The 144,179-nt window shown below is 44.9% G+C and overlaps 1 protein-coding gene across 8 annotated transcripts; it reads right to left on the reverse strand.

The window, feature by feature from the left end:
* Positions 1 to 4,480: 4,480 nt before the first annotated feature.
* On the reverse strand, positions 4,481 to 111,320 carry c2cd5 (C2 calcium dependent domain containing 5). Of its 8 annotated transcripts, XM_078419989.1 has the most exons (27): positions 111,002 to 111,320; positions 94,218 to 94,316; positions 92,329 to 92,415; positions 91,227 to 91,398; positions 89,901 to 89,996; positions 88,729 to 88,884; positions 86,636 to 86,739; positions 77,823 to 77,947; positions 76,970 to 77,124; positions 72,961 to 73,046; positions 70,562 to 70,670; positions 51,199 to 51,313; positions 40,541 to 40,729; positions 39,569 to 39,760; positions 38,989 to 39,175; positions 37,173 to 37,337; positions 34,145 to 34,285; positions 31,574 to 31,637; positions 30,400 to 30,461; positions 26,918 to 27,019; positions 24,893 to 24,982; positions 24,407 to 24,491; positions 18,935 to 19,036; positions 16,525 to 16,575; positions 15,410 to 15,600; positions 9,235 to 9,381; positions 4,481 to 5,989 (listed from the first exon to the last, which is right to left on the reverse strand). In XM_078419989.1, the coding sequence occupies exons 2-27, from the start codon at positions 94,305 to 94,307 to the stop codon at positions 5,858 to 5,860; spliced, it is 3,195 nt and encodes a 1,064-aa protein (XP_078276115.1). In that variant the 5' UTR covers positions 94,308 to 94,316; positions 111,002 to 111,320; the 3' UTR covers positions 4,481 to 5,857. The 8 variants fall into 8 exon arrangements, with proteins under 8 accessions (XP_078276115.1, XP_078276118.1, XP_078276116.1 ...); XM_078419992.1 differs by lacking the exon at positions 77,823 to 77,947 and having other exon boundaries at positions 40,634 to 40,729; positions 86,538 to 86,739; XM_078419990.1 differs by lacking the exon at positions 77,823 to 77,947 and having other exon boundaries at positions 86,538 to 86,739.
* Positions 111,321 to 144,179: the final 32,859 nt, after the last annotated feature.

Below are 144,179 nucleotides of genomic sequence, written 5' to 3' on the forward strand. Positions count from 1 at the left end.
TAACTCAGCAGGTCAGGCAGCATCTCGGGAGAGAAGGAATGGGTGACGTTTCGGGTCGAGACCCTTCTTCAGACTGATGTTGGGGGTGGGACAAAGGAAGGATATAGGTGGAGACAGGAAGATAGAGGGAGATCTGGGAAGGAGGAGGGGAAGGGAGGGACAGAGGAGCTATCTGAAGTTGGAGAAGTTGACGTTCATACCACCGGGCCGCAAACTGCCCAGGCGAAATATGAGGTGCTGCTCCTCCAATTTCCGGCGGGCCTCACTATGGCACTGGAGGAGGCCCATGACAGAGAGGTCAGACTGGGAATGGGAGGGGGAGTTAAAGTGCTGGGCCACCGGGAGATCAGTTGCGTTAATGCGGACCGAGCGCAGGTGTTCAGCGAAGCGATCGCCGAGCCTGCGCTTGGTTTCGCCGATATAGATAAGTTGACATCTAGAGCAGCGGATGCAATAGATGAGGTTGGAGGAGGTGCAGGTGAACCTCTGTCTAACCTGGAAAGAATGTTTGGGTCCTTTGATGGAGTTGAGGGGGGAGGTAAAGGGACAGGTGTTGCATCTCGTGCGGTTGCAAGGGAAAGTGCCCGGGGTTAGGGTGGTTTGGGTAGGAAGGGACGAGTGGACCAGGGAGTTGCGGAGGGAACGGTCTCTGCGGAACGCAGAGAGGGGCGGGGATGGGAAGATATGGCCAGTGGTGGGGTCCTGTTGTAGGTGACGGAAATGTTGGTGGATGATATGTTGGATCAGCTGGCTGGTGGGGTGGAAGGTGAGAACGAGGGGGATCCTGTCCTTGTTGCGAGTGGGGGGATGGGGAGCATGAGCGGAGCTGCGGGATGTAGAAGAGACCCTAGTGAGAGCCTCATCTATAATGGAGGAGGGGAAGCCCCGTTTTCTGAAAAACGAGGACATCTCGGAAGCCCTAGTCTGAAACACCTCATCCCGGGCGCAGATGCGGCGTAGACGGAGGAATTGGGAGTAGGGGATAGACTTTTTGCAGGGGACCGGGTGGGAAGAAGTGTAGTCCAGATAGCTGTGCGAGTCGGTGGGCTTGTAATAAATGTCCGTCACTAGTTTTTCTCCTGTGATGGAGATGGTGAGGTCCAGAAACGGGAGGGAGATGTCAGAGATAGTCCAGGTATATTTAAGGGCAGGATGGAAATTGGAAATTGGAGGTGAAGTGTATAGAGTCTTAAGTGATGTTTTGAATGTGGTGAGTGAGGAGGAGTCTCTGATGGTCTGAGGTAGTGAGTTCCAGAGGGTGGGAGCACTGATGGAGAAAGCCCTGTCCCCCCAGGATCTGAGTTTGGTCCGGATGGGGGGGGGGAACAGGAGGTTAGCAGCAGCAGAGCGGAGGGTGCGGGTGGGAGTGTGTCTGTGGAGGAGGTCAGTCAGGTAGGATGGGGCCAGGTTATGGAGGGCTTTGTAGGTCATGAGGAGGATTTTGTACTGGATTCTCTGGCGGATGGGGACCCAGTGGAGCTTGTAAAGGACGGGGGTGATATGGTCACGGGTCGGGGAGTGGGTGAGTAGACGGGCAGCGGAGTTCTGGATGTGTTGGAGTTTATTGATGATCTTTGAGGGTGAACCATAGAGGAGGCTGTTACAGTAGTCCAGATGGGAGGTGATGAAGGCATGGATGAAGGTTTCTGCAGCTGTGGAGGAGAGGGATGGACGGAGACGGGCGATGTTTTTGAGGTGGAAGAAGGCTGTCTTGGTGATGTGTTTAGTGTGTTTGTCGAAGGAAACATACAGTTAACAATGAAGAATAAAGCATAAACACATCAAAACAATAAGGATACACCATTACGGTCTAAACATGTGGGTGAAAATAAACCAGAGCAAAAAAGAGACTCCAGACTTTGGTTATTGAGTAGAACTACCACTCGTGGAAAAAAAGCTGTTTTTATGTCTGGCTGTGGCTGCTTTGACAGTCCGGAGTCGCCTTCCAGAGGGAAGTGTTTCGAAGAGTTTGTGGCCAGGGTGAGAGGGGTCAGAGATGATCTTGCCCGCTCGCTTCCTGGCCCTTGCAGTGTACAGTTCGTCAATGGGGGGAAGGTTGCAGCCAACAACCTTTTCAGCTGTGCGAACGATCCGTTGCAGCCTCCAGATGTCCTGCTTGGTGACTAAGCCAAACCAGACCATGATGGAGAAGGTGAGGGCGGACTCAATGATAGCAGTATAGAATTGGACCAACATTGCCTGTGGCAGATTGTGTTTCCTCAGTTGTCGCAGGAAGTACATCCTCTGTTGGGCCTTTTTTGACTGTGGAGTCGATGGTGGCCCCCCATTTAAGGTCCCTGGAGATGATGGTTCCAGGGAACTTAAATGACTCCACAAATGTGACTGTGGTGTTGTTGATGATGAGTGGGGGGAGGGGGATCTCTTCGAATGAAATCATCATTAAGAATCCGAGGGGTAACGTTGACTTTCAAGATAAATCTCTAAACTAAATAGTGGGTCAGGCAGCATTTGTCGTGCAGGCAAATGGGGTTAGTGCAGATTGGGATGTCAGATTACATGGATGATGGTGGCACACGAGGCCTGTTTCTGTGCTGCACACTTCCATACAGAAAGGAAGTCATCGCAGAAGCTTTTGTACAGTATTGTGCAAGTATTATTGGCCCCGGTTCCCATTTTATATCGGGACTAGGAAGGCATGCTGTACAGTTTAATCCATTTTTAATAATGCCACTCATTTTAAACAATGAATCTTTATTGAGTTTTATAGCACTATTTATTCCCCGGCTTTTTAAGTCCTGCTATTGTCCCCTAAGGAAATTTAATATAGCACATATGGATCATGCAAATTGAATTCAACCACTTAGGTTGTCTATAAAGTACTAAAAACAATGATGAAAGCAAAGTTTAGACAAAACACAAGTTTAAATGTCACGTCTATGCATTGCACATTCAAATGGAAGAGACAATTGACAGGGAAATTGAATGAGGTTCAGACATTAAACAACAAAGATCAACTTTCTGGTGGTTGCAAGGAACTGCAGATAGACACAAAATGCTGGAGTAACTTAGCAGGTCAGGCAGCATCTCTGCGGAGAAGGAATAGGTGATGTTTTGGGTCGAGACCCTTCTTCAAACTGAGAAAAGAAGTCTTGACCCGATTCCCTCTCAGTCTGAACAAGGGTCTAGACCAGAAAAGTCTATTCCTTTTCTCCGGAGATGTTAGCTGACCGGGTAAGGTACTCTGGCATTTTGTGTCTATCTTTGGTGCAACCCAGCATCTGAAGTTTCTTTCTACACAAGGAACTGCAGATGCCAGTTTAACAACAACAACAACAACAAAAAACCCAAAGTACTGGAGTAATTCAGCAGATTAGGCAGCATCTCTGAATACATGGTTAGGTGATGTTTAGGATCGGGAGCCTTCTTCAGACTAATTTTGGGGGGGGATGGAGAGAAAGACAGAAAGCTGGAAGAGATTAGGAGTAGGACAAAGCCTGGCAGCTAATGTGTTGGTACAAATTAGGCTGGGGGGGGGGGGGTTCCCCCTCAAACGTCTAAACTCCAGCCCATACCAGCGTCATCCACTGACCGTCGGGACTCACGTGGGCCCCGTCTTCGACCAAACGCCGGTTTCTAAAATGTTTTCATAGAAACGTATAGCACAGAAACATGCCTTTCGGCCCATCAAGTCCATGCCAACCACAATGCTTATCTACCTCACGGCATCACAGATCTGGGTTCGATCCTGACCCCTGGTGCTGTCTGTGTGGAGTTTGCACGCTCTGCCTGTGAGCCCGTGGGTTTCCTCCAGGTACTCCGGTGTCCTCCCACATCCCAAAAACGAGCAGGATTGTAGGTTAATTGGCCCTCTGTAAAATTCCCCGCAGTGCATAGGGAGTGAATGAGATAGTGAGATAACATAGAACTAGTGTGAGCAATGTTCAGAGCGGACTCAGTGGGCCCGTTTCCAGGCTTTTATCTTGCAATCGATATCTTCCCAAGTCCTTATCTCAGCCCCCCAAAAACTCATCTAATACCCTGATCTTTGTAGACACAAAATGCTGGAGTAACTCAGCTGGTCAGGCAGCATCTCGGGATAGAAGGAATGGGTGATGTTTCGGCTCGAGACCCTTCTTCAGACTTGATCTTCGTTATACATTTCTTTCTTTATTACTATTTTACTCCAATTACTGCTCCAGTTTCCACCCACATCCCAAAGGTGTGCAGGTTTGTAGGTTAATTGGCCTCTGTACAATTGCCCCTAGTGTGCAGGGAGCAGTGCTCAAACAACAGGACTCAAGCAGGGACAAAATGTCCTGGACAGAGAATAAGCCATTCTTCCTGGGAACTTTTAAGTCATCACACTAAAGCTAGCTGTATCCCTTACTAAGCCAATGGACCTCCAGTTTAAATTCCATCTCCAGTTTAAATTCCATTTGGAATATTTTGGAGGACCAAGAACCAAGACAGACACACAGGACTCTGGTTCACCATCGATAAAAACAGCTACAACAGGTGGTTGAGATGCAACGATTTATTTGAAAACTGAATCCCACAGTTGTTGGCTTGTATTATGATCCACATGCCGAATATGTTTTGGTATATAACGTTGAATTAACAACAAACATGTTGGAAATGACTCCATTCAGATGCAACATTATTGAGCAGAGCAACAGCTTAGAAGTTCTGTACATCTTACACTTTTTTGGAAATATATAACAAAGTGCAAACATTGTACCCACCAGCACTGTACCCAATGAAACGAAGCTTTAAAAACATATATGGCCACTAGCATTGATTGAAAAACTTCATAAATATTCTTTAAACATTTATTTCTCAGAAGGGTGACGAGTACTATTTCTTACATGCTCTTCCTTGTTTTATCATAACATGTGAAATGTTTATAAACAGTGAATTTTCTTTCTCATGCATTTCAGGTATACAAAGCAAGTGAAATGTTGGGAGCCACACAATGGAGGCGTTCTGTACATTCAAGTCTTCAATTATGGACTAAATTTGAAATAAAAACTATTCTTTGCCCACTATATACTCTGCATTTGCAATTTTACAGGAATATTTTAAATACTTCTATTTTCTTGCAATTCTAAACTTGAGAATTTATAAAAATACATTTTTCATATTGCAGAACTATCCAGTTCCATTTGTTTGTAGTAATTACATATGCATTGGGCTTTCCTAAACCCAATATTTTCTTGCTTACACAATCTTTGTGAAACCAAGAAGCCTGTAATTTCTTAGAGGAAAATCTCTTGCATGTCTTGTGCCTTCTAACAGAAGAATATAGATAAAAGTCACATCAGATTTGTACTGACATAAAACTCTTCATGTTGCTTATTAGCGTTTTGTTTTTGTGGCAATTTTATTCCCTCTCCCCTCCTTGTTCCCACTGAAAGTGGGCTTCTAATCTGGAAATGAAAGGTCTGTTGAATAAACATCTTGTTTCACAAGCAGATCATTGGCTTAAAGTACACTCGAGTACCATTTTCAGTTTCATACAATTTCCAGTTTGGTCTTGACACCGAGAATTGAATGTACAGGTTGATGGAAAACTGTTTCTGACACAGAGAGAGAGAAAAAAAAAAAGCTTTTAATTTATGCCAGTTCCCTATGGAATGTCTTCAATGCTTAACATTGAGAGAAAATGTGAACCTCTCATTTAAAGCTCCAGATGATGAAAGGACAAGCAAAATTAAAGCTCTGGCTAACCAAATATATACCACAAAACTACAGATGCAGAATGATATAGGCCAATGTGTAGTCTTGTGGTTGCGTCCACATCCTTCGTTGGGATTACAGTCAATCTGATTGAAACGCAGACAAATTGTCTCAAGTCCCTGAAGTGCATGAACCTTTAGCTGTAATTAGCCTGTACCAGTCATGTGATGACATCTCCGCTGCCGTTGGCAGTCTGTGGACCACTTCCTTGTGCCTGTGTGGATGCACATTCCACATCAGAGTCTTTGATGAAGTTCACAGCATCACCACTTACATTGATAAGGCACTGTGCCTGGGAGAGAGAGAGAGAGAGAGAGTGCAAACTCAGCATTGTGCAAAGAAATAAATGTTCATGCTGCTTTATTAAATGAATGCACTTTATAATTCAAAAAGCTTTTCAGAAACTAAACTTTAACTTGCAATAGCAAGCTTACAGGAAGACACCAAAGACACAAAATGTTGAATTACATTAACCACTAACAATGGCCGGTTTCCTTTATCATCATTACTTTTTTGCATATCTTTCATTCATCTATATACTAAAACTCTCGTTTGTTATCTTGTTTGTGACTGAACTTCAGCCAAAACGGTACACGATAGCACAACAATTTTAGGCCCACCTTACTCACCGTCGTCACTTTAATGGTAAAAATGGTCGTTTTATTGAAATTGGTGTTATATTTTTTAAGTTATTCACATTTTAAAGTTTAAATCTATCTCCTGGGGAGGGAGGGGGATGGAGGGGGGAAGGAGGGAGGATAAGGGGGGGGGGTGTGAGGGGGATGGAGTGGGGGGGAGAGGGGAAGGGGCGAGGGAGGGGGGCAGGGGGTGGAGGGAGAATCTGAGGGGGGAGAGGAGGAGGGAGGGGGGGAGAGGGGAATGGGGAGGGGGAGGGTGCTGCACCAATGCAGGAGAGGTTTAGGCCCAACAGGTCCACTTGGTCTAGTCTGTTCTATATCTCTTTATATTACCGTCTATATCTCTCATTTCCCTTTCCCTTTCCCAGTCTGAAGAAGGGTCTCGACCTGAGACGTCATGAATTTCTTTTCTCCAGAGATGCTGCCTGATCCGCTTTGTCTAGATTTTTGTGTCTAGCATCTCTGGAGAACATGGATAAGTGACGTTCTGGATCGGGTCCTTTCTTCAGACTGATTGAAAGGGGAGCGGGAAAGAAACCACTGGAAGGCAGGTACATGAATATGAATATGAACGGCTTAGAGGGAAAATGGGCCAAACATGTGCAAATGGTACTAGCTTAGATGGGGCACGTTGGTCGGCATGGACAAGTTGGGCTGAGGGGCCTGTGCCTGTGCTGTATCACTCTATGATACGAAAGGTTTGTAGGGATAGGGGCCAAGAGCAGCCAAGTGAGACTAGCTCGGTTAAGTAACTTGGTTGGCATGGAAGAGCTGGGCCGAAGGTCCATGTCTGTTTGTCTTGCTCCACCATTATGACTAAACGATCTGTCTTGCATTCACTTGTCTGCGTTGTAATCAGCCTGAAGAAGACTCCCAAACTTCTGGTTTGATTGGACCATAGCATTCAGTTCTAAGTACTTAAGAAGAATATAACTCAGGTGCGTCAAAATATTGCAAGGGCATAAAACTTATTTGTAAGGACAGGCTTATATAGACCAGTGGCGGAATGGTGGTGCAGAGGTAGAGTTGCTGCCTTACAGCGCCAGAGACCCGGGTTCGATTCTGACTGCGGGAGTTGTCTGTACAAAGTTTGTACGTTCTCCCTGTGACCGCGTGGGTTTTCTCCCATACTCCAAGGACTACAGGTTTGTAGGTTAATTGGCTTTTGTAAATTGTCCCCAGTGTGTAGGACACAACTAGGGTAAGGGTGACCGCGGTCAGCACGGACTCAGTGGGCCGAAGGGCCTGTTTCCAGGCTGTTTCTCTAAAACTAAACCTTAAAACTAAAACCAGACATGTAGTTCTTTAGATGGAGAAATTTGGAGGAAATAATCCAATTGAGATATTTATAATGACTCAATAATTTCACACATGGTTAATGAAGTTAAAGTGTATACTGGCCCCAACCTGACTGCATGGATCAATAGGTTGAAAGCTCTACTGTTCTTGTGGTCAAAAGATAGATTTTAAGGAGCATCTGAGGAAGGAATTTAAGTATTTACAGAAAAAAAGAAAGTGGCCAAAAAGCTCAGTTGTCCAGGTGGTGCAGTGGTGCTCGTCTCTCTGCAGTTTCCTGGAATGCTTTGCTGCATTAAAGTCTTCATACAAACCCAGGTGGCATATGATGATAAATCATTGCAACACCTTGTATCCTAAATAGGTCAGTAATATAAACGGATTACTGCATAAGGTTCCAGTATTGAAAAATTATGTGGCACTGGTTCCACATCAGAAACCAGCCATTCGGCCCAATTCATCCACTTCATCAGTGAGCTTCCTTCCCACTGATCCTATCACCCAACACTTGCCCCAAAGCCCTCTAGACCCTGTTGCACAGTTTGTTTTAATGAGGTAACGAACACAGTGGCGCAGCGGTAGAGTTGCTGCCTGATAGCGCCAGAGAACCTGGTTCGATCCTGACTGTGCTGTCTGTTTGGAGTTTGTACGTTCTCCCTGTGACCGCGTGGGTTTTCCACTGGTCCTCCGGTTTCCTCCCACTCCAAAGATGTTTGTAGGTTAATTTGGCTTCTGCAAAATGTAAATGGTCTCTGTTGTGGAGGACAGCGTTAGTGTACAGGGATCGCTGGTCGCCGCGGAGTCGGTGGGCAGAAAGGCCTGTTTCCCTGCTGTATCTCTAAACTAAGACTAAACATCAAAAATAGAATTGTGACTAAGTGCAACTGGATTGAAATCCAAAATCGGACAAATTGTGATGGTAGTGAAGTTTTAACGAGGAAGAACAAGATAATTGGAGACTGCCAATGGACTGCTTATGCCTGTGCTGACATTCAATAATATCATTGCTAATCTTTTGCCTCAGGAGTTACTCTCCTGAACCAACTCCACATGCCAATTTCCTTCATCTCCAAATATTTATTTATTTCTCTCCTCAATATACTCAGGGACTGAGCATCTTGGGTGGAATTCCAAAAGATTCACCTCCCTCTCACCACAGAAACGTCTCATTTCTTACCAAGTTGCCCACCCTTTAGTTTGAGACTGTGACTCCTGGTTTTAAACATCACAACCTAGTAATCCACATCTACTGCATTATGCCCTTTCACATTTTTCAGTGCAATCATCTTTCATTCTCCCAAATTCTACATAGGCATAGAACAGTACAGCACAGGAACACTGCACGAGCAAAAATATTTAAATGACATGTGGACAGATTCATGGAGAGGGAAAGCTTAGAAGGACATGAGCCACACAAAGGTAAATGGGACGAGCTTAGATGTGGATCTGGGTGGGCGTGGGCGAGTTGGGCCAGAGGGCCTGTTTTCATGCTCTATCAGAGAGAGCAGGATTTCACATGGATGAAGTGTTGGGGTTTCATGATCATGGGAAGAAATGCTTACGATTACTATAAAACAGACAAATGTGTTTTTGGTATACAGACCTGATTTTTGTTGGGATTTTCCATAAACACACACTGTTTCATGATGTAAGACACGACTGCGTTTCCACCCAGAGCAGCAACATGGGCCCGCACTATAGCAAACACCTCCGCAATAAAAGCATGAAGGAACCCGCTAACACCTCCTTCCTGAGAGAAATCAAAACATTTCACAAGTAAAACAACTTTCGTAATGCTCAATAAATTATGTGGAAAGGAACTGCAGATGCGGGTTTTTAAGTGAAGAAAGACACAAAGTGCTGGAGTAACTCAAAGGGTCAGGCAGCATCACTGGAGAAAAAGGAAGGGTGTCGTTTCGGGTAGGGGCTCAGTATCAGTCTGAAGAAGGATCCCAACCCAATAGGTACCCATCCTTTTTCTCCAGAGATTAATCTCCAAGTCAAAGATTAACCTCGGGACCCATCCATTTCCTCAATAAACGTGCAAGCGGTCAGAATAGAACGATAAGAACATATAAGCTCATATTGCATTGAAATTCAATTAATATCACTAAAACAAATTGCCTCATAGAATACTGAACACTGAAACCCAAAGATAGAACAAAATGCTGGAGTAACTCAGCGGGTCAGGCAGCATCTCTGGAGAGAAGGAATGGGTGACGTTTCGGGTCGAGACCCTTCTTCAGACTACTGTTGGGTTGCAGCACGGCTTGATTTGGGAACCGCTCTGCCCAAGACCGCAAGAAATTGCAGAGAGCTGTGGATGTAGTCCAGTCCATCATGTAGACCAGACTCCCTCCATTGACACCATCTACACTTCAAGCTGCCTTCGAAAAACAGCGAACGTAATCAAAGACTTGTCCCAGCCCCATCATTCCTTCTTCTCCACGTCAGGCAGAAGATACAAAAGCTTGAAAGCGTGCACCACCAGACTCAGGAACAGCTTCTTCCCCTCTGTTATCAGGCTTCTGAATGGTCTTTCCATAAGTTAGGGTACTGTCCGATTCACCTCTACCCCATTGTGGACATTGGGCTTTGTATATGGAACTGGTGCACTGACTGCAATGCTGAGAACCATATTCGGCATTCTGAATCTTCCCTTTTGCTCTATCTATTGTATTTGAGTTTGGCTCGATTGTATTTATGTACAGCATGATCAAATTTGATTAGATAGCATGCAAGACAATGCCTTTCACTGTACCTCGATACACGTGACAATAAACCTCAACCAAAACCTGATCTTTATCACGCTGTCACTTTGGGGAGCGTGCAGATTGGTTGACAAATTTCCTGCTCTCCAACCTGTAATTGCACTTCAGTCACCAGTGAAATTGGGTGTACATTTAATCTGTAAAGATCACCCCTCAGCTTCTTGCACCCCAATGCCATGATCAGTTATTAAGTACCATGCAGCAAACAGCTTTCATTATCTGTTTGCAGATGTTTCTGTAGAAGCTCAGCCGAGGACAGGAATCTGGACTAGCCAGCTACACATTTGAGCTTCATGGAACCAAAGAGGTACATATTTAATTTCTAAACTCATTTCACGCAAGACAAAACAATCCAAGCTGAATTTGAACACAGACTCAAAAGTAAAAGCCTAATGTTATCCAGGTAATTACTTTCAAGTTTACAACACACAATAATAACCAGCAAAAGCACCGTCAAGTAATAAATAGAAATTTGAGGTTTTCCTTAATAATGTTTTAAAAATGGTCTTGGTTCTTTCAATTCTTCCAACTTAGTCTTCACTACAATCCTCAAAATCCACTTCTTCAATCTATCTTTCAGTCAGAATCAGAGAATAGAAATAGACCTTTCGGCCCAACTCATTCATGCTGATCCAGATGCCTCATCTAAGCTAATCCCACGTTTAGCTCAGATCTCTCTTAACCTTCCTATCCATGTACCTGTCTAAATGTCTTTTAAATGCTGCTATTGTACCTAACTCAACTACCTCCTCTGGCAGCTCATTCCATATACCCACCACCCTGTTTGAAAAAGTTACTCCTCAGGTTCCTATTAAATCCTCTCCCTCTCACCTTAAACCTATACGCCGTTGAGCTCTTGATTTCCCTACTCTGACAAAAACAAAATGGTGTCTATTCCCCTCATGATTTTATTCAGGTCTATAAAGATCACCCTCAGCTTTCTGCACTCCAATGACTAAAGTCCTAACCTACCCAACCTCTCCCTATAACTCAGGGCTGAGTTGTGGCAACATCGAGAACACAGTACTCCGATGTCTTTCATAACTAATATCAGTGGATATTTTTAAGGAAGAGGTAGATTCTTGATTAGTACGGGTGTCAGAGGTTATGGGGAGAAGGCAGGAGAATGGGGTTAGGAGGGAGTGATAGATCAGCCATGATTGAATGATGGCGTAGACCTGATGGGCCGAATGGCCTAATTCTACTCCTATACTTATGACCTCATAATGTCCCAGCTTCTATACTCAATTCCCTAACTGATGAAGACTAACGTGACAAAAGCCTTCTTTACTTTCCTATCTACCTGTGAATGGCACTTGCAGGAAACTATTTACCTACACTCCTAGATCTCTCTGCTCTGCAACTCCCCCCCAGAGCCCTATCGTTCACCATGAAGGTCGTGGCCTGATTTCACTTTGCAAAATACACCACCTCACACTCCCTTTGCCATTCCTTGGCCCACCTGTTGAAGATCTTGCTGTAATTCTTGATAACCTTCTATTTAAATTGTCAATTTTGGTCATTTCTAAACTCACTAATGATGCCTTGTGCATTCTCATCCAAATCGTTGATGTGGATGACAAACAGCAAGGGGACCAGCACCGACCCCTGAGGCCTACAGTTGAAAACCAGCCTTCCAACACTGCCCTCTGCTCCCTACCATGAAGCCAATCCTGTATCCTGTCATGTCTGCTAATGTTTCTATTTGGTTTAGTCCCAATGGAATTTTATTTGACACATTGTAAATGGGCTGCAGGCATGAAACCTATCGCTGTTGACAACTGACATGCAAAAAAAGACGTCATAACCTGAAGATGTTCAAAATGAACAATTTGATAGAAAATACACTCATTCCACGGAGAATAGAACATTTGCTGCTGGGTTTCTGCCAATATTGCCTCATCTGCAACATGTAATATCATCTCATTAAGGCTCAGCAATGTCCCGGGGTGCTGTTAAACAGCAAATTATTCTTTTAGGTCTGATGGATAATGTTCAAAACTGCAAATAACTTTTTTGCTCAAAGGGTTAGAACCAACGGACCTTTATCATATCACTATCTAAATGCATAATTCATTTATTTATCTTCACTGAACATTAAACTTGTACAGTACAGGAACAGGCCCCTGGGTCCACAGTGCGAAACATGATGCCATGATAAAATAATCTCCTCTGCCTGCACGATTCATATCCCTCAATTCTCTGCATTTCCATGTGCCTATCTAAAAGCCTCTTCACACCACTATCGTATTTATCTCCGCCACTAACCCTGGCAGTGTGTTCCAGGCACTTAACAACAGTGCAAAAAAAACACACACACCTGGCCCACATAACTCCTTTGAACTTTGCCTCTCTCACCTTAACCGTTGCTGTTTAGTTCTTGCCATTCACACCTTGGGAAAAAGATTCCGACTGTCTACTCTACCCGTGCCTTTCATAATATTCTGCTATCAGGTTTTCCCTCAACTTCCGGTGCTCAGAAGAAACAATCCAAGTCTGTCCAACCTCTCCTTGCAGCTAATACCCCTTAATCGGGGTAGCATTCTGCACCCGCTCCAAAGCCTCCGCAGAATTCCTGCAATGGGACCACAACTGCACGGAATACTAAAAACGCGGCCAAACCAAAGTTCACGGAATACTCAAACGCCCAGACCACTGAAGGGAAGCACACCATACCCCTCTCCTACATCACTTCATTTACTCGTGTTGCCACTTTCAAGAAGCAATGGGCTTGGACCCCAAGATCCCTCTGAAAATCGATTCTGTTAAGGATCTTGCCATTAACTGTTTACTTTCCCCATACATTTTACTTCCTAAAGTGGACCACCCCACACTTGCTCGGATTAAACTCCAGTTGCCATTTCGCTGCCTCAGTTTCAGTTTAGTTTATTGTCACTTGTACTGAGGTACAGTGAGAAGCTTTTGTTGCATGCTAACCTAATTCTGTATCTATTTGTCCAACTGTTTTCACTTATCTATCATATTCAACCATCGGTATACTGCAACTCCCCATCCTCCTAACTTCACCAGTACCTCCATTCATCTCTCTCCTTCTCCTCATCCTGCAAATAACTGTGCAACATTTTCCTACATTGAAAAGGAGCAACAGAAATACATCATTGTTGTCTGCAGTTGCCTAAAGCAGCTACATTAACTGCAGACATTTGAAAGGCAGACACAAAATGCTGGAGTAACTCAGCGGATCAGGCATCATCACGGGATAAAAAGAATAGGTGACGTTTCGGGTCCAGACCCTTCTTCAGACTCTGTAGGAATCTGAAGGTCTTGAAGATGGGTCTCAACCTGAAACGTCACCCCTTCTTTTCCTCCAGTGATGCTGCCTGACCCGCTGAGTTACTCCAGCATTTTGTGTCTATCTTCAGTGTAAACCAGCATCTGCAGTTCTTTCCTACACATTCTAAAGGGAAGAGGTTCAGCTCACTTTGTCAAATAAAAACAACTATTGATCTTATAGAGGGTATAAAATCACGAGGGGAATAAATAGGGTCTTTTACCCAGCATAGGGGCATCAAGAACCAGATATGGGTTTAAGATGAGGGGCAAGATTTAATAGGAATCCGAGGGGAAAGATGGTTGCAGGAGAACTTTGGTTCTTTCTTTGGTCTAGCAGATATTTTTTCTGTAGGTAGAGTTAAATTACTTCAAACCTCCCAATTACCAATACGCAACATAAATAATGTACAATTTTTCACGTATTAGTTAACCTATCAGCATGCCTTTATCCTATGCTGTTTTCCACCGGCTAAAGTAGTTTTCAGTACTACAAATACTTGACCATTGCTAAAGAAAAGAAATTGATTGTGGCATATTGCCTTGCACATCAACAAGTCACTTCACAAAAGCCAACTCTTCAACTAATACTAAGATCTTAAAGCAAGAACAGTGACGCAGCTGGGAGAGCTGCTGTCTCACAGTGCCAGAGACCTGGGTTCCATCCTGACCTTGGGTGCCGTCTGAGTGGAGTTTGCACCTTCTCCCTGTGACCACGTGGGTTTTCTCCGGGTGCGCCGGTTTCCTCCCACATCCCAAAGTAGTGCAGGTTTGTAAGTTAACTTGTCTCTGTAAAGTTGCCCCCAATGTGCAGTGAGTAGGATAACGTAGAACTGAGGTGAATGCGTGATCGATGGACGGACGGCGTGGACTCAGTGGACTGAAGGACGTTTCCTTGTATCTCTAAACTAATCCCAAATGAACAGCCTGCTATTAATAGCTGTTTTGCCTTCTCAAAATGAATAACAATTTATTACTGTCTAATCTCTTTTACCTCATAGATCAAAACAACACAAAAAACCAAGCCATTTATAGTGCTCCTTATAACTTCAGTGCTTTACAACCAATAAAGCATTTTAAAAGTGATCGCTGTTGTACACATTGAAAGCAGCAATGATGGAAGGATCTTTTTTCACTATCAGTTAAAGATCATCAGATTATAAAATGGACATGCGCAAATCCTGTCCTTATGCCAAATACAGGTAATTTGTTGCTATTAATTTCATGCACATATATAAAAGTAAAGGTTGTTTTAATTAGTAGCTCTCCCTTATTTTGCAAGACAAATGGATTATTTAAAATCATGTAAAGTTTGAGATCAGGCTAATCTCTCTGCAGTTTAGTGTAGAGATACAGCACGGAGGCAGGCCCTTCGCCCCGCCAATCACCCGTTCGACCATCGATCACTCGTTCAGACTAGTTCTATGTTATCCCACCTTTTGCATCCACTCCCTACACACTGGGGACAATTCGCAGATGCCAATTAACCCACAAACCAGCACATCTTTGGGATGTGGGTGGAAACCAGATCACTCGGGAAAAAAACCCCAATGTGGTCAAAGTATGTGCAAATTCTACGTGGTTACAGGGAGAATGTGTAAACTCCACACGCAGACTGCACTTGAGGTTAGGATCGAATCTGGGTCTCTGACGCCATGAGGAAGCGGCTCTACCAGCTGCTGCCCGCGGACTCCCGACCACGGACTAGTTGCTCACCTCGCGCAGTGACGTGGTTTCCCGAATGAAGAACATGTTGATGATTCCAAGATATTTGGTTATTTTTGCACCAGGAATGAAAGAGAGAGGGGTCATCTCCACGACAGTGACTGTGGAGGTGGTGCATGATATCGGTGAGCGATGGTGTGTGTTGGCTTCTGCCAGTGGGCTTGCTTTGTCAAGTGAAGCAACTACAAAAGGTGGAAAAAGGCAGGGGGGAAAAAAAGTAGAATGCAATTAGTATTGAAAGACTAAATTTGTTTAGATGATTGAGTGCTTTAATGTTTAAATCAAGACTGTTCAGCTGCACTGATATATTCAGCATCTGAAGCTCAGTGATGGCGCAGGCATGAGCTGTATTGAAGAGTAGGTGATCATGCAGAACATGCACAAAAAGAGGCATAAACAGCTGGAAGGGGACGTTTCAAAGGCAGTGGCATTCCTTCAAACAGAGTAGTTCATATCCACCCCCCCCCAACCCTCCTCCCCGCCCAAAAGAAGCATTTTAATAGCGATGGCTGCATTTGGCGATTCCTCGATACAAAAATAAATCAAGGAACACATTTCTTTGCTGAAAGGAAATTTCGACTGAGAGTGTGAAAGATGATGCTTTTTTTTTTTAGCAGAATGCGGTTTTGAAAAATAGTGTGAACACTATCTCAAGGTTAAAAAAAGTCCGACGTTAACCAATTTCTGTTAAACATTCTCTACACAAAGATGCAGCTTTCACACTCAGATTGCGTGAGCCATTGATTTGCTTTGCCATTGCTGGGTAGGACAGTCCATCCTTCACCAATGGAGATCATAGGCATGTCTCAGATTATTATCACCATGATATTAGACTGTAACATTCGCCTACTTGTTTTAATTGATCCACGCCTTATGGTCTGAGCTTTCTGCTTAATGAACTCTATCCAGCTGCTGCATCTGTCTGCAAAGGAACTGTAATCAACTGAGGTAGCTAAAACACACACAGAAAAAAGGGGACAATGGATGACATCTATCGCCCATTGCAATGTACCTCTGATGAGCCAATCAACACTGCACAAAAGGTCATGAAAGGAGAACAAAAGACCCCTTTCTTACAGCTAATTTTAAAAGCCCGGTTTACTTACCTCTTTGAATAGCGGGACAGACTGCCTGCAAATTGCCACTTTCCGAGATGCCTAAGAAGATGATTTTATGAATGAATATGGGATAACCAAAATTCAAGCCTGGTCGAAGACCAAAATACACCATCGGAAATAAATATCAGGTACACATACATTAAATCAGGGCCTTTATTATACTATTTCCTTATGCCACATTGTAAATAATGTTTTTATATTTCTTCCCCTGTTAATGAAACCAAAGGTTTAAACAGGACAAAAGATGCCAAGGATTTCTTTTCATTATAGAATAGAGAACAGTACAGCACAGGAACAGCATCTTGGGCCCACAATGTCTGTGCTGAACATGATGCCAAGACCAGCTCGTACCTGCCTGTACATCATCCACATTCGTCCATTCCTTGCATATCCATGAGCCTATCCAAAAGTCTCTTAAATGCCACAGTCATATCCGCCTCCACCACCACTCCTGTGGTTTCAAATCTCACAGAACATGATGTACACAAATTAAGACATTTTTAAACGGTTGACATTTGCAGTGGCGGGTTGAACAGTTACGTAGCTCAAAGAATATTCAACATTCAGCAAAACACAAAGTGCTGGAGGAACCTGTGATCAAGCAGGAATGGACAGGCGTCGTTCGGAGACTGAATACTGTGTCGCCATATTCAATATTATTTAGAATGCAAATTTAGAACTGAAAGCTGCATACCTGCTTACATTAATGCAGATCAATAATGCGCCACTGATGCATCTGCAAGCAGAAATGCATCCCTAAATGATGCCCTTTTTCCGCCTGGAAATTAAGGTGCAGCCTCCAGTGTGTGCCAGTATGGAAAAGATGTGGAGGGACAATAACTGTTTTGATTGTCCTCTCTTTGGAGGTGGAAAATCAGCAATCAGGTTGTATGAGGGGAGAGAAGAGATCAGAAAAGGGTTAGGTTCCAGCAGAGAGTTCAGCGAGGTTGGGATATTCCAGCAGAAGTAGACGTCAACACCAAGAAGGAGAGGAGAAGATGCCGAGAGTTTGGGGAGGCTGACATATTTGACATATTTACCAGCGATCCCAGGACACTAACACTATCCTACACACACTCGGGACAATTTACAATTTTACGGAACTTACAAACCTGTATGTCTTTGGAGTGTGGGAGGAAACTGGAGCACCTAGAGAAAACCCATGCAGGTCACGGGGAGAACACGCCCCCTCCCACCCCCCAGGAGTTTTGATGGATGAGCTACAGATAACATGACTGCAGTTTCCCTGCAGTGCCCCAAGAATGCTGTGTGAAGAATAAGCACATCAGTTGTGTCCCCGTCACAGAATCTAAGGGAGCGCCAATGGCAAAGAATCTGGTTGAATTTCCTACATGCTGCAATTCAATTTCAGAATCAATCTTGTTTGGGGTTTTTCAGTCACATAAATGCTAAATAAAAGTACTAAGCAATTGCTGGTTGAGACAGGGTTGACAGTCAGAACCTCTTTCTCCATGGTGGAAACATCAAAGACAAGAACACATAGCTTTAAGATGAGAGGGGCAAAGATTCTCAGTTTAGTTTAGAGACACGGACTGGAAACTGGTCCCCTCGACACGAGTCCGCGCCGAACAGCGATCCACGTACACTGCACTATCCTACACACTCAGCAAAATTTACAATTTTTTTTTAAACCAAAGCCAAATTAACCTGCAAACCTTTATGTTTTTGGAGTGCAAGAGGAAACTGGAGCACCCGGGGAAAACCCTCGTGGTCACGGGGAGAACGTATAAACTCCGTGCAGACAGCACCCGTAGTCAGGATGGAACCTGGGTCTCTGGCACTGTTAGGTAGCAACTCTACCGCTGCGCCACTGTGCCGCCCAAAGATCAAAGGAGATGTGCAGGGCGAGTATTTCTTTACACATAAAGGGTGGTGGGTGCCTGGTATTTGGTGGAAGCAGACACGATAGTGACATTTAAAAGGCTTTTAGGTAGGCACATGGATATGCAGGGAACGGAGGGATATAAATCATCTGCAGGCAGATGAGGTTAGTTTATCTTGGCATCATGTTCGGCACAAACTTTGTTGGGTTGATGTGGTGTTCCATTGCTACACAGTTCATTGCTCAATTAATTTGCTTTTTCAAAGAAAAGGAGGTTGCATGTTACAATCTAATGGGCATCACTTGCCAGAATGAATACTTAATTGCAGAGGAAAGATTCCTTCACCTTTCCACGTTTCTATTCTAAACAGCAGGACCAGGACCTGGACTGAAATTCTAATTGCCCTTTACTGTTGCAATAATTAGTTACCTTCAAACGTAGTTTCTAATGTCACTAGAGTGAAATACAATATAGCAAAATTATAGTGTGGGTCTGCTTCAACATGCACGAGATATGATTCAGATTTTTACTAAAAGGACCACACATTGGTTTACCTGCAGTCTTACTGGGAGAGAAAACCACAGCCGATGGATTGGATTGTGAATCCGTGCAGAGTTCCAAAGTAAACTGGAGTTGTTCTTCATTCTCCGCAGAAACTTCACACCATGATGGAAAAGCAACAATTAATTATATTCAGCATAAACACGTTAAGGATTGCAAATTGCAGAAGGAATATTTTCGATAACGTATTCTTCCACAAAATCTCCACAAAGCTATCATTGAGCCATAGATTGATTGATTGAAAGGTGCAGCATGGAAACTGGCCCTTCGGCCCACCGAGTCTACCTCGACCATCGATCACCCACTCACACTAGTTCTATGTAATCCCACTTTTTTATCCACTCCCTACACACCAAGGGCAATTTACAGCGGATCATTTAATCTACAAAGCTGTACGCCTTTGTGACGTGGGAGGAAACCAGAGCACCAGGGGGCAACTCACGTGATCACAGCGAGAATGTGCAAACTCCACACAAGCAGCACCCGAGGTCTGGATCGAGCCCAGGTCTAAGGCTCTGAGAGACCGCAGCTCTACCAGGGAGAGGTATTCCCACATGTCCTTTTGGATGCTAGCGGTTGCAGGTTTGTGAATCACCTTGCACAGGTGCAGCAAGAGCATGGAAACACAACTGTGTACGGGTTCCCCTCCATGTTTGCACACCACTCTGCCTTGGAGATATATGGCTGTTGCTTCATCACCCTGTGACGCTCTGCTGAACAGCATCGTGGGCGTACTGTAACTGGAAGGACTGCAGCTGCTGACAAGAGGTGACTCATCAGCATCTGAGGTGAGGGATGTGCAATAAAACGCTGCCTTGCTGGCGATGGCAAGATGCTGCTGCAAAATGAATTAGGTGGCTCGTATCGACACCTGGGCAGCGAGGGTGACTGCCGGCTGACTGAGGGCTGATGTTGTCACTAGTCTTGTCCTCACCAGCTCTTCCACTTCCGCTAGGTTAGTCTAGCTAGGTGTGCAAATGCTTTGCATTTTGTATACCACACACAGGAACCCCTGAATCTGTATAATCTCCATTGCTCTAGATATTGTACTCGAGTCTGACTTAATGTAGGAAAATAACTGCAGATGCTGGTACAAATCGAAGGTATCACAAAGTGCTGGAGTAACTCAGCAGGTCAGGCAGCATCTCTGGAGAGAAGGAATGTGTGATGTTTCGGGTCGAGACCCTTCTTCAGACTGATGTCAGGGGGGGCGGGACAAAGAAAGGATATAGGTGGAACCAGGAAGACAGTAGGAGAACTAGGAAGGGAGGGACAGAGGAACTATCTAAAGTTAGAGAAGTCAATGTTCATACAGCTGGGCTGTAAGCTGCCCAAGCGAAATATGAGGTGCTGTTCCTCCAATTTTGCAGTGGGCCTCACTATGACACTGGAGGAGGCCCATGATAGAAAGGTCAGACTGGGAGTGGGAGGGGGTGTTGAAGTGCTCAGCCACCAGGAGATCAGGTTGGTTAAGTCTGACTTAAGGTCATATGTGATAGGAGTAGAATTAGGCCAGTCGGCCCATCAAGTCTACTCCACCATTCAATCATGGCTGATCTATCTCTCCCTCCGAACCCCATTCTCCTGCCTTCTCCCCAGAACCTCTGACACCCATACTAATCAAGAATTTGATTGTATTTATCTATGGTATATCTGATCACTTTGGATATCATGCAAAACAAAGCTTTTCACTCTACATCACAGACGTGACAATAATAAACCTACCCCAGTGCACTGATTTCCCCTCATTTTTTACTATTAAAAGCATTCACAATTGGGAACATTTCTTCTTTTAATTTTGTCTCACGCACAGCTGAAATCCTACAGCATATACGTCAATTGACTAAATCCTTTTTATAGAAACAAGGGACTGGAGATGCTGGTTACATAAAAGGACACAAAGTGCTGGAGTAACTCAAAGGAGAACATGGATAGGTGACGTCACTTATCCATGTTCTCCAGAGATGCTTCCTGACCCGCTGGATTACTCCAGCACTTTAAATCCTTTATGCACTCTCTTCCTGCTTTCAGAACCGGCTCGAAGAGCAGGGCTAGAACTGAAAACAATCCTCCAGCAGAAGCCTAGATTAGACACAATGTCATAGAGTGATACAGTGTGGAAACAAGCCCTTCGGCACAACTTGTCCCCACTGGCCAACATGTCCCAGCTACACTAGTCCCACCTGCCTGCATTTGATTTTTTAGATTTTAGATTTAGATTCTACAGCGCGGAAACAGGCCCTTTCGGCCCACCAAGTCCGCGCCGCCCAGTGATCCCCGCACATTAACACTATCCTACACACACCAGGGACAATTTTTACATTTACTCAGTCAATTAACCTACAAACCTGCACATCTTTGGAGTGTGGGAGGAAACCGAAGATCTCGGAGAAAACCCACGCAGGTCACGGGGAGAACGTACAAACTCCATACAGACGGCGCCCGTAGTCAGGATCGAACCTGAGTCTCCGGCGCTGCATTCGCTGTAAGGCAGCAACTCTACCGTTGCGCCACCGTGCGGGGCATATCCCTCCAAACTTGTCATATCCATATACCTGTCTGTTTCTTAAACGTTCTTATCTCATCTGGCAGCTTGTTCCATACTCCCACGACACTTTGTGTGAAAAAGTTACCCCTCAGATTCCTACTAAATCTTTTTCCCTTCACCTTGAACCTATGTCCCCTGGTCCTCGATTCCCCTGTGGAGTTCTCCCTGTGATAACGGCAACTTTCTGGTTTCTTCGCCTCCCGACAGACCTGGTAGCCTAGTTGTCGACTGTAAACTGCTCGCGCTGTGTCTACACATGGTAGAAACTGAGAAAGGGCTGGGAATTGGGGAGAATAAAATGGCATCGGGGTAAATAGTTGCGTAATGGTTGGCATTTACTGGGTGACCTGAAGGACTTGTTCAATGCTGGTGACTCTATGTTAATATAAAAATTTAGTGTAGCTTTACTTTTGCTTTCTCTGCTTCAGTTTATAAAGGCATGGACAGTGTATAGAATTAGTCATGAACCCATGCTTTTATTTTGAAGCAATTTCTTAACTTTTCCCTTTGTGTGCAAAGAACTGTGAGCATGAGACAGCAAATCCTTTTGACCTTGCATGTTATTTTTAAAACATGTGGTTAATTTTACCTTCCTGACAAAATGAACCATTTTCAAAATGTTAAATCTATTTACGTTCGTGTCCATTTCAACAGTCTGTCCACATCCTCTAGAAATCTGATATCTTGTACTCTTCAATGTGCTCGCCATTTTCAACTTCTAAGGGGATTGTGGAATTTGGAATTATAGCAAAAACCCCCAGGAATGAGTCAGAAAGGGCAGCGGTTCCAAATCCTGACATTTGGATGATCACTTCCCTAGTCTGTAAAATAACACCGTCTCAATTTTATATCCATGCCACGAGTATCCGTTTAAGACGTGTGGGAAGGAACGGCAGATGCTGCTTTAAACCGAAGATAGGCACAAAAAGCTGGAATAACTCAGTGGGACGGGCAGCATCTCTGGAGTGGGTGACGTTTCGGGTCGAGACCCTTCTTCAGACTGAAGTTACTCCAGCTTTTTGGGTCTATCCTTTTAATACAATTGGCTTCAATTTTGCTATGTATAAGTGTCACTTTATCAAGCCTAATTTTAAATGTGGATCATATGGTCGGAAAATTAAGGCGGCACAATGGCACAGCTGGTAGAACTGTTACCTCACAGCGCCAGAGACCCAGGTTCGATCCTGATATCGGGTGCTGTCTGTGCGGAGTTTGCACGTTCTCCCTGTGACCGTGTGGGTATTCTGCAGGTGCTCCGGTTTCCTCCCACGTCCCAAAGACGTGAGGCCTTGTAGGTCGATCGACCTCTGTAAATTATCCATTGTGTTTAGGGAGTGGATGCGAAAGTGGGATAACTTGCAACTGTTGTGAACGGGTGATCGACGGGCGGCGTGGACTCGGTGGGCCAAAGGGCCCGTTTCCATTCTGCACCTTTCAATCAATCAAAACTATGTCTTCCAAATATTCCCATCATTCCCTTTATCATGTATCTGTACACTGTGGACAGCTCGATTGTAATCATGTATTGTCTCTCCGCTGACTAGTTACAACGCAACAAAAGTTTTTCACTTTAGTACACGTGACAATAAACTAAATTCAAGCATAAAACCCATTCTATCAGGTGATCGTCACTTTAAATAATAAAATTATTTTCTAAGGCAGAGATAGATAGATTCTTGATTAGTATGGGTGTCAGGGGTGGTGGGGTGAAGGCAGGAGAATGGGGTTAGGAGGGAGATAGATCAGCAGTCAAACATTTTGCATTTCTCTCCAATTCCCCCAGGGCTCCGACGTCAGCTTTGGCTCATGAAATCCTTGGACTGTAACAGTGACTGCAGTGTGCGTCAGTACTTTGTTTACATCTGGATATAACCCGACTCTGCTCAGCCGTACGCAGCTCTTTAGTGACGGAGCCATTTTAGGTGGAAGATCAGTTAAAGTGCAACACTGCACTTGTTGCTCATGGGTGATCTGAGAGCACAAGACACAAAAATGTTTACATGGAGCAGAACAACAATGTTCAACCAGTCTCCAGATTATTTTAGACATCACGGTTTGTTTTTTTGTGTGTACGTATGTGTGCGTGTGTGTGTATATATAAAGGCCACAAACACGCTGGAGTATATTTTCTCTTTTTAATCCATAAGTGTTTTTCTGTTTCCCACAGACTTTGGGGTTAAATTGAATTTAAGAGAGAGTTAGATAGAGCTCTCGGGGCTAGTGGAATCAAGGGATATGGGGAGAAGGCAGGCACAGGTTACTGATTGTGGATGATCAGCCATGATCACAATGAATGGCGGTGCTGGCTCGAAGGGCCAAATGGCCTCTTCCTGCACCTGTTTTCTATGTTTCTATTAGGTTGTGGCAGTGGTGGTAGGGGTGGTGCTGGGGAAAGTGTTAGTAGTTATTGTATTGGGGAGGCTTGATGGGGCTTTTCAGTCTTTTCCTGATCACCCATTTTGTGTATTCCTATAGAAGAATTTGTGTATTTGTGTATATATATTGTATATAGATAAGTTGCTCCTCAACTTACGATGGGGTTACGTTCTGAGAAACTCATCGCAAACCGAAAATATTTGATGTCGAGATGCATTTAATACACCTGATCACAGGGCCGGATGCGAGCTGTGGCTCGCTGCCGTTTGCAGCATCGCAAAGTCAAAATATCGTAAGTCGAAGCATCGTAAGTCAAGGAGCACCTGTACATGATCTATATGTATGTGAGTATGTGAATATATATACTGAACATTTTTTTCTCTCTCGTTTATTAAATTGTTTGTAGTGTACTATGTTTACATATTCTGTTGTGCTGCTGCAAGTAAGAATTTCATTATTCCATCTGGGACATATGACAATAAAACACTCTTGACTCAACCAAGGACATTCAACAACCAGTCTTATTTCTGAACCGCCTTACCTCTTAGGAGAATCTTGTCTGAACAAGCCTTGATGCATTGAGCCTGGTTCTTATCGTACGTGATCGCAACAGCTGTAACTGCAACCTGGAAAGATGAACCGACCGTCAAAACTGAAATTCACATTACAGACTTTGGATCATTAAATATAACTTAATAACGGGCGGCACAGTGGTGGAGTTGGTGCTTTACAGCGCAAGAGACCTGGGTTCGATCCCGACTACGGGTGACGTCCGTACGGAGTTTGTACGTTCTCCCTGTGACTGCGTGGGTTTTCTCCAGGTGCTCCGGTTTTCTTCCACACTCCAAAGACGGACAGGTTTGTAGGTTCATTGGGTTTGGTAAAATTGTAAATTGTCCCTTGTGTGCGGAATAGTGCTAGCGTACGGGGGGGATTACTGGTCAGCACGGACTCGATGGGCCGAATAGCCTGTTTCTGCACTGCATGTCTAAAGTTGTAAATATTATGTCTATATGTATATATATACCTGGATTAATTCATCCTCTGGTAATGCAACATTGAAGTTCACATGACACAGGCAGCAGGGTACCATGGACCGCAGTTTAAAATACAGAGTCTAGGGAGTAACAGAAAAGATTTAATTGGTTAGATACGATATGAGTGAATGAGAGAAGCATGCTCAGTTATATAGAGAGAATTATTTATGCGTAAATAAGCACTACACCATTCACTATTTGTATCCAGCTATAAAAGGGGAAATTAATATTATATTAGTCACATACAATAACATTTTTTCACTGAAACATCGGAGGGCAGGGGAGATAATAGAAGTATATAAAGTTATGGGAGGCATAGATAGGGTAGACAGTCAGCCTGGGTGGAAGTGTTCAACAGGAGAGGGCAAAGCTTTAAGGCGAGAGGGGGAAAGTTTAATGCTGGCAGATACGATGGTGGCATCTAAGAGGCTTTTGGATGGGCACATGGAAGTGTGGGGAATGAAGGGATGTGGATCATATACAGGCAAATGTGACCAGTTTCACTTGGCATCGTGTTTGGCACAAAGATTGTGAGCCGTAGGGCCCGGTCCTGTGCTGTTCTGTTCTAAGTACTGTTCTATATCCAGCTGAAACACACGTTGGTATTGACACGGCTAATCTGGTGTTAAAATGCAATACACTGACAGGAGCATTCCAAATCATTCACAGCCTATTTCTAAATACACAAATTCTTCTTCCATAGGAATACACAAAATGGGTGATCAGGAAAAGACTGAAAAGCCCCACCAGGCCTCCCCAATACAATAATTACTAACACTTTCACCGGCACCACCCCCTACCAGCACTGCCACAACCTAGTAGAAACATAGAAAACAGGTGCAGGAGGAGGCCACTTGGCCCTTCAAGCCAGCACCGCCGTTCATTGTGATCATGGCTGATCATTCACAATCAGTAACCTGTGCCTGCCTTCTCCCCATATCCCTTGATTCCATTAGCCCCGAGAGCTCTATCTAACTCTCTCTTAAATTCAATTTAACCCCAAAGCCGGTGGGAGACAGAAAAATACTTATGGATTAAAAAGAGAAAATATACTCCAGAGTGTTTGTGGCCTTTTCAGGTTTGCATATCCAGCGGGCAATGAGCCAAATGCTAACTGTACTTTCAGCATTCATTTTGGCTGCAAACATTTTCTAAATCGAATATTATTCTTCCATCCACTGTCAATAGTGTCAACCATTACTAGTTTTGAATTAAAAACAAAGGCACTTGGTTTTACTGTTTGCAGAAGAACACCTATTCTGTGGGAGCTTTAAAATTCACCCGACAAAACACGCGTCTAGACATTCAATTGCCTACAATGCTACTTCTCAACTTATACCATTCAAAACGTATTTCTTCCAAAGGCCTTGGAGACAGGATTCCACAGCTTGGAGGTTAGACAGCTGGAGATACAGTTGTTACTTATGGAATACAGGGAGGGATCAAATGTGGAAGTGGTCAGACTCAGAGGAACAGAGAATTTGAGATTTCTTGCAAAAGCTACAATGCAGAGAAGTAATTGCTAGTATAACTTCCAGAAAAGTGGTTATGGGAGTTTGTTTCTGATTTTATTTCTCCAAGAAAGATTCTCGTTTAAATAGTGCTATCAGGTGCAAGATCGAATAATGAAAGGCCTCGATAGAGTGGATGTGGAAAGGATGCTTTCAGTAATGGGAGAGTATAGAACCAGAGGGCACAGCCTTAGAATAAAAGGACTGTACCTTTAGAATGGAGAAGGGGAGGAATATGTTGAGCCAGAGGGTGGTGAATCTGTTGAATTCATTGCCACAGATGGCAGTGGAGGCAGTCATTGCTATTTTTAAAGTGGAGAATGATAGTTCTTGATTAGTAGGGACGTCAAAGGTTATGGGGGTAAGGCAGGAGAATGGGGGGGGGGGGGTGAGGGGATGTGCAAATAGATCAGCCATGATCGAATGGCACAGATTTGATGGGACAATTGGCCAAATTCTGCTCCTATGTCTTATGTTTAAGTTGGTGTGTTTCTAGCCTCTTACCTTCAGCAAGTTTTCACAAAGATCACTGAAGGCCTTATTCAGTCCCTGTGACGTGAGACTGGTAACATTGTTCAGTCGGAATACTCTCACAGAAGTAAACATCTAGAAAAGGAAAGGGAGGGGAAATGTATTAGCTGGTAGCAAGTACATTCCTTTGAGGGCAGCAAATACCAACATTATGCATATTATTTGCTGCTTATAACTTTCTGAATAAGCCATTGTCACCAGAGTTAAGTACATTGATGCCAAGTTCATAAAGTTCAATAATTAGAGATGGTCCATTCTTGCCCCTTATAACTGTTTGACAAAAAAATAATCAAAATTGTGCAATAATACAAATAGTGAACAGTTAGTCAATAGAAGAATTTAACAGCTGCAGCAATTACCATGCAGGCATTATAGCTTCAAATAGAACACTTTCCAAAATTATAAAAACACTTACAACAAGAGAAAATGTCAGAACTATGATTATGGGCAGTGAAGAACACAGGGATATGTCTAATACGTTTTATGCCTTTGTAGAAGTTCGGGACCAGTCTGAAGAAGGGTCCCGACCCGAAATGTCACCTATACATATTCTCCAGAGATGCTGCCTGAGTTACTCCAGCACTTTGTGTCTTTTTTTTGTAAACCAGCATCTGGAATTCCTTGCTTCTACCTCTGGGGGCGGCACGGTGGTGCAGCGGTAGATTTGCTGCCTTACGGTGACAGAGACCTGGGTTCGATCCGTGACCATGTGGGTTTTCCCCGGGTGCTCTGGTTTCTTCCCACACTGGCCTACAGGTTTGGAGGTTAATTGGCTTGGTAAAATTGTAACCTGTCCCTAGAGTGCAGGATAGTGTTAGTGTACGGGGATCGCTGGTCGGTACGGACCCGGTGGGCCGAAGGGCCTGTTTCCAGGCAGTATCAGTCTAAACTGTACTAAACTACTACTTCTAAGTTTTATACTTTCTTTTTTATACCATATTTTACTCAATAAAAATCCTGCTCAACTTCCACAATGTCACCATGTAATAGTTTAAGTAAAGTGTTTGTGATTTAGTGTTGTTCAAGTAATGCAAAAACAATCCAGTAATAAAGGACTTGCATATCTCAACAACGTGGACTGCAAATCTCTTACTCAAACCTTCATCACTCATTTAATAATAATAATAATAATGCATTACATTTATATAGCGCTTTTCATATACTCAAAGACGCTTTACAGGGATTTAGAGAACATAGGGAAGTGAATAAATAGATAAATAAGTAAACGAACAGAGAAAGGAGACAGAAGGTGAGGTGACCTGCAGTGGTTGAAGGCAGTACTGAACAGGTGAGACTTCAGTGATGTTTTGAATGTGGTGAGTGTGGAGGAGTCTCTGACGGTTTGGGGTAGTGAGTTCCATAGGGTGGGAGCAGCGATGGAGAAAGCCCTGTCCCCCCAGGATCTGAGTTTGGTCCGGATGTGGGGGGATAGGAGATTGGCAGCAGCAGAGCGGAGGGTGCAGGTGGGAGTGTGCCTGTGGAGGAGGTCGGTCAGGTAGGATGGGGCCAGGTTATGGAGAGCTTTGTAGGTCATGAGGAGGATTTTGTACTGGATTCTCTGGGGGATGGGGAGCCAGTGGAGTTTATAAAGGACGGGGGTGATATGGTCACGGATCGGAGTGTGGGTGAGTAGACGGGCAGCGGAGTTTTGAATGTATTGAAGTTTACTGATGATTTTTGAGGGTGCGCCATAGGCTGTTGCAGTAGTCCAGACGGGAGGTGATGTTCCAGTATTGAGTTTCCTCTGTAGATACTCCTGCAGTCTCCTTTGGCGCTTCTGGTATCCTCCAAAGGGGTCCCTCAAGGTATTGCTGTCACTTTGGGAGCAGCAACCCAACTACCCTTCTTGCTCTCTCACTGACGACCCCCCCCCCCCCCCCCCCGAACAAATAATCCCTCAGAATCTCGAGCATCTTGCTGGTCAACCAAAGACTTGGTGACATGGCCAGTAGACAGCATATACACCGGGACTTAGATCAGCTTCAGAAATGGGCAGAGCTTGAGCCTGAGCTTGTAACGCCCAGGTTCAGGAGCAGTTTCCTCCCCACAACCATCACGCTATTAATCACTACAAGCTCTAAATAGGCTACGAACTATATACACTTGGGGGCATTATTTTTTACTTTGCACTATTGTTTATTTATTTGTCTGTTTGTTTACACATCCGCACACACACAAAACATGAGCCAAAACATTATGACCTGGTGAGCCAAAACATTATGACCACCTGCCTAATATGCTGTTGGTTCTCCGTGTGCAGCCCCATATGCAGCAGAGTGCGATGCACTGTGTATTGTGACACATTCCTCCCGTGACCACCATTAACATTTTCTGTGACTTGTGCCACAGAAGATCTTCTGTCGGTTCGGACCAGACGGGATAGCCTTCGTTGCCCTCGCGCATCGATGAACCTTGGGCACACAACACCCTGTCGCCGGTTTGTGGTTTGTCCCTCCTCGGACCACTGTCGGTAGGTACTCACCACTGCTGACCGGGAGCACACCACAAGCCTTGCCGTTTCAGAGATGCTCTGACACAGTCGTCTGGCCATAATAATTTGGCCCTTGTCAAAATCGCTCGGGTCTTTACGCCTGCCCATTTCTCCTGCATCAAAGCATCAACTTCAAGAACTGACTTCACTTGCTGCCTAATATATCCCACCCCTTGACAGGTGCCATTGTAACAAGATAATCAATGTTATTCACTTCATCTGTCAGTGGTCATAATGTTTTGGCTGATCGGTATATATATATATATATATATATATATATATATATATATATGTTGAGCAATATTTCCTTTCAAACGTTACACCAATCTACTTAATTATGGTCTACAACAAACTTGATTCATGCTTGATTAAGATTGTCATCGGACACATCTACATTCACCGTTGGGAAGTTAAGTAAATCTGGCTGATTGGCAAATTTAATAGGGCTGCAAATTCCTGGAGAGTGTGGTTGAAAAATATCACGAGTACATGAGATATGCACCAATTTTCAGTCATGAGCACGTATTTCAATATATGTGAAAGTTAAGATCCCCATTAAAACCACTATTCCTTTTGTATAACTTTGTCTAAGCGCAGTGTTTAAGTATGCCACTACTTCACAGCTACACCACAGGATCCATGCACAGCTTTCACTGAAGTTTTATACTCTTTCCCATTTCTTAGCTCCAGCCATTGAGGTTTGATTGCTTGCTTATCTCTTTAAATATTCCCATACTGATATAATTTCTGGTACCAAAATGATTCCTCCTCCACTAACACGTTACTCAACTTTAAACAATCGCCTGGAATTCCCTTATCATGTATCTGTACACTGTAAATGGCTCGACTGTAATCATGTATTGTCTTTCCGCTGACTGGATAGCACGCAACAAAAGCTTTTCACTGGACCTCGGTACACGTGACAATAAACTAAACTGTTCAAACAAATACCATGCAGATTTACCTGTAAATCAGATGTCCAGTTGTTGATACCTGGCATAACCTCCGTATTACAACTGTAAAAACCTGTTAACACAAAACAAAATTCAGAAAGTTTACAAGTTTCAATCTCTTACCTTGCCGGAGATGCAATTGTTTTGCGAGTCATATCTCCGGTACCTCTGCGGCCTAATATCGTGGAGCTGGAGGCCTTGCTCGGGACTGACTTTGAGCCCCACCACGGGGTTGCGGACCCTTGTGAGAGTGCGATCCCTTGCTTGGGATCGACGCTCCAACCGCATCCTGTGGACTTTAACATCGCGGAGCTCGCAGTCTTGGGTTGAGACCGATCGGGAGTTCCAAAAGCCGCACGATGTTTGACTAGTCCCGACCCGGGGTAGATCGCCCAGCGCAGGGGAGCTGAGATTCCCCCCCCCCCCCCCCCCCCCCGGATGCAGGAGTTTGATCGCCCTGACGAGGAAGGCCCGCCGCCGACTACGGGACTCAAGATCGTCCCGTCAACGGAAGGTTAGAGGCCCCTGACCACTGGAGGACAAAGAAGGGAGAGATTGAACTTTTTTTAAGCCTTCCATCACAGTGAGGAATGTGGAGGAGTCACTGTGGGGGATGTTCATGTAAAAATGTATTTTGTGTGTCCTGTTGCTTTTTATTGTTGACCGTATGGCAAATGAAGTTCCTCGTATGTTGCAAAACATACTTGGCTAATAACGTGATTGTGAAGTACATATCTAATTATTTCAGTTCATTACTGGCAGATAACGTGCACTTCCATCTAAATATTTAATTGGATTTCAATCTCTGTCAATGTATAAACACAATAGGAAGTCCAAATGCATTAAAATGAGAAGGATTTAGAGCACAATGTTTTTTACCCCCAAAAAAATCAAACTTCAGGTTTTTCATGTTATCGGAGCAAAATTAGGCAATTTGGCCCATCAAGTCCACTCTGCCATTCAATCATGACTGAGCTAACTTTCCCTCTCATTCTCCTGCCTTCTCCCCACAACCCTGAACACCCTTCCTAATCAAGAATCTGTCAATCTGCCTTAAAAGTATCCATTGACTTGGCCTCCACAGCCGTCTGTGGCAATGAATTCCACAGATTCACCACTCTCTGACTAAAGGAATTCCTCCACATCTCCGTTCCACCTTCTTGTTCTCCCTTCCAAAGGACTTACCAGCTGGCGTAGGAGCATCAGTCAATAATGAATGAATATCTTCTACAGCATCAGCATCATCAATCTGAAATACAGAGCAGTGCTATTAAGGTCCCAATCTCACTCACCAGACATTAGGAAAGTGTTTGCTTGTGGTCTGATGCTGTGGAATATTGTGCAGTGCTATTAGAACTATTAGGGCAGCACCAGAGACCCGAGTTCGATCCTGACTTCGGGCCCTGTCTGTGTGGAAGTTTGCACGTTCTCCCTGTGACCGTGTGGGTTTTCCTTCGTGTGACCTGGTTTCCTCCCACATCCCAAAGACTTGCGGGTTTGGAGGTTAGTTGGGTTCTGCAAAATTGTCCCTATCGTGTAGGTGAGTGGATGAGAAAGTGGGACAACAAAGAACTAGTGTGAATGAGTGGTCGATGGCCCACTGAGTCCATGTCGACCATGGGACCCATTTCCATGCTGTACTGCTAAACTAAACTAAATATTTCATGAATCAACAGAATTAAGGAATTTCTTTGCACAATATGGTCTTGTGTTGGCAAGATCCTGACCTGCTTGAATATAATCCAGTTTTACTAAAAACCTTACATGGAATATTGTGTAATCCTTTGCCCAGTGGAATAGAATGAAGTGCAAATAACTTCCTGACCTGGTACAGAATGGTGTTGGTATAGAATGCACTGAACCAGTGCAATACGGTTCGCTGTTCCCAAAGTCTGCACATGAATCAGTGAACACTGAACACAGTGAAATATTGTGGCAATAATTACAATTAAATTATATATCCCCACAGGAAGAATGCCTCATGAACGCTCTGGACAGTCTCCAACCCAACGGTTTGTACATTTAATTTTCCACTTTTGGTTAACCGTTACCTACTGTGATCTCCCACTCTCTCTCTTTTTGATCCACCTCCAGTCATTCCATTTTTGTCCCCTCCCCATATCCCCTCTTCATCTGTCCATTCACCCATGTACTACCCTCTCCCACTCTTGATTCCATCCACCTAAAACCTATACATTCCACTCTCCAGCATCTCCTCCCCGTCTAGTTCCACCTGCCATTCCCTTAACTATTCCATCATCAACTTGTAGAATCGAGGAACTCTAGATGCTAGCTTTACAAAAACAGGGTCCCGATCCAAAATGTCACCTATCCATGTTTCCCATTATCACCTTTCTTATTTATCAAATCGCAGCAGCCTTTGTGTCCTTACTTATTACACTCCAGCAGTTGTCTCCCCCCCTCCCCACCCCCCCCCTACTTTCCCTTCCCTCAGTTGGTCCCATCGTCCTTTTTCCTTCCTTCCAATCTGATTCCACCCATCGCCTACCTGCCTCTGTCTCTGAAGTCCATCCCGACATGGCTCCATCTGCTGATCATCCATTATCCCTCCCTGGCCCACCTGCCGGCCCCTCTCACCCTTTCCTCTCTCCTCGTCATGCCCACAACCTCCCCTTTCCACTCCCAGTCCAGCTGGAGGGTCTCAACATGAAACATTGACAATTCTTTTCCCTCCATGGATGCTGCTCGGCCTGCTGAGTTCCTTCGGTAATTTGCTTTGTTTTGCTCCAGATTCCTGCTATTGCAGCCTCTCGTGTCTCCAAAGGACACATCGAATCATACAGCACGGAAACAAGACCTCTCGGCCCAACTTGATCGTGCTGACCAAGATGCCCATTCGTCAGTAGTCCCATCTGCCTGTGTTTGGCCCATATCCCTCTAAACCTTTCCTATCCATGTACCTGTCCAAATATCTTTTAAATGTTGTTATATTACCTGCCTCAACTAACTCCTCTGGCAATTCTTTCCATTTACCCACCACCCTCTGTGTACAAAGCTGCCCCTCCAGTTCCCTCTCACCTTAAACGTATGACCATTGGTTCTTGATACCACTACACTGGGTAAAAGACTGCGCATCTACCTTATCTATCCCCCTCACGCACCTCCATAAGATCATCCCCCATCCACGTGCACTCTAAGGAATAAAATCCTGGCCTGCTCAACCTCTCCCTATAGCTCAGTCCTTCAACTCCTGGCAACATCCTTGTAAATCTTCCCTCCGGTCTTTCCAGCTTAACAATATCTTTCCAATGGCAGGTGACCAAAACTGAACAAAATACCAATTGCTAACTGGTACAACTGTAACATAACATTCGGCCCATCAAGCCTACTCCGCCATTCAATCATGGCTGATCTCTGCCTCCTAATCCCATTTTCCTGCCTTCTCCCCATAACCCTTGACACCCGTTCCAATCAAGAATTTGTATATCTCGGCCATAAAAATATCCACTGACTTAGAATCCACAGCCCTCTGTGGCAATGAGTTCCACAGATTAACTACACTCTGACTAAAAAAAATCCTCCTCCCCTCCTTTCTAAAAGAGTGCCCTTTAATTCTGAGGTTATGACCTCTGGTCCTAGTCTCTCCCACCAGTGGAAACATCCTTTCCACATCCACTCTATCTATGCCTTTCATTTTTCTATAAGTTTCAATGGGGTCCCCCCTCAACCTTCTAAACTCCAGCGAGTACAGGCCCAGAGCAGTGTTGATATATATCTAATAAAGATTTTCATTACCTCCAACACAAAGGCATCCTTCTTCCCATGAGAAAGATCCAGTTCGGAAACATCATCTGAACTTTCCGAATTGGATCGGAAGAGCCTGGAGCGTTGTTGTGTTTCAGGGATCGGGGATCCAAGCGTTTCCTCTAGGATCTCCTATTGTCAAAAGCGTATTGGACAGGAAATAATTGGCAGCCATCAAAAAATGTAATGGATATTCGCCCTCAGTCCATAGAAAGTATCAGAGTACAATGGAGTTAAAGTGCAAAAGCTCTGGTCAACTTCAAGTTCCTCATTTAAGCAGCTGCGTGAAACGAGATAAAGAACAGTAAAGGGGCGGCAAGGCGGCGGCGCAGTTGCTGCCTCACAGTGCCAGAGACGTGGGTTCAACCCTGTCTACGGGGGCTTGACCGCGCGGAGTTTCTACCTTCTCCCTGTGACCGCGTGGGTTTTCTCTGGGTGCTCCGATTTCCTCCCCATCCCAAAGATGTGAAGGTTTGTAGGTCAATTGGCCTCGGTAAAAAAACTGTCAATTGTCCAAGTGTGTAGGATAGTGGGGGGCGAGCACTGGTCAGCATGGACTGGGTGGGCCGAAGGGCCTGTTTCAGCGCTGTATCTCTCCAGTCTAAAGTCTAAAAGTTTATCCGAGTGCTGCCGGGGCATAAAAAGAGATAGCAAATCAAGAATGGGAATCCAAGCTGTTTATCTCTCTCTTGCCAAGAGGTGCTGAGGTTAATTTCTTTAAAGTCTTCATTTGAATCTTCCAGATTGGGTGCAATGGTGACAACGATATAGGCAGATCAGCTACACAATCAGACTGAAGAAGGGATCTGACCCGAAACATCGCCTCTGTGTGAAGGGGGGCAGTGCAGCAGTTGGTAGAGCTGGTGCCTCACAGCATCAAATTTAGATCCTGAACTCAGGTGCTGTTTGGGTGGAGTTTGCACGTTCTTTCTGTGACCACGCTGGTTTCCTCCGGGTGCTCCGGTTCCCTCTCACACTGCAAAGACGTGCAGGCTTATGAGTTAATTAGTCTCGGTACATTGCCCCTTGTGTGTTCAGTGTGGATGCAAAAGAGGGACAACATAGAACTAGTGTGAATGGGCGATCAATGGTTGACATGGTGTAGGAAAATAACTGCAGATGCTGGTTCAAATCGAAGGTAGACACAAAATGCTGGAGTAACTCAGCGGGTCAAGTAGCATCTCAGGAGAGAAGGAATGGATGATGTTTCGGGTCGAGACCCTTCTTCAGAGTTGACATGGAGTGTGGCCTGTTTCCATGCCTGAAGGCCTGTTTCCATGCTATATCTTTCAATTCCCTCCACAGATCTGCCTGACCCGCTGAATTACTGCAGCACTTTGTGTTTTGCTCAGTTATAGTCAAGTCAAGTCAATTTTATTTGTATAGCACATTTAAAAACAACCCACATTGACCAAAGTGCTGTACATCAGTTCAGGTACTAAGAACGAACATACAATGGCACACAAACATAACAGCATATACCTAAACAGTTCACATAGTGAACCTCTGTTTCATCGACAGCAGGCTGGATTAATACAAATTTGAGGACTAAAGCCAGCCACAATCCTCTGAGCCACATTACACCGTTATTGGTGTTATGCCAAAGTATTTTTAAAATCAACCCATTTTGAAGTTGTTTCTTGAAAAACAACCAGATGCAAATTAGCATCCCAGACTCTGTTCTTGTTAACACAACATAATTAACCAATGCAAGGTCTTTCGTTTGAGCGGCTCCAGAGCTAGATACTCCTAACATTTAAGCTGTTCCCATTTAGACCTAGCTGCAAAGAAAATAAACAGATATGTTTTTTCTAGAGACTCAACGGCCTCCCAACTGGTTTGATCTGACAGGACACCAGGTCAGCTAACGGCTTCAGGTCTCAACAGGAAAAACACCATTCCCTGACAGTAGATGACTTATAGCCTTCAGAGCATTCCAGTGGGCAAGAATCAATGTCTGTAAAGCGCTCTTTTTTAAAATTGCAATGCACAAAGTATGACTTGTGGTATCAAAGAGCTACACACCTCTTGGTAGAAACAGCTCTGGCTGCAAGTCATCGAGCTGAACTGGAAACATGAACGGGGTTTTTATTTAACTACACATCTAGACATTTGGAAGCCATTTTGCACAGAAACCGCTGCTTATTGGAGACAAATGGTGCCACTGTCGATTTAATACACAGATGATGTTCCTACACTCTTGCTAATGCATATAATGCATAAAAGGTCCATTATCATAATTTTCATCATACGATGAAAGAACGTTTTTATTAATTCTCCAGGAACCAAACATCTTAAAGGAATAAAGTGGTGCAGAGGCTCTACTGGTAGAGCTACTGCCTCACAGTCAGATGGAATATTGTACAATGCCACTGGAACCATTAGGGCAGCGCATTGGTGCAGCTGGTTACACTCTACCACATAGAGGCAGAGATTTGGGTTCAATCCCAACCTTGTGGGCCGTCTGTGTGGAGTTTGCACCTTCTCCCTGTGACCGCATGGGATTCCTCCGGGTGCTCCGTCTCCTCCCACATCCCAAAGACGTGCGGGTTTGCAGGTTAATTGGCCCTCTGTAAATCGCCCCGTGTGTGTGGGGGAGTGGATGAAAAAGTGGGATAACATAGAAATAGTGTGAACAGATTGATGGCTGGTGTTTACTCGGTGGGCTGAAGGGCCTGCTTGCATGCTGTATCTCTAAACTAAACCAATATTTTTATTACTTCTCTAGGAACCAAGCAATATGGAGTATCTGGGTTGCAGATGAAAACACTGTTTACTGGCCAAAGAACAAGGAAAAGACTATTCAGCCGCTGAAACCTGTTCTGGTTATTTACTCAAATCACGGCTGATCAGTATCGTTAACCCACTTTCATACAGATTCCTCAATATGCTGGTGATTAAGCCTACCTACCTCGATCTTAAGCATGTTTAACCTTCCAACATCTACAATCTTCCACATTCGTGCTGTTAAGTTTATTTTGGCTAATGACAACCCGCGCACAAACGAGCTGGTACTTACGGGAGGATTAATCTCGTGGATTTCTCTGTTTTTGATGATCATATCGTTGATCTTCTTCTGTATGTTTGATATATGCTGATCATAAGACGAGTCGCTCGGTGTCTTCCCTGCAACCTGTATGCCCCCTGGAGAGGGGAGAGCCGTCACGTACAAACCAGTCGCAGACTAGAACAAAGCCAAAGCAAAAATACAGCCATTCACTAAACAATCGCAGCCTCCCTTACAACAATGTACATGGGGGATTTACAACGGAAAAAGCTGGGCAACGTGCACGGATTTAAGACTTTAATATAGATTTTAAAGGATTTCCACTTGTATACACTGGAATTTAGAAGGATGAGGGGGGATCTTATTGAAACATATAAGATAATTAGGGGATTGGACACATTAGAGGCAGGAAACATGTTCCCAATGTTGGGGGAGTCCAGAACAAGGGGCCACAGTTTAAGAATAAGGGGTAGGCCATTTAGAACGGAGATGAGGAAGAACTTTTTCAGTCAGAGAGTGGTGAAGGTGTGGAATTCTCTGCCTCAGAAGGCAGTGGAGGCCAGTTCGTTGGATGCTTTCAAGAGAGAGCTGGATAGAGCTCTTAAGGATAGCAGAGTGAGGGGGTATGGGGAGAAGGCAGGAACGGGGTACTGATTGAGAGTGATCAGCCATGATCGCATTGAATGGCGGTGCTGGCTCGAAGGGCTGAATGGCCTACTCCTGCACCTATTGTCTATTGGAACAAACAAATTTAAAACAGACAGCTCAGAGTCATTCAGTCAGTGCCTACAAACTAGTTCACATTCTAAACACTGTGCCCTAATATTGTCGTCAGAGTTGAACAGCATGGAACCAGGTTCCCATTATATCTTCCCTTTCTCACAATCAATCAATCAATGCTCCTACTCAGGTAAAGGACTCTGTACATTCACCCTATCCATTCCACCTCATGACTTTATACACCTCTATAATATCACCCCACAGCCTCCTACGCTCCAAGGAATAAAGTCCTAGCCTCCCCATCCTCTCCCATAGTTCAGCCCTTGACGTACTCTGATGCACGTATGACTGGGCACCGTTGCAGTAAATAAATGATGTTGCTTTAAAGTCCCTTTTTAAAGTTGTAGAATTGTACAGCACGGGAATAGACCATTCAGCCCACTATGTTTTTGCTGACCATCTATACTAATCCCACTAGACCAAAGATACTAGAGGAACAAGATGGACCACTCAAATCGCCTATACTGAAGTGTAGTATGCAAAGGAGCCATTTTAGTAAGCAAAACCCGCCGTTCGCTATGCCTCTCGCAGTGTAATCAGTGTTTTGGGGGAACAGTATGTGTGATTATACCATTAAAATGCAGAATATATCTCATCTATCAAATCACAGATTTTTGTTATTTTTCTTTTAAAATGTTTCTATAAGTTACTGCCTACTAAAATGGCGCCTTGACGTACTACGGTTTTTAGGGTCAGGTGGTCTATCTTGTTCCTCTAGTATCTTTGCACTTGACTGCACTAATTTCACATACCTCTATGCCCTAGATAGGCACAGAATGCTGGAGTAACTCAGCAGGGCAGGCAGCATCTCGGGAGAGAAGGAATGGGTGACGTTTCGGGTAGAGACCCTTCTTCTATGCCCTGCTTATTCAGTACTGTGCAGATACCTGTTAAATGTTGTTGCTGTTTCTGCCTCCACCACCTCCCGAGGCAGCTCATTCCAAATATCAACTAATGTTTATGTGAAAGATTTACGTTTGAAGTCCCCTTTCCATCTCAGGGGTTTAATACGCTGTTCTGTTAAGATTCAGTAAAGCATTTTACTCACAGCAAGGCCCATCAACATGTTTTCACCAACTGCAATCTGGATCCTTAGCCCAAAGAGCGCATTCATCCCTCTCAACTTTAGTTTGTGCATCAGCTGGGTATGCAGTTCATACTCCATAAATGGCAGGAGATTGCTTATTGCAGTGGCATTGGCTTCACCCTGAGTCTTCTTTTTCTGACGGCACAGTCTGCATGACAAGAAGACATCATAGAGTCACGGAGTGATAACAGCGTGGAAACGGGCCCCTCGGCCCAACTTGCCCACACAGTCCCAGCTACACTGGTCCCACCTGCCCTCGTTTGGTCCATATCCCTCCAAACCTGTCCTATCCATGTACCTGTCTAAATGTTACTTAAACATTGGGACAGTCCCTGCCTCAACTACCTCCTCTGGCAGCTTGTTCCCATACACCCACCACCCTTTGTATAAAAAAAGTTTCCCCTCAGATTCCGATAAAATCTTTTCCTCGTCACCTTGAACCTATGTCCTCCGGTCCTCGATTCACCTACTCTGGGCAAGAGACTCTGTGCATCTACCCGATGCCACGGTGACAATATATAAAACTAAATAGAAGCCTCACCTGGCTTGAATCAAGCAGCCTTTCCCAGTTACCGCCGCTTCCAATGGAGGTTCAATGGTTGTGAAGAGAACGTCGGGAACCTTCTGCTTCCGACATACATAACAATAGGTGAGGTGTGCGGGGAATGGCATATTTAACTCGTCATAAGGGATATGGCAGAAACTGCAGCCGAGAGACGTGGCATCATCCAATCTGGAGAAAGGAGACACATGCTAATCAGATCTGAAACCTTCAACACATCAGTCATGCTTAACCTCTCCAAATGCCCTTGGAAAAGAACATTCAATGTTCAAGGGTTTCAAATCTAGTTCACACAACTTTTACTTTTGGCTTTTAATTCTTCAATGCCAACTTCCTATGGCTTAAGTTCATAAGTTCTAGGAGCAGAATTAGGCCATTTGGCCCATCAAGTCTGCTCCGCCAGTCAATTATGGCTGATCTATCTTAAATGAAATTATTATTAACCCAGACAATAGACATCAATCCACAAGGTTACAGCACATTTAATACAGTAATACATCTGTCAAATAAAATTTCTGTTACTGCTGTCAGCAGAATGCATCATAACCAGAATTCAGAACCCCGCTTCCTTTTGGAAAATTATTGTACAGAAGGTCAGGACAGATAAATTGACTCATTACTTGGGACCAAAAGGGGTTCACCAAGCATTACTTTGATTGCTTACACAAGGCATCATAATTCATTTCGAAAATTACACCTCGGTTTGTCTTTTGTGAGCGTTTTATTAAAGAATCATTGGCGACAATTTCTCCAGTTACAGAGTGGAAAATCGGCGTGTGATATTAGATAATTAAGTATGGTTAGTATTTTAGATAGTTACCTTGATGCAAGCTGTTAGGTAACAACAACCCGCATTTCAATTTCTTGCCAAATCGATGCCAAATTTCAAACTTTGTTAGTAGAAATGAATTGTTTGGACCTGCCCCACTCCACTGCAATAGTTTAACCTACCCTAATAGAGAAGCACTATCCTGGCACTGCAGAAAAAAATCAAACTCTCCCTTCTCTGACCCTGTGGAAAAGAAGCTAGGCTGCCGTGACAACCTGTGTTCACTACAGCCTTCCATGCTGCATTCTTGAAGCATCTTTGGATTCAGCACAGCTGCAGTGCCTGAGGCAGATAAGATGCAGACTTCCTCACTGTGGAAAATAAATTAACAGACAATTATTGGGATGTTGTCACAAATCAAAAAATATATATAATAATTTGCATCATAAGTATTCCTTCACAGATATCAATAGATCATAATACTGTTTCATACTGTGACCCAGAGGAAAACATACAAGCCTTAATCTTATGTATAAGAAAATAACTGCAGATGCTGGTACAAATCGATTTATTCACAAAATGCTGGAGTAACTCAGCAGGTCAGGCAGCATCTCGGGAGAGAAGGAATGGGTGACGTTTCGGGTCGAGACCCTTCTTCAGACTGATGTCGGGGGTGGGACAAAGGAAGGATATAGGTGGAGACAGGAAGATAGAGGGAGATCTGGGAAGGAGGAGGGGAAGGGGGGGACAGAGGAGCTATCTGAAGTTGGAGAAGTCGACGTTCATACCACCGGGCCGCAAACTGCCCAGGCGAAATATGAGGTGCTGCTCCTCCAATTTCCGGCGGGCCTCACTATGGCACTGGAGGAGGCCCATGACAGAGAGGTCAGACTGGGAATGGGAGGGGGAGTTGAAGTGCTGGGCCACCGGGAGATCAGTGGCGTTAATGCGGACCGAGCGCAGGTGTTCAGCGAAGCGATCGCCGAGCCTGCGCTTGGTTTCGCCGATATAGATGAGTTGACATCTAGAGCAGCGGATGCAATAGATGAGGTTGGAGGAGGTGCAGGTGAACCTCTGTCTCACCTGGAAAGAATGTTTGGGTCCTTTGATGGAGTTGAGGGGGGAGGTAAAGGGACAGGTGTTGCATCTCGTGCGGTTGCAAGGGAAAGTGCCCGGGGTTAGGGTGGTTTGGGTAGGAAGGGACGAGTGGACCAGGGAGTTGCGGAGGGAACGGTCTCTGCGGAATGCAGAGAGGGGAGGGGATGGGAAGATATGGCCAGTGGTGGGGTCCTGTTGTAGGTGACGGAAATGTTGGTGGATGATATGTTGGATCCGCTGGCTGGTGGGGTGGAAGGTGAGAACGAGGGGGATCCTGTCCTTGTTGCGAGTGGGGGGATGGGGAGCAAGAGCGGAGCTGCGGGATGTAGAAGAGACCCTAGTGAGAGCCTCATCTATAATGGAGGAGGGGAAGCCCCGTTTTCTGAAAAACGAGGACATCTCGGAAGCCCTAGTCTGAAACACCTCATCCCGGGACAGTGTAGTCCAGATAGCTGTGCGAGTCGGTGGGCTTGTAATAAATGTCCGTCACTAATTTTTCTCCTGTGATGGAGATGGTGAGGTCCAGAAACGGGAGGGAGATGTCAGAGATAGTCCAGGTATATTTAAGGGCAGGATGGAAATTGGAGGTGAAGTGTATAAAGTCAGTGAGTTCTGCATGGGTGCAAGAGGTAGCACCAATGCAGTCGTCGATGTAGCGGAGGTAGAGTTCGGGGATGGGGCCAGTGTACGTCTGGAACAGGGATTGTTCGACGTACCCGACAAAGAGGCAGGCGTAGCTAGGGCCCATGCGAGTGCCCATAGCTACGCCTCTGGTTTGGAGGAAGTGGGAGGAGTCAAAGGAGAAGTTATTGAGGGTAAGAACCAGCTCTGCTAGGCGGAGGAGAGTGTTGGTCGATGGGGATTGGCTGGTTCTACGGTCGAGGAAGAAACGGAGGGCTTCGAGACCATCCTTGTGGGGGATGGAAGTGTAGAGTGACTGGACATCCATGGTGAAAATGAGGGAGTGGGGGCCTGGGAACCGGAAGTTATCCAGGAGATGGAGAGCGTGTGAGGTGTCTTGGACGTAGGTGGGGAGGGATTTGACCAGGGGGGATAGGATGGAGTCGAGGTAGGTAGAGATAAGTTCGGTGGGGCATGAGCAGGCAGAGACAATGGGTCTGCCGGGACAATTGTGTTTGTGGATTTTGGGTAGGAGGTAGAATCGGGCCGTGCGGGGCTGGGGAACTATGAGATTGGAGGCACTGAGGGGTAGTTCGCCGGAGTTGGTGAGGTCGGTGATGGTGCTGCTGATGAAGGTCTGGTGTTCATCGGTGGGGTCATGGTCCAGGGATAGGTAGGAAGAGGTGTCTGATAGTTGTCGTCTTATTTACAAGTGGGACGAAAATATCACTAATGGCAATATAAAACGAGATGTTCACAGTTTAGGTTGATACTGGCATTATTAACCACCTTAGGGGCAAGTTAATATGATGAGCTGCTGTTAGAACTCTGCGATTGATTCTGGTTGTTCCATTAGTAAAGCACCATCTCCCCTCCCTCTGTTAAGGAGGGAGGTTTCGCCACTCATTGCGAATATATAGCACAATCGTCCTGTTTCCAGTCAAGACTGTTCACTATTCCAGTCATCTTGCTGTTTAAAACACAGTACCGTACAGCACAGGATGGACACAAAATGGCGGAGTAACTCAGCGGGTCAGGCGGCATCTCTGGAGAACATGGATAGTGAGACACAAAATGGCGGAGTAACTCAGCGGGTCAGGCGGCATCTCTGGAGAACATGGATAGTGAGACACAAAATGGCGGAGTAACTCAGCGGGTCAGGCGACATCTCTGGAGAACATGGATAGTGAGACACAAAATGCCAGAGTAACTCAGGGACCCATCAGATATTGTCAGGTGGGCGGGAGAGGGGGATAGAGAAGAAAGATGGAAAAGGGGAGAGGCAGGACAAGCATGTCAAGTCACAGTTCGACAGAGGCAAGGGTTTTGTTTCGACAAGAAGATGGTTGGAACAAAGGCCACACTTAAGAGCAGTAGGTGTGAGGCAGGTTTAAAGAGTTGCAGATTGTGAAGGGGGAGGGGTGGGGGGATGGAAGGGAGAAATAAGAGGGAGTCCAGGTGGGACATAGGTAAGGGAAAGGGGGGGGTGGGTGGAGGGGGGGTTGGGGAAGAGAGCGAGAGGGGTGTGGAGGAGAGAAGGTGGTGGTGGGGGTTAGTAAGAGGTCACCTAAAATTGGAGAATTCAATGTTCACACTGTTGGGAGATACAGTATCCTCCATAATGTTTGGGACAAAGACCAATCATTTATTTATTTGCCTCTGTACTCCACAATTTGAGATTTGTAATAGAAAAAAAATCACATGTGGTTAAAGTGCACATTGTCAGATTTTAATAAAACGTATTTTTATACATTTTGGTTTCACCATGTAGAAATTACAGCAGTCCCCCCATTTCAGGGCACCATAATGTTTGGGACACAGCAATGTCATGTAAATGAAAGTAATCACGTTTAGTATTTTGTTGCCTATCCTTTGCATGCAATAACTGATTGAAGTCTGCGATTCATGGACATCACCAGTTGCTGGGTGTCTTCTCTGGTGATGCTCTGCCAGGCCTGTATTGCAGCCATCTTTAGCTTATGCTTGTTTTGGGGGCTATTCCCCTTCAGTTTTCTCATCAGCATATAAAAGGCATGCTCAATTGGGTTCAGATCGGGTGATTGACAGCCACTCAAGAATTGACCATTTGTTTTGCTTTGAAAAACTCCTTTGTTGCTTTAGCAGTATGTTTGGGATCATTGTGTTGCTGTAGAATGAGCCGCCGGCAAATGAGTTTTGAGGCATTTGTTTGAACTTGAGCAAATAGGATGTGTCTATACACATCAGAATTCATGATGCTTCTACCATCAGCAGTTGTATCATCAATGAAGATCAATGAGCCAGTCTCTTCAGCAGCCATACATGCCCAGGCCATAACACCCCCACCACCGTGTTTCACAGATGAGGCGGTATGCTTTGGATCTTGGGCAGTTCCTTCTCTACTCCATACTTTGCTCTTGCCATCACTCTGATATAAGTTAATCTTCATTTCATCTGCCCACAAGACCTTTTTCCAGAACTGTGGTTGTTCTCTTTTAAGTACTTCTTGGCAAACTGTAACCTGGCCATCCTATTTTTGTGGCTAACAAGTGGATTGCATCTTGCAGTGTAGCCTCTGTATTTCTGTTCATGAAGTCTTCTGCAGACAGTGGTCATTGCCAAATCCACACCTGACTCCTGAAGAGTGTTTCTGATCTATTGGACAGGTGTTTGGGAATTTTTCATTATTCTTGAGAGAATTCTTCTGTCATCAGCTGTGGAGGTCTTCTTGGCCTGCCAGTCCCTTTGCGATTAGTAAGCTCGCCAGTGCTCTCTTTCTTCTTAATGATGTTCCAAACAGTTGATTTTGGTAAGCCTAAGGTTTGGCTGATGTCTCTAACAGTTTAATTCTTGTTTCTCAGTCTCATAATGGCTTCCTTGACTTTCATTGGCACAACTTTGGTCCTCAAGTTGATAAACAGAAATAAAAGTTTCCAAAGGTGATGGAAAGATTGGAGGAAAGACTAGGTGCTGAGAGGTCTTTTATACCTGCACTAAGGAGGCAATTAAACATGCCTGAGCAATTACAAACACCTGTGAAGCCATGTGTCCCAAACATTATGGTGTCCTGAAATGGGGGGACTATGTAGAAACAAAGCAGAAATTTCTACATGGTGAAACCAAAATGTATAAAAATGCCTTTTAATAAAATCTGACAATGTGCACTTTAACTACATGTGATTTTTTCTATTACAAATCTCAAATTGTGGAGTACAGAGGCAAATAAATAAATGATGGGTCTTTCTCCCAAACATTTAGGGAGGGCACTGTATGCGACCCAAGTGGAATATGAGGTTTTGCTCCCAGCGTTTGCACATGGCCTGATTCTGATCATGGGGGAGGCCCAGGAATGAGGGGTCTGTGCAGGAATGGGCAGGGGTGTCAAAATGGTTAGCAACCGGGAAATCCAGCAGACTTGGGGAAGGCTATCTTTGTTCCGTCTGGGGTGGGGGCAAAGAGATGAGAGGTAGTCCAATCACCCAAAATGGCTTCTCTGCCTTCACCAACCCTTAAGAAGGTCCTTTGTTATATCATCTGAATGTGTATCAGGTTTCACCTGTACAGACATTATTAATTTCCAGTTCCGCCTCATTGTTACCTCACTTAGCTTGACCATTCGCTGTTTGTTTTCACTGTACGTATCCAATGTACAATCCTCCCCAACTATTTCTTCCATAAGCTATTTATTCACAAAATGCTGGAGTAACTCAGCAGTTTTTCCATAAGCTAGGGCACTGTCCGATTTACCTCTACCTCATTGCAGACATTGGACTTTGTCACTGGAACTGATGCGCTACAATGCTGAGTCGGAACTATATTCTGCACCCGGCATCTTTCCTTCGCTCTATCTATTGTACTTCATTGTATCTAATGTATACAGGTGCTGTAAGAAAATAACTGCAGATGCTGGTACAAATCGAAGGTATTTATTCACAAAATGCTGGAGTAACTCAGCAGGTCAGGCAGCATCTCGGGGAGAAGGAATGGGTGACGTTTCGGGTCGAGACACTTCAAACTGATGGGGTAAGTCTCAACTTACGATGGGGTTACGTTCTGAGAAACCCATCGGAAACCGAAAATATCGTAAGTCGAAATGCAGTGAATACACGTGATCACGTGGCCGGAGGCTCGCTGCGGCTCGCTATGGGTCACGGCCGTTTGCACCATCGCAAAGATGAAATATCGTAAATCGAAGCATCTTAAGGCGGGGAGCACATGTAGTACTATCTGATTTGATTTGGATAGCACGCAAAAGCAAACCTTTTCACTGCACTTCAGTAGTGTCAATAATAATAAAGCTAAACCTAAAATATTATGCAACTGTAATGTGAGGAGCGGCCATTATCCCAAAAATGACTGTGTTTTTTTTTTTCTCTCTGTAGGTGGTGCCTGACCTGAAGATCATCTTCACCCTTTTCAGCTCTTATTTCAGATTTCCAAGATCCAAAGAGGCAACTGTATTCAGTCACCTCCATAAATTCAGCGGGTCAGGTAGCATCTCTGGAGAACATAGATAGGCAACCTTTCGGGCCGTTTTGGTCCCGGCCCTTCTTCTTGCGTTTGAGGCAGCAGAAATTATGTAACGCCCTCCAGGCGCTGTGGCCAGTGCAATGTGCTGTTGTCGAGGGTCGTGAGGTCTACCCCTCCACCAGGGGAACGGAGGACAGTGCAGTCGAAAATGCCGAGCTGCGCTGTTTGCTGGTCTGCTCCACACACGCAGGCTGCTGATGGACGCAACCCCCAACGATGCATGTTGGCGTTGAACCGGCCGACCCCTGTGCGGAGCCGGTTCAGGGCGACCCACTCTTTGCGGGGCGTGCCCAAGCCGGGTGGGGCTGTGGTGTTCAGTGCGACAGTGAATTGAGGAGGTTGCGATGTCTGTTCCCAGCTGGTTCTCCATGCTCCTAGTATGTTGAAACCGGAGCCACAGAGGGTTGCTGCATGCCGGGAGAAAGGGTGACGAGATGACAGGCGTTGAGGTCCCAGTTGCTGTGAATCCTGGGCGAGGTGGTGCAAAGGATGTTTGGCGTCCGATGGGGGCTTGCACACCAGCCTATGAGTGAAGAACTCTCTGCGAAGCTTGGCGGGTGCGATACCTGCGAGCACCGGCAGGAGATCCGTGGGAGTAGGCAGCCGGTGATGATCCGCATGGTGTCGTTGAGGGTGGTGTCAAGCTTGCTGGTACGAGCCCTGCGGCACCATGCTGGGGCGGCGTACTCAGTGGCGCTGTACACGAGTGCAAGAGCACTGGTTCGAAGAGTAGATGTCCTGGCGCCCCATGACGATCTGGCCAAGCAACGCAGGAGGTTGTTCCGTGCCGAGACTTTAGCACGGAGAGCTTCAAGGTGTTGCTTGTAGGTCAGCTGCCGATCTAGTTTCACCCCGAGGTATGTAGGAAATGGGTTGTAGGGTGGGGGTGACCCATTGAGGGTGACGGTTAGCTGGCGTTGAGCTTCCTTGTTGTTTAGGTGAAAGGCCGTTGTGGTGGTTTTTGCCACACTCAGTTTTAGTCTTCAAGTCTTAAGGTAGCCCGTGACAAGTTCCATATCCGCCGAGAGCACATCCTCCACATTTGACCAGCTCTTGTCCGAGTGCGGTAGGGCCAAGTCATCTGCATATCCATACTGGCGCGAGGTCGTGCGTGGCAGATCGCTGATATAGAGATTTAAGAGCATGGGGGCCAGTACCGAGCCTTGGGGGACTCCGTTTCTTAGGCGTCGCAGTCGGCTAGATTGTCCGTCTTGAGTACAAAACTGCGATTGGCAAGGATGTTGGCAAGGAACCGCACTAAATGACGGTCCTGACCCGAAACATCACCTATCCACGTTCTCCAGAGATGCTGCCTGATCCGTCGAGATACTCCAGCACTTGGTGTCCTTTTGTGTAAGCCAGCATCTGCAGTTCCTTGTTTCTATCTCCATAAGTTTCATTCCTATGCACTGAATTAATCTCTGACCCTGGCCTCTATCCAAGGGTGAATCTTGATTTGGACATGAGCATTTACATGCTTATGCTTAATGATACACGACTTGCACTTATCATGCTCTGTGTTTTGAGGTTTAATTCAAAATTGGCCAGGATTTTAGTCGCAATAAAGTGGCTTGCTGCTGATCGCCAAGAAAGCAATTCACAAAGATCTTGTGATCTCTGTAGAATGGACTTTCCTTTTTCTCACATCAGTTGCTGTCAAACATTAATTCAAAAGGATCAAAAGGCCTCCAGCAACTGTGACGCCATCAAACCTGTTGAAAAACCGATGACATTGAGGCATTCTCCGTGATAACAAACTAGAAATGAAAGGCACAATCTTAGAAACATAGAAAATAGGTGCAGGAGTAGGCCATTTGGCCCTTCGAGCCTGCACCGCCATTCAATATGATCATGGCTGATCATCCAGCTCAGTAACCTGTACCTGCCTTCTCTCCATACCCCCTGATCCCTTTAGCCACAAGGGCCACATCTAACTCCCTTTTAAATATAGCCAATGAACTGGCCTCAACTACCTCCTGTGGCAGAGAATTCCACAGACTCACCACTCTCTGTGTAAAGAAATGTTTTCTCATCTCGGTCCTAAAAGACTTCCCCCTTATCCTTAAGCTGTGACCCCTGGTTCTGGACTCCCCCAACATCGGGAACAATCTTCCCGCATCTAGCCTCTCCAACCCCTTAAGAATTTTATATGTTTCTATAAGATCCTTTTCTATAAGATCTTTTTACTCAACATCTTATATTGTGTGCCACAAAGATTGGAATGCACACACAAGATATGGGTAGGCATTTGAGCACCTTAACCTCTTAAAAAAAATCTGTGATCTTTTGAAATACTTCTCAGAATTACAATCTTTGTTAGCAGTCTGACGGAGGAACCACCCAAAACGACACCCATCCATCTTAATGTTAGAGGGAGTACAGAGAAGATTCACCAGATTGATCCCTGGGATGGCAGGACTTTCATATGAAGAAAGACTGGATAGACTAGGCTTATACTCGCTGGAATTTAGAAGACTGAGGGGGGATCTTATTAAAACATGTAAATTCTTAAGGGGTTGGAGAGGCTAGATGCAGGAAGATTGTTCCCGATGTTGGGGTAGTCCAGAACCAGGGGTCACAGCTTAAGGATAAGGGGGAAGTCTTTTAGGACCGAGATGAGAAAACATTTCTTCACACAGAGAGTGGTGAGTCTGTGGAATTCTCTGCCACAGAAGGTAGTTGAGGCCAGTTCATTGGCTATATTTAAGAGGGAGTTAGATGTGGCCCTTGTGGCTAAAGGGATCAGGGGTATGGAAAGAAGGCAGGTACAGGTTACTGAGCTGGATGATCAGCCATGATCATATTGAATGGCGGTGCAGGCTCGAAGGGCCGAATGACCTACTCCTGCACCTATTTTCTATGTTTCTATTCCAGCAAGTTGTATCTTTTTTTAAAAAAAACAATCATTTTATCTAAGAGCGATCAACATTGTAATGTGATCATTATGGATTAGTGTACCATTAATAACACAAACAAAGATTTTTTTTCATGAATTCCTTGTCTTGATCACTTCCCAATACATATGGAGTGAACGGGGCAATTTGTTTACACCAGTGGGAGAATCCCAAATGAGGGGACATCGTTTTAAACTGGGGGGCTGCATGTCCAATACCAATGTAGAAACTTCTCACAAAGGTTGGCAGATCTGAGCATTGGAGTATTCAATGGAGAAGAACTAAGATGGTGCGGACGACGGCTGCCACGGTGTACTGCTCCTTGCTGTTTTGTCTGTGTTTTGTTCATTTGCGTCGTCCATGGAAGTCCCACAAAGATTACTTTCACGAGAGAGGAACTCATTGACATCAGACATTCGGTTCTTCCAAACATTGTTCGGGGTTTCTCTCACTCGCTGGGTTATTTGGACATACTTGTCGACGGGGCTGTGGTGATGTCCAAGGACGAGAGACGTAGGAGAACCCGGGGGAAGCGCTCTGGAGCACTCGTCTCACTCTGGCAACGAGGATTACGCACACCGCTCCCAGTATATTCCTTGCAAATCTACGTTCTCTCAACAACAAAGTGGACGAACTGCAACTCCTGTGCCAAACAAACAGGGACTTCTCTCGAGCCATCCCACTGTGCTTCACCGAGACCTGGCTGTGTGAGTCGACCCCCGACAATGCGCTGCAACTGGCTGGTTTTCAACTATGCAGAGGCAGCGAAGCGGAGACAACGGAGAAATCAAGAGGCGGTGGAATACGCACCGTCAAATTCCTTGTATGTGTACATACTTAGCTAATACATTTATTCCGATTCTGATTTAGCTCTTTAGCAGCATTTAAAATGGATGTAGATACATTTTCAAAAGACTGAGGGACTGAGGACAACGAAGAACTAGCACGGAGGAGCTGTGTGGGATAGGTCAACCATGTTTAGATTGAATGGTGGGCCAGGTGGCCTACTTCTGCCATAGTGGAGGAACAGTACCTCATGTTCCACTTGGGTAACTTACAACCCAATGAACATTGATTCTCCAGTTTTTAGATTATCTCCCTCTCCTCCTGTGCCCACCTCGATGCACACCCATTTCTCCCACTATCTCCCCCACTTCCTTCCCTTCATCCCTATCTTTGCCTTTGCTTTTCACTCCTCCTCTTCTTTATCCAACAGCCGTTTGAATTCTTTGCACCTCTGACCTTTGTCCTACCACCAGTCACTTAAACACCCCCCCCCCACCTATCTCCACCTATATCACGTGCCAGGCTTTTTTCCCGACCTCACCCGTCTTCCAGCTTTCTCGCCCCTACTACAATCAATCTGAAGAAGAGTCCCGACCCGAAAAGTCATCTGTCCATGTCTTCCAGATACGCTGCATGGTCTGCTGATACTCCAGCGCCGTTATTTTATGTAAAACAGCATCTGCAATTCCTGCCATTTTCTGGCATACTGATACAAGGTCTGGATCCCTTATATTTATATGCACAACTGCACACTTCAGTATTGCTGTCAGCTTCATGTTGTAATAGATGCTGACAAACTATCATTACAACCACAAAAAGTAAAGATAGTAAGAGTGTTATTAAAATGCATGCAAGCAAAGTATCAAAGTCAACCACAATTAATTCCTAACTTCTGCACCAGATGTAGGGCGCGCAAACATTTTCACACTCACCAGATGCTCGTTGATTCACTGTATCCAACAACTGCATGGCATCCAAGAGCTTTGCCGTGCGACTTGATCTCTTGCCGAATTTCTGCCCACCAACCATCTCGAGTTTCAGGCTCATCTACAGAGGGAAAGCCAAAGAGGGGAAATCAATGGGCAAGTAAAAGATATGAATCCAAATACAAGACTACCACATGAAGATGAATCATTCCTCTCCCGCATCTTTGTGGCATTTTTGACACGATTTACTTGTAAGATGTGGGTATAGAGGTTGAGAAAACACCATTGTAATATAGACTCCAGATATTGATGGAATAGATATGTATGTATTAACATAAAAATCACTGCAAATGACCAGAAAGCTGTTGAATTGTCATGAACTCCCCAAACATTTCACCAACGTTATACAGTGGAAACCTGTTGGGGTGATATTCAACGTTGGCAATTAGCGCGAGACTGAGAGTCTTGGGTCTTGGTTGAAGTCACTGCCACACATTCAATTCCACTGACTTCAAATGTGATGGCATTAGAACAAAATGCATTGGGGGCACGTGCAGCGGCAGCCAATGGTTTAGAATTGCAGTCAACGGTGAGATTTACCCCCCCAATTCACGTGCAATTTAAGCTTCACACAAATGCAACTGCTTCTGAAGACCCCACTGAAGACAGCTGGCAAACTGGGTACAGCCAATTATCTGAGAGGCAGTCTGAAGAAAGGTCCCGACCCAAAACGCCCCCTGTTCGCGTCCTCCAGGGATGCTAACTGACCCGCTGAGTTACTCCAGCACTTTGTGTTCTAGAGCAAATTACCAAGTGGTCAGAAGGGTGCCACAGTTTAGTTTAGAGATACAACATGGCAACAGGCTCTTTGGCCCAACCAGTCCACGCCGACCGTTGGTCACCCATTCACACTAATTCTATGTCATCCCACTTTCTCATTCACTCCTTGCACACCAAGGGCAATTTACAGAGACCAATTAACCTACAATCCTTGGAACGCGGGAGGAAAGTGGAGCACTTGAAGAAAGACCCACGCGGACACAGGGAGAACGTGCAAACTCCACTACAAACAGTGCCCGAGGTCAGGATCCAACGGTCTCTGGCACTGTGAGGCAGCAGCGCCACTGTGCTAAAAGTAGGCAATAGTGAAAGCTTTGCTGAATCTTCGGGATAAATATTTTAAAAATGTTCAGGCTTTTAATTAATTTCTACTTTACTTTCATTAGGTCAAAATCTTGGGTCATTCTACCCAACATCACCAAATACCTTCGCCAGTGAACAGCAGAGGTTCAGAGAGGGCTCTCAATACCACGGTGTCAAGAACAGTTATGACTCTAAACACAGACGTCTGCAAACCAAAATAAATAATTGAATATATATTACCTGTCACCAAAAAGGCACCTCAATTACTATTCTGGCTTTTTAAAACTACTACAGGTAAAGATAAGGGATCATGCCATAGGTGGAATGGGACAGCAAGAATCAGTGGAGATGACACCTACCCAACATTCTCCACAGATGTTGCTTGACCTGCTGGGTCAATCTAGCACTCTGACCTTTAGTGGGGTTACCAAGCTTGGCGGAGACATGCTTCTCAATAACATCCTCCTTTATCACGTGGAACATTTGATTCAAAATTATGTCTCTTGTTCAACAAGGAATATAAAGATATCCTCACATTGGGAGAATTTGATTTTTAAGTTACTTTCCTTGAAGAATTTTCGGTATCAAACTTCTAAACTCTCGACCTGAAACATCACCCATTCCCTCTCTTCAGAGATGCTCCAGAGATGACTCCATCATTTTGTGCCTATCTTTGGTTTAAACCAGCATCTGCAGTTCCTTCCTATACAAAGTTCTAATGCTGTCTCCATAACAGTAAATGTCCCCCACTGCCAAAAGAAAACTGTTCACCATGTTGCCTGACCAATATGAATAATAAAGTAGCACGTAAGATTCCAGGTTATTTACAAATTAGCAATACAGTATTGAATTTCAGCAATGCTTATTGACTTACAATGCACACAGGCAGCCCAAATTTAAACAATGTCCATTCAGTTGCTTTTACCAACTGGAACACAAATCATCAGTTTGTAAACTCAAGTTTCTGTAGTGAAATATTTCACAGAATCAAATTGGCCATTTTGAACCAGTATATCTTGGGCGGCTTTTTGACAGTGCAGTCCACTTAGTTTCAATCCTTCACTCTTTACCCAAAATCCTATGGATTTTTCCTTCACGAAGTCGATCCTATTACTTTTTGAAAGTCACCAATGAACCTGCTTCCACGAACCCTTCCGAGAATACATTCCACATCATATGTCATGACATGCGAAAAAAAACTAATTACAGTTCTTTTGCATATTATCAAAGATCTCCCTCATCTAATTACTGGTACAACTGCCTGAATACTTTATTAATCAAGGACCAGTCCCACTACCGGTTGGTCACTTGCCCCCTTTCCCATCAGGCGAGAGGCACAGAGGTTTGAAAATGGATACCTCAAGATTCAGTGAACATTTTCTTCCCAGACGTTGTCAGGCAACTGAGCCACCCCATCACCAACTAGAGTCCATTACTGACCTCCCATCTACCTGGGCGGCACGGTAGCGCAGCGGTAGAGTTGCTGCTTTACAGCGAATGCAGCGCCGGAGACACAGGTTCGATCCTGACTACGGGTGCTGCACTGTAAGGAGTTTGTACGTTCTCCCCGTGACCTGCGTGGGTTTTCTCCGAGATCTTCGGTTTCCTCCCACACTCCAAAGACGTACAGGTATGTAGGTTAATTGGCTGGGTAAATGTAAAAATTGTCCCTAGTGGGTGTAGGATAGTGTTAATGTACGGGGATCACTGGGCGGCACGGACTTGGAGGGCCGAAAAGGCCTGTTTCCGGCTGTAGATATATGATATGATATGATATGATACCTCATTGGAGACCTTTGAACTACCTTTAATTAGACTTTACTGGACTTTATCTTGTACTAAATGTTAAACCCTTTATCATGTATCTGTACAACGGTGGATGGCTTGATTGGAAACCCGTATAGTCTTTCCACTGTCCACAAGCACGCAACAAAAAGTCTATACTAATGTTACATTATATATCTCAATTTTATCAATCTTAATCTATAATCAAATTTTTAGTTCTCTACTATATTTTTTAATCTCTCCCATTCTGACAAATTAGCTAATAAACTTTAAACAGTTACTTTTCATTTAATGGAATGGTATGTTCGCTGCAAATCAAGCATGAACTTGGTAACTTCTGCACTTTGCTCCCTCTAGTGACAATTAGTAGCAACACTGCTCCAGTGTTCCTTGATTTCTTTATAGTTCAGAGAAAAGGCGTAGAAACGGGCCCACCAAATCCACGCAGACCATTGATCACCCTTTCACACTAGTTCTATGTTATCCCACATTCCCACTCAACACGCTAGTGGCAATTTACAGAGGGCCAATCAACCTGCAAGTCTTTGGGATGTGGGAGGAAGCCAGAGTACCCCGTAGTAAACCCCCAGGAAGAATGTGCAAACTCCACACGGTCAGAATAGAACCTGGATCTGTAGTGCGGTGAGGCAGCAGCTCTACTAGATATGCCGCCCATAATCCCAATCTCTTTTAAAAATATACTGAATTGCATCTACATTTGAGACAACTACAACAAATTATTTTTAAACTGCAGGTATGCTGATGCCCATTTAAAAAAAAATTAATAATTTTAAAGCTGACAATTATATGGCAATTTTGACCCATCCAACAATAGCAACAAGAATGAAGGAATATAACTATCGTTATGACTAACTAATAAGACTACAACGGTCTTCAATTCTTACGTCAGTAAATGGTTTTAAATTGTTATTCAATGCCAGGTTCAAAGAAAGATGCATGCTAAATTTTCACAAAAATCATAAGAATATTTTCAAACAAAAATATTGTTTCTTAAAGAACTTGCATTTATTTAATTTCTCTTAAAACCTTAATCCCTCCCGAACATGGAAGGTGGCTTCATATCTCACCCGAGGACAATACATACACCTGTGCAGCATTCTCCAGGTGACATGTGTATTCAACCTGTGTTTGGGTCTCGATTCTATGGGGCTTTGATGGCAATGCCCATTGCCATCAGTAAATAAAATATCACTTGTTTATTTGGGGGAAAAAATCATAACTGCATCCAAATATGAAGCAAAGAGATAATTATATTAAATTTTTTCACATCTTGCACATTTAATTTGTCATGCAATATGGACAGTGCTTTCTGGACACATCCAAATATAAACCATCTTTGATTGTCATTTTATTAGTCTTTTTTTAATTTAAAATATGGGACCGAAGAGAATTATTCGCTGTTCTCATCCATGTTGGCCGCTACTTAAAGGGCAATGGCTAACCTTATTCTACAGCTTTGGAATGTTAACTTTGTTTGATATGGCACATCAAGTGGACCTCCAAATATATATGGTTTTCATACAATGGGAGTTTCTGCCTTTTCTTTCCTATCAGGTATTGAGATCCAGATTCCTACAACACTCTGGATTATAACATAAAGTAGAAACAGGGGAGAACACCACCCCCCCCTCCCCTCCCCTCACCTCCATCTTTCAGTCTAAAGAAGAGTTCTAACCTATTCCTTTCTGAGTTACTCCAGCATTTTGTGTCTATCTTCGGTATCAACCAGTACCTGCAGTTCCATCCAATAGTGGATTATAACATGCTTCTCAGAACAAAAATGTAACTTTAATTTCAACATCTACTTAGCACACTAAGTACTATTTTGAAAAACCTAACCACAGCACGAAGATAAAGGAAAAACTTTTTTTGTCAATGGATAATCGATCAAAATTATACTATTATCTATTACTACCATATTTCCTCTAATGATCGTCAATTTACTTTTCAGTAACAAAGGAGATATCAATATCGCGACCATCTTACTGGTTCCTAAATTAAGCCCAGTAGTGCAAAAAGATGAATCCAAGTGATTTGGTGCAGTACATTTTAGAGAAGAAAGGCTCCTCATTGTGTCCATATTCAGCAACTGCAGATTTTCAGTAAGTGCTCATCTTTAAAAGGAGATTTGCAATATAATTTCAATTGCATTTGGCAATGTTGCAAATAATGTTCATCCCCACAAATAATCAAAAGTGGAAAAGTGGCAAGTGTTATTTTTGTTAGCAATATCCGCACATATTTATTACATTAAAGGAACAATTATTGGGAAATAGGTAATCCAAAAAAAAAGGGAAATTTGGTGACAATAAATTCAAATAGCATTCTTTAATATATATATTAGATATTCATCCTTGCAGTCTGAAGAAGAGTCCCGACGCAAAACAAAATGTCGCCTATCCATGTTCACCAGAGATGCTGCCTGACCTGCCGAGTTACTCCAGCATTTTGTGTTTTTTGGTGAACCAGATTCTGCAGTTCATAATGTCTACACCATAGATATATCCTTTTATTGGTTAAACATCTAAAGAGTCCACAATTTAAAAAATGCTGAATTCTGAAAAACTCCATGCAAACATCCTTTACAATAACATGCTTCCATATTTACGAACACATTTCTACAATTAGCTGATAATCATAGCACAAAAAAGTTTAATTACTTCCAATTGTAAACTGCTGCTTGTGATCCAACAAATTGAGACTCCACTTCAGTCTAGAACAGCATACCTTCCACATTTATGTTAATTATATTAATAAATTGCTTATTTTTATTCAGATATAAATCACCATATCTCTGTTGATCATTATCAAGGTGCAAATGATGGCTTGCTCAGCAGTTCTTAGAAATTCCTCCTTGCTTGGTAGCATTAAGTGTGCTGTACAATAACATCTGGAACCGTCTTCAATGTTGATCCCAGTGTCTTCAAGTGACTCATGCCACTATGTCTCCTTTGGCAGTTTCTTGGGATTAAGGATGACACTTGCTTCCACTCCAGTTCTGAGGTGACCATTGAGGCTAATATGGGAGCTACAAACCTTCTCTCATGATGGTGTATTCTGTGAGGTGGTGTGTCCCTTCCAGGGCTTGCACCAGCTTCCAATGCAAGACCTCCAGGTCCTTCTCAATATCCATTCTGAATGTTGCTTCTTCACCAATAGTTATGGGCCAGCGGTCCCCAGAAAGATTTCATCACATCCCATTCTTTCTCTCCAGAGATGCTACCTGTCCCGCTGAGTTACTCCAGCATTTTGTGTCTATCCTGAATCTTTTGTTCAGTTCACATGGCAACCCCCTCTGCAACAGACTGCACCTTTCAGGAAGATAGTGTAAGAACGTGAATGACCCAGGCAGCTCAAAGTAACTAACCTAGAGTAAAAGCTTGCACCTCCTCTAACCTCATCTACTGGATCAAGTGTTCCTGATGTGTATTCCTTTACATCCGTAAAGCCAAGCATTGACTAGGAGACCTGCCCCTCTCCTCCAGCTTTTGACCCCTCCCCCAACCACCACTATCAGTCTGAAGAAAGGTCCTGACCAGAAACATCACCTATCCATGTTCACCAGAGATGCTGCCTACCCACTGGGTTATGCCAGCACTTTGTGTCTTTATTTAGGGTAATAAGGGATTTAGTGCCAGAGATGTTGGCCCGGAAGAGAGAATTACCTTTGGTCTATTTATCCTTCCCTTGAATATGGAACACCTGCTAAATCTGTGATGGTGACATTTTTCCAGTGCCTGCTGTAAGTAGTCCAGGTCTCAATTGCATAGAGAAGAGCAGGTATCACAGCTGGCTTGTCGACCATGCATTTTGTCCCTGGTTTGAGGTCTTGATCTTCAAATAGTCTTTTCTTCAATCAACTAAATGCCATGGTGGCACTGGTGGGGAGTTTTATCCATGCCTGCCTTCATTAAGAGGAGGCTCCTGACATATGCAAGGGATGCAGCTCTTCCAGAGGCTCATTGTGCACTTATTCTCTGTGGGCTGTGTGGTGCAGTGGGGGCAGCTTGTGTAGAGGAGCTTGGTTTTGCATTAGTTGATGCACGATCCATTCTGTTGTATAGTTTTGTGAACAAGCAGCATGGTCTGCTAGTGTTTGTAACCAAGTGCTTACAATGCAGGCAGCTCAACAACCGAGATTCGGGTTACCATAGTTCTGGAGCACAATAGCCATAAATTGAACAATGTTCCTTTTGTTCGGAAGATTAGCTGCACTTCCATGGAAGATGTGTTGGTGGCAAACTGCATCACCGCAGCATGAAAAAAACGAGAAATTTGAGGAAAAGACAGTCTTCTTTGACACCAGTCTTCACCAAGATTGGTTCTGTTATAGTGATTGCCTGCTGGCCCGTGAGACTGAATGTAAGATGGAGTTTAACTTCAAAGTGCAGCCAAATTTGACTCAGGCATTCCACAGTCTCTTTTAATTGGTAGAGTCAATGGCTTTAGTAAAGTCACAAGAAAGTGTACTGGTGCTTCACCCTGCATTGGCCCTGGAGTTGTCCTGCCATGAATATCACTCCCGTTGTAGCTCAAGATAAATGAGATCTGCACTGTGATTTGGGGAGCAGCTCTTTTGGGGTCAGAGCAGCAATTTTTCTTGGTCTCATCTAAATCTTCCAGGTTTGGGGTGTATGTATTTATGCCCAGAGCATGTTGGTTCAGTGTTAGAGGGAATCAAAGACTTTTATTAATTCCACAAGAGTATTCAGACACAAAGAGCTAGCTATCTTCTTCCAATATGTCCCTCCAGAATAAAGTGTGGCTAATACATTGTTCCTTAAACCAGCTATTCCCAACCTGACGTTCTGCACTGCGTCCTGGTGCAGATGATAATTAAACATTCTTCACTCTCGTAACTTACACCTGGCATCTAAGTGCAAGAGATTCCCCAACTATGATCACAGAATGGCGTTCAGGTCTGTCGCCATTGGGTTTGCTCACGAGGGTCCTGTTTTTCCATCTGTGGGTGCCGCCATGTATTGGCACCATTTCCAAAGTGCGTTAACGCCTCTTGGTCTGACTGGACTTTGGAAATGGTGGCAAAGCACGGCGGCGCCCACCTGTGTAAATACGCAAAATGAATCTTTGAAAAGAACTGGAGATTCAAAAAAAGAAAAAAGCTCTGGGTGCCTCTAGGCCTGTGCACATTTCTTTGAACAAATGCACACACAGGCATGCACGTCAAGACTGTTGTATGTCCCAAAATGGAACAAAGTTTTAAATTGCAGCAGCATAACTGGCCTATAATCACAATACTCATAGATATCATAATAATAAAACAAATTAAAGTCCAAGAAACAAAAAAAATATTTGTGAAAAACCAAACTAAAGCCCAAAGACCCTTGACCAACCAAGATAATTTGTAGTTTAAAGTTTAAATGGTGTTTGTAGTGTTCAATAGCCGAATGGTTGTCACGGTTTTCAGACTCCTGTCCCTTCTTCCTGATGGCATGTGCGAAATTAGAGGGTAGTCAGGATGGCTTGATGATGCCTTTTAGAGGCTGTGCCTCCTACAGATCCCTTTGATGGTAGGGTGATCAGTACCCATGATGGACTGGGCAGTGTCCACCGCTTTTTGTAATCATCTTCATTCCTGGACGCTCACGTTGGCGAACTGGGCCATAATGCAACCAGTCAATATGCACTTTGCTGTACACCTGTAGAAGTTCAAGACAATATTCATTGACGTGCTGAATCTGCCCAATCTTCCAAGGAAGTAGAGACATTGATGGGCTTTGCTTACAATTGCATTAATGTGCTGGGACCAGGACAGATCTTCAGAGATATGCACCTCCTGGAAATGTAAGTAGTTGACCCTCTCAGGCAGAGTAGCTCATGTCCACCACCGCTCTGCTTGTTACTATGTAATGTTTAGCAATAACAGGCCAGGGATATATTTGTAGAGATAGGTTACAGAGAGTGAAAAGTGTTTAACTGTCATCTGCACTGGGACCAGTACAGTGAAACATTAACTTGCTGCAGTTTTACAGGCAAAATGCTAGTTAAATTGTGTAAGTTTGTCAGCATGTTTTTTTTGTTAGCATTCTCTAAACTAGCGCTTCTTAAACTCATTCACTCTTGAGTCTTTATCACAAAATTTCACTTACCCTCGACTAAATTTTCTTATGTTTTTTTTTGTGATTTTCATCTTATTCTCCCTTGTGCATAATATTATATACATTAAGTCATTCACCCGCCATGCACCCCTCTAGTTTCATTCACCCTTGGGTGAACCATTCACCGGTTTAAGAAGCACTGCTCTAAACTATGAAATGCTGAAGAAAGAGCAGCTGAAGATACAAGAAGTTAAGACTTGGTTGACTCATCCTGCAAGAACTTTGGATATAAACTCCACATTTTCAAGTGTACAATTGTAAAAGCATTAAATGCAAAACAAAATGTGCGCTTTGCCACAAAATAATGGTGCAAATTTAAAATACAGATGTTTAGAAAGAGCAGCCTTTATACAGTTCCAGCCATAATGTTTCAAGTGAACATGCAGTTCTAAATGTACACAAATTCAAAGCTGAATAGCTAATAACTTGATAATAAGTGTGATGCCTGGTACCAAGCTGAATTCAACAATGTGCAAGTTTTGGAAATGCTTTATTGCTGAAGCAAAAAAAAATTTTTTTAAAGGCAATTCCCAGTGAACAAAGTTTAAAAAAAAACTAGGCATGTTGAGCAGGCTTCACTGGACGGGACAAAACAGACAGAAAACCATGGCAGCTCACTGAAATGGTTAAAGTAACAATCTCAACACCATTGTAAAAGCATGGCAAATGTTGGCAACATCAAAGAATATATCTTCCTTCAACGGCTTTGACAAGTTACCCGAAAATACCCAAACCAGAACACAAGAATAAATTTTTAGTTCTTTGGCAAAAACATACTTTCAAGGACATTCTGAAGTAATAAAACAAAAATAAATAATGCAGACACTGAAATCTTTCCACTCAAGCCAATCGTTAATTGAACAAAAACCAAGTAGTTTCCTCAAATATATCTGTGTGTGCAAAACAGATTCTGAAGTAGATCTATATATTAAAAAATCTTTTTCTATCCATTTCTTTATTTGCCCCTTGCTCCTTCTCCACTTTTATTTTGCTTCTCCATTCTACCCATTTCTCTGGCCTCTTGCTGCCTTGTGACGTTGACACATTTATTTCCTTTCTGCTGCTTGGTTCTTCAGTACCTAGGTACACGTGACAATAATAAACCTAAACACTTCAGGATTTCTGCCTCACTTCTTCCCTGCACTTGGGGGATGTTTGCAGACAATTTTACCTGCACTGTTCTAGCCTACCCAAGTGTAAAGATAGCCATGACTCGGTCTATTTTCACAGGAATAGTAAAGTGGGTCCAAACATCTTTGAAATTAAAAATTTAGATGGGGATATATTGCGAACAAATAAAAATTGGGAGGTTCAAGAACGATCAGAAGCAGTAAAACAGTTAATTGAGCCCTTCAATAAAAAGTAATTGAAGAACACAGTGCCAGAGCAGCTCACTGAGTCAGGCAACATCTCTGGAGGTTTTGTGTTGAGACACTTCTTCAAACCCAAAACGTCGCCTACCCATGTCCTGCAGAGATGCTGCCTGACCTGCTGAGTTCCAGCACCTTGTGATTTTTTTTGGTAAACTAGCATCTGCAGTTAATTGTGTCTCCAAAAGTAAAGAAAAAGGATTTGAATAATAGCAAAGTTATATTTAACATTTTAGTAAGAACACACCAATTGTAGTAGACCGGGGGGGGGGGGGAGGGAGAAGGGAAAGAGTCCTGGCAAAGAGGTGAGGCGAGACAAGGTCTGGCAAGTGATAGGTGGATACAGGTGAGAGGGATTTGATTGGCAGTAGGGCGACACAGTGGTGTGGCTGTTAAAGCTGTTGCCTCACAGCACCAGAGTCCTGTGTTCGATACAGACCTCGGAGACTGTTGGTGTGGAGTTTGCACATTCTCCCTGTGGCAGAGTGGGTTTCCTCCCACATTCCAAAGGCGTGCGAGTTTGTAGGTTAACTGGCCTCGGTAAATTGCACCCGGTGTGTAGGAAGTGGGTGAGAAAGTGGGATAACATAGAACTAGTGTGAACGGGTGATCGATGGTCAGCGAGGGCTTAATGGGCTGAAGGGCCTGTTTCCATACTGTATCTCTAAAAAAACTAAAACAACAATATTTTGGGTATTCTTTTAAAATGGGATATGAAGGAGCTGGAGAAGATGCTTAGAAGATTTAGGAGGATGATATCAGAATGAAACACTCAAATGGTTTTAGGCTTTTGTCTAAGGAAAGACAGAGGGTGGGCAGGGAGGTAACTAGCAGAGAAAGGGAGTCTTTATATCAGCTCAATTAAGCTTTGTTCATAATCTTATAGAAAATGTTTCTACATGCAGGAACAGTATACTATACCAAAGACTTATTGGACCCATAATTTGTCGTGGGTGCCGTGTGTGTATAGCAAGTTTATACACAGAGGCAAGTCATAAATGGCGTCAATGACTTGCAGTAGAGCTTGGAATCATTCACTGAAATTCATGCACATAATCCGAACAGGTTTACGTGTGCAAATCCTTGCAAATTAAAGGGGAACAGTTTAACCAGGCTTGTGGTTGTTAAGTCAAGTGCAGGTTCCTTCTACAGGTAGACATCCTTCTGAAGTTGCAACTTCCTGCTTGCCTATGTGCTACTGTACACACCAGGGTCTCCCTTGAATCCACTACCAAAAGCAGCATGATAATAATTCGATTGTGACCGATACTCCAACCTTATCCAGTGACCCAACCTGATCCTCTAGGTTCCCAAGTCCCTACCCCTTTCCCAGAAGGTAGAAGCTCTGAACCTTCACAGGCCACTGACCTTTGGCCTCTCTCAAACTGGCCTCTCTCAAACTGTATCCACCAGTTTCTGGGATATGCAAGCTTGGTAATATTGTGCACAATATTCTTGTCAGGGCGGCACGGTGGCACACCAGTAGAGTTGCTGCCTTACAGCACCAGAGACCCGGGCTCGATCCTGACTATGGGTGTTGTCTGTACAGAGTTTGTATGTTCTCCCCTGCGCAGGTTTTCTCTGGGAGCTCCGGTTTCATTCAACACTCCAAAGACATACTGGTTTGGAGCTTAATTGGCCTGGTAAAAATTGTAAATTATCTCTAGTGTGTGTAGGATGATGTTAGTGTACGGGGATCTCTGGTCAGCACGGACCAGGTGGGTCGAAGAGCCTGTTTCCGCACTGTATCTCTAAACTAGACTAAACAGCTTGGGGCTTACAGATTATTGCTGTGGGTGAGAGGAGGAGTAAGTAGGAGACAAAATACCAGCACAAAATGCATGTTAACTCTCACTACTGTGTACTTAAGTTTGACGCGCCTTTTACAAAAACTAGGGCACAGATTTTGTTTATATAATAAAGGATCAGGTCTTCGGCCTCAAATGTTAACTCTTTCTCTCTTCAGAGATGCTCCCTAACATGTTGAATATCTCCAGGATGTTCTGTTTTTACGAGAAAGGGTCAGTGGTTATGGACAATCTGGTGAGTAGAGAAATACTGGAGATGCTTAGTGGCATAGTCTGATTTGGGCCTCTCAAACCCATTCTATCAGTCACATAGATCATAGGTAATCTCCAGTATGTAGGAAAGAACTGCAGATGCTGGCTTACAAAGCTAAACATGAAAAGCTGGAGTAACTCAGCGGGTCGGGCAGCATATTTGGAGAAAAGGAATAAGTGACTTTTCGTGTTGAGAAACTTCTTCAGACTAAGAGTCAGGGGATAGGGAGAGGGAAACTGGAGCATCCTGCTACCGCTGCACCATAGAGAGCATCCTAACGCATGGCATCCCTGTGTGGTACCTCAGCTGCACGGAGGCAGAAAGGAAAGCTCTACAGCGGGTAGTCCATAGAGCTCAGAGGGCCATCGGAACACAGCTACCAGACTTGGAGGGCATCTACAACACACGATGCCTCAGAAAAGCCACCAGCATCCACAAAGACTCTTCACACCCCTGCAACAGTCTGTTCGAACTCCTTCCATCGGGCAGACGATACAAGGCCTTCTACGCCCGCACCTCCAGACTCAGGGACAGCTTCATCCCCAGGGCCATAGCTGCTATGAACCGGTCCTGCTGAGCCGGATGGCCACAACGCATAGATCAACTTGCACTTTACCCTGTCTAAAAACTGTTACAATTGTTTCGTTTCGTTGGGTTGCTGTTAATTACTTAAATTATTGCATCGTATGGGAGGCGCATTCCCAATCTCGTTGTACCCCTGGGTACAATGACAATAAAGATATATTGTATTGTATTGTATTGTATTGTATTGAAAAGCCCCCAGCATACTTATAGTTTCTCTCTCCCCTGACTCTGTCTGAAGAAGGATCTCGACGTGAAACGTCACCTATTCCTTTTCTCCAGAGATGCTGCCTGACCCGCTGAGTTACTCCAGCACTTTGCATCTATTGGTAATCTCCATCTTTACTCTTCCTTTGGAGATATTGTTAAGATAGGTTTCAAACTTGGATTTGCTACATTATTATTTTGCCCGTTTTTACCAACCTACCCAGAAAACTTGCACTACTTGGCCAATTTGCTCAGGCAATACTTTTCCCTTGCAAAGATGCGTATGGGTGCTACTGTTAAGAGACTGCATTATAAAATGCCAAGCTGTAATGTAAAGTCGGATCTTCCCACCAACTCCTGCACTACGCGATCACCCCTGATCCTGATTCTATTGGTGTGTTATAAAACATTGTAAATTGGAAAACAATGACAGTAAGAAGAGTTCATTAATATTTTAATATTATACCACCAAATTGGAACACTGCAGGTTATAACTAATCTTTATTCAAACCAGTGAGATTAAGCCTGAAGGAAAAACTGGAGAATCCAAATATCCTCTGCTACAGGAAACTCCTAGCCAAGCTAGATACCATTCATCCTTTGGACTAGAATTTAAGTTTGATTCAGGGTAATGGAAGTGGACGTATTCCAACAGACAGGCTAAAAACGTCTCGAAAAAAAGACAGAATAGTGCTGTAGTAACTTAGCGAGTCAGGCAGCATCTCTAGAGGTAATGAAGGTGATGTTTCGGGTCGGGACCCTTCTTCAGACTGATTGGAGTGGAGGAGTAAGGAGGGGTGGGGTTGAGAAAGCTGGAAAAGAGAGGTGGGGACAGGACAAATCCTGCGAGTGATGGGTGGATACAGTTGAAGGGGGTTTGACTGATAGATGCGAGACAAAGGCCAGAGATGAAAAGACAAATGTCCGTGAGATGAGGAGAGAGGAGTGAAATATGAAGCCAGAGAAAGGGATATAGGAGGAAAAGGATGGTGGGGAGGGGAGGAGAGAAGGGAGTTGGAATTGTGGGAGAAATGGGCGCACATCAGAATGGGGCACATAAAAGAAGGGGGAGGGGAGGAAATGAGGTACCCATTGAGTTACTCCAGCACTGTCATAAACCAGCATCTGCCATCCATTGTGCCTATGAATGCCGAACATTTATCCTACAGAAAACAGTTCATAATCCCCAAGCAAGAGACATAGACTTGGGTAGTGCTGGGCATGTGACTGTGAAACAGCATACTTGTTCAGCAGGGCACGTTCTTCCTTGGTTGGAGATTAATGCAATGTTGTAAGACTTTAACGGACACAATAGCTAGATAACTGTCATTTAAGAGTTCGAAGAGGTCGAGATTGTCATTGAGTCTTACAGCGTAGAAACAGGCCCTTTGGCCCAATTTGCCCACACCAACCAGCATGTCCTGTCTACACTAGTCCCACCTGCCTTTGGCAGATATCCCTCTAAACCTGTCCTATCAATGTACCTGTCTCAATGTTTCTTAAATGTTGCGATAGTACCTGCCTCAACTATCTCCTGCAGCAGCTTGTCCATTTGTGTGAAAAGGTTATCCCTCAGGTGCCTATCAAATCTTTTCCCTCCTTACCTTAAACCTATATCCTCTGGTTACCCTACCGTGGGCAAGAGGCCCTGTGCGTCTTCCTGATCTATTCTTCTCAGGATTTTGTACACCTCTATAAGATCACCCCTATTCTCCTATTCTATTCTGCTTTATTAGTGGACTTTAAGCTGTGAAATCACTGGAGTGGATCCAACTAGTGGGACACACATTTTGATTTCCAATGATTTTATGTTCTCACGTCACCTTTGTTCTCAGCCAAGATGCTTTATCAACTCTCCGAGAATGGTTGATGCTGAATATGCGCTGAAGATCCCTAGTGCTTAAAATCCTCACCTTAACACTTTAAAATAAAATAGGATAACTGCTCCAGTTTGATATTAAGCTTTCACAATGACAAACATAGGTGATGTCATGGTCCCCAGATGTAGTAGAATATTATACAATAGAATTTCACCTTCATCATCAAAATTAGCTCTAGGTTATACCACACTTTTGGTTCAATACATGCCTCTTGGAGGGGTAGTGGAAATAAGCATATAAACTGATCAAAAATGTCAGACGGTGTCCATTATTTTAGAAACTTTAATTATAATATCTGAATTTTCAGGTTAGGGTTTCATCATTAAATATGCCAAGACTCACTAAGCTAGGAGATGCTGTAAAGGTTCGTTTGAAACAGTTAATTAGTATAACACCCTTTAAAACTATAAATTGTGTCCACTAAATGCATCAAATAATTATGATTATAAATTGCTTTGGCAACACCACCAACTAGATTTTGTATGCATGAACTACGAGAAATTATTTCTTTTTAATTTAAAACTGTGACTTATTCCTTAAATGGTTCTGATCTATCCTCTGAAGAACATTTGTTTTGGTTATCATTACTTCCCACAAATGTTCCGTGCTCCCAATCGTTACACTTTTTAATTTTTTTTTGCCGATCATAAAGTTACAGTGATGAAGCCACAGGAATTTAATTCACTGAGCTGCCATAATTTCAGTCAGTATGCGCAATGTTGAAGAAGTTATAAAATACCTGCATTGAAACTATTCCAGTCTAGCAGTTTGTATGATCTTGTGTTACCCATAATTCCGACAAAGGCTGAGTTCAAAACAGCAAGTTAGTAGATCAGTTATAGGAGTAGATCAGAGTGAGCAATACAGAGAGCACCACAAGGACAACACTACTTCACATGAACTGGAAAGACACAGACAATAGAGTTAATAGAGGTACATTCATCCAGATAGGGCAAAGAATAAGGATCATGCTATTCCAATCTAGAACCTGCATTTGCCTTTCGATTTTTAATAAAACAGAAAAAGACAGTTCGTAAAGTACTTGGCAAATATAATTACCCATTCATCGAATCATTTGGAGAGTAATTTAACACAGTTTCAAACCAAATTGGAGAGTAATTTAACTCACATTTTCAAACCAAACTCATTCTTCAAAAAGAGAAAAGTTTCACAGCCATGCAAAATGAATAAACTTAGCCTATAACGGAAGAGGGTACTGCAAGCTCAAATCCTTAGAAATTAAGAACACATTTTGAGTAAATAAAATTGATAATTGGTAAGAATAAATTTATATAAGCTCAACTGTTTTTTTTCCTTTGCTTCATTACCTCTGTGTAACTGAGCTGATGAAAACTTGTTCACAAAATAATTTAAACTAAAAATATAACATTTTTATACCTCTCCCAATGAAAGCATGTAGTGCACTAGAAAAATAATCAAGGACAAAAAGTCATTTTCCAGATAAAAAGGAAAGAAAGTTGGCACAGGTAACTGCAGAAATCATTTAAAAAGTAAAATTTACAAAATGTACATCTTAGCATAGAAATACAAGCTAGGCTATTTATAGGCCATACAGGTCAACTAAATGTTAAAAAATATAATTCAAGGAGAGTTCTAAATTTTACACGAGTCCAAATATATGAACAAAATATCATGACAGGTACATCAGCCACCAAGCTTAATTGTGTTTGCAGGATCTACGTATATGTTGGCACATCACAAATCTGGCAATGCTTGTGGTTTCAATAATCAAAAGATTTAATTCTGAATATTATGGGAGATTTCTTGGCATAAAAGCCAACATGAATAATGCAATTGAGGGAGGTAAGATAAAAAGGATTGGGTATAATGGGAAGCAAGAGCAGCACACACTAGATTTTTAAATACATAATGATTGGAGTAGTTCTTCTTCCTCTCAGGATTTGGAATTACTCTGCATCAATAAAGCAAAATCCCAAATATTTTTTTTTCCCCAGTGTTTATTAACTATTTTAAATGTAAAAGTAGTTAATAAATTTAAATTTAATTAAATTTAACGTGAAATTTTAAATTCCTTTGAAGCGTATTCCGGTCCTTTCACAAAGTTATCATGAAGGTTTAAAAAAAAATAATGAATTCGACAATCAGCTGAAAAAATAAACAATTTGACCAAAGCACAAGGTTTATAGTGTGCTGGCATAATAGTTAGATTCAATGGATTAGTATACAGAGATCAGGGTTAACAGTTCAGAGAATGCATTTCAAGTTCCACTAGTTCACGAGTAAAAAAGACAGTCTGGAAATAGAAACCCGATACCAGTAAGTGATCATGAAGTTTGTTGGTTATAAAATTCCAACTGGTACACTAGTGCTTTTTAGGAATGAAAGCTGGCTATCCTTACCTGGACTGATCCATGTGAGATTCCTGTCTCAAACTACTGTGGTTGACTCTTAACTGCCTGACAAAATGGAGTGGCAAACTACTCAATTATATCAAAGTGCTTTAAATAATTCAGCTGTTCAAAGAGAAGGTTTGCCTTACACTTGGCATTAAGTACTATCTTGCCATTGAAAGAATTAAACATAATAAGAGCACGTAATTAACAGTAATTAACAATTTATTACTCTTAATGAGAAGAATAACATCCAAAACAAGTGGGCACAGATTTAAGGCAAGAGAAAGGAGTTTTAAAGAGGATTGGGAGTGAATTTTCTTTTGCACACACAGTTGTTGATACCTGCAACTCATCGGCAGGGGGGATAGTAAAGTCAGACATGATCATCATATTCAGGAGACATTTTGACAGGCATTTTAAATAGCATTAAAGTGCGAGCAAATGGGATCAGTGTAGATGGGCAAAGAGGTTGGCATGGACAGGTGAGCCTGTTCCTGCATTGTACGACTCCATGACTGTATTGCATAGAAGAGGCGCCAAGCACCCAACAGAGCATTAAAATGGACTCTTCCATGCCACACGCATTTCCAATTGTGAAATTTAAAAGGACGGTCAATAGAGCAGCACATTAGTGCAGCTGGTAGAGCCGCTGCCTCACAGCGCCAGAGACCTGGGTTCAATCCTGACCCTGGGTGCTGTCAGTTTGTGGAGTTTGCACTTTCTTCCTGTGAACACCGGGTGCTCCGGTTTCATCCCACATTCTACTGAGGTGCAGGTTTGTAGGCTAATTGGTTTCTGTAAATTGTCTCTAGTGTGTAGGATAAAACCAGTGTATTGGTGATCACTGGTCCCCACGTGGTGATCACTCGGTGGGCTGAAGGGCCTATTTCCATGCTGTATCTCCAAACTAAAATAAACTAAAGGAAAAACAAGAACAGACCAACTGTCCAGTAACTCAGGGAAGTAAGCTGTTGAGGTAAGCTCCAACCTCTTAGGCACAAAGACGCATTAATGCTCAATACTCAATGGGTACTTTCAAAAACCTCTACTGATGATGGAAGATAATTTTTTTCTGGACGTAGTTACAATGCGATCAGGAATTTTTGAGTTCTGTTGACCACCAAATTACTATTCACAATTCCTTAGTAACCAGTACTGTTTTTGTAGACAAAAAAGGCGCTGGTACTCATGTTGTTCCTTGCTGTTGATGTCAGTGACAGATTGTTGTTCTATAAGCTTCTTAAACTGTTTAAGGACCCGACCACCTAATTTAATTAATATATTTTATTTTGAGTTTGAGTTGTGTTTAGGTTAGTTGTGTTGAGTGAACTTTAATAATCTTTTGGGAGTATTAAAAATTCTAAAAATGTTAAAATCTAGCATTTGGTTTTTCAGAGATGCAGCTACTCTGTGCACTGCAACAAGGATGCCAAGTTGTAAAGTTCATATTATTTATTTAATGGAGCCACAGTAGTCATACAGCTTGAAACAGGCCCTTCGGCCCAACTTGCCCATGCCGGCCAAGATGCCACATCTATACTAGTCCCACTTACCTGCATTTGGCATAGAATAATAGAGGAATAAATATTACTTAATATGTCATTAAAAGGGAAAACAATTGTTAAAAAGTACACCTGATTGTATACATCCGCGAGACATTTTAATCAATATACTATGTGTGTGCCACATTGAGCCAATTTACTACTTTATCATTCTGTGAACAATTTTGTCAAGACGCCAACAGATTGAGCTTTCATTGCACAAGCCTGGATGAAGTGAGTATTTTTCTTGTCCCAAAGTGATGCTATCTGACATATTCTGCTTACCTGGGTTGTGGATTCTGTCCAGTAGCTTCACAGATCTGGCGCTGACTACTCCACCAACATGAACAAGAAACCCAGGCGGGAAAGTTGTGAGGGTGAAAAAGGGAAATTCCTGTGCAGAAGAAAACAAAAAATGGAAGTGGTGAAGACATTTACAAAAGGAAAGATGATCTAGTTGTCAAAATCACGTCCGATTAATGGCGTGTACAATCAAATCAAAGCAACTAAATGCAGTCAGAGCACTGGGATTTATTCTGGGTGTTTAGAATCAGAAAGTAGTGACGTTACTTGATACAGTTGTGGCAAAGTGGTCAAGTTATCAAAATAGGAACTCAGAGGCCTTGACTAACGATCCAGAGACATGGGTTTAAGTTCCACTACGGCAACTGTGGAATTAGAATTTAATTAGCAAATTGGAATTTTCAACAAACAATTAATGTTAACTAGACCAAGTGGACCCGTTGGGCCCATTCCTCATAGAGGGGGGGCAGGGAAGGGGAGAGGGTATGATTGAGTGAGGCCTAGACCCAAAGCCTCTCTTGTATTTTAGCACCCTCAACCTCCCACTCAATCCCCCCCCTCTCCCTACTAACACACTCCATCCCCCCTAGCCACCCCCACTTGCCCCTCCCCTGCCCCCACCCGGGAACGCGGGGGGATGGAGTGGCTGAATGTTAGACCAATGCAGTAGAGGTTTGGGGGAGTTTCAAAGGGGGTTCAGGGGGGAGTTTCAAAGGGGGTTCAGGGGGGATGAATTGGGTGAATGAAGGATGGAAGAGAGGGGAGGGATAATGGGGCTGGGGGATGGAGTGGGTGAGAAGAGGATAAGGGGGTGGGTTGTGGGGGGGAATGATAAGGAGTTGAGGGGGTGTGGATGGAGTGGGTGAGTGGGGCTCGTAAAAAAAAAACCTGAAACCAATTTAAGTTAATGCAGCACAGGTTTGGGGGAGTTTTAAGGGGGATTAAGGGGGGAATGGAGTGTGTGAGTGGGGCTCTTTATGCTTATGAAGGAACTGCTGATGCTGGTTTACACTGAAGATGGACACAAAATGCTGGAGTAAATCAGTGGGTCAGGCAGCATCTTTGGTGAAAATGAACAGATGACATTTTGGGTCGAGACCCTTCTTCAGACTCCACTCACCTGTTCCTTTTCTCCTTAGATGCTGTCTGACCCACTGAGTCACTCCAGTATTTTTTGTTTATCTTCAACTGTTAATAGTGACTACCATAAAACTACTGATTATTGTTTGAATAATAGTTCTCCAATGTCCTTTAGGAGAGAATATCTGTGATCCTGATTTGGTCCTTGTGTGACCCCAGTAGAGTCAGAGTCGCAAGCATGGAAACAGGCTCTTTGGCCCAACCTGTCCATGCTGAGCAAGATGCCCCACCTAAGCTAGTCCAATTTGCCCATGTGAGGCTCCTATCCCTCTAAATCTTTCATATCCATGTACTCAAGCAACATGCTTGATCCTTAACAGTTGTTTTTGGAAATCGCTCACTTAATTGTATCATAATTGTTATACTGAATCAGTGAGAGGATAAAACTAGATAAAGATTGCATTAAGCTTGTCACCAGATTCTAACGTGGCACTGTGATTTCTAGCCTGGTCGGCCATACACTGTCCATCTCAATTTATTACCGAACACCTGAGCACAGGGTCAGAGCATTAGGTCCTTTGTAGTCAGAGCAGGCAACCAATGCAAGCATGGACCACGTGGGCTAGGCCGAGATCCAGCTGATCTTCCCTGTACCTAACATAGAACAACACAAGAACAGGCCCTTTGGTCCACAGTACGTGTACCAATAATAATGCCAAGATCTTCACTTATTTACATGCACAACCCATATCCCTCCATTCCTTGCATATCCATATGCCTATCCAAAAGTATTTTAAATATCACTATCGTATCTGCTTCAACCACCACCTCCAGCAGCTCGTTCTAGGCACTCGTCACTCCGTGCATAAACCTTGCTCCACAAACCTCCTTTAAACTTTGCACCTCTCACCTTAAAGCTATGCCCTAACCTTTCAAAACCTTTTATAACATTAACAATTTCCATGAAGTTACTCCCACGATCCCCGAGGTATTTCCTCGGTAATCATTCCAATTGATGTTACTGGCATGTATTTCATAGAGGTGCACCATGTGGCTCAGAATTTCTCACTCATTTAACAACGCAAATAAACTATGCACAATTTCACAAGTTATAAAAGTAGATTTATGCCCATCGAGCCTGCTCCGCCATCCAATTTGATCTCTGCCTCCTAATCCTATTTTCCTGCCTTCTCCCCAGATGGCAAATCTTGAGTCACCAATGTACCCTTAAGAAAAACACTTCCAAATAACATTTGTACAATATCAATGAAGGAAAAATGCTGAATAAACTGTCTGCTTACCCTGTGTTCGAAGGCAGACTGGGTCTGTTGTCGATAGAGGGCTTTCAAAGGACCTCCATCTTTTCCACCGCTGCCACTTCCCATTCCTAAGAAATATCAAGCAGGCATTCTTTAAACTTATTACAATACCACAATACCAAAATCAAAATGTGTCTGTGCCATTTTGATATTTAATAAGAGTAGAACTGATCATCAAGAAAATTGCCCAGATTTCTAATCTATGTATAAAGGTATGGTCAATATATTTTATCTTGTTTTTTTTTGGTGCACGACAGACTATTATAATTTTAGCTCCATGTTACAAATTAATCATGTCATTTTCTTTTGCTCATCTTCATTTACTAATTTTACCCACTTGCTAAATTTTGCATTACAATTTTTCAAATGCTTGTTACTAGCCTCTAAAAATGAATTTGACCTTAAATATTAATGTGCACCAATTATAGAGAAATTATTTAAGCAGCTTCAAAATTAAAATGTTTACTTTTAATCTGTTGTGCATGAATTTGTACTGAATATTTAAACCACGTTTCAAGAGCCTTGCTCACTTCACTTTCTTAGAATTGGAAGTGTCATATTAAAGAAAAAAATAATACAGCCCACTCTACTCCACTTGTGTATTGGAAATGTCTGTTTATTAAAATTCATACATGCAGAGGAATTTTCTGCCAGCCTTCCAGAATGAAAAAATTTATGTTCACATTTATAAAGGAAAATGGTATGCAAAATGCACACCTCAACTTTATAATATCCCAAATGGTATGCCAACATTGGTGGGAAAAGCTCACATTGACAATTTAAAATATATTTTTTGCAACAAAAATATTAAAATATTCACACAAAAAATCAAGACTTTTAAAAACGGGATTGAGTTACACCTGGTCCAATTATCCCAAGGTGCTTCATCTTAAACTATATTTCATCACAATGCCTGTGAGAGAAACTATGGAAGTATGGAACTATGGAAGTGTGAAAGAAACTATGGAACTATCTCCACGCCCAAACAAAGTGATTAGCATGGGCACCAAAGGTTACGGTTTAAAGGCAGGAGAACAGGATTGAGAGGGGGGAGAAAAAGAGATCGGCCATGATTGAATAGCGGAGCAGACTCGATGGGCCGAATGGCCTAATTCTGCTCTAATGATCTCATGAAAATGCATCACTGACTGCCTACTAAAATCATCTTCTTTAACAATAATTTTCTTATAATTCATACATGAATAAATTATTTAGTAAATTTTAAAGAAGAATGGAAATTAAAAGTAAATATCAATCCAATCTTTTGCGAATGTAGGTTTTAGCTGTGTGTCTTTGATAAGGAAACAGTATAGACTTACTGATATTTCTGTATAGGCCTTTGGGTCACATAAGCAAATTTTCTTCCAAAAGTACACAGTACAAAGCAATAGCACAATAATTTTTTTTATATTCCCTTTTTAAAGACAGAGAAAAATGAGCCCATGGGAATTTGTACTGGGAAAAGGTCAATACAGAATTATTCAAATACACTTTTTTTTTAAAATATGAAAACAACTGTAAAACCATCAGGCTTAACCAGATCAACAGAGAAGTGCATAGCCAAAGTAACAATAACATTAATAAAAGAATAAAAGAAGTACTGGACTGCACACAGCAACCAGAACACTTAACAAGACAAATATTTAATGAACTACGTAAATGCAATGAATGAATGAATGTATGAATGAATTGGTTCCCAATAACTAGTACCTGTCACTTATGGTTCTTCGACAACCTCCCTCCCCGCCATCCCCAGTAGTTTTATCAATTGCCATAATTTTGAAAATAGAAAACATTTTTGCCAGGCCAAATTTGCAATATGATTTGGACTTACAGATTACTTGTAACTGTTAAGTGTGGCGCAAAACAAAATATTTAGTTTGTCTTTTGCCAAAACGTACATTAGTTTGATTTGTTTTTCTTGAACAAGTTCTTATTTGACAATTAGGTTGGAATCCTTTCAAATTTAGCATGCTTATTTTTCTCGCATGTCGGTATGATTGTTTGCTTTCATGTAATGTATGCAACTATTATTATTATATGTTTTTTTTTTGTTTTTTTTAAAAGGTACTGAGCACACAGGCTTTCTAAAAAGCAGAAGCAATTTTTCACACCAATCAATCCTACCAGAGGCAGTTAGAAGCAACTCTTCATTGAAAGACACACTTTTCCTCAGGCAGACTGGACTTGCATAGCCAGAGGGAGGAGGGGTAAAACTATGCAGAGCCGCAGAGCGAAGGAGATGTGCACTTTTATGATGGGGGGAACCGGAGGATAGAGGAGGGGAGCTGGGAAAGAAGAAAATCCTAGGCCCCTTGGGGAAAGCTGCTGCTGTAGAAAAGTAGTAGAAACAAAGATGAAGTTGGAGTCACAAGATCACATACAGGAGAAGAAAATACAGCATGCAAAGTCATATGTAATCAAAAAAAACAATTGGGTGTACATTTTGTAAAATGAACATACATACATACACAAAGTGAAAACAAATTCAAACAAACTAATGAGAACTTTCAGGAGGAGGATGTAAAAATTAAACCAAAACACCTTTCTGCATATTAAATTTAAACGTTGTTACTTGTACAGTCAATTCTTTCTGTTACATTTTTTAAAAGACTATCCCTTTAATTAAATACTTGCAATGTACTGTCTTTCAAAGGAAGTGAAAGCTTGATGACATTTTAATTAAGAAGAACACCAGAGACAAAATGAAGTGATTTGGACAGCCCCTCAATCAGATGTTAACACTGTTGGCGTAGCTGGCAATCCTGTTTTGGGCTTTCGTTTAGGATTATCTTTCTAAAGCACATTTCTCTTCACTTTACTTACCTACAAATAGTTAACAAAATTGTACTTTTTCCTTATCTTAGATGCAACATAACTGCTGGTAGTGGTACTCCGAGCAAATTATATATTTCAAATTTAAAGCCTTCATTCTTGGTTTACGATTAACCATGTCTTTCGAGAGATTACAGACTCAATCAAAAAGACATAATACCTATATCAGAATCTCTTACGTTCATAGACATTCTGATGTGTTCATAGACTTAATGGAAGGCAAAAACTTCAGAACAGAATACAAGGAAAGGCATGAATTAACATTCATCATAATTACCATATCCTTAAATAGACACTGAAGTCAAATATTCCTGCTGCTATGGTGAAACATGTACATTCCTCTGTGGCTGTAAATATCAGAATGTCCTCAAAGAAGCTGCCTCAATAAATCTGTATCTATCATACCATTTTTGTTGATGCCCCCAATAATGTGCAGCATCTTAAAGGATTTTGAAAGCACGGGATTTATAGCGTTAAAAATATGAAAGGGAAGCACCATCTTCATAAAGCCTGATGAAACAGGCTAATCGACATTTGCAACAATCCAAGTCTGTGCACTTGGTTGTTTAGATTGATTATCTAAGTCACCTTAGTTTTGATATCTCACTGACTGGTCAAGAAACAATCTGGCACAGAATGTAAAAGGGATGTTTAGATATTTACAAGTCAAATCACAACACGAGACACTGCAGATGCTCAAATCATGACCAAAACACAAAGTGCTGGAGGCACTCAGCAGGTATCTGTGGAGGGAATGGTCAGACGACATTTTGGGTCGGGTCAGACCCAGTCTGAAGAAAAGGGCCCCAACCCGAAATATCATCAGTAAATTCCCTCCACGGACGCTACCTGACCCGCTGTGCTCCTTCAGCACTGTGTGTTTTTCTCACTGGAGACCTCTGCTGGAAGGGGCTGTACAATGCACTTCTCTGCTTTTTTCTTCTTGGAAGACAGACATGAGATTTGGCCCCAGCTTTGGAATTGATCAACAGCGATCCAAAATACTTAAAAAAATTCCAATTCAGTTTTGCAGCTCTACATTGTGCAATAAGAGGAACGCATGATTAGGTTTTCATAAGCAGAATGAGGTGCTTCAGGTGCAAAAAAACCACAAATTTACAACAAAAGAAACAAAGCAGGGTTGGAGGTGCCTTACCAGTTTTAGGTGTCAAACTCAAATCTGTGTCAGAAGAGGAGGACTGTCGACTGTAGGACTTGGAAGGTGAAAAGGAATAGGTTTGATTTTTCAGAGGGGTGGAGGGTCCAGATGAATGAGTAACAACAGGGTTGGGATCTTCACTGAAGGGAACCCTGCCAGAAGAAGTGGGAAACACATTCAGTAACCCTGTGGTATGGATCCAAACAATGATGGAATGACCCATACACAGGGATGACAGCAGTTGCTTCTATGTGCAGGCTGGGGAAGACGCCTAAAACGGCAAAGAACTGCTGTCCATACATTGAAGACTCTGGGAAGATGTACAACTGCCCAGATTTGTTCATTACAACACAGGGAACAGGTTAAAAATTCTGGAGCACAAATCAAACCATGTACTGGAAACCTGAGCAAAATGAGCACATAAATAAAACAACAATGAAATATGGCTTTAAAAATACAAAATGCAATTCAATTAGGCAACCAAAAGTAAGCTTGCAGTATGCAGAACTGAAACACATGTTTCCTTATTCCGGAACACCATATTAGAGCACCACAGCTAAAAATAATGAAAGCAAAAACATTTGTTAAGTAAATCTTCAGCATGTCATATTCAAGTCATCCATAAACTCGAAACCAAGATGTACTTCTTTCAATATTCTATCTTCAGGAAGGTTTTGCTCAAATCTACTCAAACTCTGACCATGGTTCTTGGTTCTGGAGCCGATTTATTAGTTAAACTAAAGGGAGGGATTTAGGGTACCTTGCTACACTGTCTGTCTTGCATTACACATTGAACCCATGTTACTGTGGCCCACTTCTCCCCAGCTCCTGAGCCTGTGCAGTCTCATACCAGTGTAGATGAGTGTAGGAACAGACACAGAGAAGTTCTGAGTTAGTCTCAAGCCCGTGGCAGTGTGAACCGGGCTGTTGTGAGTCGAACGGCATCCGTGGCTTGGCTGGTGCACCAAAGGAGACCTGGCAGAGAGAAGCAGGAGCCAGGAAAGAAACAAAATACACAGGAAAGCACAGTAAATGTTTTTAAAAAAAGACAACTCTGAGGGAGCCACGGTAATAAGTATCGTGACATTTTTGATATATTAAACAAACGGGATTACCAAAAAAATCTCACCACTGACGAGTAAATATTTACCAGACATAACCAGCATGCAGATGTTAAAATCGTTTAATAGTGACATGAAAAGCTGAGGTGGCCGTTTGTGAAATTCATGATCAGCACTGATTCACCCGGCTTTTACCATTATAATTTTCACCTTCAGATTACCATATCAATTAACATGGCTGGTAGATCGCATCAAACCAATAAGATATTCTAATATTTTGTTCCAATTTGGTGGAATTAACTGTCAGTGTTAGTTCAAGACAAATTAGCAATTTTCGTGTAAGTCTGAAAGTGAGTGAATATCCAAAGTTTTAAGCTGTGGGAGGAAATGATTCTCTTTTTTTGGTGACACGACTCAATGACCTCTCTCAAGACTCCGGATCACCCATGAGTTGAGGCAAATTGATGGGCAGACCCTGCCAGAGGGGGACACTCAGAAACTAACTTTCCTAGTTCCAGGCAGTTCTGTAATATCGCATGTTTCCACAACACAATTTTGACACAGCCACTTAATAATTACTTTGAAAAACAAAATTGGCAAGCAGGAGAAAAAGCTGTTGTCTTAGACAATAGGTGCAGGAGGAGGCGATACGGCCCTTCGAGACAGCACCACCATTCAATGTGATCATGGCTGATCATTCTCAATCAGTACCCCGTTCCTGCCTTCTCTCCATACCCCCTGACTCCGCTATCCTTAAGAGCTCTATCTAGCTCTCTCTTGAATGCATTCAGAGAATTGGCCTCCACTGCCTTCTGAGGCAGAGAATTCCACAGATTCACAACTCTCTGACTGAAAAAGTTTTTCCTCATCTCAGTTCTAAATGGCCTACCCCTTATTCTTAAACTGTGGTCCCTTGTTCTGGACTTCCCCAACATTTAGAACATGTTTCTTGCCTCTAACGTGTCCAACCCCTTAATAATCTTATACGTTTCGATAAGATCTCCTCTCATCCTTCTAAATTCTTGGAATAAAATATTTCTATGTAGTCTCCCTACAGCATTAGAATTTACAATAAATTGGAATATACAAAACACAAACCGTGCCAATTTAATGTGGCATCATTGTAAAGCATGCTTCCCTCTTGAATTAATTTTTAAGTGTAGAATCTTCAACTAGCACAAAGTGTTTCGTAAATTATAATTTTTAAAGATCAAGTGGAGAATTACTTAGTAGAAACAAGGAACTGCATGTGCTGGTTTATAAAATAATACACAAAGTGCTGGAGTAACTCAGCTGGTCAGGCAGTATCCCTGGAGAACATGGATAGGTGACTTTTCACGTCGGGACCCTTCTTCAATTAAAGACTTAGGATTAATTTTGCAAGATTTTTTTTCCCCCAACTATAGAGCAATTCACTTTCTAGAGTTCCAGATATCCATCAACAAAGTTTAGGCATTTTCATTGATGCTTAATACGGGAACTTCCGCTGTAATGCAACAGGTCTGCTTCAAAATGCTCCAAAGACGTGCAGGTTTGTAGGTTAATTGGCTTGGTATAAATGTAAATTGTCCCTAACGTGTAGGATAGTGTTAGTGTGCAGGGATCGTTGGTCGGCATGGACTCAGTGGGCCGAAGTGCCTCTTTCGGCGCTGTATCTCTAAACTAAACTAAAAAAGAAACCTCAGGTATGGAAAATAGGCACAAAATGCTGGAGTAACTCAGAGGGTCAGGCAGCATCTCTGGAGAAAAGGAATAGGTGACGTTTCGGGTCGAGACCCTTCCTCAGACTGTGGGTCGGGGAAAGGGAAACTAGAAGTCATCTCGGTCTCCTCCAGTTTCCCTCTCCCCTAACTCTCAGCCTGAAGGTTCTCGACCCGAAACATCACCCTTTTCTCCTAAGATGCTGCCTGACCCGTGGAGTTACTGCAGCATTTTGTGTCTTCAGTGTAAACCAGCATCTGCAGTTCCTTCCTACTCACGTATGGAAATTTTGTTTTACAAAAACAATTATGTCAAGGGGGTTAGAGGCAAAGAATTTCAGACCCGCAATAACAACGTTATTTTTCCCTACAGGATTTTCAAACATTCCACTTAACTGAATTATGTAAATTCACTTAAGCAGCAGCTTGATACAAAATGTAAATCAGTCTTCCAGCAGCTGCCATAGAATGGAAAAGTTAATTGACATTCTTGTCCATGACAACAGACAGATAGATTACACAGTATTGGCACCGTCATTATCCTGCCCTGGACCCGCTCGGCTTTTCCTGACATAAAATATATTTCTTCTTTTGCAGTCCCATCCGCAATCTCTAGCACACAGGGAGGAAAGCAATTTCTTTTTGGAACACTTCCACTTCAGAGGATCTGCAGAGATAAAGCTTTCACACTGTGAATTCACTGTCACTTCTCTGACCACAACTACTGGTCGCATGGATTGTTAGTCTGTGATCCACCAAAGTTTTCAATCATTACATAACGCAGAACTCGGAGCAGTACAGCACAGGATCAGGCCCTTCAGTGCACAATATCTGTGTGGAACACGAGGCCAAGACCAACTCTCATCTGTCTGCATAGGATTCATATAACCCCATTCCCTGCATATCCATGTGGCAACTGAAAGCCTCTAAATGCCACAATAGTGTGTGCCCACCCCCATCACTGGCAGCCCATTCCAGGCACCCTACGGTGTTAAAAAAATAACTTGCATTTCATCTTTCTCTATAGATGGAAATATATTGGTCAATCTTCCAATTGATCTTTGGATCCATAATCTGAACCACTGAACAGTGTAATCTGGCATCACTGGAAGATTTCAATCCAGCTATTGAATTAATAGATATTTGGAAATTGCAAAAGGTGCTTTAAGTGCATACTGGTGACCCCTGTGTGGCAGCGGTTTGGACTACAGAAATTCCCCTTTACAAACCTTAGTAAAAAAATCTAGGGTACGGAATAAAAATATGCTCTCACAGAACTTGTGTGAAAAATATAAATGAACGTTTTTAATCCCCCAACTTGCATTTCCTGAAGCTTTAACAGGTGATGTTAAAGCTTCAAGTTATAGAAAGTCACAATAGGGATGGTTTTCAAGGAACGCAACCCAAGGGAGACCTGAATCACTGACGCCAGCTATTCGTTTCCTGTAATGAATGACTTGAAAGCTGCACAAGAAGGGTGCTGGATAGGGAATAAATATCTACTTTCGAAAGAAGCTCCTTATTTAATGGTTCAGGTTTGCAAAATTGGATGTATCATCAGTCAAGACCAATGTCCTTTCATTGACCTTATAGAGAGCTTGGTTTAAATCCACACAAGATAAATTCTCTCAACCAACTGCAAACTTACTTCCTCACCTTATATGTGAATCTAACCAAATGCCAGAAATTAGATAAAACAGCTGACACAAGTTTCAATTGACTGTTAAAATGAAATAACTGAACTTCAAATCTAATTTAGATTATTCTTCAGCAAATTAAAGGGGGGGGGTGGCTTTAGGAACATTGAAACCTACCACATAATGAAAGGACTAGATCGAGTGGATGTGGAGAGGATGTTCCCAGAAGCAAGAGAGTCTTGGACCAGAGGGCAGTCACAGAATAAAAGGGCATACCTTTAGAGTGGAGATGAAACGGAATTTATTTCTTTAGTCAGAGGGTAGTGAATCTGTGAAATTCAGATGGCAGTCATTGGGTATTTTTACAGCAGAGATTTTTTGATAGTTTCTTGATTAGTAAAGAGTATCTTGACTAGTAAAGGTTACGGGGAGAAGACAGGAGAATGGGGTTGAGAGGGAATTAACCACGATTGAATGGCGGAGCAGACTCAATGGAGTGAATAGCTTAATTCTGCTCCTTTATCTTATGAACATGAAAATCTAGACATAACCATCTAGCAAGCAATAATCCCTTAAGAAAAACTAAAGAGCACCAGTCTAAAACAAACCATCAAGGGAGTTTTCTCCAATTGTAAAGGAAGCTATCAAATCAACAATAAAATTATGCAATTAAGCACAAAACTAAAATCCCATTATCGAAAATTATAACAGTAATGAGCCAATCAATTCCTTACAATTAGGTATTAAAATATTAAAAGCTATTTGAAATCAATAAATTACAGCAACAATAAATCATTAGACATTTCATATGCAAATTAAATTTATACATACAAAACAGTGCATAAAATTTATTGTACCTAAGTGCAGCTGTTCCTGCTCAAACACATAATTTTTCAAATGAATAACACTTATATAGTTTGATGTTAGTTCAGAATGATTGTACCCACAATAAATTTGAAAGCTCATCATTTACTGTGTAAATTATAAAAGAGATGGGTATATTAAGGATAGCATGGTCTTGATAAAAGAGGAAAGCTCAGAAAGAAAATACTGCATAAAATTTATAACCTAAATGGCCAATTCTTGTACTCAACACAAACATCCTTCCACTTTTCACTCTCACGTTTTATCAACATGTCCCTCTGTTGTCCTTTCCCTCTGTTGTACTCATTAGGTTCTTTTTAGGTCTTTTTGCATGGAAAGAGCTATACGGGTCCACGACCGATGTTCCGGCACCCTTGGTTCCAGAGCTTTCTGGATGATCCATGTTGCCAGATCAACAGAGGTCACGGCCTCAGAGAGGAGTCAAGCAGTACCAGAACGGTCAGCCTAGACCACAGAGGAGCCGAGATAGCGGCCTGCAAAGTTCTCAGGTAAGGCTGCACCATGCCATTCATAAACAGGACACAGAGTAAGAGGAAACTCAAATAAAATGACAATTCTACACGAGTTATGACAGATTATGTGCTTCCCTAACTGAATATATATTTTTTATAGTTTGGGCTAAAATTTGGAAAGACTGAAGGCTTTGGTACTCATCTGTAGGCTTTTATTAAGACCAGAAAGAGCTCAATTTTTATCCCGGTACTTTGTCAAGATGGCCAATTTAGCCAGGTGCAACAAATGACCTCGATGAATTTGGACCAGAGAAAGGAAAGATCCGGTGAAGAGTCATAAAACATAGAACAGCACAACAAAGCAGCAGGCCCTTCAACCCACGATATCTGTGCCAAACACAATGGCAAATTAAACCAATCCCATCTGCCAGCACATGGGCTATATCCCTACATTCCCTGCCTGTTCATATGCAAGTCTAAATGTCAGTATTAAAAATTTGTCATCGTATCGGCTTCCACCACCCACCTTGCAGTGCATTTTAGCCACCGACCACTCTATGTAAACAAACACGTCTAGTAAATCTCCTTTAGACTTTCCCACTCTTACTTTAAAGCTATGTCCTCCAGTTATGGACATTTCTACCCTGGGGAAAATGATCTGACTGTCCCATCTATGCTCCTCATAATTTTATATACTTCTGTCAGGTCTACACTCAGCCTCCGACGATCCAGAGAAAGCAAAGTTCACCCAACTTTTGCTATTGCTAATAATCTCTAATCCGAGCAACGTCCTGGTTAAACTCTTCTGCACCCTCGCCTGCGCTTCAGGCTCCACATCTTTCCTGTAATGTGGCAAGCCCATTGTACAAGAGCCAGCCATAGTGCCACATCACACAGACTAGGTATCCCACCATCTATGCGGCACACTGCCTCGGTACAGCAGCCAACATAATCAAGGTACGTTCCCTCCCCAATCGTTTCTCCTTCTCCCCACTCCGGTTGGGCAGAAGATAGAGGCTTGAAAGCGTGCATCACTAGACTCGGGAATAGCTTTTTCCCCTCTGCTACCAGACTCTTGAACGGTCCTATCACAAGCTCGGCTATAATCCTGATTCTCCAACCTACTTCATTGCTGATATTGGACTTTTTCCACTGGAACCGTTACGGTACAATGGTGAGAAATTCTATTCTAATCTCAATGATTTCTATATTGTCACATTCACCAGGTGGTGAAATGTTTTGCATACAGCTCAGCAAGACTAAATAGAAACATAGAAAATAGGTGCAGGAGGAGGCCATTTGGCCCTTCGAGCCAAATTCATTGTGATCATGGCTAATCATCCACAATCAGTGAACCCGTGCCTGCCTTCTCCCCATATCCCTTGATTCCGAGAGCCCCCAGAGCTCTATCTGACTCTCTTTTAAATTCATCCAGTGAATTGGTTTCTACTGCCATCTGTGGCAGAGAATTCCACAAATTCACAACTCTCTGGTTGAAAAAGTTTTCTCTCGTCTCAGTTTTAAATGGCCTTCCCTTTATTCTTCGACTGCGGCCCCTGGTTCTGGACTCCTCCAACATTGGGAGCATTTTTCCTGCATCTAGCTTGTCCAGTCCTTTTATAATTTTATACGTTTTTATAAGATCCCCTCTCATCCTTCTACCCCCGTATATCAGTACAGAACAGCCCGCTGAGTCCATATGCATTTTACAGTCCCAGCTGCAGCTGGTAACAAAGGCATGTATGGGACATGCTGGTCGGCATGGGCAAGTTGGCCGAAGGGCTTGGTTCCATGCTGTATGAATCTGTGCTCCAGATTCAGGGACAGTTTCTTCCCAGCTTCTATTTAGTTTAGTTTATTGTCACGTGTACCGAGGTACAGTGAAAAGCTTTTATTGCATGCTATTCAGTTTGCAGAAAGATAATACATGGTTACAATCTAACAATTTACAGGGTATAGATGCAGATGCTCCTCTACTTACGATGCTTCGACTTACGATATTTTGACTTTACGATGGTGCAAAAGCTGGGCAACAGCAGCGAGCCGCAGCTCGCTTCCGGCCACATGATCAGGTGTATTAAATGCATTTTCGACTTGCGACATTTGCGATTTACGATGGGTTTATCAGAACGTTACCCCATCGTAAGTCGAGGAGCACCTGTACATGATAAGGGAATAACGTTTAGTGCAATGTAAAGCCAGCAAAGTCCAATCAAGGATAGTCCAAGGCTCACCAAAGAGGTAGATAGTAGTTCAGCACTGCTCTCTGGTTGTGGTGGGATTTTTCAGTTGCCTGATAACAGCTGGGAAGAAACTGTCGCTGAATCAGGAGGACAGGTATCTTTCTCATCGCTCTACCATCTTTATTGGTGTTTGGCATGATTGCATGGACATCTCGTATTATCTGATGTGATTGGATAGCTCGCAGACAAAAGCTTTTCACTGCGCCCCAGTACACGTGACAATGATGAACCTAAACATACTTAAAAAGTGAGCAGGCCTGCATGCGTCAATGTGAAAACAAGATCTCCTGCTGTCTCCACAACTTGGTGGTCGCAAACATTAGCTGCCTTGATTCACAGGCGAGTTACTTTTGTATGAAGTAATGAGCATGGAACGACACCCAAGCATCTCATAATGCCTTCAAGAGGTGAGGAAAGCAATTGAAATTTTTAAAAAATACCACACATGATGATACTTCGCATCCTTTTAGCAGTGTTCTCAATACTCTGCATGACACTGCCTTCATTAAAAAAGATGGCCAAAAGTTTAACCATCATCACATGAAAGTTAAAATTAGGAACATGCACCGCCAGGCTAGTTGAGCGTATGCTACAAAGATAAGTGCAATAACATTTTATCCAATGCAAGATAAATCCCATTTGTCTGCATTTGGCCTAATTTCCTCTACTCCTTTCCTATCCATGTACCTGTTCAGGGATGCATTTTGAACATTGTAATGAAAACTGTTGGAGGGAACTGCAGATGCTGGTTTAAACTGAAGATAGACGCAAAATGCTGGAGTAACTTAGCGGGACAGGCAGCATCTCGGGAGAGAAGGAATGGGTGACGTTTCGGGTCAAAACCCTTCTTCGGACAGAAGAAAGGTCTCAACCCGAAACGTCACCCATTCCTTCTCTCCAGAGATGCTGCCTGTCCGGCATGTTTTGTGTCCATGTTCGTAATGAAACCTGCCTCTGCCATCCCCTCTGGTAGTTCGTTGCACGTATCCACCATGTGAAAAGGTCCCCCTACAGCCTCCTTTAGTCGAGGGAAAAATATTGCAATTCATTCAATCTCTTCTTCCAATTTAAGCCCTCTAATCCAGGCAACATCCCCGTGAATCCTTTCTGCACCCTCTTTAGCTTGACCACACCTTCCTTTGGGGTGGCATCGAGAACCGCACGCAATACTCTGAGTGTAGCCGAACCAAACATTTGTAAGAATGCAACATGACGTCACAAAACCAGGAATAACGGGAAAGCGTAATAATAAAAAATATGCATTTAATGTTCTTATAACTTTAAAGATTGGTTTAAGTCATAAATTTTGCATAAGAAAGGTAGCACTGTTATTGCATTGGTTGGTGCTTTCTTGCTGCTAGGTTTTATTTCCACGAATCATTCAAGAAAACTCCCCATTAATTTTCTATGTCTTGCTCTTGATGCATCTCAGGGTAAATGGGATTTACAATTGCAATACATCTTTGTATTCAGCCATGCTCAAATATATTTGAAGTATGCAAAGAAGAGGCACATGATTCTTGCATGCAGTAGAAGAAAGGTTTATGCGGAGAATGAGATTGCACATACTTGCAAACTTGTACTTACTCTTTCAGATCTTTGGATGGAGAACTACATGGAGGTAGAAATGAAGTAGCTGCATTACTCAGTTTATCCAGTGTACATGCAGTCCCAATAGCACGTACCACAAGCCCAGATTCGCCTTCCAAGTCAAAACACTGTAGGTAGCCGACAACAGCATTGCCTCCCATCTCAAGAACCTTAAGGCCAATTTTCCTTTGCAGTTCACCTGTTTAATAAATTATAGTGTTACTTTTATGACTGAAAATGCTGAAAACTATTTGAATAAGCGCCACAGCCTATAAAACATGATAAAGTGATTTCAGGCAGGTAATTCTTTAAGAAATGGTTGGCAATAGTAAACAGCACTGGTGTACTGAATATATAGTGCTTAAAATACAGCACCTGAATGACAGCACATGTTAGAGATAGTACACCCTTGCAGTGTACATTGCAGGTGTATCATGCAGTTAGCGTTTTGATGTAGTATGCTATTGCCAAATCATTCAAAGGATTAATTATGAAACAAACTGTTCCACAGAATGCAAATCCAGTGAGACATATTGAGTTGCCACAGGACAGTACAGTGGCACAGCTGGTAGAGCTCCCTCATAAAGCCACAGTCCCAAGTTCGATCCTAACCTCAGTGGAGTTTGCATGATCTCCCTGTGACAGTCCAAACGCTCCGGTTTCCTCCCACATCCCAAAGACGAGCGGATATCTAGGTTAATTGGCCTCTGTAAATTGTGGAGGGAGTGGACGTGAAGGCGGGATAACATAAAACTAGTGCAAATTGCACCACGGAGACAAATAAAGTATTTTTGTACTTTTTTAAACTTTGATCGATGGTCAGCGTATTCTTGGTGGGTCGAAGGGATCATTTTCATGCTGTAACTCTAAACTAACAAAAGACCCCAGGTCTGAAACATTTGCTGTTATAAATACAACAAGCGATAATCATCATCGTCAGGTAAGTAGCATGGATCCATGGAGCAGAGTACAAAATTTGATGAGAAATTACCATAGATTGGCAGAGCATGAAAACAGGTCCTTTTAGCCCAAATTATGAAGCTTATCTACGTTAATCTGATTTGCCTGCCCATGTGTCACTATGTCTTTCTAATCTAATTATGTTTAAATGTCTTTTAACAACTGACTGTAACTTCTTCTATCACTTCCTCTGGAAGCTCATAGAAATAACCACCACCTTCTGTGGAAAAAATATACCCCTTTAAATTTCTCCTCCCTTACCTTGAACCTAGTGGTCCTTTGTTCGAGACTCCTCTGCCCTGGGAAAACGACTGATTATCTAAAACTATGCCCTCATAATTGTGCAAGTCTGTCACCCCTCAGCCTTATATATATTCCAGTGAGAATAAGGCAACCTATCTAACCTCGCCTGATGAATGGAGGTCCCCTTTCCAGGCAGCATCCTGGTGAATCTCTTCTGCACTCCCTCTATTGCTACCACATCCTTCCTGCAGTGTAGCGACCAAAACCGTCCATGACACTGCAAGTGCGGTGCAACCAATGTTTTTGCACGGCTGCAGCATGACTTCCTATTATTTGGTAAATTGGGGAAAGAGGGGCTGCTCTAGTAAGTTGATCAAAAATAGAAGCAACCCAGAGAACAATGTGGGGGTGAGTAAAAGCAGAAAGCAGAGGAGAGAGATTTTTTTTTTTGAACAGATAAAGAAATTGAAGTGAGGAGATGATCAAAAACGGAGGTGAGGAAGGCAAAGAGGGACTGCCAGATGAGGGGCTGGGTTGGGTCTGATCACCCGACTTTAACGGGTGTTGCTTCCCACGGATGTGGCCCGTCCTGCTGAGTATTTCCAGCATATTCTACTTTGATCTCAAGCACGCTACTCTGTTGTAGCACACTGCGAGATCAGCAAGTATATTTTGTTTACAACCTCCAGACACTGGGTTTTACCACTTGTTTGTAGATTAATTGGTCTCTGTAAATTGGGGAGTGGATGCGAGAAAGGAATAACCATAGAACCAGTGTGAATCATGGTCGGCGGGGATTCAGTGAGCCGGTAGGCCTGTTTCCATGCTGTACCCTTTAATCAATCAATAACTGGCTTCATCTCTCAGATGAAGCATAAATCCCCTATGCAAAAATTCTGCCATATTAAACAAGCTCGGAGAAAATATGCTTTTCAATCAAACACACATCAACAAAGACATTGGCAACAATCGGCAAGACTTCTACCTGACATCAATGAGATTAGCCGTTGCCTGGCTTCATTTGAAGCTCTGGGTGTACGTATCCTATCAATCCACTGGTACTCAGGATCTTCGTTCACTACCAATTCTTCCACAAATCCATGTATTGTTACTGCCTTGTAGCACTTGGGAATGGACGTAGCTGTTGAGAGAAAAACACACTGTCAAATTTGCAAGGCAAGACTGAGGCAAAAGCATTGTCCTCTAGCTTAGAGATACAGTGCAGAAACAGGCCCTTTGGCCCACTGAGTGCGGGCCAACCAGCAATCCCAGCACACTAGCACTATCCTGCACACTAGGGAAGATTTTTTAATTGAAGCCAAATTAACCTACAAACCTGTATGTCTTTGGAGAGTGGGAGGAAACCAGAGCACCTGGATAAAACCCATGTAGTCACGGGGAGAACGTACAAACTCTGTACAGACAGCACCCGCAATCAGGGTCGAACCTGGGTCTCTGGTGCTGCAAGGCAGCAACTCTGCCATTGCGCCACCCCTTGATTGCCGCCCATTGTAATGATTTTTTATGATGTCAAGAAACTATGCAAACAATAATCATGTTTAATAACTTACAGAAATTTATTGCAGTCCTGTTGAGATCTGAATGCATATGTACTGGATTAAAATTTTCTTTCCCTGCTAGCTGTTCATGGGTGTCAGATTGCTTTGAATCACATCAGCCCATTTTCATTAACAAAATGTCCAGTTAAAAAGTGTCAGTTTGGTAATGAGAAATGCTGGTATGCGATCTGGAAACATCAGTAAGTTCGAGCCACACATAGGAATTGCTATAAAAAAGATGGTGCGAACTTTACCATCTAGGTCCAATTCTCACTTTGATATAGATTCACCGAACAAGGCGTTAACTCCAGCACTGTGCGTTTACATACTTTAATATACTTCCCCTGTAAACACGGTGCCGAAAATGGGTGTAAAGTAGGACGGCACGGTGGCACAGCTAGTAGAGCTGCTGACTCAGCGCCAGAGATGCGGGTTCACTCCTGACCTCTGGTGCTGTCTGTACGTTCTCCCTGTGACTGCAAGGGTTTCCTCTGGGTGCTCCGCATCCTCTCACATCCTAAAGATGTGACAGTTTACAGGTTGACTGGCCTCTGTAAATTGCCCCTTGTGTGTAGGGAGTGGATGCAAATATACTTACTACAAAAAAACATGACTCCACACGATGATTGTCTGAAGCGGTTCAAATCATTGAAGAGATCTACTTTCACCGTGACATTAATTTCTCCTCTGATACCTGTTAAAAACAATTATTTTAATGCAGTCAATGATGTGTACACGAAACAAAATGACAACCGAGCAAAGAATTAGAAAGATCACAAATTTTGCAAGTAACCCCAAGACTCATGTGTAAAATAATCAATTTTCTTTCATCGTTATAAAAATTCCAAAGAGGCCATGAATCATACTTTGAAACACATTTCGGCAGCACAGTGGCGCCATTTCCAAAAAAAGATACAAAGTGCTGGAGCAACTCAGCGGGTCAGGCAGCATCTCTGAAGGGCATTGTGTTTCTGCCATTCCTCATGTCTATCCTCCCCAACAGTTGCTCTCCCCCAAAACAGATGCAGGGCTCTGATACCCCACCCCCACAGTCCTGAGCTGCCCAGACCAGCACGAGCAGAGTGCACATTTTCCCCTCGTCCCTCCATTATAACTGAACTTTCATATGATGGCAAACATTAGGCAGTTTAACAAAAATATACTTCATCCTGGATCTTACATCTTGGAACATTACTTTACATTTATGCTTTAACATTTACAGAGAAAGTTTTAGATTTAGATTAAGTTTTAGATTTAGAGATACAGTGCGGAAACAGGCCCTTCGGCCCACCGGGTCCGCGCCGCCCAGCGATCCCCGCACATTAACACTATCCTACACACACCAGGGACAATTTTTTTTTACATTTGCCCAGCCAATTAACCTACATACCTGTACGTCTTTGGAGTGCGGGAGGAAACCGAAGATCTCGGAGAAAACCCACGCAGGTCACGGGGAGAACGTACAAACTCCGTACAGACGGCGCCCGCAGTCAGGATCGAACCCGAGTCTCCAGCGCTGCATTCGCTGTAAGGCAGCAACTCTACCGCTGCGCCACCATACCGCAAAAGTTGACCAAGCATTTAAAAAAAGCTTTAAACCCGTTCACTGCCGTGTTGTTTTTACTATTGGCCATGACCAGAGTATGCTCGGGGCTAGCACTGAACAGGTTAACCGCCCACAAGCCTCAAAAAGACCACAATTCATCAGCATGAAAAATATTGCAAAACAATGTAAAATACTGTGGATGCAGTACAGTAAATAACAAACTTACATCTCCACGTTCACAATTAATTGCAACCGAGTTACTTTGTGGACTACATTTACCACATTACTCACGAACAGAAATTTTTTACATGTAAATCATGTGCTTAACTTGAACTGCCAGTTGATATAAACCCATTAATTATCAGAAATTGAACTCACCGTGAATAGTGTCATAGATTGGAAACCAGCCAGAAAGAATGGCAGCTGCTTCATTGGACAGTAAAGGGTCAATGTCAATATATACTTTCCCAATCGCGTCGTTAGCACTGTAGGTATCATGATCCAGAACTGTTATCTGCAGCGGTTCATCTTGCAAGTCTTCATCGTCAACCTGCAAGGAAATTTTCACTTGTCAAAAGAAATTAATTCATCTGATTAAACTCTGTTTTCTACAGGTTGTACAGCCCGTGCAGTGCCCATGAGCTATGGCGACCCCAGTTAAACTTAGAAACACTCAGTTGTTTTATCAATAAAGCACAAAGTGCCTGTAGTAAATTAGAGAGTTAGGCAGCATCTGTAGATGGGATAAATAGGTGACAATTTAGCTAGGGACCCCATGAAGTAAGCAACAAAGGGCAAAGTTTAAAGTTGATGTGCAGGACAGGTTTTTGTTTACACAAGGGTGGTGGTTGCCCAGAATGCTCTGCCAGGGGTGGCGAAGGAAGCAGGTATGAAAGTGGCATTCAGGGGCTTTTTAGAAAGGCATATGGATGTGCAAAGATTGGAGGGGTATGGATCATGTGCAGGCAGATGAGAATAGTTTAACTTGGCATCAAAGGTAGACTTAAAATGCTGGAGTAACTCAGCGGGTCAGACAGCATCTCAGGATAGAAGGAATGTGTGATGTTTCGGGTCGAGACCCTTCTTCAGACTGATGTCAGGGGAGGTGGCGGGACAAAGATAGGATGAGGTCGTCGGAGACAGGAAGACTAGTGGGAGAACTGGGAAGGGGATAGAGAGGGGAAGCAGGCACTACCTGAAGTGGGAGAAGTCAAAGTTCAAACTGTTGGAAATATGAAGTGCTGTTCCTAATGCCTCACCAATCCTGGATAACTCAGCCAGCCCAAAAGAACATGTGCACCTGGGCCAGGTAAGATGTCATTTACTGTCAAGTCATTACCTGCCATGCCTTATATTGAAACACCTGTTAAATTCAGTAGCTCTAACGTTATAGCCAATAAAGCGTAAAATTTCTGCTTCACTTAATAAAAGTACAAAATGCATATTTAATATTCCAGCAAACCTACAATGCAAGCCTTACCTCAAATTTAAACCATTCTGAATTCCATTGGGGATTGAGTGATTTGTGGTACACATCTGTCTTAAATGTTGTATTACCAAACTTTACCTGCAAGGAAGAGAAGTTGTACATGTATTTTCCATTCCTTTTTAAACTCTGCTTATATTCTTCTTTAGTTACAGAATGAATTTCTATGCTGCAGATGCAACACGGTGGCGCAGCAGTAGACTGCTGCCTTACAGCACCAGATATCCAGGTTTGATCCTAACTACAGGAGCTGCCTGGACAGAGTTTGTACTTTCTCCCTGTGAACGCGTGGCTTTTCTCCGGATGCTCCAATTTCTTTAAACATTCCCAAGATGTGCGGGTCCGTAGGTTAATTGGCTTCTGTAAATTGTCCCTAGTGTGTAGGGTGGAACTAGTGTATGGGTAATCGCTGATCGGCATTGTTTCAGTAGGCTGAAGGGCCTGGTCGCAGGCTGTATGTTTAAACTAAACTTTCTTAAATCATAAATGTTGCCTCTAGTTAGATGCAGAATCAGCCATAGGAGGTGACATTGAACAGAAATAAACAACTTTATTTAAAGCAAAACACTATGTGCTGGAATAACTTAGCAGGACAGGTGGCATCTATGGAGGGATGGACAGGTAAGGTTTCAGGGCAAGGTCCTTCCTCATTAAAATATCATTTTTCAGAATCTTATAATCAACAAAAGGTCATTCTTGGAATGAGGGTTGTCCAATCAAGAAAAGCCAGAGTTTGAGTTTGTATTCCGTGCAATGTAGAAGATCGAGGGGTGATCCAATTTAAACATAAGATCCTGAGAGCTTAATAGAGTATATGTTAAGATATTTTCACTAGTGGGAGAGTCGTGAACAAGGGGACTTGGCTACAGAGTTAGGGGGTCTATCATTTAAAATTGAGGTGCGTAGAAATTCCTTCTTTCAGAGGGCAATGAATCTCTGAAATTCTCTATTTGAGAATGGTAGAGACCAAATTGTTAGATACATTTAAGATGGAGATATATAAATATTTGGAAAATCAAGGAACTGGGCATTATGGTGAAGTGGCACAAGAGAGCCCAGGATAGACTAGCCATGATCATATTGAAAGGCTGGGCGGGCCCGAGGTTGCCTGGTGGCCTTAATCCTGTGCTTATTTTCTTGTGTTCTAATTTCAAGGTTCTCTTTTCTCAATATTGCCACATTCACCTGAGAAGTTAGATCGGATTTCAGTTCAATGTTTCGACAACAGCGCTTTGGGATTGGAGTAGAGTGTCAGCCTAAATGATGTGAAGCCACCAACTCACCAGGATAAAGATGGTGCCAATTGTGCCGCGGACGACATCTTCAAAAATCACTGGTGGGTTTCTTGCCCAAAAGAGAGTATGGAGCTCTGGACTCTTGTGTACAGCATGGAAACAGGCCCTTCGACCCACAGAGTCCATCACACCATCGCTCATCTGTTCACACTAGTTCTGCGTTTTGCTATTTCAGCATCCACTCCCTGCTCACTCGGGGCAATTTATGGAAGCCAATTAACAACAAACACACACAACTTGGGATGCGGTAGGAAATCGGCATCCTGGAGGAAGCCTAAGTGGAGAAACCCGCACACACACCCAGTGCAAACTCCAAACAGCGAAAACCTAAGGTCAGGATGTCAGGATCGAAACTGGGTCTTTATTCACCCTTTCCCTCTGCTGATTATTTTTCTTTCCTCTCCCCGGTTTTACATTGCGCTACACTGTATGTTCTACAATGCCTGATCACCCACTGACATCCCTCCCCCCCCCCCTAATTACAGTCACCAAATTCAGACATGGTGAGTTCATTTGCACCCAATGCAGAATCCCACAACAGATAGGTAAATGTTACATCAGAGTGAGTTTTGCTTAAGGCACACAAACCTCTACAAATGCATCGGTGAGGTCACTGGCTCTGTCCATAACCGGCAGGTGGCGGCCAGCCACAATCCTGACTTTCAGCTTCCCCGGCATCGTTACTCTCTGTTGCAAGAAAGAAAAGGCAAGTTACATAGCTGCCCATGTCATAAATCTCCGCTTACTTTCATTTAGACAGTGAGAACCTCAAATTGGAATTGCAGTTAACCAAACCGCACTTCATGTGTAAAAATATTCAGCTGAATGGGCTCATTCTCCACAACCCGTAATAAAAGACATCGAACAAATTCTGATTACTCATTGTCTAGCATCGAGAATGGATGGGGGAAGGATTGGTCTTATTAATCGCTAGCGGAAATGCAGTATTTATGGCATAGAGCCTAATACTGTTTATTTTAAATGGGACAGTGTCTGTCAGTGTGCCATTACTGTACATGCTATCTAAAGTTTAGAGTAGAAACGACAAAAATTGAGTAAAATACTTTTGAATATATCCACCAGAAAAGCTATCTGCAGGTTAAACGGTTTGATGCTATAATTATGTGGTGCAAATTATGCAATAAAGAAATGCAAGTATTTCACCCTCTACGTCAGGAGATTCTCAATTCATGCCCTTCAATAATTTGTTCTCGTTTTAAAATATCCTGCTTAATTGTCATGTGTACCAACAACAGAATGAGGAGATTCTTATTTGCAGCAGCATAACAGGCCTGTAATCACAGTATTAATGAAGAACCGCCACGACGGGGGGGCTTAGATCGCCCCGACACGGTGGCTTAGTTCGCCCCGACTGCAGATGGTTCAACTCCATCAACCGTGGGAGAAAAGAAGTTAAGACTTTATTGCCTTCCATCACAGTGGGGAATGGGGAGGAGCCGCTTTGATGGATGTTTATGTCAATTTTTTATGTAGTTGTGTGTCTTGTTGCTTTTTTGATATGACTGTATGGCAAACCAAATTCCGCGTACATTGCGAAACATACTTGGCTAATAAATTACGATTATGATAACAAAAAATCAAATTAGAAATCCTAATTTTAGTGCAAAGACCCAAAGTCCATAGCGAGGGGATTTGAGTGTAGGAGCAAGGATGTCCTACTGCAAGTGTATAAGAAGATAACTGCAGATGCTGGTACAAATCGAAGGTATATATTCACAAAATGCTGGAGTAACTCAGCAGGTCAGGCAGCATCGCGGGAGAGAAGGAATGGGTGACGTTTCGGGTCGAGACCCTTCTTCAGACTGATGTCAGGGGGGCGGGACAAAGGAAGGATATAGGTGGAGACAGGAAGATAGAGGGAGATCTGGGAAGGAGGAAGGGACGGGAGGGACAGAGGAACTATCTAAAGTTGGAGAAGTCGATGTTCATACCACTGGGCTGCAAACTGCCCAGGCGAAATACGAGGCGCTGTTCCTCCAATTTCCGGTGTACAGGGCCCTGGTGAGATCACACCTGGAGTATTGTGTGCAGTTTTGGTCTCGTCGTTTGTGGAAGGACATCCTTGCTATTGAGGGAGTGCACCAGGTTAATTCCCGGGATGGTGGTACTGACATACAATGAAAGAATGGATCGACTGGGCTTATATTCACTGGAATTTAGTAGGATAAGAGGGGATCTTATAGAAACATGTAAAATTCTTACGGGATTGGACAGGCTAGATGCAGGAAAAATGTTCCTGATGTTGAGGGAGTCCAGAACCAGGGGTCACAGTTTAAAACGGAGGGGGGGGGTAGGCCATTTGGGACTGAGATGAGGAAAATCTTTTTCACCCAGAGAATTGTGAATCTGTGGAATTCTCTGCCACAGAAGGCAGCGGAAGCCAATTCACTGGATGTATTCAAGAGAGAGTTGGATATAGCTCTTTGGGCTACAGGAATCAAGGGATATGGTGAGAAAGCAGGAACGGGATTCTGATCAGCCATTGTCATATTGAATGGCGGTGCTGGCTCGAAGGGCCGAATGGCCTACTCCTGCACTATTTTCTATGTTTCTAAAATCCTTAGTGCAACCAAGGCAGTTCATAGCTTATAGTTTAGTGTTGTGTAGTGTAGTGTTCAAGAGCCTGATGATAACGGATAAGAAGCAGTTCTTTCTTCCCGAAGGTAGGAGTGAAATGAGAGTGTGGCCAGGATACGAGAGTGATAAGTGCAAATAATAACACTTTGGCAAACTCTCACATGTCAAAATATTTCAAAGTGCTTACTGAGGGAGGAGGTTGAAGGGGATGATTACGATGAACATTAAGCAGCGCTTGGAGGTTACTTCTAGGGAGGTTCTCTCAAGGTCTTAAGATAAGCAAAAGGATGTCCTTGTAGCAACAAAATTATAGAGCACAGGAATGAATACAGAAAGATCGAGGATAGGAAAAAAGCCACAGATGGAAGAATGTGTGCTGCAGCAAGATAGAAGCATAATATAGACAGTGAACCTAAAAAGGGTCTGAAATCAAGAGTCAGGAACAATACCTGTGAAGAGATTCATATGGTAGAATTGTATAGGATTTGAAAATTGTTCCCTGGAATTGCGGAAGGTGACATAGAGAATCTCCCAACACGCTGAGGGTTTCAGCATCAATGTGAGTCAGGAAAAGGTGCAAGAGGTTCATTTATCAAAGTTGGAAGTAAATGGGTTCTGCGATGATCTGGGCAAGAGATATAAAGCTCAGGTAAACATCATGAGGCAATGTGCCTTCTCACTTAGGCTGAACAAAGAGCAAAACTTTGTTATCCATTTCTGCTAGGAATTAAACAGGATAGCCCCAAAATTCAAAATGTTCAGGTCAGATATTAACTTTACATTATACTATGTGGGACTTTCTAGGGATCAAAAGTGGTGGCACAGCAAGCAGCTGAATGACTTAAAAATCTTAAGATTTAGATTTGTTTAGATTTAGTTTGGAGATACAGCATGGAAACAGGCCCTTTGGCCCACCAAATCCATGCTGACGATAGACACAAAATGCTGGAGTAACTCAGTGGGACAGGCAGCATCTCTCTCTCGAGAAGGAATGGTTAACGTTTCGGGTCGAGACCCTTCTTCAGTGTGTGTTCAGCATTTTGTGTCTAACTTTGGTTTAAACCAGCATCTGCAGTTCCTTCCTCCACAAATCCACATTGACCATTGATCACCTGCTCACACTAGTTCAGTGTTATCCCAGTTTCTCATCCACTCGCGACACACAAGGGACGATTTACAGAGGACCAATTAACCTACAAACCCTTTGGGATGTGGGAGGAAAGCGGAGCATCCAGAGGAAATCCACGTCAGAGAATGTGCAAACTCCGAACAGACAGCACACGAGGCCAGATTCAAACATGGGCCTCTGGCGCTGAGAGGCAGCTGTTTTACCAACTGCACCACTGTGCCGCCCAGATTACTTCGAGAACCACAGAATGCCATCACAACAGACAATAGTAAGATAAGCAAATTAAATTTATCACCTGCATACTACAAATATTTTATGTACCAAAGCAGTTGTATGCTCATGGGTAGAGAGACCTGGCTTGTGCTATATAGTTTTTACATGGATAGGATTTTTAAAAATTAGTTTGGCACAAAATAAAACACATTGTATTACACTCGCTATGCAACTTCAATAAACACAGTGTCAGGAGAAACACAGGGGATAGATACTCTTGAATCTTCTGGTGCAAAAATGGTAACTAATCTCGTGGAAAATATGAAAGGCATTATAAAGTATGATATTTCTAGATGGTTTAATTAAAAAACAAGTTTCTTCCAATGTTCTATGCCAAAGGGAAAGAATCAAGCCTTAGGCAATTGTCATTATACATTCTAAAGTGTGCAATGTATTGCACTGATATTCAAAGTTTAACTTATATGCTCACTCTGCAGATGAGGAAAAGGTGTTAGCTTGTAATACACAAAATGATTTTGAAACAGTTTGAATGTTATTCTATTTTTTTGAGCTTCCAATATAAGTTCAGTTCAGTTTGGTTTATTGTCACATGTACTGAGATACAGTGAAAAGTTTTAGTTGCATGCTATCCAGACAGCAAAAAGACAATAGATGATTACAATCGAGCCATTACAATGTATAGATACACGATCAGGGAATAACGTTTAGTGCAAGGTTAAGCCAGCAAAGTCCGATCAAGGATAGTCCAAGGGTCTCCAATGAGGTAGATAGTAGTTCAGGACTGCTCTCTAGTTTTGGTAGGCTGAACCAGTTGCCTGATAACAGCTGGGAAGAAACTGTCCTTGAATCTGGAGGTGAGCATTTTCACACTTCTATACCTTTTGCCTGAGCAGGGTGGAATGGGAGGCGAGAAGAGGGAGTGGCCAGGGTGCGGGTTGTCCTTCATTATGCAGCTGGCCTTGCCAAGGCAGTGTGAGGTATAAAAGGGGTCAATGAGGATGGTTTGTGTAATGGTCTGGGCTGCGTCCACAATTCGCTGCAATTTCTTGCGGTCTTGGGTGGAGCTGTTGCCAAATCAAGCTGTGATGCACCCCGATAAAATGTTTAGTATGGTGCATCTGTAAAAGTTGGCGAGAGTTTTTGGGGACATTCCTAAGCCTTCTAAGGAAGTTGGTGTGCTTCCTTGGTTGTTGCTTCAACATGGGTGGTCCAGGAGAAGTTATTGGTGATATTGACTCCTAGGAATTAGAAGTTTCAACCATCTCTACTTCAGTGCCATCAATGCAAACTGGTGTATGTGTACCGCTGAGCTTTCTGATGTTGATTACTATCTCCTTTGTCTTGATAGTTCATAGGTTCATACATTTTAGGATCAGAATTAGGCCATTCGACCCATCAAGTCTTACTCTGCCATTCAATCATGGCTGATCTATCTTTGCCTGTCAATCCCATTCTCCTGCCTTCTCCCCAGAACCCCTGGCACCCTTACTCATTAAGAATCTATCAATCTCCACCTTAAAAATATCCATTAACATGGCCTCCACAGCCCTCTGTGGCAATGAATCTCGTAGATTCACCACTATTAATTGGCAAGAAATAGAACTAGGAGTAGGTCTGTGGGAAAAGAAATACACAATCAGTTAAACTGATTTTCCTGTATTGTCAATAAACTATTAATGAACTGGTTCTCTGGATAACTTTGAACTGTAACCAGAGGCGATAAATTCATCCACACAGCCACCTAGTGGCCACAGTCTACCCTGGAACACAAAAAGCATCCCCAAGAGAAATTTACAACAAATCGTATCATAAAGCTATAATTCATGGGATTTATGTGGGCACGCAAGATTTAAGATATAAATGAAACACAGTTGAAAGTAATATGAAAGACAGTTGTCATGGAATATAGTCGGTTAGATATATAAGCTTATACTAAAAAAAGATACAAAGTGTGGGAGTGATTCAGCAGGTTAGACAGCATTCCCGGAGAACATGCTCTATCCATGTCCAATTCATGTTCTCCAGGGATGCAGCCTGACCCGCTGAAATTGCTGTAAACCAGCATTTGCAGTTCCATGTTTCTACAAGTTTATCCTGATATGTATTAATGTCAGGTGTGCCGAGATACAGTGAAAGGCTTTTGCTTACGTTCTATCCAGTCAAATCACGAGTACAATCAAGACACACCTAAATATCACAGGTGGTGCAGATAGAAAAATCTTTAAGGTTAGAAGTACAAAAAAAAATGTCATGCCCTGCAATTTGGGACAGGTCCAAAAAAATGTTTACAAAATACTGTCAAATTGTGTTTTTATTATCACTACAGTATACTTGATCATGCTTTCTCTTTAGATTTTGGAATAAGTATATGATTGAGAATTTTGCATTTGCTATGCTGTACATTAAAAGGATCACAGAAACAAAAAAGTTGATAATTATTTAAAATGCTGCATTAATAACCCAGCAAAAGTAACTTTTTTGCCTTGCTGCAGATTACTTCAGCTGCACAACTATTAGCAACAGCTAGGTTCACTTAAATTTAAACTGATGTCAATGATCAGTTATTTTATCAAAATGGTCAATTCTAAATTTCAAGACGCCACTGCAGAATATTTTCCATTCTTTCACTGGAATGAGGATTAGCAACTTTGAGTAAAGGAGCTTTTTTGTTCCCACTGTGTCTCCCGAATTACTGATTTTAATCCTGCAAATAAATTCTACGACCGCCCCATGGCAACCCTTGTTCAGTTTAGTTTTAGTTTAGAGATACAGCGCACAAACCGGCCCTTCAGCAAACCGAGACTGCACTGGCTAGTGATCCCCACGCACATTAACACTAACCTACACACACTAGGGACAATTTTACATTTATACCAAGCCAATTAACCTACAAACCTGTACGTCTTTGGAGTGTGGGAGGAAACCAAAGATCTCAGAGAAAACCCACGCAGGTCACGGGGAGAACGTACAAATTCTGTACAGACAGCACCCGTAGTTAGGATCGAACCCAGGGTCTCTGGTGCTGCAAGGCAGTAGCCACCTTATTTTAGGGCAATTTTACACCCCTTTGTCTTCTCCCTATTTTAGTTACAAAGGTGATGGGTATTCTGTGGGTAAGCATTTTATATTGATTGTATATAAATATTCAGACTTGCAACAACCAGCATCACACACATTACAAATATCATTCAAAACAAAGTGCTGGAGGAACTTAGCAGTTCAGGCAACATCTGTAGAGGGAATTCCAGATTCAGTGAGTTTCTTCCCAACTGTTCTCAGGCAACTGAACCTTCCTCTCACCATCTAGAATGTGGCCCTGACCTCCCATCTACCTCCATGGAGACCATAGAACTATCTTTAACCAGACTTTAACTTGCACTGAATGTTGTACTCTTACACTGTGGACAGCTTGATTGTAATTATGAATTGTCTTTCCTTTGACTGGATAGCACGGTACACATGACAATAAGCCAACCAATGATGTTTTGGGTCAGGACCCTTCCACCTCCCCCTCCTGGTCTGCACACAAGGGCACCTCCCAATCCACCCTGCTCCTTTCACCTCCTTTCTTCGCTTATCTCCTATCACCAGGTCAAATATTTCCATCCCCATTCTCCTCATACTCCTTCCCCCAAATCGTTCCATCTGCATCCTTACCTCTGGCTTTAAATTTCACTTCTCTCCTGACCCAACAGTCATCTCTTGCCCATGACTTACTCCATCCATCTACCAACACCCCACCCCTTCAACTGTATCCAGCTATCACTTACCTATCACTTGCCAGGCTTTACCTTCCCCCCCCCCTCCCTTTACCAGCACGGTAGCACAGCGGTAGAGTTGCTGCTTTACAGCGAATGCAGCGCCGGAGACTCAGGTTCGATCCTGACTACGGGTGCTGCACTGTAAGGAGTTTGTACGTTCTCCCCGTGACCTGCGTGGGTTTTCCCCGAGATCTTCGGTTTCCTCCCACACTCCAAAGACGTACAGGTATGTAGGTTAATTGGCTGGGCAAATGTTTTTGGGTTGGGACTATTTGTCGGACCAGAAACATCACCTATCCATGTTCTCCAGAGATCCTGTCTGACCTATTGAGTAACTCTAGCACTTTGTGTCTTTTATGTAAACCAGCTTCTGCAGTTCCCCGTTTCTTCACAAATATGATATTTGTTCTGAAGTACGTTTCAATCCATCTCAATCCATGCTCCGGGCCGGAGTTCCAGAGCCCCGGCCGCAGACGGCAAATTCGATCCGCCAATTGGCCACGCAAATCGGCTATGGGAACTGATCGGCTGGCTTCGACCGGGCCCGAGTTCCAGAGCTCTGGCCGATTGGCTGTGAAAGTCGACTATGGGAGCAGATGTGCAGTCTCCAGATGTGCCGGCAGGAGTTCCGCATGATGGAGTCCTTGGGGATCGTCCGCCCTTCCAACAGCCCATGGGCGTCCCCACTCCACCTGGTCCCCAAGGCAAACGGGGACTGGAGACCTTGAGGGGATTATTGGCGGCTGAATGTCGCTACCGCCGCGGACCGATACCCCGTGCCCCACATCCAGGACTTCAACGCCCAGTTGGCCGGGGCTACAATATTCTCGAAAGTGGATCTGGTGCGGGGCTATAACCAGATCCCGGTCATCACGCCATTTGAATTTTACGACTTCATACGGATGCCGTTCGGCCTTAAGAACGCCGCGCAGGCATTCCAACGGTTGATGGACGGAGTGTGTCGCGGGCTGGATTTCCTGTTCGTCTACCTCAACGACATCTTGTTAGTCAGCTGCTCGCGGCAGGAACACTGTGCCCACCTCCGGCAGCTCTTTCAGCGGCTCAGCGAGCACGGGTTGGCTATCAACCTCGCCGTGCCGCTTTGGTGTGACCACGATTGACTTTCTCGGCCACCGTGTGACTTCACAAGGCGCGGTTCCCCTGCTGCACAAAGTCAACGCCATCCGCCGGTTTCCCCATCCATCCTCGATGCGTGGCCTGCAGGAGTTCGTCGGCATGGTGGCTTTTTATCACCGGTTTCTGCCATCCGTGGCCCACATCATGCAGCCGCTATACGAGCTGCTGGCGGGTAGACATAAGGACGTCGTGTGGACCGACGAGGCAGTAACAGCCTTTGATGGCGCAAAGGAGGCCCTGGCTCGGGCTGTGCTGCTGGTTCACCCACGGGAGGATGCCCCGACAGCCCTTACGGTGGATGCCTCAGTCGGCGATTGGTGCCGTGCTGGAGCAACTGACGGATGGGGGTTGGCGCCCCCTGGCCTTCTTCAGTCGGCACCTCAACAACGCCCAGAGGAAGTACAGCGCATTTGACTGCGAGCTCCTAGCTCGGTAACTGGCGGTGCGCCACTTCTGCTATTTCCTGGAGGGCCGCCCATTCACGGCGTACACGGACCACAAGCCGCTCACGTTCGCCCTGGCAAAGGTTTCCGACCCGTGGTCTGCCCGACAGCAGCGCCAGTTGGCGTATATTTCAGAGTACACCACCTCCATTCGCTTCGTCGAGGGGAAGGAAAGCCGGGTGGCCGAAGCGTTGTCTCGCCCCGCCGTCAATGCCGTTTTAGAAGTGGCGCCTGGCATTGATTATTCTGCCCTGGCGGAGGCCCAGCTAACGGACGGGGAGATACCTGCCTAATAATAATAATAATATTCATTTATTGTCATTGCAACGAGTACAACGAAATTAAAAAACAGCCAATCCTGACGGTGCGTACAAACATATATGCAATAAATGCAAAAACAAATAAATACATAAATACAATTAAATTAAGTACAAGATTTTTTAACGGTGTTGCCTAGTGCACAGGTAGTGTTCAGTTCTCGTATGGCCCTGGGGTAAAAACTGTTCTTAAGTCTGTTTGTTCGGGATTTGATTGACCTGAAACGTCGACCAGAGGGCAGATGAACAAACAGACGGTGGCCGGGGTGGGATGGATCTTTTATTATTTTGCCTGCTCTACTGAGGCAGCGCAGGCTGAACAGGTGCTCCAGGGAGGGCAGTGAGCAGCCGATGATTTTCTGGGCCGTCGTGATGACCCTCTGAAGGGCCTTCCTGTCCTTTTCTGAGCAGCTGGCATACCATGTGGTTATACAGTATGCCAGCACACTCTCGATGGAGCAGCGATAGAAGGACAACATGAGCTTCTCCTGCAGGTTGGTTTTCCTGAGGATCCTCAGGAAGTGGAGTCTCTGCTGTGCCTTCTTTACTGTGGTGATGGTGTTGGTAGACCAGGTGAGATCCTCTGCGATGTGCGTACCCAGGAACCTGAAAGCTGGTACCCTTTCCACGCAGACCCCATTGATGTAGAGTGGGTCGTAATCTCCACTGGTTTTTCTAAAGTCAATTATAAGTTCCTTTGTTTTGGAGGAGTTCAGGACCAGATTGTTCACTGAACACCATGCTGCCAGCCTTTGGATTTCATCCCTATAGGCTGTCTCATCTCCTTCTGAGATAAGTCCAACCACAGTCGTGTCATCCGCGAACTTGATGATGGTGTTGGTGGGATGGGTGGGGGCGCAGTCGTGAGTGTAGAGGGAGTAAAGGATGGGGCTCAACACACAGCCCTGTGGTGAGCCGGTGCTCAGTGTAATGGTGGAGGAGAGGTGAGGGCCTATTTTGACTGTCTGGGGGCGGTTGGTCAGGAAGTCCTTGATCCATTTGCAGATGGTTAGGGAAAATCCAAGGTCGGAAAGTTTGGTGACCAGTCTGCTCGGGATGACCGTGTTAAAGGCAGAGCTGAAGTCGAGAAAGAGCATCCTCACATAGCTCCCCTGGTGTTCAAGGTGGGTCAGTGCAGTGTGAAGAGCAGTGTCGATGGCATCCCCTGTAGACCTATTTGCTCTGTAGGCAAACTGGTATGGGTCGAAGGTGGGTGGGAGGCTGGCTTTGATGTGCTGCAGGACCAGTCTCTCGAAGCACTTTGTGATGACCGGTGTGAGTGCTACCGGACGGTAGTCGTTAAGACCGCTGATGACAGGCTTTTTCGGCAGTGGGATGATTATGGCGGACTTCAGGCAGGGAGGGATGGTGGATTTTAAAAGGGACAGGTTGAAGATTTTTGTGAAGACCTCAGATAATTGGTCTGCACATTCCCTCAGCACTCTGCCCGTCACACCATCGGGGCCTGCAGCTTTCCTGGGATTCACTGCTCTGAGCACTCGCTTAACGTCATACTCCTGCACAGTGAAGGTGTTGCTCTCAGGTGCTGGAGAGGGTGTAATGTCTGCCACTGTAGCTTTCACCTCGAAACGAGCAAAGAAACAGTTAAGTTCCTCAGCCAACGAGGCGTCGCCGTCGGCAGTCGTGCGGTTGCTGGTCTTGTAATTGGTGATGTGCTGGATGCCTTGCCATACCCGCCGTGGGTCATTGTTGGAAAAGTGGTCCTCAATCTTCCTCTTGTAGGACGCTTTGGCATCCTTGATGCCTCTCTTCAGGTTGGTTCTAGCAGCACTGTATAGAGCTCTGTCACTAGACCTGAAGGCGGTGTTACGGTCCTTGAGGAGAGACCTGACATCCTTTGTCATCCAGGGTTTTTGATTGGGGTACAACCGGATGCGTTTGTCGACGGTGACATTGTCAACGCAGTTTTTGATGTAGCAAAGTACAGTTGATGTGTACTCCTCCAAGTCCTGATCCTCAAAAATATCCCAGTTGGTCCTTTCGAAGCAATCCTGCAGCTGCGAGGAAGCTCCTTCAGGCCATGTCTTCACAGTCTTTATGGTGACTGGAGCTTTCCTCCTGAGTGGGGTGTATGCTGGGGTTAGGAATATGGACAGGTGATCTGACTGCCCCAGGTGTGGTAGTGGTGCTGACCTGAACCCCTTCTTAATATTTGAGTAAACCTTGTCTAGTGTGTTTTTCCCCCTGGTAGCACATCTTATGTGTTGTTCAAGTTTCGGGAGAACTGACTTTAGGTCTGCATGGTTGAAGTCCCCGGCTATGATGTGGGCTGCTTCTGGATATGTGCTCTGTTGTGAGTTTATTGCACCTAGCAGGTAGCCTAAAGCTGTGCTAGCGTTAGCATTCGGTGGGATGTAGACTGCTGTTACTATAACCCCTGTAAATTCGCGAGGAAGGTAAAAAGGCCTGCATTTAACTGTTAGGGACTCCAGATCAGGAGAACAGTGGCTATCTATGGTTTGGATATTAGTGCACCAGCTGTTGTGCACATAAATGCATAACCCCCCCCCCTTGCTCTTACCGGAGTCGATGTTTCTGTCCCAACGAAACGCTGTGCGCCCGGCTAGCTCAATGGCTCCGTCTGGGATAAGTGGATGAAGCCATGTCTCTGTTACTAAGAGAATGCAACAGTCCTCCACGAGTTTGTTTGCTGATATCTGTAGTTTAAGTTCGTCCATTTTGTTGATGATGGATCTGGCGTTGGTGAGGAACATGCTAGGTAGCGGTGGTTTGTGTGGCTGTCTCTTTAGCTTGGCAAGTATACCGGACCGGCATCCTCGCTTTTGCTTCCTGTTTCTCCTCCGTCTGCGACGCCTGTTCGCGCCGACAACTATCCACGGAGCGCCCGGTGTCCTGGCAATCTCTTCCGGTATATTTCGCGGGTGTGGAAATTCGCGCACAAGGTCCCGATTGCACTGGAATCCGATGATCAGAAGGTCCTTTCGGTTGTAGGTAGGATTTGCCTGATTTTCCTGGTTTGAATGACTAAATTTGACTAACAGACATAACACAGATAACACACATAAAACGCACCGAAAGGGAGAGCTGTGAGCCGCTGCGTCCGTGCGCGCCGCCATCTTGATGAACCGGACTGCCATCTCTGGCCTCCGCCTTGAGGATGTCCCCCTCGGCCCCGGAGGAGCGACGATACTGTGTGATGTGTCGGCATGTCAGCCGCGCCCCATCGTCCCTGCCGCCTGGCTCCGGAGGGTTTTCGACGGGGTCCACGGGCTGGCTCACCCATCCATCCAGGCGACGACTGCACTGGTAGCTGCGCGATTCATGTGGCACGGTCTGCGCAAGCAGGTTGGCCACTGGGCCCACACCTGCATTCCGTGCCAGATGGCGAATATCCAACGCCACGTCTGGGCGCCACTCCAAGAGATCGGTCTACCCTGCCGGCGTTTCAACCACCTGCACGTGGACATTGTGGGCCCTCTCCCGCCATCCCGCCCACGGTGGTGGACCGCTTCATACGGTGGCCGGAGGCCATACCGCTGGCCGACACAGCAACAGCTACATGCGCTCGTGCGTTGGCCGCGCACTGGATTGCTCGCTTTGGGGTGCCGGTGGTCATCTCGTCAGACCGGGGGCCACAGTTCATCTCTGAAATGTGGTCGGCCATGGCCCACCTGTTGGGCGTGCGGCTGCACCACACCACGGCCTATCACCCGCAGGCAAACGGCCTGGTGGAGAGGTTCCACCGGCAGCTGAAGGCAGCGCTGAAGGTGCGACTCTCCGGCCCGGACTGGATGGACGAGCTACCATGGGTCTTGCTGGGCATCCGGACTGCGCCTAAGGAGGACCTGGCCTCATCTTCAGCGGAGCTCGTGTACGGGTCGCCGCTCACGGTGCCCGGGGAGTTCGCGCCCTCGTCGCCAGGGCAGGAGGAACCGCCCTCATCCACCCGACAGCGCCTTCGCGAGCGAGTTGGCAAGCTCGCACCCGTGTCGACTTCCCGCCACGGGAGATTCCGCCTGCACATGCCATCGGCCCTCTGGGACTGCGCCTATGTGTTCTTGCGCCATGACGCCCACCGGACGCTGCTCCAGATGCCATATGAGGGCCCGTACCGGGTGCTGGAGCACGGGCAGACAACCTTTGTCTTGGACATGGGGGGACGGCCGACCGGAGAGCATTGACCGCTTAATGCCGGCGCACTTGGACATCGACCAACCGATGCGGGTTGCCCAGCCTCGGCCGCGGGGTCGCCCCCCTTTGCGGGTCCCTCCAAATGTGCCTACGCCGGCCCCTCTGTTGGCCGATTTTCGTACGTGGTCCGGTCGGGTTATGCGACCTCCAGTGCATTTCGTGCCTCTGGTTCTGGGGGGGTCCTGTGGCAGCTCCCAAGGGCCGGGCCATACCACTACCGACCCCTCGGCACGGGAATGAACTAGTCCAGTGGGGGCCGCCCTTTGCTGCGGATATAAAGGACGGGGCGCGATCGCTCTCTGGCAGACTCGACTGGTCTAGAGAACCCATTAAACACATCGCTCCCGAAATACCCGGCTCCTCGCCTTTATTTCGAGCTTTTTCGACGCGCCACATGCTTCTCTTTTCATGCTACCTGCCGAGCATCAGTATTTTCTATTTTTACGACTTGTCACTTAGAAGGCCACATTGAGTAAAGTGCAGATCTCTCTGCATTCGAGTGCTGGTTACTGCAGTAAATGAGTTCAGGATGGAACTGAACCGTGTATAATCATCAGCTATCATTTCATGAAGCAGCTACTGAAAATAACTGAACCTCAGTCACTGCACTTTAGAAATACAGCACGGAAACAGGCCCTTCGGCCCACCAAGTCCACATTGACCATCCATCACCCATTCACCCAGTTCCATTTTATTCCACTTTCATATCGCTCCCTACACACTGGGGGTAATTTACAGAGACTAATTAACCTATAGATCTGCATGTCTTTGGGTTGTGGGAGATAATGTTCTCCAGAGATGTTGCCAGACCCATTGAGTTCCTCCAGTGTTCTGTGTCTTGTTTTGTAAACTAGCATCTGCAGCTGTGTCAACAATATGATTTAGATCACTGGTTTGGCTCAGATATTAATTTTGGGCAAGGGGCACAGCATCAATGGTGTGCATGTGGACATGGTTGAGAGCTTCAAGTTTCTTGGCGTTAATATTGGCAACAATCTGTCGTGGACCAACCACAATGATGCGATAGTCAAGAAGGCACACCAACACATCCACCTCCTGAAGACATTGAGGAAATTCAACATATCTCCAGTAACTCCTACAAAGGCACCCGAGAATGCATATTGTCGGTTGCATCAAAACTGCCCAAGATCACACAAAATTGCAGAGTTGTAGATGTAGCCCAGGTCACCATACAGACCCACCATTAATTCCATCTACACTTCACGTTGCCTTAAAAAAGGCAGCCAACATAATCAAAGACTTGTCCCACCCCGGTCATTCCGTCTTCTCCCCGCTCCCGTCTGGTAGATGGTACAGAAACTTAGAATGGCACATTGGACTTTGTGCCATTGGACCTTGTCCATGGAACTGCTGCACTACAATGGGGCGGCACAATGGTGCCGTGTTAGAGCTGCCGTCTCACAGCGCTAGAGACCCGGGGTCGAACCTCACTGCGGATGTTTTCTGTGCGGAGTTTGTACATTCTCCCTGTGACCGCGTGGGTTTTCTCTGGGTGCTCCAATTTCCTACCACATTTGTGCAGGTTCGAAAGGTAAATTGGCTTCTATAAATGGCCACAGTGTGGGGATGTGAAAGTGGGATCGCATAGGACTGCGTGAATGGCTAGCGTAGACGTGGTGGTCCGAAGGGCCCGATTCCATGCTGTATCTCAATACTAGACTGGCGGCTTGTCTGGAGATACAGCATGGAAACAGGCCTCTAGGCTAGTCTCCACAGTAAATTCTGAGAACTATATTCTGCACACTGTATCTTCCCTTTTGCTCTACCTATTGTAATTGAGTTTTACTTGATTGTATGTGCATGTAGTATCATCTGATCTGGTCACATAGCATTAAAAAAAGCTTTTCACTGTACCCCAGAGACTGTACCGCACATGGTAATAATAAGCCTAAACCTCAACTGCAGATGCAGCTTTACAAAACTCCCAAAGCAACCAATCTACAAGCAAGTACATCGAAAAGTGAAAGGCTGTCAGCTGATGTGGGGTGGAAAGGATTTTCTGATTCAGTGAGTTTCTTCACAGCTATTGTCAGGCAACCAAACCAATCTCTCACCAGCTAGGGAGCAATTCTGACCTCCCACCTACCTCATTGGAGACCTTTGAATTATCTTTAATCCGACTTTATTTTGCACTAAATGTTGTTCCCTTTATACATACACTGTGGTCAGCTTGACTATAATTATGTATAGTCTTTCCTTTGACTGGATAACACGGTACACCTGACAATAAACTAATCGAACCTTCGAACTAATCAGACTTTATCTTTCAGTAAACATTTTTCCCTTTGTCCTGTACCTGTACATTGTGGACGGCTTGATTATAATGTGTAGGAAGGGACTGCGGATGCTGGTTTATACCAAAAATAGACACAAGGTGCTGAAATTTAATGCTGGAAAATGCTCCAGCTTTGTGCGTCTATTTTTGGCTTGGTTGTAACCATATCTGTCTTTTCTTTGACTGGATAGCATACAAACAAATAGTTTTTCACTGTACCTTGGTACGCATGACAATAAGCTAAACTCAACAAACTCCAGCACTTTGAGCCACGCCGGCACCTTTGAGCCACACCCCGAGTTACTCCAGCACCCTGAGCTACTCGGCACCCTGTTACTCTAGCAGCCTGAGTTACTGCAGCATTTTCAGTTACTCCGGCACCCTGAGTCTCTGCAGCATGTTCAGTTACTCCAACACCTCGGCCACTCCAGCATTTTCAGTTACTCCAGCACCCTGAGTAGCACGTTGAGTTAGCCCAGTACTGTGTGACTCCAGCACCCTGAGCTACTCCAGCACCCTGAGTTACTGTAGTATGTTGAGTTACCCCAGTACTGTGTGACTCCAGCACCCTGAGCTACTGTAGTATGTTGAGTTACCCCAGTACTGTGTGACTCCAGCACCCTGAGCTACTCCAGCACCTTGAGCTACTGTAGTATGTTGAGTTACCCCAGTACTGTGTGACTCCAGCGCCCTGAGCTACTCCAGCACCCTGAGCTACTGTAGTATGTTGAGTTACCCCAGTACTGTGTGACTCCAGCACCCTGAGCTACTCCAGCACCCTGAGCTACTGTAGTATGTTGAGTTACCCCAGTACTGTGTGACTCCAGCGCCCTGAGCTACTCCAGCACCCTGAGCTACTGTAGTATGTTGAGTTACCCCAGTACTGTGTGACTCCAGCACCCTGAGCTACTCCAGCACCCTGAGCTACTGTAGTATGTTGAGTTACCCCAGTACTGTGTGACTCCAGCGCCCTGAGTTATTCCAGCACCCTGAGTTACTGTAGCATATTGAGTTATTCCAGCACCCTGAGCTACTCCAGCACCCTGAGCTACTCCAGCACCCTGAGCTACTGTAGCATGTTGAGTTACTCCAGCACCCTGAGTTACTGTAGCACGTTGAGTTACTCCAGTACTCAGTGACTCCGGCACCCTGAACTACTCCAACACTTCTTTGTGTCTAAACTACATCACACAGTTTGGGAGCTGCTGCCTTCCTGACGCAGCCACCCATCATCATAGCAATGTAATGGCCCGGCCACACCGCCCTCGCGCAATGAATACGAACCGTGGCCTGGGGATCGGGGCCGCACCACCGCCGCTCACTCGCCCTCCTCGCTCTCGCTCCGCATCTTCACCCATAACCCGGGGCCAGGCATGGAGGCGACCAGGCCCCGCGCCCCTGCCCGAGGCCGGGACCGACTCGCCGGCGGTGCGGCCTGGCCTGGCCTGGCCTGGCACGGGCTGGGCTGCACTGGACGCTGACCCGGCCGGGGTAAGACGCGCTGCCGGTTTAATCCCGCTCTCTCTCTCTGTGCCCTGGGACCGTTGATGGTGGTTTTCCCTGCGGCGCCTCAGCGCCTCGCCGCCATTACTCCCGCCCTCCCTCTTCGCTCCTCCTCTTCCTCCCTCTTCGCTCCTCCTCTTCCTCCCTCTTCGCTCCTCCTCTTCGCTCCTCCTCTTCCTCCCTCTTCCTCCCTCTTCGCTCCTCCTCTTCCTCCCTCTTCGCTCCTCCTCTTCCTCCCTCTTCGCTCCTCCTCCTCACAGCAAAGACTGAGGAGAAAACCAAAGATACTAGAGGAGCACGATAGACCACTCCGTCGTACGTCACGGCGCCATTTTAGTAGGCAGAAACTAGCAGAAACATTTAAAAACAAAAATAACAAAAATCTGTGAATTGATAGATGAGATATATTCTGCATTTTAATGGTATCGTCACACATACTGTTCCCCCAAAACACTGATTACACTGCGAGAGGCACAGAGCAAGGCAGGTTTTGCTTACTAAAATGGCGGACGCTCCTTCGCGGACTACACTTCAGTGTGGGCGATTTCGACGCAGTGGTCCATCTTGCTCCTCTAGTATCTTTGGATAAAATAGCTCCTCTCGTACCTTTGCCTCATAGTGAGCTCCAGGCAGCACTGGCACCCTGGATGGCGGCAGCACCCCCTCCCAGGGACTGTAACCCGAGGGCAGTTCCCCTTGTCTGAGTGCATTACCCCCTTTCTAGGTGTTATGATAAATCATGTTTATTTATTTATTTAATTTGTCATTCCACTCCTTACAGAGCATGCAACGAATGGGAGGAAACAGAGTGCCTCCGGGAGCCAGAGTGCAATACAAATGCAAAACATATAGACAGGGGATGACAGTGCAGTACAATACGTAGTATAAGAAAATAACTGCAGATGCTGGTACCCTTCTTCAGACTGAAGAAGCCCCACAGTCTGAAGAAGGGTCTCGACCCGAAACGTCGCCCATTCCTTCTCTCCTGAGATGCTGCCTGACCTGCTGAGTTACTCCAGCATTTTGTGAATAAATACCTTCGTGCAGTACAATACGATACATATAGACAGTTGATTAAAGTAAGTAAATGCTAAAAGGTAAAGCATTTAACCTAGAATTTAAAGCATGTAAACGGTGAATTTAAAACCATCAATGAGAGCAGGTAAATTATTGATTGCACATTAAATGAGATTCTAAAGTGCAGAGTGCTAGGTGAGGTGCTATCCCACACCACCCTCCCCCACGCCACCCCCCACCCCCGCCCCACACACACACACATGTCCCCAAACATGGTGGCAGCGGTGGGATCTGAACTCACGCCCCCGGAGAGAATGGAGACGACTGTTCAGCAGCACACTGAGACGGGTGCTAGGGACGAGGGGACGGGCGAGCAGCAGCCTTACGCAGCTAGCAACCGGTCGGACTCCACAGCACGCTACCGGTCCGCCTCCCGTGAGCGGTTTACGACCGCCGACCCCATCGACCGTCAATCGCGGAGTGATTAAGGGTTGGAAAACATGGCGGCAGATGTGGACAAACTACAGCGTGGTCGCACAGCTAGACAGGTAAACTTGAGCGTACCAGACGGCATTGTTTCTCCATACAATTGGCCTGTCAGGTCTTGAGATTTACAACAGTTTCATATTCGCCAGCGACGAGGAGAGCCATGAACTGGCTGAGATCATTCGCGCGTTCGAGAGCTACGCCATTGACGAGAAGAATTAGACTTATGAGCGGTACCTCTTCAACAAGAGACAGCAAGAAGCAGGTGAGAACTTTGAATCGTTTCTTGCTAGCCTGAGAACACAAGCAAAGTCCTGTAATTTCTGCCAGTGCATGACGGATAGCTTGCTCCGTGACAAGATCGTGCTTGGCATTAGCGACTTGCAGACGAGGCAGCCGAGCAGTAAGAGAGGCGCTGCTGTGCACCATACACACAAGCAAAGCAGTTGGGCTAAGCCAAAGAAAAGCCAAGGCAAGCACAATCAGGAAGCGAAAGCGTGCAAGTACTGTGGCAAGGAGCATGCAGTGTCCAGCCCACGGACAGACGTGTAAGGCATGCGGCAGTCGCAACCACTTTCCAAAGTGTGCAGAAAGAGGAAAGTGCACAAAGTAGACGGCCAGGCTAGCAGTGACAGGAGCACCGAGTTCATGGATAATATCACGCTCACAATTAACACTCTGCAGCCTAGAGATGATGTCTACACATCGATGCCCACACACTTGGCCCATGTCAAAAGAAGCTCATGGTGTGGAATAAGACCACGATGGACGTGGAAGGTTTGCTGGGTTAAGCTGCTCAACTCCAGGACAAACCAAAAATATTCTGTTGAGTTCATCGTGGTCAGTGATGAGTTCACGCCGTTGCCAGGCAGTTAAGGGCCTGTCCCAATTAGGCGACTGCCGGCAACTAGGCTGTTCGCCGGGGTGTCGAGGGCATGATCGTGAGTAGTCTCCAATGAGTCGTAGCAGATCTTGGCTCGTCGCGGAAAAACGATCCTGTTCAAAAAATTTCGGCGACAGCTGGCTTGTCGCCAATGATCGTAGCTTGTTGTGGGCGCTGTCGCAGGTTGTCACCAGGTGAGGTAGGTTGTCGTCGGTACTGAGGACGGATGAATTTCATTGGCGACTACCAGCGTCAACCGGCGACAGGTACCGGGATCAGGAGAAGACAAGGAGAAGACAGGAACTGTCAAAACCAGTCCACAGAAGTTCAGCTGCATTCCAGCTGTGGTATGGGGGCAGAGACCGCGATGCTGTCAAAGGGGGGAGGACACCTGACCATACCGACAGCAAGGTCCGGCCAGACCACTTTTTAGGTATATTTTGTCATTGTTTGAAGTTTATGTTTTTTTTTTAAATTTGCATGTAGTTATCCATCTTTCATAGGAATATAGTTTGTTTGAATAAAGTTGATTTTGGTGATTAAAAAAAAAATTGGAGTCTGAATTTATTGCATTTCTAAGTACTTTATCATGGCATCTCATTCAATAGACAACAGACAGTCTGAAGAAGGGTCTCGACCCGAAACGTCACCCATTCCTTCTCTCCTGAGATGCTGCCTGACCTGCTGAGTTACTCCAGCATTTTGTGAATAAATACCTTCGATTTGTACCAGCATCTGCAGTTATTGTCTTATAGACAATAGATAATAGACAATAGACAATAGGTGCAGGAGGAGGCCATTCGGCCCTTCGAGCCAGCACCGCCATTCAATGTGATCATGACTGATCATTCTCAAAAATTCTAGTATGGCGAGTCTGAAGGCTCGTTCTTTGTTGAAGAAGTTTATTGCGACAGCAACATTCGATTACAAAGTATAACAAACGAGATTGCAGACAACCATTATTTCTAACTGTTCACTTCGAAGAAGTCTACTAACTGACTGGTTTTGGGTGCCAAAACCACACGTGACGACGCTGTCCAATCAGCGGGCTCCACTCCCTGGACCAATCCCTACGGCCGCACTCACACGTGACCTTGCTGGCCAATCTGAGGGTTCGACTCTCAGGACCAATCTCTATGGTCGCCACATGACCCCCCCCCCCAGAACCCGAGGTACGGAACCTAGCAGGGAGCCGGATTTCACGACCAGAACGAGTAAGGAGAGGGGCTGTCAGAACCACAGGAGCGGGGGGTCCTGGACCGGGTGTAACTGCAGGAGGACGGCCCCGCCGAGGCGGTTGGCCGACCAGGACAGGGCTGTCCGGATCCAAGTGCGCAGGTTTGAGCCTGGACACCGAGACGAGCTCACTCCGGCCGCCCACATCCAAAGTGAAGGTGACCGTCCCTTTACGCAACACGCAGAACGGCCCTTCATAGACCCTCTGCAACGGGGAACGATGGGCATCCCTACGCAGAAACACAAACTCACAGTCCTTCAAGGCAGGCGGTTCATGTACCATGAAACACCCATGACGCGAAGTAGAAACCGGAGCCAAGGAACCCACGCGTGCCCGGAGTGATGCCAAAACCGACGGAACTGAAGGCTGCTGACCAACGGGAAAGCCTCCGGCCACCGGGTGAATCGATCTACCACCGTGAGCAGATGGGTGTAGCCCCGGGAGGAAGGCAAAGGTCCAACTAAATCAACATGAATATGGAAAAAACAGACCCCTGGAACCGCGAACTCTTGCACCGGGGGTTGAACATGGCGGTGAACTTTAGCGGTCTGGCAGGGAACGCAGGAACGTACCCAAGCGGCTACCTGATTTCGCAGGCCATGCCACACAAACTGCGCGGCCACCAAGGCAGAGGTGGAGCGGATGGACAGGTGTGCCAGCCCGTGAATGGCATCAAACACCCGGCGCTGAAGGGACGCCGGCACCACCGGCCTGGGGCGGGGAAGGGAAACATCACACCAGACTTTTGTACCCTCAGGCCCGCAGGCCACCTGGGCCAACTTCAACCCTGAAGTGGCGGACTGGTATGCCGAGGCGGTGTCTGCCAGGAGCTGTGCCTCCGCAAGCTCCCGGAGATCCACCCCGCAGTCCACCGCTGAAATGGGGGAAACGGCCGGCCGGGACAGGGCATCAGCAACGGCATTAAGCTTACCCGCGACATGACGGACATCGGTAGTAAACTCTGAGATGGCAGTCAGGTGCCGCTGCTGGCGGGCCGACCATGGGTCGGACAATTTGGAAAAAGCAAAAGTTAACGGTTTGTGGTCCGTAAAGGCCACAAATGGGCGGCCTTCTAGGAAATACCGAAAGTGACGGACAGCCAAATAGAGAGCCAGAAGCTCTCGGTCAAAGGCGCTATATTTCAGCTCAGCCACACTCAGCTGCCGGCTGAAAAACGCCAAGGGCTGCCAAAGGCCACCCACCTGCTGTTCCAAAACCCCTCCCACCGCCACGTCCGACGCATCAACCATCAGGGCCGTGGGGGCGGAGGCGCTCGGGTGGACGAGCATGGTGGCATCTGCCAGAGCCGTTTTAGCTGCCTCAAAGGCCGTCTCAGCGGCCGCGGACCATTCTAACTCCACAGGTTTGCCCGTGAGACACCAGAAGAGCGGGCGCATGACCCGTGCCGCTGCCGGGACGAACCTATGGTAGAGGTTCACCATGCCCACGAACTCCTGCAACCCTTTCACTGTGGTGGGCCGCGGGAATGCACGGATAGCCTCCACCTTCTCGGGCAAAGGGGTGGCGCCGGCAGGGGTGATTCGGTGTCCTAAGAAGTCAATAGAATGGAGGCCAAATTGACACTTGGAGGGTTGGATGATGAGCCCGTGGTCTTGGGGCCGCCGGAACACGGTCCGCAAATGGGCTAGGTGTTCCCGCTCCGAGGGGCTGGCGACCAGGATATCATCTAAATAAATGAAAACAAAAGGCAAATCTTGACCAACACGGTCCATGAGTCGCTGAGCCTGTGCCGCGTTCTTTAAACCGAAAGGCATACGCAACCATTCGAACAACCCGAACGGGGTGATCGTGGCAGTCTTTGGTATGTCCTCCGGGCGCACAGGGATCTGGTGGTAGTCTCGCACCAAATCGATTTTGGAGAAAACCACGGCACCTTCCAGCCCAGACGAGAAGTCTTGGAGGTGGGGTATGGGGTAGCGGTCGGCCGTGGTGACGGCATTGAGGCGCCGGTCATCGCCGCATGGTCTCCACCCCCCAGATGCTTTGGAGACCATATGCAACGGAGAGGCCCTCGGGCTGTCGGACTGACGGACAATGCCCATTTCTTCCATCTTCCGGAATTCTGCACGCGCCACCACCAGCTTGTCAGGCGGTAACCTACTGGCCCTAGCGAAAACGGGGGGTCCCTCAGTGTGGATGTGGTGGACTACGCCGTGCTGGGCAGAAGGGGTGTCGAACCGCTGAACGAGCAGCTCCGGAAACTCCGCCAGGACTGCAGCATAAGGGGTCGGGGGCCGCGACGACGGCCTGGACAGTCGGGCTAGGCGGGGTGGCAGCCGGTGGAGCGGCGGGCTCATCGCTGCTGGCGGAGGGTCGAAGGCCTTTACTGCGGACATCGGGGACTAGTGAAAAGGCCCAGAGGAAATCTGCGCCCAGGATCGCCTGACCGACTTCCACGATGATGAATGGCCATTCGTACGTGCGGGTGCCGAAAGCCAGGGACATTGTCCACGTACCGTACGTGCGGATGGGGCTGCCGTTAACCGCGATGAGGGTAGGCCCTGTCTTACCCGATCGGGTCTCGAGGTCGGTCGGCGGCGCGATGCTGACTATGGCTCCCGTGTCAACCAAAAATTCCGTGTCCGTGAATCGATCTCGGACGTAGAGGCGTCGATTCTGGCCAATCGCAACCGCCTCTATGTACGATCGGCCGAGGCATTTCCCGAGAAGGTGCAAGGTGAGCGACAGTTGCGGGCTTCTCCACCCCATCGTAGATGGTAATAACACCATCCGCGCTTGTGCAGATCCTTTTGGAGGGCTTTTGGAGAAATGGCGGGAGACGCGGCGCCATCTTGATGCCGCTGCGGCCCGCCCGCTGATGCCGAGACCTTGTTGATCGAACTGTTTCTTTTTGATTTGGATGCCATGAGCGCATCAGCTTTCTCTGCATATGCCACGGGGTCAATAGACAATAGACAATAGGTGCAGGAGTAGGCCATTCAGCCCTTCGAGCCAGCACCGCCATTCAATGCGATCATGGCTGATCACTCTCAATCAGTACCCCGTTCCTGCCTTCTCCCCATACCCCCTCACTCCGCTATCCTTAAGAGCTCTATCCAGCTCTCTCTTGAAAGCATCCAACGAACTGGCCTCCACTGCCTCCTGAGGCAGAGAATTCCACACCTTCACCACTCTCTGACTGAAAAAGTTCTTCCTCATCTCCGTTCTAAATGGCCTACCCCTTATTCTTAAACTGTGGCCCCTTGTTCTGGGCTCCCCCAACATTGGGAACATGTTTCCTGCCTCTAATGTGTCCAATCCCCTAATTATCTTATATGTTTCAATAAGATCCCCCCTCATCCTTCTAAATTCCAGTGTCTACAAGCCCAATCGCTCCAGCCTTTCAACATACGACAGTCCCGCCATTCCGGGAATTAACCTAGTGAACCTACGCTGCACGCCCTCCATAGCAAGAATATCCTTCCTCAAATTTGGAGACCAAAACTGCACACAGTACTCCAGGTGCGGTCTCACCAGGGCCCGGTACAACTGTAGAAGGACCTCTTTGCCCCTATACTCAACTCCTCTTGTTATGAAGGCCAACATTCCATTGGCTTTCTTCACTGCCTGCTGTACCTGCATGCTTCCTTTCATTGACTGATGCACTAGGACACCCAGATCTCGTTGAACTCCCCCTCCTCCTAACTTGACACCATTCAGATAATAATCTGCCTTTCTATTCTTACTTCCAAAATGAATAACCTCACACTTATCTACATTAAACTGCATCCGCCATGTATCCGCCCACTCACACAACCTGTCCAAGTCACCCTGCAGCCTTATTGCATCTTCCTCACAATTCACACTACCCCCCAACTTAGTATCATCTGCAAATTTGCTAATGGTACTTTTAATCCTTTCGTCTAAGTCATTAATGTATATTGTAAATAGCTGGGGTCCCAGCACCGAACCTTGCGGTACCCCACTGGTCACTGCCTGCCATTCCGAAAGGGCCCCATTTATCCCCACCCTTTGCTTTCTGTCTGTCAACCAATTTTCTATCCATGTCAGTACCCTACCCCCAATACTATGTGCCCTAATTTTGCCCACTAATCTCCTCAAAAGAACAATCCGTGAGCATGAGCTTGACATCCTCGGGAAGCTGCTCTCTGAAAGCCTGCTCGAACATGAGGCAATTCTTATGTTTACCTGCTAGCGCCAACATTTCAGCCATGAGGGCGGACGGCAGCCGATCTCCGAGATCCGGTAAGTGCATAAGCCTCTTAGCTCAGTCATGCCTACTGAATCCGAAGGTTCTTAACAAGAGTACCTTCAGTGCCTCGTACTTGTCATCTGCAGGAGGGTCGATGATGAACCGCATCACCCGCGCGGACGTCTCCGGTGGTAGAGCGCTGACGAGGTAATAGTACTTTGTCGCGTCCGTCGAGATGTTTCTTAGGTGAAACTGAGCTTCGGCATGGACAAACCAGGATTGCGGTTGATATGCCCAAAACGGCGGCAGGTGAACGCTGACCGCGCTTAGCTGTGGTGTGCCGGGCGTAGGAACCGAAGACGAGGCGTCTTGTTCACTCATGGTAGGTGACCGGCTGGATCACGTCAGGGTCACCAATATGGCGAGTCTGGAGGCTCGTTATTTGTTGAAGAAGTTTATTGCGACAGCAACATTCGATTACAAAGTATAACGCACGAGATTACAGACGACCATTATTTCTAACTGTTCACTTCGAAGAAGTCTACTAACTGACTGGTTTTGGGTGCCAAAACCACAAATGACGACGCTGTCCAATCAGCAGGCTCAACTCCCTGGACCAATCCCTACGGCCGCACTCACACGTGACATTGCTGGCCAATCTGAGGGTTCGACTCTCAGGACCAATCCCTATGGTCGCTACACTAGTCTCATTCATTTTGACCAATGAAATAAACACGGACACAGGCACTGCACTGCATGTAAATGAGAACTCTTTTCATCTATTTAGATCAATGAAGCAAACACAAAGACAAGCAATTCACCGCATTGAAAGGCGAACTCTTATCATTTCTTTCAATCAGAGAAACAAAACAAACACAACCATTGCAATGCATTGATAGGCAAACTCTTTTGATTTCTTTCTATCAATGAAACAAAACAAACACAACCATTGCATTGAAAGGCAAAACTCTTATGATTTACTACTATCAATGAAACAAACACGTACACGAGCATTTCACTATGTTGAAAGGCAAACTCGTCATTTAAAACTAACACAAAGACAAACAATTCACTGCATTTAAAGGGGAACTCTTTAAATTTTTTTTGATAATTGAAACAAAACCACTACATCGAAACCAATGCACTACATCGAAAAATAAACTCCTTTGGGAGGGTGTGGGGGGCACTGAAAAGGGGCTTGGGTTGTGGTCTCTTCCTGGAGTGGTGGACCTCTGCTTGAGGAGTGGGCTGTTTGCTGCTGGTCTTCAGATAATGTCATTCTACCATGGTACGCTGCCTAGTTCAGAGTTGTAGTAAGTGCAGGTTAACGTCGGTTGTCGTAGCTTGTCATAGTCCCTGTCGTAGTGGACGTCCTAGGTCGCGAAGACTGGGTCGCCGGTTGTCGGCAGCTTGCCGTTGCCTAGGTGGTAGGTTGTCGTAGCTTGTCGTGGGCATTGCCATGGTCATTGTCGTAGACATTGTCGTAGTGTAAAAAAAAAAATGTTTTTGGCGATCTGCTACGACTTTGACAGTCGCCGGCAGTCGCCTTAAAACCCGCGTAACTGGGACAGGCCCTTAAAGCTAGTCAACGAATGAATTTGATCACTGTGGATGACGACAGTTTTCCCCGGGCACATGCATCGTCTGTCGCAAAGGAGAAAGTGTGTAAGGCTGAAGAACGCTATGCAGAGGTGTTCGACGGTGCACTGGAAGAGCTGCCCGGCGAAGCCCACCTGCAGATAGATGAGGAAGCGCAACCCACAGTCTTACCGCCACGACGCTTACCTCACGCAATAAAGCAGAAGGTGAAGACGGAGCTAGAGGGCATGGTAGCGCATCACGTGATTGCACCAGTTCACGAGCCGACGAGTTGGGTCAGCCAGCTCCACTCGCAGAGAAAAAGAACGGCGATCTCCGTGTGTGCATCGATCCACGACCGCTAAAGCGAGAACACTATCCGCTCCCAGTTATTGAGGACATCTTGCCAGATCTCGATCAAGCGAAGATCTTCAGTAAGTTACACACGAGCTCAGCTTTCTGGCAGGTGAAACTGGACGACGAGTCTAGCAATCTAACGATGTTCAACACGCCTTTCAGTCGTTATCGGTGGCGCCGACTGCCATTCGGTACAAGCGTATCGTCTGAAATCTTCCAGCGAAGATTACATCAAGCGCTGGAAGGGCTACCTGGAGTGATCTGCGTCGCTGACGACATCCTCGTCTATGGTAAAGGAGAGGCGAGGGAAGACACGATCATCGACCACGACTCGAAGCTCGAGCAGTTGGTTCAGCAAAGCATACAGCAGCACATCAAACTCAACAGAGACAAGTCCATCTTGAGAGCAACCGAGATACCCTTCTGAGGACACGTGATCACTAGCACAGGACTGCAACCCCATCCCAAAAAGGTCGCCGATGTCGTCAACATTCCAGCACCCTCAGATGTACAGGGTGTGCAGAGGCTAGTTGGATTCGTCAACAACCTGAGCTGTTTTCTACCCAGCCTGTGTGATATCCTAGAGCCCATCAGACAGCTGGCGAGACCAGACATGGCGTGGGAGGGTGTCTGCTGAGCAGGACAATGCGATGTCCAACATCAGACAGATGGTGTCTGAAGCACCGAACTTAGCGTTCTACAATCCCAAGGAGGAGCTGACGATTCAGTGTGATGCGAGCAACAAAGGACCGGGGTCAGCCTTGCTCCAAAAGGGACGTCCCATCGCATATGCGAGCAGAGCAATAAACGACACCGAGTCACGATATGTTTCGATCGTGAAGGAGATGCTCGCTGTGGTATTCGCAATGGAGCGGTTTGATCGATACACATTTGGTCATTTCACCAGCGTGATCAGCGATCGCAAGCCGCTTGAAATGAGAGCGAAGAAGCCGTTGGTGAAAGCACCGAAGCGTCTCCAAGGAATGCTACTCCGCCTACAGAGCTATGATCTCCACATCAGCTACTGTCAGGGGAAGCTCATGCATCTTGCAGATACACTGTCACGTGCAGTTAGCGGTACTCCGAGCAGAGAGCAAGCATTCGAGGAGATCAACACGGTATCGCACTTGCCAATTCGCGATAAGCGTCTCGAGCAAATTCACGATGAAATAGCGAAAGAAGACACGCTACAGATGCTGAAACGCGTCACCATCAGTGGTTGGCCGAGCGAACGTGACACGCTACCAGAGCAGATCACGCCTTATTACAGCTATAGGGGTGAGCTCGCAGTACAAGATGGTTTGATCTTCAAGGGCGAGCGCGTGATCGTACCGCTAAGCTTACGCAGAGACATGAAAGAAAAGATACACTCTCCACATCTGGGCATCGAGGGCTGCCTACGACGAGCACGCGAATGCCTATTCTGGCCGGGCATGAGCAGCGACATCAAGCAGTATATCGCCACACGTGATGCCTGCCGCACCTATGAAGCCAGCCAGCAAAAAGAGTCGCTCATGAGCCATGAGCTACCGACTAGGCCATGGGAGAAAGTCGGCACAGATCTCTTCTCATGGGATGGGAAAGATTATCTCATCACCGTCGACTCCCATAGCAACTTCTTCGAAGTAGACCGGCTGAGAGACGCGGGCAGTCCAACCGTAATTCGCAAGTTGAAAGCTCATTTCGCGAGATACAGCAGCCTGACACAAGTTGTGAGCGATAACGGACCGCAGTTCACATCGATCGCATTCCGCCGGCTCGCGAGAGAATGGGATCGTGAGCACCTGTGCAGCAGTCCCGGTGATAGCAAAGCCAACGGGAAAGCAGAAACAGCCGTCAAAACAGCGAAGCGAATCACGACGAAGAGCAACAAAGTGCAATCCAACCCCTACCTTGCGATGTTGGATCATCGTAATACGCCTTCGCAAGGGCTGAGCACCAGTCCCGCTCAGCACCTCGTGAATCGCCGCACGCGTACACTTCTGCCTATGACAGCAAGCCAACTGGAACACAGAGTAGTGCACGATCACGAAGGCATGAAGCAACGGGTTCAGCAGCAAGCTGACAATTGCACCAAGTCGGCTAAAGACCTTTCCCCACTCCACGAAGGGGATACAGTGCGAATGCAACCCCTCGTACAAGGAAAGAAGAGTTGGGGGAAAGCCGCCGTTTCTCGCCAGCTTGATGAGCGATCATACGTGGTTCAGACCCCTTCTGGCATCCACCGTCGCCATCGCGTACATCTCCAGTGAAAATCCGCCAGACGAGGTAGTCGCACGCCAACACGTGAAGCACGGCCAGACCATCAATGACCAGAGCGCGTCTACAACACCGACCACAACCAATGCAACACAGCCATTTAAACAACAGCCAGCGCCGACTGAAGAGAAAACAGCGACAAAGCAAGCTGACAAAAACAAGGACGTTGACAAGAACAAAACAATGAAAACTCGTCCAGGTCGCACAGTGAGACCAACAAAGTATCTCAAACACTTTGATTTTGTCATTATCAATTGTTATATTGATGCATGTTTTTATAAATGACTAAAGGAAACAGTCATTGAAAGGGAAAGGTACTTTTACTTTAAAATAAATTCTCACTGGGCAGATATATGCCAAGCGAGCATACATTGTGCATCTGACAAATGTTCTCTTTTGGAAAAAGGGAGGATGTCATGATATGTCATATGCATGTAACGCATGCTACGAGAGATTGAACAACTTAAAGTCCATGCATGCGCATGTTACATATGTTGAAAACATGTCTCCAAACACGATGGGCAGAGTGCGAGGGCAGGTCTCCTATCTGACTCTATGACCTCTTCCAGGGTCCAGACAGTTGGGGTAGGTCACCTGTCTGAGTGTATCACTCCTTCTGGGGTGTATAAAGGGGGGGCAGCTTCCCTATCTGAGTGTATTGCCCCTTCTGCAGTTTTGGTCTCCAAATTTGAGGAAGGATATTCTTCCTATTGAGGGCGTGCAGCGTAGGTTTACTAGGTTAATTCCCGGAATGGCGGGACTGTCATATGTTGAAAGACTGGAGCGACTAGGCTTGTATACACTGGAATTTAGAAGGATGAGAGGAGATCATATCGAAACGTATAAGATTATTAAGGGGTTGGACACGTTAGAGGCAGGAAACATGTTCCCAATGTTCGGGGAGTCCAGAACAAGGGGCCACAGTTTAAGAATAAGGGGTAGGCAATTTAGAACTGAGATGAGGAAAAACATTTTCAGTCAGAGAGTTGTGAATCTGTGGAATTCTCTGCCTCAGAAGGCAGAGGAGGCCAATTCTCTGAATGCATTCAAGAGAGAGCTAGATAGAGCTCTTAAGGATAGCGGAGTCAGGGGGCATGGGGAGAAGGCAGGAATGGGGTACTGATTGAGAATGATCAGCCATGATCACATTGAATGGTAGTGCTGGCTCGAAGGGCTGAATGGCCTCCTCCTGCACCTATTGTCTATTGTCTATTGTCTACGGTTCATAGTGAGGGCAGGCTACCTATCTGTATTACCCCTTCTAGGGCAGGTCCCCTGTCTGTCTATATGACCCTCTTCCAGGGCCTGTAAAGTGGTGGGTCGCCTGTCTGAGTGTATCACCCTATTCTAGGGCCCAGAGGTACCAGGTCTGAGTGATTTACCCCCTTCCAAGCCCAGAGAGTGAGGACTGGTACCCTGTCTGTATTACCCTTCCAGGGTGCGTAAAGGGAGGGCAGGTCCCCTGTCTGAGTGTATTACCCCTTCTAAGGGCTATAAAGTGAAGGCAGGTCTCCTATCTGACTGCATTGCCCCTTTCAGGGTCCAGGGAGTAAGGGTAGGTCCCCTGTCTGAGTGTATTACCCCTTCCAGGGTGCACAACATGAGGGTAGGTCCCCTGCCTATGAGTGTATTACCCCTTCTAGGGTGCATAAAGTGAGGGCAGGTCCCCTGTCTGAGTGCATTACCCCTTCCAAGGCCAACAGAGTGAGGGCAGGACATCTGTCTGGGTGAATTACCCCTTCCCTTAATTACCCATGAGCCCTGCCCTGTCAAGTGAGGGCAGGTACCCTGTCTGAGTGTATTACCCTTCCCAGGGCAGGTCATCTGTCTGACTGTATTACCCCATCAATGGCCCACAGAGTGGGGGCAACACTCCTGTCTTAAGTGCATTGTCCTTTTGTGGCCCATAAAGTGCAAGCAGGTTCCTTGTCTGAGTGTATTGCCCCTTTCCAGGGCCCACAGAGTGATGCTAGTGCACCTGTCTGAGTGTATTATTTCTTACAGGGCCTGTCACCTGTCTGTATGACCCCTTCCAGGGCAGGTCATCTGTTCTACTGTCTTACCCCTTCTGGGGCTTGTACAATAATGCTGATTATTTATTGTACCTGTACCTAACTGTATTCATGAATAAGACAATAAACGAGCTTGAACTCTTGACGCTCAACTTTTAATAGACTCCTGCACCTATTGACAATAGGTGCAGGAGTAGGCCATTCGGCCCTTCGAGCCAGCACCACCATTCAATGTGATCATGGCTGATCATTCTCAATCAGTACCCCGTTCCTACCTTCTCCCCATACCCCCTGACTCCGCTATCCTTAAGAGCTCTATCTAGCTCTCTCTTGAATGCATTCAGAGAATTGGCCTCCACTGCCTTCTGAGGCAGAGAATTCCAAAGATTTACAACTCTCTGACTGAAAAAGTTTTTCCTCATCTCAGTTCTAAATGGCCTACCCCTTATTCTTAAACTGTAGCCCCTGGTTCTGGACTCCCCCAACATTGGGAACATGTTTCCTGCCTCTATCATGTCCAACCCCTTAATAATCTTATATGTTTCGATAAGATCCCCTCTCATCCTTCTAAATTCCAGTGTATACAAACCTAGTCGCTCCAGTCTTTCAACATATGACAGTCCCAGTCATTCCGGGAATTAACCTATGCACGCCCTACGCTTTTGCCGTCTATTTGTTGACCAGCAGTGATCTGTAAACATAAATGTTAACTCCTGCATGTAACCTGGGAGGTGACAAACAAGCTCTGTTCATCAAACAGTTAAGAAAACCTTTTACAGGCTCGGGACCTTCTCTTTGGCATTTGTCAAAGCCGTCAAATTTTTTTCAAATGTGTTTCTGACGCCAAAGTTTTAAAAAAACTTTTAACCACAAAATTAACAAATTAAAGGGATTTTAAAATCTACAGAAATCTACAGGGGTGGCACGGTGACACAGCGGTAGAGTTTCTCCCTTACAGCGCCAGAGAACCGATTTCAATCCTGACTACGGATGCTGTCTGTACGGAGTTTGCACGTTCTCCCCGTGACCTGCGTGGGTTTTCTCCGAGATCTTCGGTTTCCTCCCGCACTCCAAAGACGTGCAGGTTTGTAGGTTAATCGGCTTGGTATAAATGTAAATTGTCTCTAGTGTGTGTAGGATGGTGTTAGTGTTCGGGGATCGCTGGTCAGTGCGGACTCGGTGGGCAGAAGGGCCTGTTTCTGCACTGTATCTCACAACTGAACTAAAACAAAAAGAGAGGGAATAAAAACTTTGTTGTCATTACTGATAGCATATAGTTAGGGGAATAGACACTATTCTCTGTCGCAAGGGTCGAGAGTCCCGAAGGATGGGTTTGCCTACCTGGTGCCTGGGTTCAGGACATCTCGTCTGACCAGATCCAGAGCCAGCAACATTATGGAGTGCCCCTACCACCCCAGCAACGGACTGTTCCAGCTGCTACGGTCAGGCAAACGCCTCCGCTGTCACGCTGTGAAAACGGAGAGGATGAGACGGAGTTTCCTCCCACAGGCCATCAGGACTGTTAACTCTCATATCACCAGGGACTACTTTTATTTACTGTATTAATTTATTTTTTGTGTTAAAAAAAATATTCTATTGTGCTTTGTAGTTTCAGCACAATCCGCAGGCGTTGCCACTTTCATTTCACTGCACATCTTGTATATGTATGTGACAAATAAAGTTGACTTGACTTGACCTGCAGAAGAACTTGGAGTGGGAGGGGAAAGATCCAGTTGTCGTGGCCCATGTGGGTACCAATGATGTAGGTAGAACAAGGAAATAGGTTCTGCCAAGGGAATTTGAACAGCTCGGCACTAAATTGAAAAGCAGAACCAAAAAGGTAATAATCTCTGGATTGCTACCGGAGCCACGTGCAAATTGGCATAGGGTCGAGACTATTAAGGAGTCGGACACGTGGCTCAAAGATTGGTGTGCAAGAAGTGGATTTGAATCTGTGGGACATTGGCGCCAGTATTGGGAAAGGAGGGAGCTGTTCTGAAAGGACGGAGTCCACTTGGACCTGGCTGGGACCAGGGTCTTGGAAAACATAGAAACATAGAAAATAGGTGCAGGAGTAGGCCATTCGGTCCTTCGAGCCTGCACCGCCATTCAATATGATCATGGCTGATCATCCAACTCAGTATCCTGTACCTGCCTTCTCTCCATACCCCCTGACCCCTTTAGCCACAAGGGCCACATCTAACTCCCTCTTAAATATAGCCAATGAACTGGCCTCAACTACCCTCTGTGGCAGAGAATTCCACAGATTCACCACTCTGTGTGAAAAAAACCTTTCTCATCTCGGTCCTAAAAGACTTCCCCCTCATCCTTAAACTGTGACCCCTTGTTCTGGACTTCCCCAACATTGGGAACAATCTTCCTGCATCTCGCCTGTCCAACCCCTTAAGAATTTTGTAAGTTTCTATAAGATCCCCCCTCAATCTTCTAAATTCCAGCGAGTACAAGCCAAGTCTATCCAGTCTTTCTTCATATGAAAGTCCTGCCATCCCGGGAATCAAAACCGTCCAACCAGGGTTGTAGATAGTGATTTACACTAGTGTGTGTGTGTGTGTAGTGTTAGTGTGTGTGTGTGTGTGTGTGTGTGTGGTGGGGTGGAGGGGGGTGGGGGTGGGGGTGGGGGGTCAAAATCTCCAGTAAATAAATGGTTTCATGGACATTGCAGCAGGTCTAACCCAGTGCTGCACTTTTAGATAGATTCTCTCAAAGTAAGAGCTGGGGGATCTTGGCAAGTTAGTGCTTTGCGATCGGGTTCTACCCAGTACCTCCAACCGATTTCACTCTACACAACCTGTCAACCAGCTTGGGGCTTTCACTTGGACCACCTACGCTAAAATCCTGAAAGCGCTTGCTTTTAAATGCATTCATACTGCCAGTTTGCCATGGAACTGCCAACATTTGCAAATGAGATTTGGCTCTGGGCTTTACAATGCTGAATGTGTTTACATAATGTAAATATATTACTTAATCTTTGACATATGTTAACATTCTAATATCCTGTAAATGTTTATTCTGATTGTGTAGAAACATGTGTGTTCTTTATTGGAAAAGGGTTGCTTTATATTTGTTCTGCTGGGGCATAATGGCGTGTTGATCTCAGTATATTGAACAAAACACAATGCCTGGATGGAATCAGCAGGTCAGGCAGCATCTGTGGGGGTGGGGAGGGGGGGGAATTATCTGTTTCGTGCCTGCACAGAATTCCTCCAGCTGCTTTTTTTTAACTTACTAGATGTCCTATCCCTATTTGACTTCCCAAAAATGCAAAACGTCAGTCTGAAGAAGGGTCTCGACCCAAAATGTCACCCATTCCTTCTCTCCAGAGATGCTGTCTGACCCGCTGAGTTACTCCAGCATTTTGTGTCTATCTTCAACATCCTACTTGTCGGAATTAAATTCCACCTGTCAATGTTTTTCTCAGCTTTCCACCTCATCTCTGTCCTGCTGCAACCTTATACACCATCATGGATCACATCACCTCCAAACTCATTTGCAAACTTATGAACCTACATTCGTCGCCTCTGATACTTGCATCCAAGATGTCGTTTTGCCCAGAAGCGTCTGCCTCCAGTTTACTTTTGAAGGTAGGCACAAAATGCTGGAGTAACTCAGCGGGTCAGGCAGCATCTCGGGAGAGAGGGAATGGGAGACGTTTCGGGTCGAGACCCTTCTTCAGACTGATGTTAGGGAAGGGGGCGGGACAAAGATAGAATGTAGTCAGAGACAGGAAGATTCGTGGGGGAACTGGGAAGGGGAGGGATAGAAAGGGAAAGCAGGGACAATCCCTCAAGGTATGTCAACTTTGATGAAGTTCTCCTCTTCTCTCCAACGAGAGTTTAGCAACATCCTCTCTCACTGCTCCCCCTCTGTGATCCCTCCTGCCCTCCGAACTTCTGAAAGACCCTGCTTTCCCTCGCTATCCCTTCCGCCTTCCCAGTTCTCCCACTAGTCTTCCTTTCTCCGACTACATTCTATCCTTATCCCACCCCCTCCCCTGATATCAGTCTGAAGAAGGGTCTCGACCCGAAACGTCACCCATTCCTTCTCTCCCGAGATGCTGCCAGTCCCGCTGAGTTACTCCAGCATTTTGTGTCTACCTTCGATTTTAACCAGCATCTGCAGTTTTTTTCCTATCCGGTTTACTTTCAACAGGTCCTCCCCTGAGCTGCTGATATCAGCCTTCCAGTATAAAACCTCAACGTGAGGATCAATGTTTTCCCTTTCTGCAACTACCTTGACTTATGGTCACTAGTTCTTGACACCTCCATCATCTATGCTGTTTTATTTAAGAATACTGCCCTGTTTCTAGTCGGATATTGTCCCGAAATAACATTCTTCAACAAACTCTGCAAATTCTCATAGGTTCATTATCGGAGCTGAATTTGGCCATTCGGCCCGTCAAGTCTACTCCGCCATTCGATCAAGGCTGATCTATCTTTCCCTCTCAACCCTATTCTCCTGCCTTTTCCCCGTAACCCCTGACACCCGCACTAATCAAGAATCTATCAATCTACGCTTTAAAAATATCCATTGACTTGGCGTCCACAGTCGTCTGTGGCAATGATTTTACAGATTTACCACCCTCTGACTAAAGAAATTCTGCCTCATCACCTTTCTAAAGTATATCATTTTATTCTGAGGTTATGGCCTCTGGTCCTAGTCTCTCCCACTTGTGGAAACAACCTCTCCACGTCCACTTTATCCAGGCCTTTCTCCGCCATCTTGGCCCTTTTCACCAAGGCAATGTGAGTAAATACTGGTAACGTTAGCAACCCCACTATATAACGCTCTTGCACCTTTCTCTAATCTGTTTGCATATCTGCTCTAATTCCCACTGAACATAGGGACACAGTATAACCACAGCAAAATACTCACCCTTCTCTTATTTATGGGTAACATTTACCCATATCGCCTTAATGGATTTTGTAGGAAGGAACTGCAGATGCTTGTTTAAACCGAAGATAGACACAAAATGTTGGAGTAATTCAGCAGGACAGGCAGCTTCTCTGGAGAGAAGGAATAGGTGATGCTTCGGGTTGTGACCCTTCTTCAGACTGATGCTGTCTGATTCAGTGTTAATGGATGATGCTCATTCCAAGATAATCAATCGAAAATACCGCCCTGATGTTCTCCCTAATCAGTTGTGCAATTTCCCCCTCTGTTATGGTGGAAACTTCTGTATTCTGAAACATTAAGCTGCCAGTCTTGCCCTTCAACCATGTTTCAATGATTGCAATAATATCACAGTTCAAAGTTCTGATCCAGGCTGTCTAAGAAAATAACTGCAGATGCTGGTACAAATCGAAGGCATTTATTCACAAAATGCTGGAGTAACTTAGCAGGTCAGGCAGCATGTCCGATTAGTTTAGTTTAGAGATACAGCACAGAAACAGGCCCTTCGGCCCACCGAGTCCGCATCGACCAGCGATCCCTGTACACTAGCACGACCCTACACACTAGGGACAATTTACAATTTTTACTGAAGCCAAATTAACCTACACACCTGTACATCTTTGGGATGTGAGAGCATCCGAGGAAAACCGGAGCACCAAAGGAAAACCCATATGGTCACAGGAAGAACGCATAAACTCCGTACAGACAGCACCCGTAGTCAGGATCGAACCCGGGTCTCTGGCGCTGTAAGGCAATAACTCTACCGCTGCGCCACCATGCCACCCTGCACCTTTAGCCTCTCTCTATGTCTGCTCTGCCCATAGGAGTTGCTTAATTTATCCTCTACATCTGAGTCACCACATGCTGCCCTTCTACAATACAAAACGTATCTTGAAACCAATTGGGGTACTGTTAATCAGTGTTTTCAGATTTGCTGATGTGTTGATATTTTTGGAACAGGAGAAAATGAAGACTTTTGTTAATGGATTTTGCACAGCACAATCCTCCCAGGGATATGGTTATCTGAAGGTAAATGTAATATAAGCCTGGGTAGACACAAAATGCTGGGTCAGCGGGTCAGGCAGCATCTCAGGAGAGAAGGAATGGGTGACTGGAGGGTAGCTAATGTAATCCCACTTTTTAAAAAGGGAGGGAGAGAGAAAACGGGGAATTATAGACCAGTTAGTCTAACATCGGTAGTGGGGAAAATGCTAGAGTCAGTTATTAAAGATGTGATAGCATTACATTTGGAAAGTGGTGAAATCATCGGACAAAGTCAGCATGGATTTACCAAAGGCAAATCATGTCTGACGAATCTTATAGAATTTTTCGAGGATGTAACTAGTAGAGTGGATAAGGGAGAACCAGTCGATGTGTTATATCTGGACTTTCAGAAGGCCTTCGACAAGGTCCCACATAGGAGATTGGTGTACAAACTTAAAGCACACGGTATTGAGGGTTCAGTGTTGAGGTGGATAGAAAATTGGTTGGCGGACAGGAAGCAAAGAGTAGGAATAAACGGGTCCTTTTCGGAATGGCAGGCAGTGACTAGTGGGGTACCGCAAGGCTCAGTGCTGGGACCCCAGTTATTTACAGTGTATATTAATGATTTGGACGAGGGAATTGAATGCAACATCTCTAAGTTTGCGGATGACACAAAGCTGGGTGGCAGTGTTAGCTGCGAGGAGGATGCTAGGAGGCTGGAGAGTGACTTGGATAGATTAGGTGAGTGGGCAAATGCATGGCAGATGCAATATAATGTGGATAAATGTGAGGTTATCCACTTTGGCGGCAAGAACAGGAAAGCAGAGAATTACCTGAATGGTGACCGATTGGGAGAAGGGGAGATGCAACGTGACCTGGGTGTCATGGTGCACCAGTCATTGAAAGCAAGCATGCAGGTGCAGCAGGCAGTGAAGAAAGCGAATGGTATGTTGGCATTCATAGCAAGAGGATTTGAGTTTAGGAGCAGGGAGGTTCTGCTGCAGTAGTACAGGGCCTTGGTGAGACCGCACCTGGAGTATTGTGTGCAGTTTTGGTCTCCTAACCTGAGGAAAGACGTTCTTGCCTTAGAGGGAGTACAGAGAAGGTTCACCAGATTGATCCCTGGGATGGCGGGACTTACATATGAGGAAAGACTAGATAGACTGGGCTTGTACTCGCTGGAATTTAGAAGACTGAGGGGGGATCTTATAGAAACATATAAAATTCTTAAGGGGTTGGAGAGGCTAGATGCGGGAAGATTGTTCCCGATGTTGGGGGAGTCCAGAACCAGGGGTCACAGCTTAAGGATAAGGCGGAAGTCTTTTAGGACCGAGATGAGAAAACATTTCTTCACACAGAGAGTGGTGAGTCTGTGGAATTCTCTGCCACAGAAGGTAGTTGAGGCCAGTTCATTGGTTATATTTAAGAGGGAGTTAGATGTGGCCCTTTTTGCTAAAGGGATCAGGGGGTATGGAGAGAAGGCAGGTACAGGCTACTGAGCTGAATGATCAGCCATGATCATATTGAATGGCGGTGCAGGCTCGAAGGGCCGAATGGCCTACTCCTGCACCTATTTTCTATGTTTCTAAAATGTTTGAGTAACTCAGTGGGTCAGGCAGCATCTCAGGAGAGAAGGAATGGGTGACACAAAATGTTTGAGTAACTCAGTGGGTCAGGCAGCATCTCAGGAGAGAAGGAATGGGTGACACAAAATGTTGGAGTAACTCAGCGGGTCAGGCAGCATCTTAGGAGAGAAGGCATGGGTAACACAAAATGCTGGAGTAACCCAGCGGGTCAGCAGCATCTGGGTATTCCTTCTCTCCTGGGTATTCCTTCTCTCCTGAGATGCTGCCTGACCCACTGAGTTACTCCAGCATTTTGTGTTTACCTTTGATTTAAACCAGCATCTGCAGTTTTTTCCCCTGTAATATAAGCCGATTATTTGACTATGTTACATTATAGTTAAAGTAAGTGTTAGAGATTTTAAATATTGTGCTGCATTTGGATTGACTATTTAATTTATTCCATTATCAGAGTGCAATTGCCAGCACAAATTGGAGGAACAGCACCTCATATTTCACTTGGGCAGCTTAAGTGGTGTCAATATTAACTTCTCTAACTTCACGTAACCCTTGCTTTCCCTCTCTGTCCATGCCGCCTCCTCCTTCCCATTTCTCCGACCAGTCTGACTGTCCCTGATTATATTTTATTTCTGTTTGCTTTGTTGTTACCTTCTCCTAGCTAACAATGATCTATTTTCCTTGAACTCCATCCCCTTTGCTGTCTCGTTCTCACACCTGACACTTCCTTATCTCTGTATCTCCCCCTCACCCCTTTCTTGACTCTCAGTCTGAAGAAGGGTCTCGACCCAAAACTTCACCCATTCCATCCCTCCAGAGATGCTGCCTGTCCCGCTGAGTTACTCCAGCATTTTGTGTCTATCTTCGGTTTAAACCAGCATCTGTAGTTCCTTCCTACACAGTGCAATTGATTGTGTGGCTGTGTGTGCTTCATTGTTCCTACAGCAAACCACTGGGCTAAATTGTAACAACAAGGAACTACAGATAGACACAAAAAGCCACAGTAACTCAGCGGGTCAGGCAGCATCTCTGGAGCGAAGGAATGGGTGACGTTTCAGGTTGAGACCCTTCTTCAGACTGGTGAAGACTCTTCTTCAACTACATATGATAGTTTATACCAAAGAAAGACATAAAATGCAGGAGTAAATCAGCAGGTCAGGCAGTATCTCTGGAGAACATGGACAGGCGACGTTTTGGGTCGGATCCTTTTGGGTCTCAAGTAGTGTCCTGATCCGAAACATCACCTATCCATGTTCTCCAGGGTTGTTGCCTGATCCATTGAGTTACTCCAGCATGTTATATCTTTCACTGGGCTGAATTGTCTGGTTCAAACACCATCTACTGTTCAAAGTAGAAAATTGCTCTTCATTCCATTTTGTGTATATGAGTTCCTTGGTAGTTTAATGGTCAGTATCCCCCCCTGTCACGTGAGAGACTGGGGTTCAAATCCCCGCCTTGCATTTTTTTTTGGGGGTGCAATGGTTGAGTTGCTGCCTTACAGCGCTAGAGTCCCGGGTTCGATCCTGGCCTTGAGTGCTGTGTGGAGTTTGTGCGTTCTTCCCACATCCCAAGGACGTGCGGGTTTGCAAGTTAATTGGCTTTAGTAAATTGTCCCTAGTGTGTTGGATAGAATAGTGCATTGGTGATCGCTGGCTGGCGCGGTCTCAGTGGGCCGAAGGGCCTGTTTCCACGCTGCATCTCTAAACTAAACTAAAGAGTTCTCAGCAAGGCTCTTGCAAGGAGGCTTTGCTGAAGTGTAGATGGGATTTATCTGCTGAGAGCCATATATTTGCCATCAAGATGGAACCCATTCAGTCAAAGAACAATGGAGAGAAATGAAGTAGTCCAACTCATGTAAAACGTGTGCTAACTGCGATCAACTTTATCTTGTGATGATCTCCTGACAGAAATCCTCTCCCTCAGCTTACGGCATATCCAATCTTTGAAACTTTAATATACACTTCTATTCCCATCAGCTTTCTTTCTCGGGTTTCTGTGTTTAGTTTATTTTAGTTTAGTTTAGAGATGCAGCGCGAAAACAGGCCCTTCAGCCCACTGTGTCCATGCCGACCAGCGATCCCCGCACATTAACACACGAGGAATAATTTACATTACAGATTTAGAGAGATACAGTGCAGAAACAGGACCTTCGGCCCACCGGGTCCGCGCCGCCCAGCGATCCCCATACATTAACACTATTCTACACACACTAGGGACAATTTTTACATTTACCAAGCCAATTAACCTACAAACCTGTACGTCTTTGGAGTGTGGGAGGAAACCGAAGATCTCGGAGAAAACCCATGCAGGTCACGGGGAGAACGTACAAACTCCGTACAGACAGCACCCGCAGTCGGGATTGTATCTGGGCTGTAAGCGCTGTAAGGCAGCAACTCTACCGCTGCCACCTTTGTGTTCATTCAGTCCAACTCTACAAGAATTCCCCATCTGTTCCCTCAGTTTCACTCCTGGCCTCTGTGGCCTAAATCTCAATCCCTGATTGAAACTACCTCTGGCTAGTACATCCCCCTTTTTCCCCCCAAATTGCTCTACCTTCCTGAATCTCCATCAAACTCTCTTTTTTCTTTAAGGAATGGAAAGTGTCATTTCAGGCACAAAGTTCTAACCTTTTCACCTGACTCTTCAACTGACTGCTATGCCAGTCTTCAAACTGCAATCCCAATTGCGCCTTTGATAGTGTTGTCCATGTCAAGGATCACCGCCTTATTTTTCTCCCCGTGTTAACTTCGGGTTGAAAATGTGAATCAGCCACACCCATCTAGCCACGACTTTGCCATTAATTGCCACTCCTGGCAAGTTCTGCCGTGTTTACTTTTCCTCACTCCTCGCTACATGTTAGTTCAAGATTTTCTCTGAACAGGAAAACCTTGGGATGGCACGGTGGCGCAGCGGCAGAGTTGCTGCCTCACAGCACCAGAGACCCGGGAATGGATCCTGACTGCGGGTGCAGTCTCTAAGGAGTTTATACATTCTCCCTGTGACCTGCTCCAGTTTGCTTCCACATTCCACAGGTGCACAGGTTTGTAGGTTAATTGGCTTCTGGAAATGGTAAACTATCACTAGTGTGTGTAAGATAGTGCTAGTGTAAGGGGTGATCGCTGGTCGGTGCAGACTCAATGGGCTGAAGGAACAGTTTTTTCCACCAGGCTGTCAGGATGCTGAACTCTCTCCCCTCCCTTCCTCCTCTCTCCCCTGCCCCTATGGGACCTGGACTTTAACACCCCACACACACGCACATCCAGCACCAGACACTTTTTTTAAAAAAAAATTTGAAGTGACTATATTTTATATTTTATATTTTATGTTGATTGTTGTTTGCTGTGCCTTTTGTTTTATGCACTTTGTTCCTCGGGATTGTGGGAAACGGTATTTCGATTTTCTGTCTGTGTAAACTGGCTGAGGATTGACAATAAAATTGACTTTGACTGACTTTGACTTTGACTTCCCTGCTGTATCTCCAAAAAGTTTCTAGAAAATTTGTAATCTCACATAATAATCTCTTTAAAAAAAAAGAAAAGCTCTCTGTAGCTTTACTTCTGCCTGCATACACCTCCCCAGAGCCATTCACCTGCCCCTTCCACTCTTTGAATTTTAAGCATTTCTATCCAGAGCTCAACGGTTGATTTCCCGCATCTCCCCAATCCCCTCCGAAGAGTACTGTTGCTCAATTTTGAACGATTATTACTCCCACCCCATCTCCACTCGCCGTTTCCTCTTTCCAAGTATACCCTTCTGTATGTTCAAAACCAAACATATGTTCAACGCATGACTAGACCTCTCCTCCCCCACTCCTGCCTCCCCTTCCCCCCCACTCCCCCCTCTCCTCCATCCCCCCTCCCCCCTCTCCCTCCTCCCCTCCCCCCACTCCTCCCCTCCCTCTCCCCTCTCCCCCTCCCCTCCATTCCCCCTCCCCCATCCCCTCCCCCCTGCCCCGCCCCTCCCCCTCCTCTCCCGCCCCTCCCCTCCCCTCCTCTCCCCTCCCTTTAGTATATAGAAAGGGAGTCGGGGAATATGCGGTTAGTGCAAGAAGATAAATATCAGTCATGGCCTTACGAAATAATCGGCACAGTGGCGCACCGATAGAGTTGTTGCCTTACAGCGCAGAGACCCAGGTTCGATCCTGACCTCGGGTGTTGTTTGTAAGGAGTTTGTATGTCCTGTCTGTGACCACATGGATTTTCTCCGGGTGCTCCAGTTTCCTCCCACACTCCACAAAAAGTACAGGTTTGTAGGTTTAATTAGCTTCTGCAACTTGTCCCTAACCTGTAGGATAGAACTAGTGTAGTGCACAGACTTGTTGGGCCGAAGCGCCTGTTTCCACGCTGCGTCTCTTAAAAAAATAAATAGTGGTGAAGGCAACAAGGGCAGAATGAGCTTCACCATATATTCTTTAGACTTTAGGGATACAATACGGCAGCACAGTGGTGCAGCGTTTGAGCTGCTGCCTTACCGCGCCAGAGACCCGGGTTTGATCCTGACTGCAGGCATTGGCTGTACGGAGTTTGTACGTTCTCCCTGTGATCGCATGAGTGCTCCGGTTTCCTCCCGACATGCAGGTTTGTAGATTAATTTGGCTTCCGTAAAATTGAAAAAATAGTCTCTAGTGTGTAAGATCGTGCTAGTGCAGTGATCGCTGGTTGGCGCGGTCTCGGGGGACAGAAGGGCATGTTTCCACGCTGCATCTCAGAAGTCTACTCATATATTTAGAAATTATCTGTTTAAACATTCTAGAAGAGGGTTATCAAGATTTCTATCTGTGTAGCACTTAATATTGGAATGTCATGTGATTAACAGTTTAAAAAGTGTTATGCCATGATTGCTCGTAAATTTTTCAAATTGACTATGAGCGCTTGTTTAATTAGTCTGTTCCAATATTTCCTCCTTTTCTAAAAGAAAAGAGGGAGAAAACGTTGCCTCTCACTATGTATTCAAGAAATTGGAACACAATTGTACAGTTCCTTTCACTAATCTTGAAATATGGTTCACCAAATGAATCTACTATAATAGAATTGCAAAAGGAAAGAATAGTATAAACACTTGCACGAAGACTGAATTACTATTTTCACCCTTTGATTTTCTTAAAAAGAAAAGCCTGATGACTTCTGTAAATTATCCCAAGTGAGTGATTGAGTTTAGTTTATTGTCACATGTGCCAAGGTACAATGAAAATCTTTTGTTGCGTGCTAACCAGTCAGTGGAAAGGCAATACATGATTATAACTGAACCATTCACAGTGTACAGGTACAGAAACATAGAAACATAGAAAATACGTGCAGGAGGAGGCCATTCGGCCCTTCAAGCCAGCACCGCCATTCATTGTGATCATGGCTGATCGTCCCCAATCAATACCCCATGCCTGCCTTCTCCCCATATCCTTTGATTCCACTAGCCCCTTGAGCTCTATCTAACTCTCTCTTAAATCCATCCAGTGATTTGGCTTCCACTGCCCTCTTTGGCAGAGAATTCCACAAATTCACAACTCCCTGACTGAAAAAGTTTTTCCTCATCTTAGTTCTAAATGGCCTACCCCTTATGTCTTAAACTGTGGCCCCTTGTTCTGGACTCCCCCAACATTGGGAACATGTTTCCTGCCTCTAACGTGTCCAACCCCTTAATAATCTTATACGTTTCGATGAGATCTCCTCTCATCCTTCTAAATTCATAATCATACTTTATTCGCCAAGTATGTTTTGCAACATACGAGGAATTTGATTTGCCATACAATCATGCCAATAAAAAGCAACAAAACACACAAAATACATTTTCACATAAACATCGACCATAGTGACTCCACATTCCTCACTGTGATGGAAGGCGAAAAAAAAGTTCAATCTACTTCCCTTCTTTGTTCTCGAGCCTTCCGTTGATGGAACGATCTTGGCTCTTGTAGCCGGCAGTCAGGCCCTCAGTGTCGGGGCGATCAAGCTCCTGCATCGGGGAGGAATCTCAGCTCCCCGTGCCGGGAGATCAGACCCCGGTCGGGGCAGGTCGAACCTTCTGCGACTTTGGAGCTTCCCGTCATCAGTCTCCACCCGAGACTGTGAGCTCCTTGATGGTGAAATCCGCAGGCCGCGGTTGGAACGTCGATCCCAGGCAAGGGATCTCAGGCTCTAATGGTAAGTCCATGACCCCACGGTGGGGCTCAAAGTCAGTCCCGAGCAAGGCCGCCAGCTCCATGATGTTAGGCCACGGAGCGACTGGAGATACGATCTGGAAAACAATCGCATCTCCGGCAAGGTAAGAGATTGTGAAAAAAGTTTCCCCCGACCCCCTCCCCCACCCCCCACATAAAACAAACCAGAGAACATTAACACAAACTTTAAAAACACACCAAAATGAACAAAAAAGACGAAAAGAGACAACCGTTGGCACGGCTGCCATCGCTGACGGTGCCACCCGGCCCCCTTTAATTTTTCTTTTTCATACCTTACCCTGCCTTATCTCTGTGTCTCCCTCTCCCATGACTCTCAGTCTGAAGAAGGGTCTCGACCCGAAACGTCGCCCATTTTTTCTATCCAGAGATGCTGCCTGACCCGTTGAGTTACTCCAGCATTTTGTGTCTCTATCTTCTTAAACAAAAAGATATCTAAAATACAGATAAGACTTGGGGAGCAGACATCAATGAAGCCAACAAGCCAAAGATCTTGGCCGGACGTTTTTCACATTTTTATCAGTGAAGGTGAATTAATGTTTGGATCTTAGATGCATTGGCTGATATTACTTTATAGAATTTCTGACATTTTTTAGAAACAGTCACAAAGTTAGAAGTAGCAAGTACACCTGAAGTGTTAAAAAAAAAGTAAACATATATTACTATTATCTTATGAGACATTAGGTGAATTTTGCAATAAGGTGTCTATTTTTTTTGTGTACCTTGTGTGTTGTGACTGTCGAGAGACCAATTTCTCTCCAGGTTATGAATAAAGTTTATCATATCGTATCGTATTGCATTACTTCCCCATTTAGAAGCAGAACAAAATACCACTTCTAGTTATGGAACTCAACTGGACAGTTTTTCCACATAAATGCGTATGTATGGTATTTATATTCTATTAGACAAGAAGAACTGCCTGCAGTTTCTATTTGTCTGGCAATTTGATAATTAAATGTTTCCCTTGCCAAGGATTTAATTGATGTAATGATGTTGTAGATTAGTGTGCTGTTATTTCTTCCTAATAGCTAAGTGCACCCCAGACTGAAGAATGTGAATATATTATTTATCCATCTTTGCCAGTAAGATTCTGAAATAGATTGTAGATTCTTAAATAGTAAATATCTGTATCATGATGGTATCATGTTTGCAATTCAACTCTTCAAAAATTGAACAATGAACTTTTTCTGGTATCTAAATTCTTAATTGAAAGATGAGTGATAACACAATGGTAGAGTGAGTTTTACTCTGCTGGTGAGTACCAGTCCTGAACCAGGAGTCCTTAACATCAGTCATAAAACAAAATACAGGAAAAGCTTAATGTAATTAAAAGGAACTGCAGATGCTGGTTTATTCCAAAGATAGACACAAAATGTTGGAGTAACTCAGCGGGTCAGGCAACACCTCTGGAGAAAAGGAATTGGTGATGGTTCTGAAGAAATGTCCCCAACTAAAACATCACCTATCCACGTTCTCCAGAGATGCTGCCTGACCCGCTGAGTTACTCCACCATTTTGCCTACAAAAAAAAGCTTCCTTTCTATGGGCTTTCTTATGAGGTGACAAAAGATTAACCAAAAAGTATAATATTGTTAAATTTCACAGACAATGTATTAAGCAAATATTTTGGATTGAGATATCTGAACCCAGACTTGTTATCATCACTTTGGTTAATTTGACTTTAAAAGTACTATTGTGTTTTCCATGTTAACTGGTTATAAGGGCTTACTAATGTTTATAAATGGGGCTAGACACAAAATGCTGGAGTAACTCAGCGGGACAGGCAACATCTCTGGAGAGAAGGAATGGATGGCGTTTTGGGTCGAGACCCTTCTTCAGACTGATCTACAGTTCTTTCCTTTACAAATGGGGCATTGGACAACAAAGATTGAGAATCACTTTTCAGGGAGACTTTTATTCCATGGATTTTAATTTTGATAATTAGCGCAATATATGTCCCTGATTAAATACTTATTGGAAAACTATACACCGATGAGCTGAAATATTATGACCACTGACAGGTGAAGTGAATAACATTGATTATCTTGTTACAATGGCACCTGTCAAGGGGTGGGATATATTAGGCAGCAAGTCAACAGTGAGTTTGTGAAGTTGATGTGTTGGATGCAGGAGAAATGGGCAGGAGTAAAGACCTGAGTGACTTTGACAAGGGCCAAATTGTTATGGCCAGATGACTGGGTCAGAACATCTCTGAAACGGCAAGGCTTGTGGGGTGCTCCCGGTCAGCAGTGGTGAGTACCTACCGACAGTGGTCCGAGGAGGGACAAACCACAAACCGGTGACAGGGTGTTGGGCGCCCAAGGCTCATCGATGCGCAAGGGCAACGAAGGCTATGCCGTCTGGTCCGAACCGACAGAAGGTCGACTTTGGCACAAGTCACAGAACATTGCTAATGGTGGTCACGGAAGGAATGTGTCACAATACACAGTGCTGCATATGGGGCTGCACACGGAGGACCAACAGCATATTAGGCAGGTGGTCATAATGTTTTGGCTCATCAGGTCATAATGTTTTGGCTGATCGGTGTACATACAATATTTTCTTCATTGTCTCTTTGTTGCCTGGATGTGATTTAACTTTGACAAATCTATGCTGGCTTTCTTCAAAAGCAAAAAAAGTCCACAATTGTTTGTGCCTGCCAATATTTCTGCACTAAACTAAACAAAAAACTCAAGAACAGCTTCTTCCCTCTGTTCTCAGACTTCTGGGTTGGATATCTTTAATGACCTTCAGGTCCCCTTGGTGGTTCTTCATCTTTGTTCTTGTAGGACTCTTGTAGAAAGTCCATTACATTGTAAACAATATAATCAAAAACGATCTCACCCCAGTTATTTCCTTCTCTGCCCAGCTCCCATCCAGCGGAAGCTTGAAAGTGCTCACCACCACACTCAGGAACAGCTGCTTCCCCTCTGTTATCAGGCTTCTGAATGGTCCCTTCACAAGCTTGGGTACTGACCGGTTCACCTCTACCCCGCTGCATTTGCACTGCAATGCTGGGAACTATATTCTGCACTCTGTATCTTCCCCATTGCTCTATCTATTGTACTTGAGTTTGACTTGATCATATTTACATATGTGGGGTGTATCTGAACTGTTTGGATAGCATGCATTATAAAGCTATTCTCTCTATCTCGATACTCATGACAATACTAAACCGAAACCTAAACTTACCTCCTTTATCCAGTAGCCCACCTAGTTAGCCCATCCAGTACTACATCGTTCCTTGCTGAGACTCCATCTGCATCTTTTATCCGGGTAAAGACTGGTGTGAAGTGTTCACTTACAACCTCAGGCATGTCTTCTGACCCCATGAGTAAATGTCTGTTCGGATTCTGATCAGCCCCACCGCTCTTCTTACAATGAAAATCAAAAAAACGCAAAGCTGGAAATCTGAAGAAGAGCCTATTAATGAAAAAAAGATAAAAGGTGCTGGAGTAACTCAGCGGGTCAGGCAACATCTCTGGGAGAACATGGGTAGGCGATGTTTTGGTCGGGACACTTCATCAGTCTCTGAGTCTGAAGAAGGGTCCTGACCTGAAAGGGCACTATCCATGTTTTCCAGGGATTCTGCCTGACCTGCTGAGCTATTCCAGCGCTTTGTGTCTTTCTTTGTAAACCAGCATCTGCAGTTCCTTGTTTCTAAGAGCCGATTATGTTTCATCTTTTTTCTTTCCTCACAGAGTCTGCATGACCATTACAGGCATTTTCTCTTTCTTCTCTTGGAGTCTGACTCTTGGAGTGAGAGGACATACAGTACCTGAGGTTGTAAATTAATACTTCACATCAGTCTTTACCAAGGGAAAAGATGCAGATGGAGTCCCAGCAAAGAACAACGTACCACTGGATGAGCTAACTGGATGTGCGACTGGATAAAGCAGATAGGTTTAGGTTGATTATTGTCGCGTGTTCCGAGATAGGGAGAAATGCTTTGTTTTGCATGCTATCCTAACAGATCAGAGAACCATACATCAATCTTTTTTTAATTTTTTGATGTATTCAAGAGAGAGTTTAGATATAACTCCTAGGGCTAACAGAATCAAGGGATATGGGGAGAAGGCAGGAATCCAAACTGATTTTGGATGATCAGCCATGATCATATTGAATGGCGGTGCTGGCTCGAAGGGCTGAATGGCCTACTCCTGCACCTATTTTCTGTGTTTCTAAGTTTCTATGTTTCTGTTCATTTATCTATCGAATGTTTGTGAATTCCCTTTTATGTCTGGCTGGTCTTTCCTCGTGCCCTCTCTTTGCCTCTTATTTTCTGCAGTTTATTCTCAAACTTCCTGTTATCAGCTTTGTTCTCACTTTGGTTTACCATTCTGATATCCGTCATGCGCTTGACTTTTTTTCTGTCTACTTGTCATTCATGGAGCTCTGGTTTAATTGTCCCTTTCTCCCACATGGAAACATACCAAAAGACCAGCTGGAGCCATCACTACCTTCTTTATTCTAATTCAACTGGGCCAGGTGTGCTACGCAGAACATGGAACAGTATAGCACAGGTACAGCCCCTTTGCCCCACAATGCTTGTACCGAACATGATGCCGCACTTCCATGTGCCTATCTAACAACCTCTTGTCGAGTCTGCCTCCACCACCATCCCTGGTAGTGCCTTTCTGGCACGCACAAATCTCAGTGTGTAAAAAAAAACCTGCTCTGCACATCTATATACTTAAACTCTCGTTTGTTTGTTTGTTTGTTCCTGGACTACAGGCAAAACGGTACACGATAGCACAACAATTTTAGGCCCACCTTACTGGGAGGGGGAGGGGGGGAGGAAGGGGGGAGGAAGGGGGGAGGTGGGAAGGGGAAGGAGGGGGGGAAGGTGAGAAGGGGAGGAGGGGGGGAAGGGGAGGAGGGGAGGAGCGAGGAGGGGGAGGGTGCGGGGGGGGGCTGGGGGAGAGGGGAAGGGGGAGGGGGCGGGGGGGACGGGGGGAGAGGAGGAGGGGGAGGGGAGGAGGGGGGCTGGGGAGAGGGGGAGGGGGGGAGGAGAGGGTGCTGCACCAATGCAGGAGAGGTTTGGGCCCAACGGGTCCACTTGGTCTAGCCTCCTTTAAACTTTGCCCCTCTCACTTTATAGTTTTCCCCTCGAGTGTTGGACATTTCCACCCCAGGGAAAATGGTTCTGACTGTATCCTGTTCTGACCCACTCTATGTCCCTCGTAACTGTATATACTTCTGTACGGTCTCCCCTCAGCCTCTGACATTCTCATCCCATTGGAATGAGCACTTTCCCAGTTGAATATTTCTATCATGCTTTGGTCTACAACCTTTCACGAACCCATTTCA

Source organism: Rhinoraja longicauda, chromosome 23, assembly GCF_053455715.1.
Source record: "Rhinoraja longicauda isolate Sanriku21f chromosome 23, sRhiLon1.1, whole genome shotgun sequence".
Lineage (NCBI taxonomy): Eukaryota > Metazoa > Chordata > Chondrichthyes > Rajiformes > Arhynchobatidae > Rhinoraja > Rhinoraja longicauda.

Excerpts from the sequence above, each read along its gene's own strand:
- c2cd5 (XM_078419989.1), bottom strand. The coding sequence starts at position 94,307 with ATGCCGGGGAAGCTGAAAGTCAGGATTGTGGCTGGCCGCCACCTGCCG. Across the intron at positions 88,885-89,900 it reads TGGAGTCATGTTTTTTTGTA|CTACGTCCATTCCCAAGTGC; the intron begins GTAAGTATATTT and ends TTCTCTCAACAG. Across the intron at positions 70,671-72,960 it reads AGTCTGCCTTCGAACACAGG|GAATTTCCCTTTTTCACCCT; the intron begins GTAAGCAGACAG and ends TCTTCTGCACAG.